General features: G+C 39.8%; 4 protein-coding genes and 1 long non-coding RNA gene across 9 annotated transcripts; all 5 read left to right on the forward strand.

The window, feature by feature from the left end:
• Positions 1-971: 971 nt before the first annotated feature.
• On the forward strand, positions 972-2,139 carry LOC131225424 (mitochondrial Rho GTPase 1-like). Its single transcript, XM_058220955.1, has 3 exons — positions 972-1,351; positions 1,666-1,945; positions 2,068-2,139. Exons 1-3 carry the CDS (start codon positions 987-989, stop codon positions 2,122-2,124), a joined length of 702 nt encoding a protein of 233 aa, XP_058076938.1. The 5' UTR covers positions 972-986; the 3' UTR covers positions 2,125-2,139.
• A 17,691-nt stretch (positions 2,140-19,830) lies between these two features.
• On the forward strand, positions 19,831-25,590 carry LOC131226058 (uncharacterized). Of its 5 annotated transcripts, none has more exons than XM_058221727.1 (4): positions 22,204-22,666; positions 22,762-23,241; positions 23,480-23,910; positions 23,996-25,590. In XM_058221727.1, the coding sequence occupies exons 2-4, from the start codon at positions 23,217-23,219 to the stop codon at positions 24,560-24,562; spliced, it is 1,023 nt and encodes a 340-aa protein (XP_058077710.1). In that variant the 5' UTR covers positions 22,204-22,666; positions 22,762-23,216; the 3' UTR covers positions 24,563-25,590. The 5 variants fall into 5 exon arrangements, 4 of the variants coding, with proteins under 4 accessions (XP_058077712.1, XP_058077710.1, XP_058077711.1 ...); XM_058221728.1 differs by having other exon boundaries at positions 22,205-22,345; positions 22,438-23,241; XM_058221729.1 differs by lacking the exons at positions 22,204-22,666; positions 22,762-23,241 and adding an exon at positions 19,831-20,266.
• On the forward strand, positions 21,854-23,192 carry LOC131224998 (uncharacterized). The gene is made up of 4 exons (XM_058220427.1): positions 21,854-22,120; positions 22,250-22,345; positions 22,438-22,666; positions 22,762-23,192. The coding sequence occupies exons 1-4, from the start codon at positions 21,854-21,856 to the stop codon at positions 23,190-23,192; spliced, it is 1,023 nt and encodes a 340-aa protein (XP_058076410.1).
• A 5,602-nt stretch (positions 25,591-31,192) lies between the features above and the next one.
• On the forward strand, positions 31,193-86,783 carry LOC131226059 (mitochondrial Rho GTPase 1-like). The gene is made up of 13 exons (XM_058221730.1): positions 31,193-31,542; positions 31,857-32,136; positions 35,227-35,403; positions 35,574-35,825; positions 38,458-38,526; positions 45,153-45,208; positions 50,756-50,837; positions 69,454-69,665; positions 69,858-69,927; positions 74,244-74,356; positions 77,894-78,044; positions 83,181-83,364; positions 86,283-86,783. Exons 1-13 carry the CDS (start codon positions 31,328-31,330, stop codon positions 86,354-86,356), a joined length of 1,935 nt encoding a protein of 644 aa, XP_058077713.1. The 5' UTR covers positions 31,193-31,327; the 3' UTR covers positions 86,357-86,783.
• Positions 86,784-103,184: 16,401 nt separating this feature from the next.
• Positions 103,185-105,150, forward strand: LOC131225427 (uncharacterized). The gene is made up of 2 exons (XR_009161351.1): positions 103,185-103,304; positions 103,419-105,150. It is a non-coding gene; the product is annotated as an uncharacterized LOC131225427 (long non-coding RNA).
• The last annotated feature ends 14,134 nt before the right edge of the window (positions 105,151-119,284 follow it).

Genomic DNA, 119,284 nt, shown 5'->3' on the forward strand with positions numbered 1-119,284 from the left:
TATTTATTCCCTGCTGTTTTTTTAAGAAATGAAATAAACCATATCCAAATCTCCCATGATCATGTCACCGAGACGGGTGAAAAACTTAAGTTTTGGACCAAAATGATATTTGTTATTTTTTCTTTTTCTAACCTGTCTAATCTCATCAACCGCTTATACGGCAAATAAACATCACGGGCTATTTTTTCTTTTTCTTGTGGTGCGGTCCTCTCGAGATTTGGATCAGTCTCATTTTTAGATCACGCCCTAAAATGATTTGAAAAAAATAGATGAACGGTGTGGATAAAATATATATTGTGGTGGGCCCACATAGCACTGTCCAGTAGCCACCTCGGGCAGCGTCAGTGGGCAATCCCCATTCGTTAAAATACAATGGAAAAATGAATGGACGGCGTAGATATACAGTACATCGGCTCCCGCTTCCATCGGACCGCTGTCGTCATACGCGATAACGCTCCACTGCTCTCATAGCATTATAATTTATAGTGCTCCTAATTCCCGTAGTTCAATTTGACAATGCAATCGATAAATCTGAACCGTCTGTTGGGTTCAGAAAACATTTTCCTGCTTTTATAAAAAATTATATTAATCTGACGATCCAATACATACTTAATTTGGCCTTATTTTCCACAGCCATCCCTTGTCGAAGCCATGGATGGGATGGATAAAATTCTCTAACAAAAATGATTCTGTAGAATCATAAGTAATCCATGATAGGCTCTACCAAGAAGATGGATCAAATTGTTGATCATACTTATGTTTGTGTAAATTATTTTGACCGTCCATATTAAAAACCATTGATCAAACCGTTAATATTTGTCAGATAGGAACAATTTTATACATAGACCCATAAAAGTTTCTATGAACCAAATCAACGGTCTAGATTAGTGGGTTGGACTGTCAAAATGGCCCGATGCAATTAGGAGGCAGGAGCACTGTAACTTGCAGTGATCCGAGAGTACAGGAGCATCTATGCATTTACATACATGCCCGAACGGCCGCTGTTGTCATTTTCCTTCTTTCCCAAGGTTTGCAGCCACCATCAGCAAACTAGGGTTTTCAAGAATCCATTCTCATTTTCAAGAATCCAAAACCACCCAGTGCTAGTGTTTTTTCAAGAATTCAATCTCATTTTCATGGCAGCATCAGCTGATGCCGCGAATTTCGGTGGCAAGACGAGCGTCCGCATCGTCGTCGTCGGCGACCGCGGCACCGGAAAATCCAGCCTCATCGTCACCGCAGCTGCCGATTCGTTCCCCGACACCACCCCACCCGTGCTCCCTCCCACGCGCCTGCCGCCGGATTTCTACCCCGACCGTGTCCCGATCACCATCATCGATACTTCATCGAGGTGCGTATGCTTGTGGTGGCAGCGAGTATCCGAACGTGATCCGGATCGATCGTTTGGTGGGATACGCCATTAATCAGAACAATCGTAGCCATCCGACCGGTGGACCATCTGCGGCATTTCTTTCAATTGTCCAATCTTGGGTATTGGATAACTGGGATTGCTCAGAAGGAGAGTTTCTTGACGTGTATCTCATCCATGGTAGGTGGGGCCCACCTGAAAGTTGGGGCCCACCTAGTCATATTTATTATCCTTTCTGATGCTTTTCATATCGTTTAGATGGAGTAATTTGTCTCATTTGTCTTCATTTTGGTTAGTCCGGAGCACCGGAGTAGGCTCGGACAGGAATTGAAGTTGGCAGATGCGGTTGTACTGACATATGCATGTGATGAACCGGCCACGCTTGATCGGCTGAGCACGTACTGGCTTCCAGAACTTCGTCGGCTGGATGTGAAGGTGCCGGTGATCGTGGTTGGGTGCAAGTTGGATTTGAGAGAGGAGCAGCAGGTTAGCCTGGAGCTGGTGATGTCACCGATCATGCAACAGTTTCGGGAGATCGAGACTTGTATAGAATGCTCGGCATTGAAACAAATTCAGGTAAGTACATAATGAGTTATTTGCCAATTTCTATGTCCATTTGGAAGCTTGTGTTGCAAATTTACTGTATCGGGTTGGATTGGATTCCGCCACTGATCTAAATAACTATCGTTCTCTGTTAGGTCATGTCAACAAGGTTCTACAATCAGTGTCATGCAAATACGTTAACAAGTGGTTGACCATCAACATTAGGTAATGAAAAGTAGGTCTGCAACTTGGGTTTGGTTAATTGAACCTGATTGACCCAACCGAGTTCGGGTCGGGCTGTCAAGGTCCTTGGGTGTGGGTTTCGGGTTGGAAAATGCCAACCCAATTTGAAATCTGGTTCGCTTTGGGTTGAGCAAATCTGGGTCGGGTCAGGTGCGGATGGGAGTAATCACATGTATTTGGTCTTGAGTCGAATATAGAGGAATTAGGGCTGGGAACCTCGGGTTGGAATTCGGGTTGGGACAGGTTGCTTGTTGTTCCTCTTAATGTCGAGTCAGGCTCTGGCTGACCCTCAACCCGACCCAACCTTCCCATGTTTCGCTCCTAATGAAAGGGTTTTGCTAGGTTCCATGGTTTTAGGACTCGGACGAGTCTTATACTATTTATCCGGGTCGACTCAGATCAGTACTAGCCAATCCAGTTCAAATGCCACAGCTCGCTCGTGACACGGGCATGTTGCGACTCAACTCAGGACGGAAAGAGCCCATCTGGGTCCCAGAGTCTTTGAAATCAAGATTCAAGACTATTCTCACGTTGCGTTGTTCCTCATAAACTGAGAAATGTGAACGGGAGTTGTGCACCTGGACTTGCCCATATATGCTAACATGGTAAACGCGTGTGCCATGTTTGGCCTGTTCCCTGGCTCAGTAATCAGGCTGGTCCACTCTCCCGGTCGCCATGCGTGTGGAAACGTTCAGTGTAGAGATGGGCTACTTTGATGGGACCAGCTGTTGGTGTGGTTTTTTCCGGCCACGCGTGTGCTTCTCTTGCTGTGCGTAAGCATGCCAGGAACGATGTGAATCCAGTCCAGACCATGATTATTGTTGACTCTGGTGTAGGGATAGAGCAGTGATAGGTTGAATGACCACCACCTATTTACCTAACAATTTTACACTCGTGTGTAGATCAACTGATTTCCAGATATTGGGGCTCTCCCCTCAAATGAGCTCTTCTTAACATGTCAATCGAGAACTTTTAAAAAATATAGTAATTGTATGAACAGGCGAAAGTAGATGGAAATGGAAGCGAATTCTAAACATGATTAGTCACAATTTTCTACCACTAAGGTGGGATGGTTGGCACTGGTTGAGAGCAGCAACAGCAGAGTGCTAGTGAGCAAGGCATTGGCAATTCTAGAGATTACAAAAAGCTAATGCCGACCCAGTGTATGAGCGTAGGCGGACATGTCCTAAATCTATCAATCTTCCTTCAGATCCAGCACAGGCACAAATGGAAGGGAATCACAACTACTGGATTAAAAACTGAGTCGATCCGGCGTGGTTGTAGGGAAGGACTGATGCTACTTTTATTTTAATGGTCCACGACTAATAAGCGATGGAGGAACTAAGCTAAGATGTTGCACTAAGATAATCATCAACATTGTGTTGATAAATGGTTTGTGTTTGGATTTAAGGATTGAATTGATTGGGGTGATCTTCGTGTTTGCTTCTACTATTTATAGCTTTTCATGTCGAAGGTTGAAGATAATTGATCTCCTTCGCATGTATCCAACTGGGAAGAGCAATTACTATTCTCTTTATCCTAGCTTTCCTCGATCGAACGTGCTTCAATGTTGATGTGTTCATAACAACTATATTGGAATACATGTTATGGGAAAGAAGATGCTTGATTTCTTAGAGTCGTATACAACTAGTATTTATAAAAGAATGGAGGAAGACAAATATAGAAAATAGTGAAGAAAGAGGATCTACAAAGATTTACAGAGGAGAGATTACAGAGATGATGAGGAGAGATTTCTGCAGATGAGCTGGCTGCTGGACGCAGAGAGATTTCTGCAGATGAGCTGGCTGCTGGACGCGTTTCTTCAACAGGTTTCTACTTGGATACAGCGCAAGTACCACACTGAAAAGTCTTAACATCTTTGTGGGAAGCTAAAGCAAGAAATAAATTATGTAAAATAGAAAATGAGGGATGACCATATCGACAGTGCCATCGAAAAAAATCATCCTAAGTGACTGAAAGAAGATGAGCGGTTATTCGAGGTTGAATAATAGCATCGAATTAGTAAAGACCAGCATGTTCATGCCCACCACCAATCATCTTTTACGTCTGGAGATCTTAAAACATACAGTGAGATGGAAGAAAAATGGCAGCACAGTTAAATTATTTAGTGAGTGCACTAAATGAAAGCGAGTTGGAGTCAAGACTTGGAACAAGAAGGGTCTTGTCGAGGGAGACAGTAGAGGTTAGAGGAACAGTTCCTGACCCCGTAATGGGAGTAAGGTTTCCGTTGGCTAACTTTACTGATCCTAAAGTAGAACTGGGATGAAAAGATGAAAAAAAAAGTAAAACATACCAGTCATATGATTTGTGGCCCCGGTGTCTATAACCCAAGGTTGGGAAGAGGAGGCAGGAGTAGATGTACCGGACAGTGGGGAACTGGAAGTAGCCATGGATTTTGAGACTGAGAGGCCAGCCTTCTGGGTGATCAGGTTATCATATTCTTCTTGGGAAATCTGGACCATAGGAGCGTAGGAAGCAGACGGTGTCTCCTCAGATTCAGTAACAGACAAATTGGCCCAGTGGCCACCTGACAAACGACCACGTCCACGAGCGAAACCTCCCCGTATGGGAGGTCTACCATGTTTGATCGAGCAGTTGTCAACCATATGGTTGGTATGTTTGCAATGAGTGTAAAAAAGAGAACCACGACTACGGCCTCGAGTTCCACGACCTCGACCCTTATTATCAGAAAAATGAGCATCAGCCTGTAAAGCAGACTGTGTGATCGAGACATGTGGAATCATAACTTGCTTTCATTTTTCTTCTCTTGCAAGCTGAGCATAAACCTAATTCAAGGTCATCATCTCAACTTTATGGATAATTTGTTGTCGGAGTATCTCGTACTCATCATTAAGGCCATCGAAAAACTTGAAGATCCGGCGTCGCTTCTGACGTTTCTTGATAAGAATCACATCTTGAGAACAATAGGTATCTTCCTCATCATGATAGGCCAGCTCCTCCCATAAACTTCGAAGTTTAGCATAGTACTCTATGAGGCTTTTGTCGTGCTATTGGAGAGAGGCGATCTCCTTCTCTAATTGAAAGATGCGTGACATGTTGTGCACATCACTATAGAGTTCGTGGACCGTGTCCCATATTTCTTTCGCCGTTTTTAAGAAAATAATGTCACTTTGGACATTGTCGGCCATGGAGTTCCATAACCATGACACGACAATCATGTCATCAGATTCTCACTTTGCTTTCTTGGAGTCTCCATCGGTTGGACAAGAAAGGGTCTCAGTGATGTGGCCAAGTTTCCGTTTGCCGCTAATAAAGATGCGGACAGCCTGTTGCCATTGGAGAAAATTGGGCCCTATGAGAGGGATGATGTGGTCTTTAGTCCTGGATTTTCAGATTGTTTGAAATCCTCATCATGAGAGGATGAAATATCGTCAAAGACCTTAGACGATGCCATGGAGAAATATCAAGGCTAAGGGAAATCAATTTTATTTTTATTATTTATTTTTTTTCAAACTAACATCTGACACCAATGCCCATGAACGAGATCATGGAAAATGTATATGGTACGCTACTGGCCAAGAACACTGTTGGGGTCCACCATGATCACTTCCTCACCTATTACCTGGATCTTAACATCAACGGTGATCACAACTCCTTCATCAAAAACAAGATGAAGATCTCTGACACAAGCAGGTGCAGACGCTCGACGTTTCTACTACATTTGAAGAGCTCTAACAACTTGGGCATCATGGATCGACCAACACGTCAACCCGCGCAAGACCCGAGTTTGCTTTTGAACTTCAAAACCTTCGCATTTCAGGGGCGGTCAATGGAATTTTGGAAGTCACTGTTAGGAGGGCACTCAATCCCTCAATGATACATTGAGCAGAAACTATCCAGAAAAAAATATAATCATTGAGGAGGTCGTGAAGTAAAGGAAAACACCTGTGACCATCTTCGTTGAAAACAAAATAATGGTTGGGTTGCTATCCATATGAAACAGAAATTGGGGCTGTTGTGCATATGAAACAGAGTTTGGGGCTGTTGTGCATATGAAACAGGGATTGGGGCTGCTGTGCATATGAAACAGTGATAATGGTGGCGGTTGTGGGGCTGCTCAAACCAAGCAAACAGATTTGGTGAAATAGATATTGGGGCTTATGCTCTGGGCATATGAAGCTGGATCTGACCGTTGAAAATCAGATCAGTTGGTATGTTGTGGGGCTGCTCACACCAAGCAAACAAATTTGGTAAAACAGAGATTGGGGCTTATGCTCTAGGCATATGAAGCTAGATCTGACCATTGAAAATCAGATCAGTGGCCCAGGTCGAAAATGGCTTTGATACCATGTTGGAATACATGCTATGGGAAAGAAGATGCTTGATTTCTTAGAGCCGTATACAACTAGTATTTATACAAGAATGGAGGAAGACAAATATAGAAAACGGTGAAGAAGGAGGATCTACAGAGATTTACAAAGGAGAGATTACAGAGATGATGGAGGAGAGATTTCTGCAGATGAGCTGGCTACTGGACGCGGAGAGATTTCTACAGATGAGCTGGCTGCTGGATGCATTCCTTCAACAAACTATTCATCCTTATCCATAGATTGCTCTGTTGACGTGGCATCCAAAGATATTATTTGCCTTTTTATATGTGGCGTGCCAGCTAGACATACTATATATGCCACATGCCGCAATCCGTGTTGTTGATATAATCTGCTAGATTTTGGTATAAACATTGTCCCCTCACATTTCTTGTCATTCGGTAAAGGATGGCTAGAAATGTAATATGATATTAATGACTATCCACATGTAGCATGCTTCATTCATCAAATCTTCAAATGGCTTGTCTATCTTTTTGCTCTTTTGTTGTATATTGCCATGCGTCCGACGGAGAAGATATTACCATATCTCTGTGACAACTTTCATATTGGAATTTGCATGTATCATTATGCCATAATTAATGCAACACATGCAGTGTTGCCTATATAGGCCAATTCTTTTTACATTTCTCTTTTTTCCTTCTTTCCACTCGCATCCTCTAAGAACCCTAACTCCTTCCTGCAACACTTATTATGGCTCCAAAGAAATCGAAACCCTCCGACATTCTAATAGTTCCACATTCTCCTCTTCTTCCACTGTTGGAGCCACTTCATGAATTTGTATGCTTAGAGGTCATTTTTTAATCTGAATCTAAATCTTCCAATTTTGCCTTTTATTTAAGGCTTGCTTTTCCTCCTTCACATACCCACAATTTCAAAATTATTCATTCTTATTTCCATGCCGATAAGGGCGAAACCTTCTTGAATAGCCGAGAATCCCTTGATTGGGCCTATTAGGAAACTAATAAAACCCCTAGGTCATGGCCAACATATCATGAGAGATGGGTAGAATGGTATTGACGTGTCCAGGGTGAACACAAGGTTTTCTGGGATAACCTTGGTATAAGCGAATGTATTAATTTCTTTGTTTGTAATATAAATCTCAATCCTTCTCTTCTTGTTGCTACAACGTGTTTTTGTAGTTGCACGACCAACTACTTCCATTTTAAATGTGGTCTCATGAGTCCGACCATCATAGATGTTTGCACGCTAACTAGTCTTCCTCCCACTGGTCTTGAATTCTATCAGGGATACAATCCCAAAAAACCTCTAAAAAACACCTTCAACCACTAAAACCTTCGCAAGTTCTATGGTCCATTCATAACTGCAAAAGCAAAAAACTGAAGGTGAAGTCTCTCATCATGAGTACTGTTGTTTCCTTCTAATGTGGATCTGACCTTTTTTTTTCTTTTTTCGGGGCAGACTCTATAATAAAAGAGTATATTGGTTTGGTAGAAGCTTTAGTCTTTGACCATAGAGTAGTTCTGTCCCCTTTCTTGCTGTCACATATGTATCAAGAGTCTTCATGACCTTTTTCTAAAGGTCCTCATTCAATTGGAGGTCCTTGTGGCTACTTCAATTGTGGTTGTGAGTATTTCCCACATCTCAACGAAGAGATCACCAAACCAATGAGTCAGTTCTCTTCTTACGACATACATTGGGTTTCTGCATCTGTAAAGCCCATTTCCTTTTAGTGAGAGTTTTAAATTCTTCTACATGCTTCCCTTCGATCATCATGATTAGACGTTGTCCTTTTAAGGGAAGACAAATTAGCCCAAATTGGTTCATTGGAAACATTTTGATGCAAGTGATTTATATATGCTACTAGCCGTTGTCAATCTTAGGCTAGCTATATTGTAGTCAAAGACATACTGGTCGATGGTGCTGAAACTAACATGGGAAAAATGTAAAGAACAATGTGGAGTTTTACTCTCCTAATCTTTTCACTCTACAATTTGGTTTCAGTCAATCCATCTTGTTTCTCTTATTGCCACTTTCTCTCAATTAGCCTATACGTCATCACATCACGTCACTCAGTGAAATAGCTCATGCCCTCTGTTCACTCCCCAAGTATAGGGTTGTGATGTAGTAATAAACTCGGTGAGACCGAGGTCGAATCCCAAGGGACTGAAACCTGTACGTAATCTGAAATTAAACAGAACTAGAACTAGACCAAGATAAAATCTAAATCGATTGTAATTTGAGGAATAATGGTGAAATATTAATTTAAAACTTAAGGAATTCAGAGGAAGGAAACTAGGAATTCAAAGGATCCACTTGTAGAGACCAGGGAAATCTTATGCCTACTTCAAGAACTCAACTGGACTTAGAGTCCTATCTTCATCCAGTTGAAGAGTGTAACCATGGAAATCAAGATTGAACTTCCTTTGATATAGTTTTCAAGAGATGAAATGTGTATGAATTAGAATAGATTCCATCACCAAACCATGCCCAGGAAACAAAGTAAACAACAAAATCAAACTAATTACCAACCAATCAACAGATATATGAAGGTTAGGAAGGGTACCGTCATCCGACTATGCCTAGGAGACGATGGTGAACAACGGGGCTTCCTGACGTCATCATCAAGATAAGGAAAAGAACATGCTCAAAGCTATTACAGACCCATTGTAATTTTAGTCACAATAGACCATTAAAAACTAAAAATATTTCCTTGATTAAACCAAAATCAACATCAGTTCAATCTAAACAAAAGGCATAAGCACAAAGTCTCCTATCACGCTACAAGCTTCACCTCTTAGCCCTGGCTAAGAGGTTTAGCATAGAATAGACATGATTAGGCTAAACATCTTAAAAGAAATAATAAAAGGAAACAATAAAAAAATATAAATATTACTTTCTCTCTCTCTCTGCTCCACATCCCCTGCAAATTCCATGTCATCCCTCTCTCTTATCTCTTGTATTTTATACATGCCAAGGGCGGTGGAACTTTCGCACCACAAAGGCGGTGAGAGGATGCGAAAGAGTAGAACGGTTGGAGCTTTTACGCAGCTGTCTCGCAAAACGTGGATAGCGTCCGGTTTTCACGAGTAGAGCACCATCCTCTACGTTGCTAAAGTCATTGGGGCCCACGTCGATGTTTTATGAAAAATCTAGTCCGTCCATTGGATTGATCTTGAAAAACCATCCAGGTGTGGATGTTTTTGGATTGGATTTGGTGTGGCCCACCAGAGTTCTTCTTGCACCGTTCGTCTTCCTTTTAGACGGTTAAAAATCGATCTCCATTTCTTCCTGCAATTCCGTCATCTAAGCTTGGATGATAGGGAGCGTAGGCTTCTGATGGACAGCTCAAATCCGACTGATGAAGCACGGTGGTGGCCCACAAAATTCGTCCGCAGGCTCTATTTGCGAAATAGAGTTTACGGTGCTGTGATGATCGGTGGGCCCCACATTGATGTCTAGTGAGAAATCCACCCCATGCATTGAAATCCTGGCGAAAAACCAGTTGGGAAGGAGTAGTTTTGGTAGGTTCTTGTGTGGCCCACTATACTAACTCAATTCACCGTTCATCTTACATTTTTTAACAATCCACGTGCATACACGTGTATGGGCCAAAAATTCCACCTAGGTGAGGGTCTTGCCTACCCCAAAGACACAATGGACGGCTCTGATCATCATAATGGATGATGGATGGGCCCCACAGCAATCAACCGGTGGACGTGCGTCCGACCGCTGGCGTGGAAGATGATTTTGAGTCGGTCAGCACACGCTAACCGACTTTATAGGATATGGTGTACGTGGAGTGCACCTACGCACTGTGCACTGGCATTGCTAGTGGGGTCCACTCGTGATGTTCATGATAAATCCGCTCTGTTCATCTGAATTTCCAGCTTATTTAACTTGTTGAGATCATAATTGAAGCATATCCGGATGCCAGGTGGGCTCTAAATCAGGATTTAAGGGGATGATCTGTCTGTTGGGCTACTTCCATAGGACGGGAGCTGATATTCGACGTGTACGGTTAATTTATGGTCCTCGGGCCATGTATGAAGTTTCGAGTCAGACGGATGGTGAGAACCCTGTTATCTTGCATTCTGGCTGATTTTCGGGTCACTTGAGCTTCAGTTTCTCAATTTTCTCGAATCTCTGTCATGTAAATCCGTCGATCTTGGTCCCCTGGGGTCCGTCCCTTGCCTTGGTGATTCTAGAGAGTTAATTCCATGCATTTAGCATCTTTTTCAGTCCACACTTATAAATCCACCTTACAACATAAACATGATTAAAACAGGCGTTAAACAGTATCATGTTCGTAAAATCAAGCAATAACTAGGTCTGATATGCAATATTTGACCCTCAACACCCTCACTCATTACAACCAAGCTCTTTTATTATTTAAATTGCTTGCGGTCCCTGACAAGCTCATCTCTACGAATTCTTTTAAAGCATGGTGGGCTACTTACCATGATAATTGGCGACTTCTCCTAGCTAAAGAAGTCACTGAAAGGTTATTATCTATTCATTCATCTCCTAAAGCATTGCATGCTGATCTAACTACCTCTTGCAAAAGAATAACTTCCTCGACAAGAAGCTCTACCTTTTTTACTAGTAGATCTTCATCTCAACCTTAACAAGATGAAGAGCATAAGAAGAAGCAAAAGCGTACTGCCTCTGGATTGACCAAAGTAGGTATTTCTAGCCAAATTTCGGTCATCCAACAATTTGAACGATTTTATCATTTGAAGTATAATCCCATGATACCCTTTGACGCATATAAACCTCCCATGCAACATGCTTTAAGGTGTCGTGAGTAGTTCTTGGTATGGTTATGAGAATAAGATAAAATTGACCTATCTGTGTTATGTGAAGAGTTGGCCCCATTCCCAAGAGTTCCTCTTGCATTAGCCGAGTGTATTAGATCTGGAGTGACTGTTGTTGGTCACTGGTTGTCGAACCATTCAACAATGATAGGTCAAACGCTGGGTACATAACGACATAGCTACTCCGTCTGTATTCATTTGCATTTATTTTTCTATAAATTCTTCACCACCTCCTTTGATATCAAACAGTAAAGAAAATTCAACCTAGTATGAAGTTTAGAAACGATATAAAAGCAACAACTACCACTCCCGCCTTACTTGTGATAGTGGCCAAGATAAGTGAATCGACTAGGATGTCAAAAGAAGCTATTGGCTCACCAACACCTATAGTAGAGATATATAGCCCTCCTGAAGGTAACAAGAAAGAAAAAGGAGGAGGAGGAGGAGAAGGAGGAGAAGAAACTGAATATGATGCACTCGTCAGATGCTAACGTTCAGTTTGCCCTAAAACTGCACAATCCAAACCTCTATCGTATCTTTTTCTAGTTGAAGGATTTATCATGTCTTGAGCTGTAGAGCATACTGATCATGTTATTGATGTTGCTAATCCGGTTGCTACCATCAATGCTTTAGATCCTTTGGTCCATGAGATAACCAGCCAAATCGATTTCACTGAGAGACCGGTACAAGAGTATGATATTATCGAACCTATTGCTTCTTATAATGCACCAGCAATGATTTTCGCTCCAATTGCGGTAGATTCCCATATGTTGGATCCTCATATTCTACTTTTCGAAAACTAGTTGCCAGTTTCGATCGATCCACCGCGTGTTGGAGAGTTTGTGGGACCTTTTATAAGTATGAGCTAATACTTTGCTCATTGGGCTTTAGCAGATATAAAAATACTGCAAAGTCAACTTCTTTAGCTTTTGGAGCCATGCGAACAAGTGATTAATTCTTCTCCAACCCTATTCATCTTTCGACCAGCTGTCTGAAGTTGATTTCTTGAAGGAGGTCAAGACTTTGCTGCCATCTGAGCCGCATAATCTCCTTGTGGATAGTTGATTAAAATCTATGCTTGTTCATGTGAGACGACTGTAAGCTCTTGGAGTTTTTAATGAATCTCAACACCTCAATGCCTCCCTGATTAACTATGAAACTCAGAAAATTCCCTACTTAAACATTAAATGTACATTTTAAAGGGTTCATTTTTATTTTGTGCACTTTCATACACTTGAAGGTTTGTTGCAAATGAACCAGATGATCAATAAAATCGAAGGACTTAATCATGTCATCATCAATATACACTTCTAGTGTTCGACCAATCATGTCATGGACAATGGCGTTCATGGCCCTCTCGTAAGTTGTACAATCATTTTTAAGACCGAACGGCATAACCTTCCAACAATATATTCTAATGGCTCATGAACATCTGAAAGCTATTTTAGCCATGCCATTCTTTACAATATAAATCTGGTTGTAACCAGAATGTTCATCATGAATGATATTATTTTATGACCTATTGCTCAAATATTAGCTGATCTGCAACTAGTACAGGATATTCATCTTTTTGGGGTCGCATAATTCAAATTTCGGAAATCAATGCAGACTCTTAACTTGCCATTTTTTTAACGACCGGGACTATGTTTGAGATTCACTCGGCATACCTAATTGGTTGAATGAAACCAGCCTTTAGTAGTCACTCAACCTCTTCCTCCACTTTAGCCGTAACTTGAATGGTCATCCTTCTCGGAGGCTACTTAACAAGTCGAAAACCTTAGTTTATGAGCAATGTATGTTCTACCAACTTGCGACTTAAACCTGACATTTCATGATAATCTCAGGAAAAATATTATTTATAATCATGGAGTAATTTAGTCATTACCTCTTACTCCTATGGTGACAAGGACCCACTGATATAAGTCGGTTCGGGGTTTTGGTCAGTCCCCAAGTTGATTTCAACTATCGGATCTTGCACATCGGCTTTCAAGTTATCAAGCTTGGCTAGAGCAACCTCCAGCTTTTCATGAAAATACCATCATCAGCAATCTCATCATGTTCCAATAAGCACTCGGCTATGTTAATTAGACAACTGTTATCTGATTCACCTTTCTTATGAGCCCTTGCTCTTAGTGGCCCAAGTAGTGAGTTTGGCTATCTCTTCCTCTTCTAATATTGTACAGATCTTGGCAACTCTTCGATGATGTATGATTACCCTGGCCAAAATACAATAAGTGTTTTCGGTATAACTAATTCTTTGTATGTGGCTCTGCTTATATCATTTACTCTGATCAGTAAGTTCTTAGATACTGACACTCCGATTGGTTGTTTGTGCTTATCTCGACTCATAAAAGTCGTTGGCCCGATGTTGTCTTCATAAAAATAGACTTTCACTGCATTTGACATCACACAAAATGGCTTGTCATTGGCCGAAATAATCTCCACATTCCTTTTATTCCAAAATATCAGGAACTAGTGTAATGATGACGAAATGCAATAGTTTGCATGAATCCAACCTCGACCCAAGAGGGCATTAAAGCTTGACATCGATGAAACTACAAAAAATCCTGCAAGTGCCTTCTTACTTCCCACTATTAACTCAACTAATATAATTCCTTTTCGCATCAGTGACGCCACCGGTATAAGTCTATAACCATAACTTCAGCAGCAATCATGTAGAATGGTCTTTCTCAAACATTTTTAACATATTCCTTGGTAGAATGTTAACTGTTGCTCCATTGTCAACCATAATGCATGGAACGTGGCATCCATTCGTGTGGGCTGATATGAACAAATGTTTTAAATGTTGTAACATTACGTTAGATGGTTGGTCAAAGATCATATTTTTTCGAATGCACACCTTGCTCTATAGTAATCATGGACTTGTATTTGCACCTTACCGATCTTTGTTCAGTTGTTTCTTCCTTGACCAACACTGCTTCGGTTTCTTTGACATCATCCTTCATATTTTCGGCCGATCTATTTTAGCAAAAAATTAAGTGGAAGCATGAATACCATATTGCACTCTACTTGTAATGGTGGCAATGTTCTAAATGTTATTGTTGTTATCTCTTGTTCATTAAGTCTTTTGTCATCCTCTATTTTTTAGTTTGTTAAAAATTAGCATCATTTTTCAGCAAAATTCGCATTTGCCAACATTTCCTCTATCAGAAGACTTTCCTCTAAGGGATCACTTTATTCTTCTCCCACGGCCTCGTTTTCTTTGACTTTGCAGTATATCTTTTGATCACATTGGTTGTTAGGTACACAGTTAGGGCAGATAAATTGTTTTGGCCTTTTGCTTTCTATTGAAGTTAATCCTCTAAACTCTGACTTGACTGGGAGCATATTGACCATATATAGTTGGTCTTTTTGATTTATTTTGGAGAGGATTTTACATTTTAATCATTCTTTTTGTCACTCTCTACCGTTGCCAATCACGTTTCTACATCCTTGTCATTTTCGACGAGAATCGTGGGAATTTAGGATGCACCACTCAAGTCCATCGATTAGCCAGTGTTAGTAGGTTTAACCATCCTCAGCCGTTTCCAGTCATCCTCTATCAATGTTCTTTTCATTTAGGCCATGACATTCTCTCTTTGAGTGATCATCCCTTGGAATCTGCACAATACGACAACCTTATAAACTTGTTCATTTCATTATTGTATAATATTTTCTCGACAAATACTGTCATTGGACGTCTTCATGACAACACTCACACAATTGGCTCCCCTCTTCAACTAATTGACCCACAAAAGAACATTGCCCTTAGTGTTCTTTTCAAGGTTAGGTTACATATCAACATACTTCAGATGATGATTGTTTTGTCCTGTTACTGGTATAAGTTTCACCTTTTTCCTGAGGGTATTCATGTTCCTTAGATCGACGCGTTGATTCCCACCATTATAGGAAATGGATTGGTGTCGACTAACATGGCTCTGCTCTCTCTTTTCGAAAACTTAAGCATTCCTAAATTGATGTTGTCTTAAATCATGTTCGAGAAAGTAACATAATTTTTAATATAATGAGATCGAGATCCATGTCATTTATAATATTATATTTTCTTCAACTTCTCTGTCAAAGGGATCCTCTACTTTAACGGAAGTTTAATGAATTTAGAAGCCAGTAAGAGATCAAATATCTTGTCAGCCTTGTGAAATCAAAGGAAAACCTTCTACTTTACTGAGCAGTTCCCTTTTCGATATTAGGACATTAAAGAGATGATCCATCCTCTGATTTCATTAAAGCCATACAAATGAATGGTTTATTGAGGTTTATTTCGGCTAAGACTATCTCAAAATTTGGATCACGATAGTATGTCCATGATGATGAATATTTTTGTTGGTTTTCTTTACGAATAAGTCATTTGTATATAGTTGCTCTATTCGATTGATCGATCAAATCTTCAAAGTTCTTTCATTCAAACTTTTTTCAGAATTTGATGTCTAGACCTTCTATGACCAACTTGATAAACTGAGTTTCTGGAAGGAAACCCCAACATTTGCTTTTTTACTTTTTTAAACCGTGTAGTGTGTTGTTCAGCCAACTCGCCTGAAAATTGTCTTAAGTGCAACAAGTCAGCCAAAGAGAATTTTGGCTCAGTTCGATAGAATTAAGCATGAAATATTTCTTCTATATCTTGTTAGGATTGTACTACATTTGCTGGTAAATTAATATACCATGTAAATGCGGTGTTCATTAACGAATTTGCGAACAACTTCAACTTTGCATACTCGTTTGCCAAGAATTCGCCGTATTGCACAATAAAATGATCAATATATGCTACTGTATATTTGCCGGTGTTTCCATAGAATAAAGAAAATATTATAATCTTGGTGCCTCTTGGAACCTCAGCATACCTATCAACCTAGTCAATATACGATGTACGATAAGTAGACTGATTGGTATGACGACCACGGTGTTGATTGGTTCACTTCATTAATCAACTTAATCAACTTGTCACAGTTGGTTGTTAATAAAGTGATTCCTCTTGTATCCTGAAGTCCTTGATTACCTACTTGAGGTTGTACGCCTTGGGCAAGCGGAATATGACCCCAGGTATTTCGTTATTCGGCATATATTTCCCTGCAATAGGTACATCATAATCAGTTCATTTAGGCCATTAAGACGATCGTTTTGTTCGTTTCTCCTATACTTACCGGTGATGGCATATTCTGTCCCACCAGACTTGGGTCTGGCTAAACATTTCGTGGAGGAAAAATCAACGACTATAGAGGAGTATTACTAAATTGCGGTATTTCCATGTTATACTAGTGGAAATTTGGCATCATATCTTGAAGGAACATTATCAACTTATTAATAGCCTTAGTTTGAGCCCTAACACACTTAGCCTAAGCTCTGGAATACTCGGTTTGCATTCTTCCATATTTGGTTAGTTCCCTTATGCTATTGTTGACATTTTCAAGAACTTCATTAACATCCGTAGAGTTATTCTGGAGTGACAATCCTATTTCCGGGATGATCGGAAGTGGAGGATTCAAGACATTTGAATCGGCCCACATCTGAGATGCATCGAGTGCCTGATTGAGGTCCCGTTCTTCAATGCTCCCACTACCTCGAGTAGATCACCTACTCATGTTGTCGTAATATTCAATTGACAATTGTACACATGTCCCACTAGGCGTGCCACAAACGATGTTGGTGTAGTTTTCTTTGATCACGTGTGTGCTTATCTTGGTGTGCGGGGGCATGCCAAGATCGATGTGGGTCTAGTCCAAACCATGATCACTGTTGACCCCTGACATAGAGATAGATCGGCGTTGGGTCGATCGACTACCATTTATTCAGACAATTTTGTACTTATGTTAAACCATGCAATTTGCAAAGGCTAGGGTTCCCCCTCCAATGAGGTCTTTTTGCCTTGTCAATCAATGACTTTCGAAGATGCCGTAGTTGTATGATTGAATGGTCGACAATAGATGGAGATGGATGCGGATTCCAAACGTAATCAGTCACAATTTCTTATCACTGAGGTGAGATCGTCGGTGTTGGCTAAGAGTAGCAACAACATTGTGCTGGTGAGCAGGGTGTTGGCAATTTCAGATATTACAAAAAACTAATGTCGACCTAGCATATGAGCGTAAGCGAACAAGTCCTAAGGCCAACAATATTCTTTCAATTCGGCACGCATGTACTGATGTAAGGGCCCGTTTGGACAGGTGGATTCGCCCGTATTAAGAGGGAATGGACGGGATTGGATGGTCAAATCCAGCGGTCATCATATGATAGCCTATTTGGGCGGCGGACTCTGTCAGGTGGATAGGGTATAGCGCTGGATTGAGGTGATGAGACGAGGGATAGAGCAAATCCGTCCCTGTATTTCTCTCTGCAGGTGATATTTTCTCGAGCCCATCCCTGCATCGTCTCAGTCCATCATACGGACCGCGGATGGGATTGCATGTCATCACTTGCTGGCGGGAGTCATGGCGGGAGGAGGGTTTTCTGCTGAAATCCTCCTATAAGTTCAGTTCTTTCAGGTCATGCTATGGCCATATTCATCTACCGGTCGAGACCATCGCGAGCTCACGGATGGGAAGAAATCTGAGGTATGTCTTCTTCATCGCCCCGGGCATGAGAACGCCCTGTTGTGGTTGTCGACTGGTCCTGCATGTTCTTTATTGTTATATTTCCGTGGTTTCTGCGAGGGCAAATGGGGGTTTTTCATGCCTGTGATGTAACCCCTATTATCCCTAGGCTTAGTCCCTCCGAGATGCATCTGTGCTGTCTGGGAAGATGCCATGGCTTCCGAATTTGAATCGAATAGGTGTGCATGTTGGATCTCTGTATCACACTTCATATATACTGTCTCTTTTCTTCTTCATATGCTTTAATCTTTCTGTAGGCCAATTTCGCATTAGTGTTTCGCATATTTGAGGGTTTTTCGATTTTGTTCTTACATTCTATGCCATATCAGAAAATTGGGGGTTTTGCGTAATCTTAATAAATTGGTGGATTTTGGCCATTTGAGTTTTCTGTGTACTGCTGTTCATGATTTCTGTTAACTTTAATCGGGCCTTATTTCAGAAACATGGCATATGTCGATTCATTGGACTGCAAGTTCTGCTCTTTCTTCTTGTTGCATGTTTGTTAGCCTGGAGATGGTTACTATTTGCAGTCTGTTAAGAGGTATCCACCATTTACAAACAATGGTGGATACTAGAGAGGTTGTTTTCGTTTTTTCTTTTCTTTCTTTTCCGTTTTTGCTTTTTTCATGGCCAGCTGCCTGGACGTGTACCCAAACCAATTTACTTACCGGGTCCAAAATGACTTCAACCTATACCAGTTAGTATGTGGGAGGGACCTTTGTTTTTTCGTTATTGAATTATGCTATCGAAATTCTAGTGGAGCATCCTCATTAAAATCCAGGTTTGTAGAGGAATCTGTTGCTTATTTGTTCTCTATGGATCTCTGGTATGGTTACTCTTATCTAATTTGTTGGTTTCATTGACTTGAAGTACATTGATCTCATCTATTGGAGTTGAGACCGATCTCTGGTACGGTTACTCCCACCCATTTTGTTGTATTCTTTCAAATAGATGTGGCTATATGGTTTCTGTTTATTAGATTCTGTGCAATTTCAGCTTCACATTTCAAATTTCGGTTCTCATGCCATATTGGAATATGTTGTCATACTTTTTTTCTTCATAATGCATCAAGGTGGCAGCTCTTATACTCTTGTATTATCCCTAAAATTGATGGTACACACAGTCCTCATGATTTTCTATTTTTTTATTCTCTGCAATCTCATCTTACCCGATGTTTGGGTTCTTTGACTATCTTTGAATTTGGCATAGACTGAACTCCATGATTATCTGGTATTTATATTCTGTACAATTTCATCTTACCCAAAGTTTGGGCTATTGAATATGAATGAACTTTTTGTTTTATGGGTTTTGATTCAATATGCATGGAGGTGGCAGCCGTTATACTCTAGTAATTTCTTTGATCATCTGTTTTGATTCAACATCTGCTCTCACGCCATCTTTCATATATTTTGTCATTCTGTTTTGATTCAACATCTGTTCTTCTGCATGTTCTGTACTGATGTGCAAAGATTGCTCACGATTTTCTGCTTCTTAGATGCCCTGACAATCTCATCTTACCCAATGTTTGGGTTCTCTGACTGTCATTGAATTTGGCTTTTCTTTATTATCTAGTATTTAATCTTACCAAAAGTTTGGTTATTGAATGTGAGTGAACCTTTTGTTATACAGTGGGTCTGCTTCAATATGCATGAAGGTGGCAAAACTATATACTCTAGTATTTTCCCATATTAAGATCTGTTTTGATTCAAAATCTGTTATCATGCCATTTGAATATTTTGACATGGAGGTTTCCTTCATTATGCATAAAGGAATTAGCTCTTGTACTTTAGTGTTTAGTGTTGAAATTGGTGTTCAAAGATTGCTCACGATTTTCTGATTTTTAGATTCCTTGACAATCTCATTTTACCCGATGTTTGGGTTCTCTGATTGTCTTTGAAATTGGTTCGGATTGTTCTTCATGAATATCTGGTTTTCTACATTCTCTAGCATTTCATCTTACCAACAGTTTGGTTATTGAAAATGAGTTTAGTTATTGGCCTGGGTTGTTCTTCATGAATGTCTGGTTTTTATATTATGTGCAATTTCTTCTTAACCAAAGTTTGGGTTCTCTGATCATGTGTTTTAAAGAGCATTTTTTTTTCATATGATCTTTCACCAATATGCATACAGTTGGCAAATGTTATAATGCAGTATGATGTCTGTATTAGATAAATTTTTCATTCGGAAACTGAATTTATATTTCAGCCTTCCAGCAAATTTTTCGAATATCGTATAAGTTAATGACTTCGAAAAAAATATGGGACAATTTTACATCTTGATTATGCAGGGAAAACACTCAACAGAGTCATATAATTTGCTGACCATTCTCTCGTCTGCAGCGAAACCACATAAACGGATACGGTATGTTGCTGTTTGCATTCTGTAAGCTCTCTCTCATCTATCATGTCTTCTTCTTGTTCCTGTATGGGTAACTGATAAAGCATATTTAGGGCCTGTTTGCACAGGAGACATCTTTTCATTGTGTGCAATCAGGGCCCATGGTTCAATTATCTACAGGTTCATCTAAGTTCCCTTTTAACCCCATTGGATGGGCCAGAGGAAACAGATACTGATGGAAACGCCCATTGTTGAAATCACTCTAAGCCCCACCTTGATGTTTATATCCATCCAATCCGTTCATAAGGTTAATTCCAACTGAATGAATGGAAAAATAATATCATCCTGATCCAAAGCTCCTGTGGCCAACTAGAAGGTTTCAACAGGTTACCATTCAATATACTCTGTTTCTTGTGGTGTGGACCACTTGAGTTTTGGACCTCCCTACTTTCTCTGCCAAAAAAAATATGGTGAAACGAATGGACGGAGTGGATATAAGACACAAATAATAATGGGTACCACAGTACTTGGGGTTGCAGCAATCCTTTACAACCCTCAGTTGCAGTTAGTGCTCTTCCGTCCTTTCCATATCTGCCAGATGCCTGGTGGGGCTACCGCAACGTTCATGAGAAATCCACCCTGTGTATACGTTTTTTAAGATCATTTTAAGACATATGACCTAAATTGAGGTGGATCCTAACTCAAGTATGCCTGACGAGAGGAAACAGTGGAGATTCACTGTCTATGTTAAGATTTGGAAATTAATATATACGTAATTACGAATTGATCTTAAAAGGTTTAAAAACATGATTTGTACAACTATACACTCCTATCTTTTGAAAATCCCAAACTTTACCACACTTGAGTCTGCAAAATGTGTTCCTCAAGGTGGTGCAAACCTATTGGAAGGTTGAATGTCAGATGCACATGATGGGTGGAATTTTTTAACTGGATGGATCATTAATTATGTTCACCCACAAACAACTTGAGACCACCTGTTCTTCCATCGATATGAAATCTCGAATATATATATAAAGAGAGAGATAGTACCTTCGGGCCAATTTTTTAATTCTTGCAACTAATCTTATAAGCAGGGGTTATTAGAGACCATTATTAAAATATAATTGTTCGGCAAGAGACTGGATAAATTTTTTTTAGTTATTTTTTGAGTTATGACCTAATGAACTACCAAATGAATGGATGGCATGGATTAAACACATATTGATGGTGGAGCAAAGGAAATTTACATCCTTCCACTGTTTTCTTCAACGGTCCACAAATGAATAGATCTATAAGGTTTATTTCCACTTTACTTTTCTACCACCTTTCATTACGCATCAAACGACTGGATGAATTTTCTTTCTCAGCAGGGCCTACGAATAGTAGGCACTGCTGTTGTTGACACTTTTCTATGCATGCCATTGATGGTTGCTCTAAGCTCAGTTAGAACTCACAAGTAAGCATTATAGCCACTGTTAGAGGCCGACCATGGAGGTTTAAGTAGTCATATACATATATACCTCCATCCAATATTTAGATTTGTACCCACTGTTGCTTGCAATGTATATTTATGAGAAATACACACGTGAGAGTGTAGGTTATCTGTTGACGATGGATTCGTCAGATGAGGAATCAGCAGATAGTACAATTGTCTTTCAAGCGGTGGCAGCTTATGTGCAGGTTGTTGGGGAATATTGTCATACGTACATGTTCAAGCAACCGGCGCGTCATGGGGATGATGAGCGAGCAAGGTTCATCAATTCTATTATTCGGGCTAGCGACAAAGATTGTGTAGATCAGCTTAGGATGAATCGAGAATCCTTTTTTGAACTGTGTGCGCTGCTACGCGAGAAGACACGACTCCGTGATACGCGTAATGTTAGTCTTGAAGAACAATTAGTTATTTTCCTTCACACGTTGGGACACAATGTTCGTAACCGGGTCATGGGTCATAGATTTATCTAATCGAGTGAGACAGTCAGTCGGCACTTTCACCGTGTGCTGCAGGCAATTATATCAATGTACCCTGATTTAGTTAAACCGGCCATCATAGAGCCGTCGTCAGAGATTCAAACAAATCCAAATTGGTCTGCTTACTTTAAGGTATATTTGTTATAGGTGTGTTTTCTAAGTCCGTATTTTTTATTTCCTTCCAATGTACGGTCACTTCATGGTTGTCGATTCTTCACATTTAGGATTGCGTCGGTGCAATTGATGGTACACACATTCCAGCGCATGTGTTGGCGGTTGACCACGCGAGCTTCAGCAATCGCAAGGGGGTGCTCTCCCAAAATGTACTGGCAGCGTGTACTTTCGATATGAAATTTACATATGTGTTGGCCGGTTGGGAGGGTTCTGCTTCGGATGCGAGAGTGCTACATAATGCATTGACCCGATCAGATGATCCCTTACTTGTGTCAAACGGTACTGTATATCTGTTATGAAAGTGCCTATCTAATTGTTAACTATGACTGTATCCAGTTTTTCACTTAATATATAACCTTGATTCGAATGTATAGGAAAATATTATGTTGTCGACGCTGGATACGCTCATTCACCTGGATTTATGGCTCCATACTGGGGCGTTCGGTATCACTTACAAGAATATCAAACCGGGAGAGCTCCTGCGAACATGAAGGAGCTGTTTAATTACCAATATGCACAATTGCGCAATGCAATCGAGCGATGTTTCAGTTTATTGAAAGGCAGATTTTCCATCTTGAAGAGCGCTATGCAGTACGAATTTCAAACACAAGTCGAGATTGTGATAGCCTGCTGTGTCTTACACAATTATATACATGTCCAAAATGAGTCTCCACAGGACAGTGATTTCGCTACTATATCTGGTGTTGATGTGGAGGGTATCCCAACGCCACAAGAGCTATCAAGAAATTACGAGCGGCAATGGTTACTTCGAGTAACGCAGCGTGAAAAAGATGCTTGGAATTGAATCAACAATGACATTGCAGCGAGAATGTGGGCAGATGCTCAACAAAATAGTAGGAGCAGATGATGATAATTTCAGTTTAATTTTCATACATAAGTTGGTGATGCTATATTTTAGGTTTATTTAACGTCGAAAACTAGTGAATTATGGTCATCGAGTTACACACTTGGTGGTTTGTTAGATTGTTATAAGGACCTGTGAATTTATATTATATAAGCCTATCTTAATATTTGCTGTTTTAATGATTATAGTTGCAATTTGCAAAAAAATCATACCTACTTCATATTCAGGTGAAATGACAGACTCCTTTAACGAAACATCCACACCGACCCAGTCACCGGTAAAAACACCGCCGGTAGCCACCCGATGTTCACCACGTGTGAAAACCATGAAATCTCTCGCGGAGCCTTCATCTAGAGCGCCAAAGATCAAATGGACAAGTGCTATGGACCAGATACTGTTCGACACTTTCCTCGAACAGGTCGCACTAGGCCGTAAGGCTGATAACGGATTCAAGCGGGAGGCGTACCAGATTGCGGCCGACGAAGTTACAAAGCACACTGGGGTATTTGTCACATGGCAAAACGTGTTCAATCGGGTGAGATATTACAAGCGAGAGTATACTGCAGTGAAGGACATGCTGGCAGCGAGTGGCTTCGGTTGGGACACGGAGAGGATGGTTGTGACAGCCCCTGATGAAGTCTGGGAGCAATATCTCAGGGTACGTTTTACTGGTTTTGAATTTCCTATCATCCATCTCTATGTAATATTTACTCATTATTACACCTGTCTTATTCCTCTGGCAGTCTCACCCAAATGCTGCTAGACTCCGCGGTAAACGAATCGACAGGATGGATGACCTCGCAATAATATGCGGATCTGACCAAGCCACGGGTCGCTACGTACGAGGCAGCAGGAGTATGGCCGCGTTGGCATCTTCTTCTCGTCTACAGCGAGACCTTAATGAAGCATGGAATTCTGTTGATGACGATATGGATGATACGATAGATCTATCAGAGGATTACGTCACAGTCTCCACAGGGACCATTCCATTACCATCGGACAGTCCTGCGACGGGACATCACGGGTCCCGTGACACTCCCACTAGCATTCCTGATTCCGATGGTACTCGCGGAGGGATAGTAACAAGGAAACGATCGCGCCCGCCTCGTCCATGTGATGTACTCGGGGCCTCATTGAATACCGTTGCCGAGTCAATGATGAAATTTGGGCTTGGCAAACAGGTTAATCGTACTAAGACAGTACTTGATGTGCTCGAGGAGGTGAAAGGCCTGAATACCAAAGAATTTATCGATGTTGGTGAGATCCTGAGTAAGGACAAGATGTTGGCGTCGTTCTTTGTTAGTCTTTGACCTGAGTGCCGAGTGGAGTGGTTAAAGGAAAAACTCCGTGATCATTTTGGTGATGGAGGTGCTAGTTCTATATGACAGGGTGTGGTCAATGGGTTTGTTTTGCTGGTTTTTATTTTGGGCATGTAATAACTTATATTGTTTGTCATGTTTGTTTTTGTATACTGATAGGTTTTTTTTTTCTTTTAATATTTTGGATTTTTGTGTGATGGAATGGTATGCCTAACGTATACCAATATGACTGCTATTTTAATGACTAAGTATGTTATGGAAGCAATTCGGTATATCTACTCACATGCTTGCATTACGCACATTAACTCAGATTGGATTAGTCAGTTCATATAATGCAGGAAGGGTACGTACATACGACTTTGATATTCAGAATATATGATTAGTATTGCTTATTTGAATTACGGATGTTCATTCTTTCATATATCAACTACATGATCTATGCATGCCATTGCAGATGGGTAAAGAAAAGTTTTACGCTGTCCTTGTCGGACGACGCCCTAGGATATATAACACTTGGGATGAGGCGTGTGTAGAAGTTGAGGGATACAGTGGCGGTAGGCACCGCGCGTTTCGAAACTGGAAGGAGGCCGTAGAATGCTGGGACAGTTTTTTCCGCAAGGCATGTGAACCATCCAGACCACTACCAGCGTCTCCGTGTTTACAGGTTGCCGCTGCATCTGCTGAGATCGAGATCCAGCACGCTACAACTGGGTTTACCCATTAGTCGACCCATACGAGACAGGAGGTGCTGGAGAGGGCGACATCGACTGATGATCTTGATCAATCGGATAATGAGAAAGTCCTTGCGATTTTCGTGGGGCTGCTGATTCTCTTTTTTGCATTGCTTATTATAATTAAATTTTAAATATTATTGTTCTAACTTTGATTATTTCTTTGACTTATGTTTATGGTTTTTGTGGACTATAGCCATGTGATGGTTTAGTATATTATAGGCTACGAGTAGGTTTTTGGAAATCCTTTGTGGTATTGATATCTGTCGACACCTATAGTTTTAATTTTGACATGGATGTTTTAATTCTATCGGCTTGAAATGAACGGAATGGATGGAACACATTCATGAATGTGCGGCCCATATTTGACATGGACAGTCCCTGAGGAATATGTTGAAATCGTTTTGCGTAGTGAGATACGCCTTAAACACTCCAACGTTTATACAGTGGGCCCCACCAGCAATGTTACAACTTCAGATCTCGCTTGCGTCTTTTGTAGACAATGATTATTTTGAAATTTTCACATCCATTTTGTAGATAGGCAAAGATCAAGTGGACCACACAGTGTTTACGAGTTTCTGTACTGACCATTGGATTGGACAATATATATGTATATATATATATATATATATATATATGGACAGTGTGGATGAGACATTGGTTTGGACGGTACCCATTAAATGGCTTGGATGAGACACAGACATCTTGTGCCCTGTGGGATACCCAATCCCGTCGAATGCACCCTTTCAAATACTGACAGTGACCGTCAGTTATTTATTCTAGACCGTCCAAACACTCCTGTAGTTGGATTGCATGGGATTGCATGCCCGGCCAAACATCCACCGGATCTAGGACGGTTGGATTTGCCCGCCCGTCCAAACGCGCACACGATTTATGTGCTAGATCGGCTAATCCAGCTGGATAGGAGACGATCCACTGTTCTGCAATAAATCGCATCGTTTTCTGTGCAAGCCAACCTACTACCATCGACTCCACCCTAATATGCCCGTCCAAACGGGCCCTAAAGGAATTACAATGCTGGATCAAAAACTGTGAATTAGTCAAGTAAGGTCGGCTGGTGGCAAGGACGGACTGACGCTACTTCTATACTAATGGTCCACGATTGATGCGTGGGGAAGAACTAAGCTAAGATGCTACATTAAGATAATCACCATTATTGCATCGGTGAAGGATTTGAGTTTGCATTAATTGAGGTGATGGGCGTGTTTGCTCGTGTTGTTTATAACTTCTCCTACTGAAGGTTGAAGAGAACTCTAGTAGCCCACGTAGTGCCTCCATGTGTATCCAGTCAGGCAAGAACGGTTACCATTCTCTCAGTCATGATTTGCCTCAGTCAAACATACTTTTATGATGAAGCGTACATGATAACTATTCATTTTTATTCGGATATTACTTTTGTAATATATATTATCTAATTTTTTAACGTTGCGTGATAACTAAATAAATATATGCCACGTGTAACAATTTGTGTCGTCAACATGATTTGCTAGATTTTGGTATAAATAACAGTTTTTCTAATATAAAAGGTGAGGCCCGCCAGATGCACGGATTGACTTTTGTGCTGGACGTAACAAAAGAAAATGAAAAATCAACGGTATACAATCAACCCACATGCGTCTCAACCGGATGGGTGGGCCAGGGACGTCCCAGATCCCATCTTAAGGGCAGCCTATGGGCCCATGTACTGGTGATCTAAACCGCTGATCTCGTGAACTTTACTCTGGGTGGGTGAGTCTCGAAAGTTCTTCTTAATTGCTGTACAAATAGACGGTTAAGAAAAAATACAGCAACTGGCCCACGAAAATGTCGTATGATTTGATGGATAGGATTGAACATTCATGAAGAGTTTTGGCTCATCCACCATCTTCAGTGGTTCCCATAAGATAAACCGTCTGGATCAACGGAATATGAGCCCCACTTGTATAAAATGGATGAGATGCATCAGGACTCAATCAATTCCTCATCAGCCTGGGATGCCCGTGGGCCCCACCGTACTAACCAAATCATGTTGCGTCTATTAGTCGTCTCATGATTTCTGCATCCGACGTAAAGTACTTCTTCCGTCTCTGCAATAATGTGTCTGAGTAGAACCTTGATACTCTGGCCGAGTGTGATGGATGATATGCATGCACTCAGATATAAATGCCCAGATGTATCAAAAACCAGATATGGTGTTTGTTCGATCACATAACTATCGGATTGGTGGACATTAATTCAACGGCTGAAATGAAAACTATCCATTTGGTTCAATTTCAGGAAACAAGTCTACACATTGTTCAATCTGATTTTGGACTGTGACTTATTTACAGTTCGTTACGCACTTTATGCGGCTTACTTTCAGTTAATTTATGCCACGTGTACAATTTGTCTGGCTGCGTATCAAGCGTAACCAGATTATCAAATGACTCCTCCTCTTTGTTTACTCTTCAGTACCATTTATAAAGTGGTGGTGACTCTTCAAACTTACATATGGAATAAGTTGTACAGCAATCCAGACTGTCCTAATCTCTCAGAAGACTTTGGATGGAGAATTTTAGCATAAGATGATGGCAACCTTCTGGTTTTCCTTACAAATTTGGACCACCCACTATTTTTTAACCATCCATGTCAAAGATATTAGTTGGATGGTTGCGATCACTTGATCAATGTGATTTGTATATACAATCCATTCACAATGGAGTCCATGATTTGAATGGCTGGATCTGTAAGTTAGTGCCACACGTGATGAACATGAGCCATCACCAATTCACCATTTTGTAATTGGTGCAAAACTCACATGGAAGTCTATACGTTGATTAACAGGAGGAGTTATTTGATACTGTGGGAGACTACGAAGCTTGATACACAGGCAGTCTGAACTTGATTTGAGCAGACTGAAATGTGAATCCTACCGTAGATAAGTTACACCACCAAAATCAGATTGTTTTTTCATTCCCGGCCGTTGATTCTTGGACCCTTGTTTGTTGAAATAGAAACCATTGGATGTTTATCATTTTTAATCGTCCAATAAATGTTCACCCATCTGATATTAATCAAATAAGCGAAATGTTTGGTTAATGATACATCTAAGCTAGGAGAAATAATTCGTTCTACTGTTTATCTGTGTATAATTATATTCTACATGTGTAATTTTAAGAAAATTTTTAAGCGCCCGAGTATCATTTATCACCCATTGTCGAGTAAGTCCGTACTCATGCTCAGTTGTGGAATCCCACCGTCGAGTGTGTGGGGGTGCGGGTAAGGGGGTGCGTGTGTTAAAAAAAAACAAAAAAGTGAACATGTCGTAGCACTGTGGGAAAAGTAGATTTTCCCTACGTAGATTTTTACGGTATGAAAATAAGATTTTGGACGACAGAAATCTTAGTTTGCAGGGTAAAACAGCTGAAAAAAGTAAAATGACTTGTGTTTATGGATAGACGTATAGTTTAGTAAGATAAATTTTATTTAAATTGAATAAAAAAGGTGAGTAATAGGGAGAATCTGTAGTAAAAAATGACCCCGGGTACCTGATGCAATCCACGTACCAGGCAACTCATTGTACTATAACATAAAGAGTGAACATTTTGGGGTCGACTGTGATGTATGTGTCTTATCCACGCTGTTCATCCGTTTTATCATCACATTTAAGGGCATGATTCGGAAATTGAATGATATCCAAAGCTCAAATCGACCACAAACAGTATAAGTAGCAACATGCACCTTTGAATCCTTCCTATGGCCAAAGTGATGTTTATTTGTCATCATTCAAACTGTTCATAGAGACACACAGACAGAGATGAAGGGACAACGCATATATAACCTTGATCCAAAATTTCGGTGGCCTCTTAGAAGTTTTCAACGGTAGGCGTCAATTCCTACTGGTTCTTATAGTGTGGTCTACTTGAGCTTTGGATATGCTTCAATTTTGGGCTCTTAGGCTAAAATGAGCTGTCAAAATGTATGGACGGTGTGGATAAGACGGACACATCACGGTGGGCCTTACAGTTTTTTTGGCACATTCACACCCGCAGAGTTTACTCAGTACGCTGAGTTGGAAGATGTCGGTCTATATGATGCACGCAGCACATCCAGTCCGTCCATCAGATGTGAATTCTCATCTTCTTACCGTTTCCAAAAATCACACCGGTCCAAAACTCACGTGGGCTGCACGATTTGGAACAGATAGGAGGAACACCTACCTTTGATGTAGATCCGCGCGCACCTGCGTTTCAAAACCGTCTGAATTTTGATATTAACCTTCATACAAGTTAGACAGTTACAGCTTAGACGAAGGGTCTGAATGGCCTGGATGACGTATACATAATATCATGTACCCCACAAAAATCAACTGTGAGAGTTCCCTCCCATTTTGTTTATCCTGTTCCATGAGATTAGATGTGGTGATGAGCGGAGTGGATTTTATACATAAATGGTTCCCCTCAACTGCCTAGTGCCTAATCCGAGCTGAGTTCGACGAGGTAAAAAGCACCAACTTAGTTCAAATTGGCATCAATTTAGATCAAGAGATGAAGAGAGGGAGTGGAGAGGAGAGAGAGGAGGACGGTGGTTAATCCAATGATGGTGATGGGTGGCTGCCAAGCTTGGAAGAGAGGGGGGAGAGAGAGAGAGAGAGAGAGAGAGAGAGAGGTGATATTGGTTGGTGGTTATGGGGCTTGGAAGAGGGGGGAAGAGAGGGTTTGAGATCGAGTCGGATGCAGTGTGTAGGGTTAGAGATACTTGAATTCAAGTTAAGTCGGCTTCAAATCGAGTGGGGTCTAGTTGGATCGAGCTTCGGGTCAAGCTAGGTCCAAATGAGTTGAGTTAGGTGAGTCGAGTTGATTCATGCCCAGCTCTAATGCACCCCTACTGATGAGCCCACTTGATGTATTTATTCTCTATAGTTTTTTAAGAACTGAAATAAACCATATCCAAATCTCAAATGATCATGTCACCGGAGACGGGGTGAAAAACTAAAGTTTTGGACCAAACTGATATTTGTTATTTTTTCTTTTTCTAACATGTCTAATCTCATCAGCCGCTTATACGGCAAATAAACATCACGGGCTATTTTTTCTTTTTCTTGTGGTGCGGTCCTCTCGAGATTTGGATCAGTCTCTTTTTTAAGATCATGCCCTAAAATGATCTGAAAAAATAGATGGACGGTGTGGATAAAATATATATTGTGGTGGGCCCACATAGCACTATTCAGTAGCCACTTCGGGCAGCGTCAGTGGGCAATCCCCGTTCGTTAAAATACAATGGAAGAATGAATGGACGGCGTAGATATACAATACATCGGCTCCCGCTTCCATCGGAGCGCTGTCGTCATACGCGATAAACGCTCCACTGCTCTCATAGCATTATAATTTATAGTGCTCCTAATTCCCATAGTTCAATTTGACAATGCAATCGATAAATCTGAACCGTCTGTTGGGTTCAGAAAACATTTTCCGGCCTACCACAGAACAATTATATTAATCTGACGATCCAATACATACTTAATTTGGCCTTATTTTCCACAGCCATCCCTTTTCGAAGCCATGGATGGGATGGATAAAATTCTCTAAAAAAAATGATTCTGTAGAATCATAAGTAATCCATGATAGGCTCTACCAAGAAGATGGATCCAATTGTTGATCATACTTATGTTTGTGTAAATTATTTTGACCGTCCATATTAAAAACCATTGATCAAACCGTTAATATTTGTCAGATAAGAACAATTTTATACATAGACCCATAAAAGTTTCTATGAACCAAATCAACGGTCTAGATTAGTGGGTTGGACTGTCAAAATGGCCCGATGCAATTAGGAGGCAGGAGCACTGTAACTTGCAGTGATCCGAGAGTACAGGAGCATCTATGCATTTACATACATGCCCGAACGGCCGCTGTTGTCATTTTCCTTCTTTCCCAAGGTTTGCAGCCACCATCAGCAAACTAGGGTTTTCAAGAATCCGTTCTCATTTTCAAGAATCTAAAACCACCCCGAGCTAGTGTTTTTTCAAGAATTCAATCTCATTTTCATGGCAGCATCAGCTGATGCCGCGAATTTCGGTGGCAAGACGAGCGTCCGCATCGTCGTCGTCGGCGACCGCGGCACCGGAAAATCCAGCCTCATCGTCACCGCAGCTGCCGATTCGTTCCCCGACACCACCCCACCCGTGCTCCCTCCCACGCGCCTGCCGCCGGATTTCTACCCCGACCGTGTCCCGATCACCATCATCGATACTTCATCGAGGTGCGTATGCTTGTGGTGGCAGCGAGTATCCGAACGTGATCCGGATCGATCGTTTGGTGGGATACGCCATTAATCAGAACAATCGTAGCCATCCGACCGGTGGACCATCTGCGGCATTTCTTTCAATTGTCCAATCTTGGGTATTGGATAACTGGGATTGCTCAGAAGGAGAGTTTCTTGACGTATATCTCATCCATGGTAGGTGGGGCCCACCTGAAAGTTGGGGCCCACCTAGTCATATTTATTATCCTTTCTGATGCTTTTCATATCGTTTAGATGGAGTAATTTGTCTCATTTGTCTTCATTTTGGTTAGTCCGGAGCACCGGAGTAGGCTCGGACAGGAATTGAAGTTGGCAGATGCGGTTGTACTGACATATGCATGTGATGAACCGGCCACGCTTGATCGGCTGAGCACGTACTGGCTTCCAGAACTTCGTCGGCTGGATGTGAAGGTGCCGGTGATCGTGGTTGGGTGCAAGTTGGATTTGAGAGAGGAGCAGCAGGTTAGCCTGGAGCTGGTGATGTCACCGATCATGCAACAGTTTCGGGAGATCGAGACTTGTATAGAATGCTCGGCATTGAAACAAATTCAGGTAAGTACATAATGAGTTATTTGCCGATTTCTATGTCCATTTGGAAGCTTGTGTTGCAAATTTACTGCATCGGGTTGGATTGGATTCCGCCACTGATCTAAATAACTATCGTTCTCTGTTAGGTCATGTCAACAAGGTTCTACAATCAGTGTCATGCAAATACGTTAACAAGTGGTTGACCATCAACATTAGGTAATGAAAAGTAGGTCTGCAACTTGGGTTTGGTTAATTGAACCTGATTGACCCAACCGAGTTCGGGTTGGGCTATCAAGGTCCTTGGGTGTGGGTTTCGGGTTGGAAAATGCCAACCCAATTTGAAATCTGGTTAGCTTTGGGTTGAGCAAATCTGGGTCGGGTCAGGTGCGGATGGGAGTAATCACATGTATTTGGTCTTGAGTCGAATATAGAGGAATTAGGGCTGGGAAACTCGGGTTGGAATTCGGGTTGGGACAGGTTGCTTGTTGTTCTTCTTAATGTTGAGTCAGGCTCTGGCTGACCCTCAACCCGACCCAACCTTCCCATGCTTCGCTCCTAATGAAAGGGAAGCTGCTTCTCGTTTGGATGCCTGTAAATTTTGTAAGTGGTAAGTGATTTGCAGGTAAATGATGTGCAGCGTGTTCTGTTTGACTTGAAGCTGTAATGTGTTTACAGATCTGTGTTTGGGTGGCCTGTAAATTGTTTGAAGGTATTTCATTTGCAACTAAAGGATCGTGTTTACATGTCTGTGCTTGGGCAGCCTGTAAATTGTTTAACGGGATTTCACTTGCAGCTAAAAGTTCAAAATTATAGCTGTTAGGCTGTAAATGATTTACAGGCAAATGAAATCACAGCTTTTCAGGGGGATTTCAGCTAAAGGCTGTAAATGATTTACAGGCATTTTTCAGCATCCAAACATTGCCTGTAAATCATTTACGGCTAGCCCAATTTACAGGCGTCCAAACGACTCCTAATAGTTAACTAAAAATGGTGATGTGAACTTGTTTTCATTTTTTCGATTATTTAAAAGGGAATTCTCATGGAAAAGGGAGTTGTTATCTAGCAGCATTGTTCTCTTTCTTGGATTCATGTTTCACGATGGAAGTTAGGGCATAAATTTGACGGCAGCTACCAAATGCCACCATTCTCTTTCTATGTTTGGTCATTCAATGGTAAAACTTTCTACTACTCCGTTGCAGAAGTAGAGATGATGGATGTTGCTTTGAATTTGGGTGGCTGTAAATAGGGTCTCTCTCTCTCTCTCTCTCTCTCTCTCTCTCTCTTTCTTTTTTATTGTATTTTATTTTAAATATGGGCATTTTTGGGAAATGTTGCACACACACACACATATATCGTAATGTTAACAACACAAGACTTTGAGGCAGTTACCATCATAGAGACCATTATATTTATATCGGCCATCACAATGTTATTTCAAGTAGTGGTTAGCAGCACTAATAACAATCGTCCAGGACAGGTTCATGCCTGTATCACAATGTTACAGGCTCTTTGATTCAACAATGGATTCCAGATGGCATTTTTTTTTTTCCAGATTTGTTTGGAGGTGGTTAAAGGGGATGCCTTGAGCTTCATGTCAGAATTTTATGAAAGGGGCCGATTACTGTACAAACTTGGTGCATCTTTCATTGCTTTGATTTCCAAGACCTATGGAGCGGAGTCTTTAAAAGACTTTAGGCTGATAAGTCTTATAGGTGGGCCTTATAAGATCTTGGTGAAGGTTTTAGCGACTTGGTTGAGGAGGATTGTAGGTAGCATTATCTCCATCAATCAAACTTCTTTTATTCCGGGTCGACAGATTTTGGATAACGCCTTAATAGCTTATGAATGCCTTGATTCTAAACATAGAGAAGGAGAGAAAGGTGTAGTGTGCAAATTGGACATAGAAAAAGCCTACAATCATGTCGATTGGAGCTTCCTTGATTATATGATGTGTAGAGTGGGATGTGGGATGAAATGGAGAAGGTGGATTCGGGAATGTATGGGCTCGGCTTGGTTCTCGGTCCTCATTAATAGATCCCTGAAAGGTTTTTTTTTTTTTTTTTTTTAACGTTGTAGGGGTCTTCGTCAGGGAGACCCTTTATCTCCTTTCTTGTTTCTTATGGTGGTCGAGGCTCTGGTAAGAATGCTTGATAACGGTCAAGATGAAGGATTCATTAGAGGCTTCAAGGTAGAAGAAATGCAACAGCCCATCTCTCATTTGCATTTTGCTGACGACACTTTGTTTTGCAATGCGGATCTTGTCATGGTGGAAAATATGTATACTATTGTCAAATGCTTTGAAGTTGTTTCTGGCCTTAAAATCAATTTATCCAAGAGTAAGATGTATGGGGTGTGAATGGTGATGGATGAGGTGGAGCAAATAGCTGGGATTTTTGGATGCGCAGCCAGACCTCTACTGGCTAAGTTTATGGGATTACCTCTCTGCGTGGGCAAACTAGTAATTCACCTTTGGTATGAGGTGGTGGAAGGATTTGAGAGGATGCTAGCTATAGATGGAAATCCTGATATTTGTCGCTTGGGGGTCATATCACACTAATTAAAGTGGCCCTGTTTAATCTCCCCCTTCACTTCTGGCACAAGTTCTTTCAAGTCTTGAAAAGCTTAGACGGGATTTCTTGTGGCAAGCTCAGACAGAATTTCTTGTGCTGACGATATTCCATTTGATAAACAGAAAAATAAGCTCTGAAAATTAATTTAAGTGCTGAATTGTAATTTTGAAATAATTTTTAAGGATGTTTTAGTCAAAAGTGAAAAGGATTACCCGATGCACGTGGTTGGTTGGTGATTGCGTGCATCTGTAGGGAATGGTCTCGCCTTAAAGGGGCAGGGATATCCTGTTGTCATTAAAAAAAGGTGAAAAGAAATTTTAATGCACCACCATTCTCAGCCTTCAGCACCACCATATTTTCAGTGAAAATTAATTTAAGCACTTGATAAGTTGGATTTGCTAAACGACCTGAATCATGGAAAATCACTAAAAATATCAAATTTCAGTGATAAGTGCTGAAATATGTTTTTATCAAACAGCCCCTTAGTTACTGTATTCCTGGCTTGTGCTCTCAGAAATTAACAGGAAAATGTCTTCCTTCGCAGGTTCATGAGGTTTTTTATTATGCTCAAAAGGCAGTGCTCCATCCAACAGCCCCACTATTTGATCAGGAAACACAGACTTTAAAGCCTCGATGTGTGAGGGCTTTGAAGCGGTTATTCATTCTTTGCGATCATGATAGAGATGGAGCTCTCAGTGATTCTGAATTGAATGATTTTCAGGTTACTTTTCTGTTTGTAGGAGTTGTGCTGTCATGTTATTTCTTTTTTCTTTTTTTACTTGGTCTTGCTCAAATAATTGTCCTATATATGTTTGTGTTTCAAAGTAAATTGCAAATTGCATCTACATCATTAACTAAAGTTTTAAATGACTGTATTATTCATGCATACAGGTTAGATGCTTTAGTGCTCCATTGCAGCCCGCTGAAATAATTGGTGTTAAGAAGGTTGTACAAGACAAGTTGCCTGAGGGGGTTAATGACCGCGGTCTTACTTTGACTGGATTTCTGTTTCTTCATGCACTTTTTATTGAAAAAGGTCGTCTTGAAACAACATGGACTGTCTTGAGGAAGTTTGGGTACGACAACGACATTAAACTCAGGGATGATCTCATTCCAGCTACATTCAAGCGAGCTCCTGATCAGGTATGCCTCTAATCTACCAACTTAGGGTCCTTTTAGCTCCATCATTGCAGGGTAGACTGTGAAGCTTCTAGAAAGTGGCCTCAACCGACACATGATGGTTACAAGACCTTTGCTCAAAATATGGGCTTCTTAATGCTGAAGTCTCATTGGAATATAAGTTGTATGATATGTAACTGTAGTTAGACCTTTCTAGTTAATTACAATTCAAAAGGCTCTTGAATATGAAAAATTGGAGCAAATAATGCATGGAGATATAAGCATTTGGGATTATGTTAGCATACTTGGTTTTTACTATTTGATCCAAGGTTGGCAAACTCGGGACTCCGATTAGACTTGGTTGACCTACAAATTTTGACTTGGGCGAGTAATATTTATAGAATTGGGGGACCATTGATCGATGTCTGGTTATTCATCTCATTGAGATGATGTCTGTTCTAGTCCATGAAATGCAGGGGCATTTCTGCATTGGGCTCGAGTGGGGTTGTTCGCGGGATGCAGGGGCATACTCGGGGTGGGCGGCCCGTGTGAGGCGGGTGGCTTGTGTGAAGCGGGACCCATGCGAAGTGGGGCTCACGAGGGGGGTTTGGCTGAGGTCTTAACCCATGCAATGTGGGGCCTGGGCTATGAGATAAATGGATTGATTTGCCATGCTCTATAAGTTCAAGCTTTTAGAGCAAGTGGTTAATTGTCTTGCATCACCATGCCATTGACATGAGAGACATGCTTCATCAACAACGTATCCCACTATCTGGAGATGTCCTTCATCCACAATATACCGCACTATTTGGATGTCTAGATAGGCATATATGATGCCACATGTGAAGAGGAGTCCACAACATTTTTAAATGTTGATGGACTATCACAACAGTTTACCTTGGTAGAGTTACTTGATACATTTTAGAGGGTGATGGATGATAAGTAGGCAGTCATTACTTGTACTGTTGTATAGTTGGCATATGCTACTCAAATTAAACTATCCAAATTGTGTGACCCATCATAGATAGTTCTTTGTGTCGTATCAGATTGAGTAAATGTTCCTAATTTTTTATTAATGAACATTTGTTTGTTGAATTAAAATTGTCAACACATTTTATTTCAGCCATTCATTAAATATCCATTGTTCTATCAGCTAAAATTTTTATTTGAAGGGCACTATGAATTTGAAAGTGTAAATTAATATCTACTTAATCCATCAAAATTGGAGCCCGCAACTTGCACGTGTTAATTTGAGTTGCTTATCTGCCATGTGTAGAATTGGTTAATGCATGAGTGTTAACCATCACGCTCCCCCAATGCATTGTTTTACGTATCGACGATATCGGCTGATATATCCCATGAGATATCTTGTATCCCACCCGTGCGATACGAAATGCACAAGTAATGGTATATATCCCACATGTTTTATCCGGTGAGCATTTTCGATTATCTATCCTCCCCCCCCTGTAAATCATGTTAAATTAGTGTTAAATTGTTATAAATCCATGATTTTTCATTTTTTGGGAGCTTTGATTTCGAGATTTGAAAGAAAGGGGCCGAGTTGCGGAAAATTGAAAAAAATAAAAATAAATTCAATTTCTCGCAAATCGGTTGCAATCTGTCCAAACATAAAATCAAACATGTATGTAACCTGATCTAATGATTCTTCTTTTGCATTTGAATGTATTGATTGTGTTTCACATGCCTTCTTACATTTATAAATTATATGAATAAACTTTGAATATGCTTGCATCTATTCAGATAGACTGCATAAATTAGGACCCCATACAAAGAAAACCTTCTATGTGCACTTGTTTTTTTTTTTTGTAATGTTTTGATTTATAAGTGTGTATTAATACCTTTTTTTAACAATCACTGAAGTTTCATTGAAAAATTCGACCAATTCCCAATGTTTCCCCCATGTTTCCAACAACAACGATATGTTACGTGATATACCGATATATCCCATGCGATAACTGATACATTTTTATATCCCAAGGGTGCGATACCTAATGCGATACCGATATTTCGAACATTGCCTCAAAGTACCAAAGTATTTTTTTTTTTAAAGGGTTGAATGGGAGCTATCCACCGACTGAAAGACAAAACAACATTACCAGAAAAAGAGATGCAACAGCTTCCCACACTGCTATAGCAGGATGAAGAAGAAGAAGGAAAAAAAGGAGAAGATGATGGAGAAGGAAGAAGAAATGAGGGGGAAGAAGAAAGAGAAGAAAGGAGGAAGAAGGAAAATGGGGGAGAAAACATAATCCGCCCAGGTTCTATGACTCGTCCAAGTCACTGATTCAAAGAGAAACTCGGAGAAAGTCACCCAGGTTGCGTTCGATTTTTACCTCAACCGGGTCTGCATCAATATCGATTCAGTGGGGCATGAAAGCCGGGTCGTTGGGCGAGTCCTGAATTAACTCACCGAGTCGGCCGACCTTGATTTGATCTAGTCGGACATATCCTCTACTAGTACAATGTAGAACACTTTGTCCAAGTCAGGGTTCCATCTCATCCTTTTATCATGCTTCATGCTTCATGCATTCAGGATTTCATTTACCTATGAGTTCAATATGCAAGCTTAAGTTTCTAAAATCTGTTTTGAGTTTTTTTTTTTTCTCCTCGTTATTCCTACATTTTTGTGTTATAGAGTGTGGAGCTAACAAATGAAGTTGTGGAGTTCTTGAAGGGGGTCTTCTACATGTTTGACATTGATGGGGTATGTATTACTTTCTGCTTCATTCTCTCATGGATGATGTCAAAGATAAATGTTTAAGCTGTTATAGCTTGTAGAGCTCCCAATTCAAATTATGAAACTTAGATTTATTTATTTTTTGACTGCAACATGTAATTAAAAATGAAGCAAAAGAAAAAAACAAAAATAAAGAAAAGGTAAAGAAGAACAGAGGGAGGATGGGTAATCATCTTTCCTAAATACACAGCCAACCAAACCCCTAAAAAACGGTTCAACACACAATGCTTGGAATGAACTAACAGGCCAACCCTCCATGGATATAACGGTTCAGCCAAGTATCCCCCCATATAAAAGAATCTGCATCTCTGAGGATGTCCAAAGGATGATTCCCCCAAAGTTCTGGAGTAGTGGTTGGTTGCCCAGCTGATGATCATATAAAATGTCTTCCTTTTGATCAGCTCCCCTTAATGATCAGTCTTTGAAGATTTGGTTATTCCTTCTCTTCCATACACCTATAACTACATACTGCACCATTCTCCAAATAGTGCTTCCTGAAGGATGAAATGGCTCACATTTTGGAAACACTATTTGGCATCATCCCTGCCACTTGACAGTGAATGAAGAGATGATTCCATATCTATAGAAATGTTTACATCCTTTCTTTTGCTTATATCCACATCTCATAGCTAAAATTCCATGATCTCTCTCATCTATCTATTGGCATTGTTTCCTTTTCCTTTTAATAGATACAGACTGGTTTTTGTTATTCTAATTGGGTTTTTAAAATCAAGACATGAACTTCCGTTCTCAAATGACTTGAACTATCTACCTTTGTGAAAGTCTTCTAATCAATATAACTAGAACAGTTTGAGGCCGAAGCTAGTTATTGTCCCCCCCCCCCCCCCCCCCAAAACAAAAAAAAGAAGAAGAGAAGAACATATTATTGTTTCATAAATATCTAGAAAGCGTTCTTTTCAAGTTTCATTTTATCTTAGTCATTTATAAAGCTAGCTTTCTCTTACATTATGAAATTCTTTTATTATCTTCCCCTCATTTTGTGGGCAACATAGACATTCGATTGGCAACAAGAAATCTTGTAGCTTATGATGCATTTACTAATGCTTTTTGAAAGGCATGCTAAGGCCATGATGCAGTCTAGATGCGCATGCATGTGAGATGGTTTTGTCCCAGGGCACATTCTGCACGGTACATGTATGGGTCCGTGAGGATCACATCATGTCTTTTACTATTTGTTCTAGAGTTTTGTTTGAGTTGACTAGGTATTTATTGATTTGTACTTGAGTCAAAGACAGGGTATACTGATTGAACCATTAAAGAGCATGAAATACGTTTTATTTGATTTGATTGTTGCTCTAAATCTTCTGTAAGAGCTGGGGCTCCTATTGTTTCTTTACTAGCAAATCTCAATTGAACTTTCTAGTGTTTGTTCAAACAAAATTCCCTTCTTACCAGATGTGGAGGTTTGTTTGAGCAAACACTTAGCCTCTATAATCATCCATTACGGGGTCCCCTTTAACTCACTGAGTTACATGGATGGAAGTCACGTTCTAGTAGTTTAGAGGAAGTTGTCTGAAATCAGCCATGTAGAGCTAGCCTAAGCCTATCTACCTTAAGCTAGAAAAAGGAAAGAGCTTTTACTGAAGACATGTGGCCATATCCTAATGGCCATGTTTAGAAAGAGTTAGTGAATGCATCTTACAAAGAAACCATTTAACAAAGACATATGGCCATCTCCCAAGCAAAGCCCTTGGGAAGATATGTAACTACCCATCACTGACAAGGAGCATCTTGAGCCTTTCCCTTTATAGAAAAGAAGCCCTTGATAGTTGAGATACACAATGTGATCAAGACTTCTGTAGATCATGGAAAGATCATCTCATCATCAACAAATCCATTACGCTTCTAGAGATCGTCATTGAGTTTTTAGAGATCACCAACTAGCCGTTAGGCCCTGTTTACGATCAATGAAATGAGAATGTGAATTTAGTAAATCCATGAATTTGTCAAATTCCTCAATTTGCATTGGATTTGGATTTAATAAATTCCAAAGTCCACAGTTTGGGAATCAAGCTACGAATTCATGGATTTGGGGAGCATTTATTGTAAATGAATTACTACTACTATTATTATTATTATTATTTTGCTTTTGCAAGTGTGAGGATTTATTTGCCAAGCCTTTACTTCTTTTTTAAAAAGGATTTGGACTTGCCCTAAGGGCTTGTTTGTTTCACCATTTACCATGGTGATTGCATGTAAATGAGTAATGATTACTTTTAATAAGTGTTTGGAGAGAATTGAAATTCACGGGGTAAATGTGCCTCGAGAAGCGGAATTGCATCGCACCCTAAAATTTGTAGGTCCCACCATGATGTATATGTTTAATCTATGCCGTCCATCCGTTTGACCAGCTCATTTTAGGGCATGAGTCCAAAAATGAGGTAGATTTTAAGCTCAAGTGGACCACAAGGCTGGAAATAGGGGGATGATTATGTCCACTGTTAAAAGCGGAATTTTGTTTTAGGGCCCACAGTGATGTTTATCTGTCATCCACAGTGTTTATAAGGTCAAAGAACCATAAACACAAATATCAGCTTGATTGAAAACTTTTGTTGCCCACATGAAGTTTTCAATGGTAGGTGTTCAACTCCCCTGTAGTCTGTAGTGTGGTCCACATGCACTTTGGATTTGTCTCATTTTTTGTCTCGTGCCCTATAATGAGCTGATAAAACGGATAGATGGTTTGGATAAGACATACATCATGGTGTGCCTCATTGATATTACATATTTTCTTCCTGGCCACCTCGATTTTTGTTAAACTGTCAGTGTCAAAACCATTTCATACATGTATTTTCTCTGGTAAATAATCATTACCCATTTACATGCAATTACCGTTGTAAACGGTGAAACAAACAGGCCCTAAATCCATGTATTTATGGAGGGGTGGATTTGGGAAATCCATGGATTTTGCAAATCCCCAACACGAGTCAAGTATGGGAGATTTGAATTCCGTGGTTCACAAGTCCCTGCTCCAAATCCTTGACCCCAAACAGCCCCTTAATGACCACTAAAAAAGCATGAAAGAGCCATTGAAGATTTTTTTGGATATCGCAATCAACATTTAGGTAAGGAGGTTACAAGAAACTATCTTAGGGGAAGTCAGAAAGATCGCCAACGAGTGTTGAGGATTGTTTAAAAGTCAAATAATCAATCTAGGGAGGTCTGGAAAGATCACTAACATATACCCTTCAATGAAGGTTTTAGAGTCTGGATCAATTTTTTACTATGTGGGAAATGTTCTGAATCTAAATAGATCTCTGTGAAGAAGGTCGGAATACATCTTTCTTTCCGTGGAGGGCCATGTGGCCAAATATATTCATTCAAGAAAGTTCGTATGGTTCCTTTCAAAACAATATTCTTTGCATAAGTGAATCTTTTCTTTCATATAATTTAGGAAAATTCTTGATCATTTAAAGAAAAAAAGTTGGGAAACTTTTCGAAGGACAATGAGAGGTTTCTCTTTTGAGATTGTGAGCGACAACGTTCTATTCCCGAATTGTAACCTCCTCAATCAGTAAAGCCCTCTTGTAGTCATGGATATTTGGATTTATGTATGTTCTGATAATGCATGATTTTTTTTTTTTTTTTTTTTCCATATTTAAGGATTAGTTTTCCCCATAGGCCAACCCCAAATAGCCTGGGTGAGGCTATGATGATCATGATGAATTTTCCTGGTTTCCACTTCTTGTCTCTATCATATGTATTTTTCTTGGTCTACTTAGAAGAGAACATAACTCATTAGGCCAACTCTACTTCAATCATGGTCGTCTCAGTCGTGGATATGTAGTCTTCTTTGTTTGGAAGCAATTTGCATTGGCAATGGTTGCAACCATTTGTCATGGTAACATGTAGTTAGATTTGAGAACTACATCTTTTATATGTTATTGTGCACATAGCATGAAATGGGCTGAAAGCACAAGTATGGTGACCAAGGTGTGACTAGAAACTTAGTTGGCTGGTTGCATTGAGGAGCAGTAATATATTTTTGGTGACAATATCACAATGTTCAACAAATGTCTATTGTTCGATGGGGTTTGATATTTTCAACTCTACTATGAGGATTTGCTCCCAAATATGCCATGTCAAGAGGCTTTTATTGATCCGGGAACAAACTACATTATAGCTGTGGCCTGGCACAAGCCCTTAATTACATTCTCTGGGGAAAAACCCATGATTAAAAGGAAAAACCAGAGAAAACTAGACTGCTACAGGGTACAAAATAGAGTAATGCAAATGATGCTATGGTCCTTCATCTTTAGAGTGTCTAGATCATCAATTGGGCGGAGTATTTTGGTGCTTCGAGGACTTAAAATAGCCTTAGTGTTTGTGCCCTGTATTGTATAGCTTTAGGAAGTTCAGAAGTTTCGGGTCTACCATTCCCTCAGGTGTTCAAAAGACCTCAAATAGAAACAACGGCCGTTTTGCTAGAGAAATCAGGGGCCACTGTGGATTGCCTTGATAGTTAGCTCGGGAGCCCCTGGGAGGTTTAGTTCATCAATCCAAACACTCAGCGCGTGGTCGCTTTTGGGGCATTGGATAGTCAGCATGGAGCGACCACCAAAGCCCTGAACAGTCAGAACTGGGCCACTGCTCAGGTCTCTCAGACAGTGTGGAGCCAGACCGCTGGTACTTAGCCAGTTGGCACGAAATTGCTGATGGAGGTCTGAAGGCTAGCGTGGAGTCACATTTCAGAAGAATTGAGTCCTTGGACTCTCATTTTTACCTTGTCCCGAGTGTTGGCGTGGGAGAAGTCATTTTTACCTTGTCCCGAGTGTTGGCGTGGGAGAAGTAAGAGAAGAGCTTTGAAAAGGATCTGGAGAGCTCTTAAGCAATCTCATAAACAAAAAAATGGCACGAGTTGTTCGAGTGAAGGCCTAAAGGTGTATTTATAGTGATGTGAGATAGTTATTTCTCACCCATGAGGTGGTTATACGGTTATTTCCTGCCTAAAAGTTTGTTAGCACTAATGGAGACATGTTGTGCTGCCATCAGATGTTTCGAAATGCCTTCCATTGACATGCACTAGATGCGATATTGGGTCCCTCGTCCTTGGAGGTGAGCGCAGATCAAACTTTTATCTCCTTGGAGATTGCTTGCTGCTCATCTTGCCATCCTTGGCTGGTGAGCAGAGTGAGAACATGGAACCACGTTGGCCTCAATCATTGGTGCGAAGTGGTATAAAGATGGTCTCATGCTGGCCTTGGTCAGCATAATATCTTCATATCTACACTAGTGCTAACTTGGGTAGTAATAGTCAACGTGAATCAAACTTAGAATCTAGATGCCAACACATAGTTACCCCCTGTTTGTATGTGTTATAGTGATGATCTACAGTAAGTATTCCAAAACGGTTACATAATGGCCATAACGGCTTTAACGGGGCCAAAACATGTTTTTTTTTTTTTCAAAAAAGAAAAAAGAAAGGGTTGTAAGACCGTTATGGCCCATATCGTTAAGTCGTAACAGTAACGGCGGTGGCTATTACGGTCACTGTTTCCGTTATGGAATACCTTGATTTACACAATTACGGAAACAGGTTACTAATATAACATCCTGCATTCCCTTATTGGTTGTTTGTGAATGCTTCTTAGATCATTGCCACATTCATCTGGGTACAGTGTCTATGGTCTCCAACAGTAGATAAATATCTGTTTCATGTGAGTTTTACTTGACAGTATGCAGGTTGATTCAAGGTAACTTGGTAAATAAGACAATGTTGGGTTCATTAATGGCTAGTTGGGAGGCAAAGTTAGATCAGGGCAGATGTGTGAACTATTAATGTTACAGGTTTTAAGCTTGAAAATTCTCTGTGCTTACCATTGTCCATTTTCCCATTGTTCCCTTATAAAGTTACTCTGTTTCACCTGACATGTGTGTGATGTAGTCTGCTGGTAAGGAATACCCTTGAATTCGGTAAAGAAAAATAAAATTCGGCCAATGGCCTGTTCTTCACATTATCAAAATCTGATGTCTCTACTTAAAAAAATGCTTGCTATGGTATTTTCTTGATTTAAAAGGTCTGTGGGAAGAGGTGATTTGGAAGTCCAAACGAGATGTGTGAGAATGGGTATCCAGGGTTAAGAATGTGAAAGATTGTAAATTTTTATCTTTGCTCAAGTTGTAATGTTTTGGGGATTTATTCTTTCTCGCTTCAACTTTTGTCGTAGCAATACATTAATAAAGTTCTATTATCCTTCAAAGAAAAGAAAGAAAAAAGAGTGACTATATTCTTTCTCCAAAAATGGAAAAAGATTTCCAGCTAATCTGGTTGTGTGATGTCATGAAAATCTGCTTGCCTTGGGCTCAAGAGGATCATGCTTATTGAATATGTATTTCTTTTCTAAAATCTACTTGTATAGGTAATGAGAGGGCAATGTCAATCCTTAGGCAGTTCAGCACATAAGTGGAAGGGCCACTTCCATTAGATTCTGTTTTATGAATTACATGCTTGCGAGATACTTGATTTATGGTTAAGGTTGAGTTCCATATGCCTTCAGATTAGGACATTACAATGATGTTAACTACTCTACACTTCCCCCACATTCTGACACAATGCATCTTATAATTACCAGGATGGGGCCCTACGACCTGTTGAGCTTGAAGATCTTTTTTCAACGGCACCAGAAAGGTAAATTTGTTTCTTGAATTAGTGGTTTCTAGAATCTTTGATTCCTTTTGGCACTAGATATGTTTTCTCATGTTTTTTAATTGTTTAAGGAGATTCACTTGTTGACCATTTGGTGAAGCAACAAAATTATTTCTACACTCTGTTGCTTAGCTGTTGTTGGAAACTTTCCATTTTGAAGATGAATTTTAAAAATGCTTATTGTAAAGTTGGTTTTGGCTTGAATTCTGTGCTAAGCATATTAACTTTGTTCACACGTCATGGAGATATTGTTTCTAAATAAAAGCAGTGGTTTATCCCAAAGAAAAATGCAGACGCAAAGGTAAATCAATCGAGTCATAAACAACTTGGGTTTTGTTGCTATATTATACATGATTGCTGAGGATTTCATATGTTTTCTTGAATGTGGTCTTTGCTGGATCCTAGTTGCATCTGCTATTGTGATCATTGGCAAACCCTGGTATTGCATGTGGACAGACACACATTGGAAACAATCATCTGGGAATCCATTTAACCACTAACATGGTCAAAGAAATGGCCAAACAATTTGTTTATGTAGCTAAATGTGGCCGTGTAAGCAATGATGGGTCAATGCTTATTGGACCTGAATTCCTCATCTGTGTGAAATGATGGTGTACCTTGGACTTGATTCTCAAATCTCAACCTTTAAAGTTAGGAACGTAGACGTCACTGTGACGACTCGTGATTCCTGATACCTTGAGTTGTTGTGGTACTTGTCCAATATGATGTTTTTCTGAAGATATCTTGAAGATAAACAACAGAGGTAGAAATACTTACCATGCGAAGATTGTAGTTTCATTATTCTCACAGTTTGAGAAAGGATTGAGATGGGAATCTACAACATCAAAAGTAAAAAGATACAAAGAACTTCAGCTGAATCAAGTGATCCAAGCAGAGCTTGATTAGCATTCATAGAATTATGTCAATATTAACTAAATGTGCTCCAACAAGAAGTCCCCTATAATTTATCCTTTTTCCATTGAAATGCCATGGCTTGAGAGATGAAGATGCTCAAAAACTAATGTTTTATAGTTAATATTTCGAAGCTAGAGAACACATGTAGGCTCTATGAGAAAGGAGCCCCTAGCTTTGGCATTCATAATGCATGTGGAGTCCCTAAAATCCAAATGCAACAGCATCCCACTCAAATAACAAAATCATGTTGAGATGATCACTTGGTTTGGCTTTTTTCCATTGACCATGGCATAAGAAATAAAGATGCTCATGCCAGAAAGTAATGTCGGGTTGTCAGTATTCCAAAGCTAGAAAAAGCATGGGCAAAGAGGAGGAAAGAGCCATGTAAGACATATCTGCATCATTAAGGGTGTTTTATATGCATGAGAATGACTACCGGTGAGACAAAAGAGTTCCTTGTGGCAGTGGGTCGTCCACACAAAGCTCTTTCCTTTTCAGACTTCTTGTAGATGAACTAACTGCTGCTGCTGGAATCAAGAATGAGGAATCTTGATGAATGTTCTTTGCTGATGGCGTGGTATTAGTTGACGAGACTAGAGAGGGGCTAGCACCAGAGGTTTGGAGGAAGGCTTTAGAGCTTGGGGTTTAAAAATTAGCATAACCATTATAGAGTACTTGGAATGTAACATCCCTAGGGATGGGATCGTCATAAGATGTGAGGCCCAAGTTAAATTGATGGCCAGGGGAGATGTGCCTTTGGAGTGTTGTGTGATCACTGTGTTACTGAAGGAAACATGTAATCAAATGGCTATGTTATTTGAGGCAAAGTATTTTGCAACTAAGGGGCAAGGTGTTGTGCAATTAAGAGGCAGCACCAAAAGAGGATGATTTTAGAGATAAGGATGTTGAGATGGGTGTGAGGGAAGACTACGAAGGATGGAGTTAAGAATGAGGTACTTCGAAGAAGTATAGGAGTAGCCCCAATAGGAGATAAGAGAGCCTATTGAGATGGTTTTGCTGTGTGCTAAGAGAGCTGGTATGATCCCATTAAGGAAGAGAACTTTGATTATGGTTGAAGGTCTTGAAAGTAGGATAGGGTGAAAAACTTGGATCGAGGTTGTAGAAGGGATATGAAGGCCTTTTCACTCTTGGAGAGAAGATTGTGAGAGTGAGCATGGAAGCCATCAACAAGTCATGGGAATGGTTTTTGGGTTTTGTAGTGGTTTTCACAAGAGCAGGGGCCACCATCACTCAATTGGAGAGGTGACTTGATGAATTTTGCGGACTTGCCCTAGACCATTACTCGATCAAGCCCATAGGTCCGAACGAGTCCGAACGAGGTTTGGATTTGCTCAGTCCCAGAGGTGGATGTCAGCATCATTTTCATGGTGGAAGCCATTCACGAGGATGGCCCAGTAGTTTGGGCGTGGAGGTGGAATGAATTTTTGATTTTCGGGGTGTTGTCATGGTTCCTGTTTTGGGGTGTCCTGCTTAAATGTTGGTTTAAGGACTTCTTTCCGGCCATTGCCTCATGTCTTGGAGAGGTTGTTAAGATTAACGCCTCGACGACGAATGGGGAAGAGTTTAAGGGTGGTCAGAGCAAGAGTCTGGTACAAGAAGGGGTCAGAAATCCCGGTGATGGTGTCAGTCATGGTTGAGGACATAAAAATTCCGATTTAGGTTCAGCGGTTCAACAAAAATCCAAGGATGCCTCTTTGCTGAGATGGAAGGGGTTGTGGCGAGCCCGTGAGATTGATCCCAACCTTATTCCTCCATCAAAGGATGTTGCTGGAGCTCGAAATGCTTACTCTAGCGGAGTTGCAGAAGAAAAGGAGGACGCATGCGGAGCTCTGATTGGCCGTGAGACACTAGTTGTCCAGGGAATCGTTAGAGTGGTGACACGTGGCAAGATGCACTCCGCGGGAGCTCAGGAGCAATTAACTTTTGCCTTGAACCTCACGGTAGTGGTGGGTCGGAAGCCAAACCTGGTTTGATTTTTCCAAACTCGGTCGAGGTGGAGCCTCGGGTGGTGAATGCAGCGAAGGCTTGGGACACATGTAGCAAGGAGCGAGTGATTTCTCCCACACCGATGCATGTCCCACTGTTAGATTGGGGGAGTGACAGTGGGGGGTGATACGTGTTGGGAAGAAGGGTTTGCTCTGGGAGGGATTGAGTCACGTGCCATTTTGGTTGAGGCGGGAAACTTATTAACAACTCGCGCGAAGGACTTCCCATGGCACTCATGAATGCTTTAGACACCACACGTGACGGCTCTAGTCGTGAGACTTTCAAGATCACATGCGACGATTCGGGCGTTATGTCGAAGGTTGGTTTGAAGGACTCGACCATGTCGGCAAAGATCTGAAGAGTAAGGGATTTCCGACATCGACTTGTTGGCAGATTCTGAATTCGTTTCCCTGGATGAGGACGATCGAGATATTAGCAACAACACTCAAGCAGGATTTTAACCTATTGCAGATGCGTACAACCCTACCCCGATGGATAGCGATGGGTTGCTAGAAGACAGGGTTTTAGCGATCGTTGAAGAGCCTTCTTGTCCTAACGAAAGTGGACCGGTTTTGAGAACACCCATGGGTTGTTCGGCTAAAGACTTGCTGGAAGCGCTGTTGATCGTCACTCCCCTCTGCGCGAAGAAAGACTAGGACACTCCGATGGTTACAGAGACTGCGGATCCAGCCCAATTCGAGCTCAAGTCGAAATCCATCCTCGAGAAGCATTTCCTTTGGGCCAAGGATGTGTTGGAAAGAGTGGGAGTTCAAGTAGGACTATCTTTCAGTGCCGGAGATGAAGACGTGCACAAATTTTTTCACTTCGTTAAGGGTAGGGTGGAGCAACAATACAAAGAATAGCATCTTATGAGGACGAAGTGATCTCCTAAAGACATGAGGGAACTTTTAAGCTTGGAATGCTCCATCAATTATGACGTTGCAACTAAGAGCAGTGGTAGCAAGAGGGCAAGACCGGGCAAGATTGGTGACCAATGATCATTCTATCCTGGAATGAGAGGGGCCTGGGGTGTGAAGTCAGGTAAAGAAGGTGTTCAAGAGGTCGAAGGCTGACATCGTGGCGATTCAAGAATCTAAGCTTTAGTCGATTCCTCCAGGTACGAGCCAATCCTTTTGGAATGTGAAGCATTTTGATTGGGTTTCTGTCGAGGCTGTGGGTGCTGCAGAAGGGATTATCCTCCCATGGAATTCTAACAGATGGAGGAAGTTGGGGTCTTTTGCTGGTTGTTTTTCTGTTTCAGTGCTGTTGTGCGACATTTCATCGGGTTTTCGATGGGTTATGTCCGCGGTCTATGGTCCCTGTGCGAAGAATCTTCGGGGTCAGTTTTGGGAGGAATTAGACGTAGTCAGGATTACATGGGGATTCCCATAGTGTGTTGGAAGCGATTTCAATGCCATTCAATTCTCCTATGAGAAGTTCGAAGGGGGTAGGATCACTAACAATGCTTTCTCGGACTGGGTAAATCATCGGCAGATGGTAGATTTACCAATGGATGGGGGCTAGATTCACATGGTCTAATGGTCGGGAATGCGCTTCATTATCGCACCTCGAGAAATTTCTGGTCTCCGCTTCTTGGATTGAGAAAGTCCCCCATGTGGTCTACAGTGGGTTCCCGAGAGTGGTTTCTGACCATCGACCGATTTTTCTCCAATTTGCAGATGTCAATTGGGCCCTAAGCCTTTCAGGTTCGAAGCAGCTTGGTTAGAGATCGACGAGTTTGGGCAATTGGTGGCAAAGTGGGGTGCTTTCGTAGTGGAAGGTTCTGCTAGGTTCAGATTTGGCGTGGTTTTAGAGACTTTGCATAGTCTCCCTGGGCATCCGTTCCATCATTGGTTTTATGGGGCTCCTCTTTGTGTGGCAGTGTTTGTATGGCTGGTGTGGTAGAAGCGAATTCTCATTATAGATAACCTTCAGCGAAGGTCGATGATTCTCCTGAACATCTGCTTCATGTGCATATGTAATGAGGAGTCAATCGATCACTTCTTTATTCATGGCCTCATAGCCTTTAAGGTGTGGGGCTATTTTTTCTCGTCGATACACTTGTATTGGGTGATGTCGATCCTTTGGGCTTGGCATGGGGAGGAGTGGGGAGGACCGGCAAATCCAGGTCAAGGATCCTCATTATGGTGGTTTTCTGGGCTATTTGGAGAGCAAGGAATGGGTGTTGTTTTAACAATATCTGGGTGAGGGTTGAGGACGTTATTAGTATAACTTCCTTGTATGAGTCTTGGATGTGAGTGCGTTTTTCTGCTTTGTATTCGTTGCTTGCCTTTGGCGAGTTTTCTTAATAAAAGTTCAGTTCTCTCTCTAAAAATAAGGGTTTTAGAGTTTCTAAAAGAAGTGATGGTGATTCTGATGAAGTGATTTTGGTTGATTTTTGAATAGAGGCTGATTACTACATTGCACTTTCTTTTTTGCTTTTATTGCGAAGGTTTTAAAATCTGCTATTTATGTCCTCTTGGATCTTGCTGTATAAGATGTTTGCTGTTTGTATTTGAAGGTTTTGTTGGGACTGACTAAATATTGTCTCCATTATATTATTTTTGTAATGTTTACACCCTTCACTATTTATTTTGTCAACTACAGCCCTTGGGCCGAAGGTCCTTACAAAGATGCTGCAGAAAAGAATGCGTTAGAAGGATTAACCCTTGAGGGATTTATATCAGAGGTTTGTCTACATAGTTTGTGATTTGTCTGCTTACTTGGTGTCAATCTTTTTTACTATTTGCTTGTAAACCTGATTTGTTTCTTCCTTATGTATGTCAACATCTTTTACTTCGGGTTTCCTTTGCAATTGAGTGTGAAACTTCCTACTAGTCAAATGCATTTCTGAGTTATGGCTTGTTGGATTAGATATTGATGAACTTGTTAATTATCATTGATACTCATTATAGAAAGGTACACAGCTGATGGCTTCAGAATTGTAAATCCAGGTAACTTTTAAAACGGACAATTAAGTTGACAACTATGCAAGCTATGAAATGCTTCGAAGTTGTTGACAATGATATTGCTTTTGACTTGTGATTGCTAGGGAGCCCTTGTGGCTGTTGGTGGAAGACCTCGGGTTCTTTTTGGGAGGGATGCAATTCATAATTTGCAGTATCTTTACCTATTCAGATCTGCCAATAAATTGTTGGTTAAAGCAGCAAATTATGCATGCAACTCTATGTCAAATGCCCCATGAGGGGCAGTTTAGATCCCAAATTATCTTCAATAAACCAGATGCAGTAATAAATATTGGGATTGCAGGCTCAGCTGTTCATGTTTCTTTTAGGTGCAAAGGTTTTCATAGAGGTTTCGCTGGTAAGGATATTGGAGTCTTATGATCTGTTCTAGATATATGATATCCTGATCTGACATGGTATGGAGCGAGTACAGCATACACAATGGTGAAGTTTCTCTGATGAATTAGACACAGACCTTGCTAGTTTGAAGCATGTTGAACTTTCCTAGTTTGAAGGATCTTGGCACAACTGTTCTGCTGTATTTGTTTTGTTTGTTTGGGAAGTGACTTGGTTCCTTTTAGATATATAACATCTTGGCATATGTAGCAAAGACAATACTCTCTTTTTTTTATTGTGCCATGACACATATCCATGTCCATGCCTTTGATGCTCCTAGACAAGTCTAATATAAAAAAGTACTTTTGTTGAGTTATTATATCTTTTATTTATTTTTTGTTTGTTATTATTATTTTGATGGAATTTTTACATATTAATATATTATTATGTAACATTTTATTAATTTAAATAATTTTAAGGACATGTTGGTGACCTTTTGAGTTTAGAACCATGCTGTTGCACACCCCTTCCACATTTGTTACTGACACATCTTTATGTCATGCTGCTTTCTCCATTTGCTTGGGTCATTGTTAGGTTTTTGGAGAACATTGATTTTGTGGTGCATGCTTGGGGATTTGGTGCTGTTTTTGGGTCAGGGGTAAATCAGGGATGAAGATCAGTTTTAGCAGGGGGATAGAGGAAATAGAGGGAAGAAAATTGGTGAAAGGAAACTTTAAAGTATTTAAAACTTTCAAGGATTTAAAACTCACTCTTATACCAAACTAATGCAACCAATTGAAATGATCAGATTGCATTCCTGGCCTGTTTAGATCCCAAATTATCTTCAAACCACATGCAATTATAGCAACCGAAGAGCCTACTTGTGTGTTTAATGCAGCGTAACCGCTTGAAGACACGCTGTTGCCTCTCAATGCGACATGTGGAGGAGTTAGTAATGATAAATGCAGAACGGCATTGACGGAGGGTGTGGTGCTCACTGGGGCGAGAGATGGAGAGAGGGCTGATCTCCTCTCGACATGTGGCATTTTAGCAGGCAAGTTTCGCCTCATAGCATATGTTAATGGAGACACATGCCAGGGTGACACCATCTAGTTTGAAACAACTTCGATATATGAATTGGCACCTCTATGCGATATCTATCGTGTAACATGTGAGGAAGAGGGAATGTGAGAACATGACCTATTCTTCCTCACATGCTGAGGGACTTAAGGTCATGTCCAGAATTTGCGTACAGCAATCCTGAAGGCTCATTTTCATTTGTGTTGTTTGAACCGACAAGGCTCGGAGACAACTTTGGCCGTTTGAAAGTTTTCATATCTGAAATTGAAGATGATCAAATGGTCAATTCATGAAAGAAGAATGATGTCATCTCTCTTCTTCAAACTGCAAGGGATGGAGAAATGGAGCATCCGAGTGTCAAAACAGGGGTAGAACTTGACCTCAGTGGTTGACAGAATCCTAGAAGAGGTTTGGGCAGAGAAATGCGTCATGTTTAGCAAGGTAGAGTTAGAACCCATGCAAGATCTTGAGTACAATGAAAGTGTGTCGGTAACCAGTTATGGATTTGTGGAAGGGAATGCAGAAGGTTCATTGTTTGTCAAAAGCCAATCGGATACAAGGGCCTATGCTTTGGTCCCCCGGAAAGCTTTTCGATCAGTGTGCAACATCATCAGTACTCTTTCAGCAATCTCATGAAAGTGTGTTGGAACCCTACTCTGGTCTGGTGGTAGTTCACAAGGAAGTTCTGTTAGCAGTGGAAACAGAGAACCATGGTTTGGTATCTTGCCAATTAACGAGGTTAGATTTCATTGGAACTCCTAGTCTGTCTCAGCAGAAGGTATGCAAAGTGTCTATGGCGCTGGGGATGAAACATATTGAAAAAGTAGTGTTTCAGATGGCGCGATTAGTGGTAGTGTCTTTAGAGGATAGGCCGGGTCATTATATTGCATTGTTTGAATTGTAGAGGAGAGGTAGGACCCTCAATCAACCAATTTTGTGTATTTAAAAATTTGGAGAGAGAAGAGAGAACATGGGATCAATGAGTTCGGCTACAGTTGATAAACTAATGACTCGGTTGTCCCCAAGAATATTGGCAAGGGATAAACAGGGTAGTTCAGTGCCCAAATGAGGATACTCAGTTGGAATGGCAGAGGTTTGGGTTGTCTGCAAAAGAGGGGACATAAGGGATATATGTAAAAGATAAAAACCCAATCAATAGCTTTTCAGGAGACAAAAGTTTGGGTAGTTGATTATCGATTAGTGAATTCCTTTTGGGGAGGAAGATCAAAAGAATGTGTGGCATTTGAGGTGATAGGCTCAGCAGGGGGAATCTTAGTAATTTGGGATACAAATATATGGGCAAAAGAGGACAACTGGATTGGTCAATTTTCAGTTTTGGTGCTATTGCGAGAACTGTCTTCAGGCTTTAATTGGGTCTTTGCAGCGGTATGTGGTCCGACCAATCCGGGGTGTAGGTCTTTATTTTGGGATGAGTTTGGATGAATTTTGCAATGGTGTGTGGGAGGGGATTTTAATGTAGTGAGATTTTTGTATGAAAAATTCAATGGGGGTTGGATTACTCATAGTATGAAAAACTTTTCAAAATGGATAGATAGAATGAAATGGTGGACTTAATGATGGGAGAGGTGAAGTTTACATGGTCCAATTGTTAGATTAAGGCGATAAAATCAAAGTTGGATAGGTTTTTGATTTATTCAGATTGGTTAGAGAAATTCCTGGTAGTTTACCGAAGGGGTTTATCGAGCCTAGTATCTGATCATTGTCCTATTATCTTAGAGGTGGAAGATGAGGATTAGGGCTCCTCTCCACCCCAATCTCCTCCAATCTCTCTTTCCTCTTCTTTCTTTCTCTTAACGTCTAGATCTCTTCCTAATCTCTTTTATCTCTTTCTTTTCTCTCAAACCATCTCCCTAATCTTCATTTCTTTTCTCACTCTCTCTCTTAATCTCTCCCTAATTCTCTATAATCTCTTTCTTTCTCTCAATCTCTCTACTCTTGCTAGCAAAATGTGGTAGAAATGAGAGAGGGTTAGGGAATCTGTGGTAGAATTTTTAGGATAGGGAGGGAATTAGAAGAAAATGGAGGGGTAGAATGGGGAGAGAAGGAAGGAGAGAGGGATGGCTAGGCATGGGCAAGGCATGGGTTGCTTTGACTAATGGGGAGAGAGGCATAAGTGATTGATGGGTTGATTGGACAACCTTGGGATTTGTGCAAGTAGGATCCGCGTGCATTGCGTGGCCCACCTGGATTGTGCCAAAACTATAACTTCCAATCTAGGGGTCGCAATGGGGAGTGCCGTGTGGCATTGGAATCGTAGTGCCCGCGCGATCGCTAGGGTACAAGTCTCGGGGTGTTGTGGTACTGAAATAGGGTCGCGATCAAAACTCGTTGATCTGATTCACTAGGAATGTGCCGACACTGAAAACAAAGCGTATGGTTGGCCTCACAGGGTTACGGGTCTTTCAATATCTGTGATGCGACCAATATTTATACTAGGTAGTTGGCCCGGGCCTGTTCATGTGTCGAACAATTGGTTTGGGCTTGTTTGGACCAGTGGATGTCCCAGCCTTGGCTTAGACTTATGATTGCACTGGCTTTGCTTACTTTGAGTAGTTGGCTCAAATTTGTGGTTTATATTGGATAGTTGGTCTATTCTTATTTGTTCTAAATAGTTGTCCCAACTTATGATTGTGTCGGGTAGTTGGCCCATCCTTGGTTGAGCTGGATAATTAATTCGGACTTGTTTATTTATATTGGATAATTGGTCCATTCTTATTTCTTCCGGATGGTTGTCTGGGTTTATGTTTGTGTTGGATAGTTGGCCCATCCTTGGTTGAACTGGATAGTTGATCTAAACTCGTTGTGTTGGATGGTTGTTTCAGTGGCTCATATCACTGAAGTTGCAGAAGTGTCTTGCAGAAGTGTCTGTTTGCATGAAGTTATTGGTTGTCTCATTGCCTCTACTTCTCATTCACTTGCTCGCCTCTCGTCACAACTAGCATTACTCATCTCCGCGGCCGTGATGCTTTTTTTTTTTCCTTCTGCTTTTAAGAAATCTTTGAGCATGTTAAACGGCTACATGGTACTAATCTTGAGGGCCTATAAGACTCTACAATGAGAAGAAGAAAGGTGGAAGAGAGAAACAATGAGAGAGAGAGAGAGAGAGAGAGAGAGAGAGAGAGAGAGAGAGAGAGAGAGAGATGGCAAGAACATGAGATGGTTAGGGTGTATTGAAGCGGTTAAAAAAAAAGGATGCATTGAAGCCCTTGCCCTCTCCTCTTATTTATAATAGTGTAAACATGAACGGGCCCTATGGACCTTATTATATGGACTTGTGAATGGGCCCCATGGTCCTTATTACATAGACTTGGGCCCAATGGGCCTTATTCAACTATCAACCTTTCAACAGTTGCCAATACCATACACTCTTAACCCATTATAACAAGGGCATGTTTGGTGTTGCTTCTAGCAATTGCATAATTGATTCTCAAGAAACATTTCTTTGGAATTGTTTCTTGAGAATTGCTTATGTGAAAAGGTGCATGTTTAGTAACCATGCATAAGAAAAAACAATTTCCCCATGAAAGTTTCAATGGTGAACGTTGAATCTCCACCGTTTCTGGTGGCGTGTTCCACTTAAGTCTTGGATCTACCTCATTTTTGGACTCATACCATAACATGATATGGCGAAATGTATGGACAATGGATGTCACACGGTCATCACGGTGGGCCATGTTCGTCCCGCTTCTGTGGAGATGAGATATGCTGAGCCCATGCAGGGGTGCAGTACAACTCATGTACACACTGCACGTTTGCCATCATGGCACATGGTTCCAAAATCCAATCCATCCATCCATTTGAATGGCACCCGTAATTTTTTTTTTTTTGGAAAGGTAACACTACCAGGGATTGAACCCTGGATCACCAACACTTACTGCACTGTCTCTACCTGCTCATCTAACGAGTGGGAGACAAAGGCACCCCCACATTGATGTCCTAGGCTCCTAGCGTAAGAATTAGGTTGACCCACTAGTCAGGTGGGCCACAGTTTGCAAAACAAATGTACGGCTCTAAAACACTTGGCTGAAGTTTTCTAACCCATCCACCAGTTTCCAATGAGTGGACCAGATTAATATTAGGGAAAACATGGTTGGATCAACCAGTGATGGCACGTGTGGAGGTGTACGGCTCTACACTCGTGTGCAATTAACAAACCTTCTAATGAGAGAGAGATCTTCGATTTTTTGAGTGCCTTTTGCAAGTTTGTAGAAGCGGAAACAATTGAAGGAAATGGGGAGCTAGGCGTTGCAGAAAAAAACAGAAATTTGGAAAATTGTTTTTTTCTAAAATTGATTAACTAAGTGGCTAACCAAACACTCCTAAAGCCTAAAAATGTTTTTCAAAATCAAAATCACAAAAAAAAGAACACTTTAAAAAAAATAAAAATTCAAAGCCAATTATGCCCTTATAACAACGGAATAATAAAGAAAATGATAGCCAAATTAAATAACAATGCAAGAAAGTAAAACAACCTCAAAATTCAGATCTTGAGAGGTTGATACAAACGTTATTCTAAGGACAACCTTACACCAAAACAGAGTTTATGGTAGGACAACCTTATTTCTAGAAAGGTCTTTGTATCAAGTCTCAAATCGAAGAGGAATACGAAAATAAATATAAACTGAATTGAAAAAACTTGTAATTAAAGATGTATTGTTCTAGGGACAACCATACACCATAAAAATGGAAGGGAAACCTTGCTTGAAAAACTTTCAAATGAAAAAGAAAATCAAGCTTATAAAGGAATAGCAGAAAGTAAATTCTAAGATATTACAAAATTCTCACAAAGAATTAAATAATTACAAAATTCACCACCATACATACATCCCACAAAAAGAATAAAAAATTAGAAGAATAAAACAATCAACCACAACTCAAGGGATTATAGTGGTTCGCCTGTGTGTTCACCAACTGTCAAACAACAGCCACACAAAATGCTACTCCACTCCTAATATCCTCACACAGGGGATATTAGCGTTCACTAAAAATAGGTTTTCCCAGGTCCACCCAAAACCCTTACAATTGTGTCTTTGTATGTGGGCTTACACAATTAAAAAAACCCCACTTCTGAGTTTTCCTGGCTTTCCTCAGATAACCAAAATAACAAGATTTTTCTGGCAAATCTTGAAAGAAACCAAAATAATAGAAAGGAATTTACAATATGTAAAATACGTGAAAATCTCCTTCGTTGTAGCAGCCAGGTAGAACCATATCAAAGTAGATGATTGAATGTCCAAGTTCAATGTCCAGTACTCGATTACAATGGTTCTAGTTCTAATAGATTTTAAATTAAACCAAATAGGGCTTGCCTTAATTGATTTTGATTCCAAAGAAAGGGAATAATAATTCCTCTTTATCAAATCAGATTGGAATATAAGAAACAAAATCAATTAAAATAAAGCTAAGGAAAGAGAATATTGGAGCACGGAATTATCTCTCGAAGTTCGACGAAGATTGGCTTGAATACTTTAATTAAATCGATGATTTCTTGAGATTCGTGCACTATTAATAGGTGAGAAGATCGGGTCTTCGATCGTCTAGAGTGCTCTTCGACTAGTCGAAGCTCTAATAAATATTTGAAAAATCTGGCGGGATTTGCTTTGACCGTTCTACGACTCGTCGTAGGTCACCTACGACCGGTCGTAGGTCCTGTAAAGGTTCAGTTGGACTTCGAGTCGTAGATTGTACGGGTCGAAGATCGGTCGACACTGTTCCTACGACGGTCGAATAGATTCCTGGACTAGTCGAAGGCTATCAGATTTTATCCGGAATATGTAACAAACTTACGACTGGTCGAGGAATATCTTAGACTGGTCGAAGCAAGTTTAGGACTAGTTGAAGAAGGCCTAGGACTAGTCGAAGAACAGACCAATCACATGTAAAATAACATTCAACTTATGTATCCGAAATAACCTACTTCTAAGGTCAACCTATGGTCAAACAAACCTCAATTATGAAGTATGGACATTGAAGCATTAGGAACAAGTGACCTTGAAGTATCAGTCTTGAAGTCTTGATGTAGTTGAACTCTTCATGTAACTCAATCTTGAAAGTGGCTTGAGTTTCGGCTTGAGTCTTGAGTTCAGCTTGAATTTCAACTTGAATCTTGAGATCAGCTTGAGTTTCAGCTTGAGTCTTGATTTCAGCTTGAGTCTTGCATTCAAGAGTCTTGTCTTGTGAGCAGTTCTTTCATTCAAGATCTTGAGTCTTGTACTTGAGAGCTTTGCTTGTTGTGAGCTTAGCTTGTTTATGAATGTTGATCCTTGAGAAAGCTTCACTTATGCAAGTTATATATAACAGAGTATAATAGTGATTTTGGCACTACAAATTTGACAACAAACAGGGATAGAAACTATAGCACTTACAATCTCCCCTTTGTCAAATTAGTGACAAAACACATAACCATAATAAACAAAAGTAAAACAACTGGTTAACACCTGCAAATATTCAATATTCAACATTCAACCAGTTTCAACATTCAACCATTATCATTCAACAAGATCAAACATATATTCAAGATCAAACATATATTCCCCTTGACCCCCCTGGGTAACATAACCACTACTACTCCCCTCACAATCACATTAAGAACAAACCATTCTCCCCCTTTTGTCACAATATGACAAAGGAGAACTAAATAAAAGGAAGTCATGAGAGGAAACATGAGGAAGTAAGAGAATAAGAGGAACTCAAGATAGCATCACATATACTCAGCAGAAATATTACATTAAGAACAAATATCCAGCATAAAATATAGATAGAATCCAAATCAAAATCAGCCAAGTGCTAAGTAAGAAAGTTATTACATACAAAAAGTCTCATAGAAACTAGTCAGAACTAGAACTTGAAGATTGAGCAAGAATAGAAGGATCAAGTTGGTGCATGCCTTTGTTCAAGCGCCTAATATATTTGCGCATATACTTGAATTGCATATCATGAGCAACAGACATGTTTTCCAACTTAACATTTATATCCTCAACTCTACCTTCTAATGCACTCAGACGTGCATTAACATCAGATGGTACAAAATGGGATCATTAGCAGAGTCAGAATCCAGTTCCTCAAAAATATCATCCATATTAATATCAACACCAGCTTCTTCAGGACCACCATCAACACCACCACCTTGTTCGGGAAGCAGATCCAACTTCATCTTATTAATATTTGTATTGTTGAAGATCGGATGATGGATAGGTGCTTCATCAACAGCATATCGACTAACATATGAGTAGCCAATACGGTCATAAAGTATGCAAATGGAATGTCACTATGACCAGGATGGAGACGAAATTGAAGAATAAAATGACAGATTAAGGAAGGCAAACAAATCGAGTACCATTTGAGATAGCATGGATAACACGAACCATAAATGAAGTCAGTCGATTTATTACCCGAACGTGGATACTGATTAGACACAAAGATTCTGTGAAGAATTCGTATTTGGGTAACAAATACCTTGCGGGAGCGCATTCCCTTTTGAGTCCATTGAACATCCATATTGCACAAGTCTTTAGTTAGCATACATTTTTCAGCCATTGAGGGTTTATCAGTCAAGTTATGAAATGGAATACCCTCATCATTCACCGGAATTTCCATAAGGGCTGAAATTAAATGACGATCAACGTCAAATGGCCCTTCTCTAGTAGAAATTTGGAAAGTTAAATTATCCTGTGAAAATGCACTAATACATGAAAACATGGATTGGGCAATGGACCGGTATGCAGGCCCACCCCAATGCAATAAGTTAGTCCAACCTACAGCTTCAAGCATAGGAAGGATGTCAAATGGAGCAATGTGATTGACATCAACAGGATGTTCAACGATAACCTTACGAGATCTAATGTCCCTAACAAATGATGGATCATCATTGGGAACAAGAAGATGACGTTTAGAGATAGGGGTTGATCTGGAGGAAGAAGAAGGACCACGTGAAGTAGTTTTCTTCCTCTAGAAGCCATTTGCAACAAGGAATTAAAGGAATAAAGAAGTTGCAAAGGATTGAGAAGTGGGTTTGATCAAAACAGATTTTTCACAACCCAAACCCCAAATCTCAATGATTTTCAAGATAGAGAGCTTCAAGAGAGAAAAGGAAGCAATCTTGACACAAATATGCAAGAAAAACGGATTTGGAACACTAACCTTGAAGAACTTGAAGGATGGGTTCGACGAGTCGAAGTTCGGCTCCAAGGAGAAGAAAGAAAAAATGAGGAAGAAAGTGAAAAATCCCCAATTTGAAGTGAAACCCGTGCTCCACGATTGGTCGTGGGTATCTACGACCGGTCGTACGACTAGTCGTGTATACTCACGACTGGTTGTATAAACCCCAAAAATTCAATTTACTTGCAAATTTTACAAAAATTGAAATATATACAATATTATACAATAAGGCATAAATTATCAATTTAAAATGCACATGCCAAGATCAAATTTCATCTTTTTGAACTTGCTTTTATCAAGAGGTTTTGTGAAAATATCAGCACGTTGATCTTCGGTAGGAATATATTCTAGAGATATAACATTTTCTTCTACTAATTCCCTTATATAATGAAATCTAATGTCAATATGCTTAGTATGAGAATGTTGAATAGGATTTTTTGAAATATTTATCGCACTGGAATTATCACAATGTAATAACATAGAATCTGTTTAATTCCATAATCACTTAGCATTCGTTGCATCCAAACAAGTGTGTACATGCATTACCAGCTGCAATAACTCCAGTTGTTGAAAGTGATATAGAATTTTGTTTCTTACTAAACCAGAAACTAGACAATTTCCAATGAAAAAACAACCACCACGGTTGATTTTCTATCATCTAGATTACTAGCCCAATCAGCGAGTACCCAACTAATTGAACATTGGTTTCATGAGGATACCAGAGACCGAGATTTACGATTTGCGACATATCTAATAATTAACACGGCAATCAAGTGAGATTCTTTTGGATCGATTGATATCTTGCGCAAATACCAACACTTAGAGAAATATCAGGTCTACTAGCGATTAAATATAACAAACTACCAATCATACTCAGATAAAGTTTTGAGTCAACATTTTTACCATTAGAGTCTTTTGATAGTTTCGGGGTAGTACTCATAGGAGTATCAAAATTTTTGCCATTTTCAAATCCAAATCTCTTGATTAGGTTCAAGGCATACTTAGATTGAGAAATGAATATTCCTTAAGTTGTTGCTTTACTTGCAATCCAAGGAAATAAGTCAATTCCCCAACCATGCTCATTTCGAATTGTGATTTCATCAAATCTGCAAACTCAATAGTCAAGTCAGTACAAGTTGATCCATAAATGATATCATCAACATAAATCTGTACCATTAAGATATGATCATTTTGTTTTTTAACAAAAAGAGTTTTATCAACAGATCCCATTTGAAAATTATGAGTTAAAAGAAATTTTGTTAGTTTCTCATACCATGCCCTAGGTACTTGTTTTAATCCATAAAGTGCCTTTTTAAGCCGATATACATGATCAATATTTTTAGAATCTTCAAAACCCATTGTCTATTCAACATAGACTTCTTCATGTAAATCGCCATTTAGAAAAGCACTTTTCACATCCATCGATAGATCTTTATCTTTCTAAAACATGCAATGGATATAAATAGTCTGATAGATTCAAGACGTGCTACCGGTGCAAAGGTTTCATCGAAATCAATCCCTTCAATTTGAGTATAACCTTGTACCACTAGTCTAGCCTTGTTTCTAATTATATTTCCACATTCATCGACTTATTTTTGAAAATCCATTTTGTTCCAATGATGTGTTTATCTTTAGGTCTTGGTACGAGATACCAAACATCATTTCTTACAAATTGGTTGAGTTCATCTTGCATCGCAACAATCCAATTCTCATCAGCCGGAGCTTCTTTTACGTTAGATGGTTCAATTTGGGATGTAAAACATACATAATTACATATATCCTCAAGTTGTCTACAGGTACGAACACCAGTGAGAGGGTTTCCAAGAATTTGTGTGGTTGGATGATCTTTAACAGTCCTCAACTCAGAATCAATCTGATTCGATGAAGTATCGGGTTTATCAATGATTAGTACTTCATCATTATTTGAATTAGAAATTGGTGTGTTTAAGTGATCATCAATGACAACATTATTGGATTCTTGAATCACAACAGTCATTTTGTTCGGAACCCTATAAGCTCGATTGTTTAAAGAGTATCCTAGAAAAATACCTTCATCACTCTTCGTATCGAACTTTCCCAAATTTTCACGATCACGTAAAATATAGCACTTCCTCTGCCAAAAACTCGAAAGTATTTAACAGTAGGCTTTTTATTGAACCACAATTCGTAAGCCGTTTTATTATTATCTTTTCTAGTGTAGACTCGGTTAATAATATAGCAAGCTGTGTTGACTGCTTCAGCCCAAAGATTTTTAGAGAGCTTCATGCTATTCAACATGACGTTAGCCATTTCTTGAAGCACCCTATTCTTTCTTTCTACAATTCCATTTTGTTGTGGAGTTTTGGGAGCAGAGAATTCATGTAATATTCCTTGGTCGATACAGAACTTCTCAAAATTGCTATTCTCAAATTCAGATCCATGATCACTACGAATTTTACTGATTTGAGAAGATTTTTCAGTTTGAATCCTTTTGAGAACTTTTCTTACTTCTTCAAGGGTTTCAGATTTATCCCTTAAGAAGACTACCCAAGTGAATCTGGTAAAGTCATCGACTATTACCAAGATATACTTTCTCCCACCACGACTTTCCGTTCTGGTAGGTCCTATCAGGTCCATGTGGAGAAGTTCGAGTGGTCTTGATGTGGTATTTGAATTCACCTTTTTGTGTGAGTTCTTTGTTTGTTTGCCTATCTGGCACTCACCACATATTTTATCTAATTTTTGAAGTTTGGGTAAACCTCTTACAAGTTCTCGTTTGCTCAATCGATATAAATTTCGATAATGTACATGTCCAAGACGTTTGTGCCATAAGTCGGTCTCGTCTGTATGGACCATGTAACATGTTTGATTAGATGAGCTGGATTCACTAATAATATAGCAATTTTCAGAGGTTCTACCGAGTTAATATTACAGAACCCTTATTGTTTAGTATTTCACAACTTTGATTAGAAAACCGAACATTATGATTATTATCACATATTTGTGATATACTAAGCAAGTTGTGCTTTAGGCCTTCAACGTATAAAACATTTTTAAACACCTGGAAGATTAAAAGTTGAACCGTACCTTGGCCTATAATCTTGCGATTGCTACCATCACCAAATGTGGTGAACCATCAGTCATATCTTTCAGAATCGGTGAATAAGGCTTTATCACTGTCATATGCCTGGAGCATCCACCGTCTAGGTACCACTTTGAATGACTTGTAGCTTTGAAAGCGGTGTGAGCAACCAAGCGGGTGACTTTAGGAACCCATTTCATAAGCTGTTTTGGGTTTAGGAACATAGTTGGTCTTCTTTTGTGTATCCTTGTAGGAATGACCTATAGAGTTAGATTTTAATAGCTCCTTGAGTAAATCAACTATCTTTTCAGCTAGTGGATTTCGATTCGGATTAAAGTTGACATGGCTGTTTCTAGGTTTTGAAAAGTTTTTGAATTTTTAGAAAAATCTTGATAAGTACTTTTCCCTTTTGAGTTTGAGGACTCTCCTTTAACAAACATAGGAGGAGTATACTTTTGTTTAGGAGGTAGATTTTTATCATAGCCCAACCGGGATCGATCGCCACATTTTCTTGATCCGGATAAAAGTTTTCTAACTTTGGATCACCTTGGGCATATTTCCATGTGTCCTTTAAACTCAGAAGAGAAGATACTTCAGTTTTAAGTTTAATTTTAGATTTTAAATCAACAATTAGTGAGTTTTTAAATTCCAAATCACATTTTGATTTTTCAAAACTATCTGAAATTTGTGATTTTTCTAAGACAAGTGAATCAAAACAATTTTTGAGTGTAGAAAACTTTTCTTTTTGACGTTTAAGTTTGTAACAATTTTACAACTTTCCTTATATAGGGCATTGTAAGCGTCTTGAAGATCATCTTCATTTTCACATTCACTATTGATTTTCTTCACATGTATAGTCATTATCATAAAATGTGAATTTGGCTAGAGTAATAAGAGCTTTAATATCATTGAACGACTCAGTTTCAGAATCTAATTATTCAGAAGAACCTTCAGAATCAAATGATTCATCCCATGTAGCCAACATACCCTTCTTCTTGGGTTTGTCCCTTTTAGGACATTTATTTGCTAAGTGCCCATATTCTTGACAGTTGTAACATTGACTATCTTTCAAAGATTTTTGAAATTTGGGTCTAAACTTCTTTTTGTCATTTGATTTTTGAAAATCAACCCTTTTCTTGCTTTTGAAAATTTTGTAAAATTTTTTAGCTAAAAGAGCCATATCATCTTCTGAATCAGAATTTTCTTCTGAATTACATTTAGATGATTTTAGAGCGATAGATTTACCTTTAGGAGCTTTAAAGTTTAACTCGTAGGTTTGTAGAGAACCAACTAGTTCTTCAACCCTCATATTATCCGTATCACGAAGTTCCTGGATTGCGGTTACTTTAGAATTGAACCGTTCAGGAAGTGAGCGTAGTATTTTTGCACACACTTTACTTTCTGGGATTTTATCGCCAAGACCCCACATTGAGTTTACAATGTCATTCAATCTAGTGTAGAAGTCCATAAACATTTCATTTTCCTCCATATGAATTTCTTCAAATCTGGTTATGAGGAGTTGGACTTTAGATTTTTAACAATTGTAGTACCCTCGTGTGTCATTTCTAATATATCCTAAGCTTGCTTTGCAGTATCACAAGAAATGATTCTTTTGAACTCATCCGGTGATAGTGTGCAAGTAATTGCATTTAGTGCTTTAGCATTTGCACTACTCTCACTTTTCTGAAGGGTGGTCCATTGGTAATATGGTGTGGTTTTCATAGATTTTGAACCATCAACCCCAGTAACTTCCATGATAGGAGGATTCCATTCAGTCACTGTGGCTTGCCACACATTTTCATCCATTGATTTGAGGAAGATCCTCATTCTGGCTTTCCAATAAGCATAGTTGGAGCCATCAAAGGGTGGAGGCCTAGTGACTGAAAGGCTATCAAAATTTGACATCTTAAATAGCTTAAATCGTTAGCTCAGGAATTAAATCCAAGAATTAAAAAAGGAGCTATTAGGCTTTGATACCACTTGAAAAGGCCAAGCTATATGTCCTAGAGGGGGGGTGAATAGGACAATGCCAAATAAAAACTTATAACAGCGGAATAATAAAGAAAATGATAGCCAAATTAAATAACAATGCAGGAAAGTAAAACAACCTCAAAATTCAGATCTTGAGAGGTTGATACAAACGTTATTCTAAGGACAACCTTACACCAAAAACAGAGTTTATGGTAGGACAACCTTATTTCTAGAAAGGTCTTTGTATCAAGTCTCAAATCGAAGAGGAATACAGAATTAAATATAAACTGAAATGAAATAACTTGTAATTAAAAATGTATTGTTCTAGGGATAGCCATACACCATAAAAATGGCAGGGCAACCTTGCTGGAACAACTTTCAAATGAAATTGAAAATCAAGCTTATAAAGGAATAGCAGAAAGTAAATTCTAAGCTATTACAACATTCTCACAAAGCTTGAAATAATTACAACATTCACCACCATACATACATCCCACAAAAAGAATAAAAAATTAGAAGAATAAAACAATCAACCACAACTCAAGGGATTATAGTGGTTCGCCTGTGTGTTCACCAACTGTTAAACAACAGCCACACAAAATGCTACTCCACTCCTAATATCCTCACACAGGGGATATTAGCGTTCACTAAAAATAGGTTTTCCCAGGTTCACCCAAAACCCTTACAATTGTGTCTTTGTATGTGGGCTTACACAATTAAAAAAACCCCACTTCTGAGTTTTCCTGGCTTTCCTCAGATAACCAAAATAACAAGATTTTTCTAGCAAATCTTGAAAGAAACCAAAATAATAGAAAGGAATTTACAATATGTAAAATACCTGAAAATCTCCTTCGTTGTAGCAGCCCGGTAGAACCAAATCAAAGTAGATGATTGAATGTCCAAGTTCAATGTCCAGGACTCGATGACAATGGTTCTAATTCTAATCGATTTTCAATTAAACCAAATAGGGCTTGCCTTAATTGATTGTGGTTCCAAAGACAGGGACTAATAATTCCTCTTTATCAAATCGATTGGAATATAAGAAACAAAATCAATTAAGATAAAGCTAAGGAAAGAGAATATTGGAGCACGGAATTATCTCTCGGAAGTTCGACGAAGATTGGCTTGAATACTTTAATTAAATCGATGATTTCTTCCGAGATTCGTGCACTATTTATAGGTGAGAAGATCGGGTCTTCGACTGGTCTAGAGTGCTCTTTGACTAGTCGAAGCAGTAACAGATATTTGAAAAAATTGGCGGGATTTGCTTTGACCGTTCTACGACTGGTCGTAGGTTTCCTTCGACTGGTCGTAGGTCCTGCAAAGGTTCGCTGGACTTCGAGTCGTAGATTGTACGACTGGTCGAAGATCAGTCGACACTGTTCCTACGACTGGTCGAACAGATTCTAGGACTAGTCGAAGGCTAACAGATTTTATCCGGAATTTGTAACAAACTTACGACTGGTCGAGGAATTTCTTAGACTGGTCGAAGCAAGTCTAGGACTAGTCGAAGAAGGCCTAGGACTAGTCGAAGAACAGACCAATCACATGTAAAATAACATTCGACTTATGTATCCGAAATGACCTACTTCTAAGGTCAACCTATGGTCAAACAAACCTCAATCATGAAGTATGGACATTGAAGCATTAGGAACAAGTGACCTTGAAGTATCAGTCTTGAAGTCTTGATGTAGTTGAACTCTTCATGTAACTCAATCTTGAAAGTGGCTTGAGTTTCAGCTTGAGTCTTGAGTTCAGCTTGAGTTTCAACTTGAGTCTTGAGATCAGCTTGAGTTTCAGCTTGAGTCTTGATTTCAGCTTGAGTCTTGCTTTGTGAGCAGTTCTTGCATTCAAGAGTCTTGTCTTATGAGCAGTTCTTTCATTCAAGATCTTGAGTCTTGTACTTGAGAGCTTTGCTTGTTATGAGCTTAGCTTGTTTATGAATGTTGATCCTTGAGAAAGCTTCACTTATGCAAGTTATATATAATAGAGTATAATAGTGATTTTGGCACTACAAATTTGACAACAAAGAGGGATAGAAACTAAAATCAAAATCACAAAAAAAAGAACACTTTAAAAAAAATAAAAATTCAAAGCCAATTATGCCCTAAATTATTCCCTTCTTTGTTTCAGTGGAAGGGAGTTATTTGATACTCGAATAGAGTACCACAGTAGATCTGCATGCACTCATAAATTGTACGCGTGGCCTATATTGACTCAAATTAACCTATTAAATTGTAGAACCTGCTTAGAACCCACTGTCATGAAGCCACAGTCCCAAAATCAGATTGGTTGGACAATCCTAACCTCGGATTTGTGGACACCTGTTTGTTGAAATAGGACCATTGGATATTTTTCATTTCAACACTCCACTAAATGCTCACCAATCCGATGGTCAGATAAAGCGCAATCTTTTGTTCATGATACATCTAAATTGGGACCCATAATTTGGATGAGTAGTTTTATGCCACATTTACAATTTCTAAGTGCTTGTACGTATCAGTTTTGGTGGCGAACAGGATGGTACACCAAAACCAATTTCTAGTCCGTGCTTGGTATAAGTTTGGGTGATTGAAGAGCAAAGATGGTGAGCATGAGATTGTCCGATTCAAAAAATGCCGAGTCAGAGATGGTTCCTTTGCAAAGGTTCCTTTAAGGGGTTAATAAGGACTTTGCAATTGCTGATGGTCTTTCATTCAACTAACTTGATGTTCGAGATTACCTTCTTTCTTAATAAAGCTTTCTATATCTATCAAAGCGTTTCTTTTGTTTTTCTCTTTCTGGTATACGTGTTCTATGTATTTTCTATGCATTTGTTGATTGAAGATCCTGCAGCATAATAATGTTGTCTCAGTGGCCTAAGTTTGCCAGTTAGCGTTGGAAGGACATTCCAGCTTTCACCAAGGTTTAATAAATTAAAACTTGAGACATGAATTGGATTGTGACTTGCCTCCAGTTGAGTTGGAAATTTTTAAGTGTTTGGCTTGTCTCAAGATGTCAGCAGACTTGTTTGAGCTTCGACTGAAATATACAGAGTTTCAAATCAAGCCAAGTTTTAGGGAATCTTGACTTGGTCTCTATTGAGTCAATCACTCTCTGCCAAGTTCTGAATCGACTTGTGAAGTTATTTAAACTGGTTGATACGGATGTGTGAAAGTGTGAGGGAAGTAACCAAGTATAAAACACTTGACGCTTCATAGCTGCTGTCCTGAATGATGCGGAGAGCTAGTAGCCAAGAAGTTCTAGTGCTCTTTCTTTTCTAAGGGTTCTATGGTTCATGGTATTGAATGCGGCTGTGCAAAATTGGCAAATCATTAAGCTGTATTTTACTTGGCGACTGTGACTTATGTTTAACATGTACCGTTGGATCATATAAGCGTGGAACTCTAGTTGGTAGTTGCAGATTTCCTAGGACCACATATCTTGAGGAAGCCTGGAATCTTCTAATGTTTGCATGGTTGACATGTATTAGTTCAAAGGTTCAGATTTTTATTCCACTCTGAGACCTATGTTATATAGTGTTACTACTTGGGATTTTGCTAACGTCTGGTTTTTCTTTTGCATTATGTTGTTTCTGTAATATTTCATAGAATCTGATTATTTATTTACTTATCAACAACTTGCTTTTAATTGTATCTTACCTTAACAAGTTTCTTTTCTGTTTAAGCTGTATGAGCATTATAGGCTTTCTAAGGAATTGCTTGTGATTGCAGTGGGCCCTTATGACAATGTTAGATCCACGAAGTAGTCTGACTAATTTGATATACATTGGGTATACTGGTGATCTGGCTTTGGCACTCCATGTAACTAGACGGAGGAAGTTAGATCGCAAGCGACAACAGTCTCAAAGAAGTGTTTTTCAGTGCTATGTTTTTGGACCTAAAAATGCTGGAAAGTCTGCATTGTTGAATTCATTAATTGGAAGGTATGGTACCTTGTAAATGTGTTATCCTGGTCAATTCAGATCTGATTTATAAGGATGTTTTGAGAATACTTTATTAAATGTCTTTGTTTATGGCTGTGTGCAAGCAGCATTTCAAAGTGAGTGTAGCTCTGCCGACAACAGTTACTACTTAGTCGTTGCTGACTGTATTTTCATTGCTGATTTCAAATGCAGGCCCTTCTCTGAAAGATATACTTCAACAAAGAATGAGCGTTTTGCAGTGAATGTTGTTGATCAACCAGGGGTAAGTCAGGTGTCAATAAAAATGTATTATCTACAACCTGATAGAAAATGTAATGTCCTTCACCCTCTGCACAAGAGGGCGAAGGATTTGTAGTATCGATATCCAAATTTTTGTGTGTTGAAATACTTCAATAATGCTAACCATTATGAGTTATCGATTATTTTGCCATGTCAAGAAAATTTCTCTTTTATAATTTTATTGGTAGCCTTAGCGACACGAATGTTTTCATTTAACTGTTCTAAGAAATACAAGCTTTCGTGATCCCCGGTTTCTTTTGAAGTTCTATTTTATTTCTCAACTTATCTACCTCCACTTGTAGTGTTCAGTATGCAAAATTAACCTTGTTTTGTGCTCGTGTTGCGAGAATTCTTCTAAGAGGTCAATTTACCTGTATTCAAATGCATTTATTTCCAAAACTCTACAAATTTGGCTGTGTCACTTTACCTTTCCTTCCTTTTCTTTCTGAAATACATATGACATAAATTTAGGTTTTGCTCAATAAGAGAAATGTTTCGGATGGAAAATGCCTCATTACATTTACATGAACCATTACGTTGCACTATATGATTGACCCAGTAGAATACTCCTATTAGATATTAAATTTTTAACATTTGATTAATGTATACTACTGCCTGAATGAGTACTATCTTCTAGGGTTGGCCAAGGGAGGGACCGTCAATCCATCACCCCCTTGTGTTGTTGTGCGTGTCGGAACTACTCGGATCATCCTTTTGAGTTTCCACACTTTGTGGCATTCCACTTTGAAGAAATTCTCTAGAGGGCTTAATTTTGGACAAAAACATGTCTGTAGATTCCAATGCAACAGCCTCTCTGATGCAGAACAATTACCCACTTGCTCTAAAAGCTTGAACTATTGGAGCATGGCGAATCAATCCCTCTATCTCATAGCCCAGGCCTCACATCTCATGGGTTAGGACCTCGGACGAATCCCCCTCGCGAGCCCCAAATCACATGGGTATCGCCTCACACGAGCCACCTACCTCACACAGATGGGGCCCGCCTTACATGGGCTGCTCACCCCGAGTGTGTCCTCGCATGCCACAGGCTACCCCACTCGAGCTCGGTATGAAAATGCCCCTGCATTACTCTCCTTCCAAGGGTTCCACATGTTGGCAGACTGAACCAAACGACCATTGGCAGGGGTTGCCTCTTTGCCAACCAAGCTAGGCAACACCCATGAAATGTCAAATAGCTTAAAAGAGTGACCAAACTGCTGTTGCTAGGTTGCAATAGGTTATGTGATCTAGTGATTCTATTTTCCAACAGGTAGACTGTTGAAGGTGATCCACGGTCAATATTTTGTTGAATCCTACAAAAAGTTGTAATCTGAGGTGAGATCGAGCAAGTTCCCAACCTCCAACGCAAGGCACAACACCTTTTGATGCAGGACATGAAAATTTAAATATGCTATGCAAGATTCCAGGCTTTAGATCATACTAGTTCAGAAACAATCACATAAAATTCCATGTCGCACAAAAAAGTCAAGCATTCAACAAGGGGAATCTATGCGGGTCTAGGCCTACACATGCTAGGGCTGGATCAATTAAAGTTATAAACCAAACAATGCTTAAAGGAGAGTAAATTCATCTACATATGCACAGAAATATTTCCCCAATCCAAGGGCTTCACAAGTTTCAATTCGGGGAACCCTAGGGTTAGAAAAAGGGGCAAAGAAATTGGAATTTAAGACAATCTGGGGTTAGGGTTAGAGAAATCAAGTAAGAGAGGAGTGAAAGAGAGGAGAGAGTGAACCTAAAGCCAGCCTGTGCGTGTGAACAACAGGCCAGGCCTAATGCACGTGTGCTGATGGCTGTTCGCACGTGCATGGGGCCCACGAACCCAAAAACCCCCAGCTAGGGTCTGGTCGGCCAGGGCTAGGCTACACAATCACCAAGTTTCAGCCCGATAGGAGGTCTGGTCCGCGCGTGGTGCTCCGCCGAAGTTTCAGCCCTCCTACGGGGTTGGATTCTGAAAATTTGTTGTCGGAAAGAATTGGATGCAAAATAATAATGGATTTGTAGGTTGAATAGCTGTAGGAAACTGTGAATATGGATGGTAGGAGATGGGGGCGAATCAGGATAGGTGTGACTTCGCACCACGGTAGTAGCCCTTCGTAGAAGGGAGGGTTTCACACCCAATTAGGCTTTCACAACTCAAAGAGGAGCAGGAAAACGCAGAAATTTTATTCAATCTTCAATGAGAAAAAAGACTACAAGGGGTGCCTATATATAATAAAATCTTATACCCCAAAACTCGCGCCATGTGTACAACCTATTACTTAGAGACGAAGTAACTACAAATAACAACTAATCAAAGTAATCTAAACCGTCCATGATGTTTCTAATAACAATAATAATCAAAACTCAAAGTACTAGATCGTTTACAATAGTGGGCCAAGATCATGAGAACCTATGGTGGGATTCAAATGACGATTGGGTCCACTCCAAGGAACCAAAATGCAGTCCTCTAACTAGGAGCTCCTCCCTGGACATCGTCATCGATCTAGATCGATGGTGGGGCTCTCCTCCTTGCGTACGCGCATAGGGCGTAGGAGGTGCGCGTGATGTCCCCATCACCTTTATTTTATAATCCTTGAAAGAGCTTCTATAGAGAATGCTCCATGTACATTACTACCATTAGCCTTGAAACAGCTTCTATGGAGAACGCACTCTGTGTACATTACTAGAACTCGACATTCCGTTAGAAGTGATTGTTTTGTTTTATGAAAAATCAAAATTTTATTAATTCATATCTTGCACTTCCCTTATGATAAGAAAGTAAGGTTAAAGCCCATGTAGTTTAAAATTTAATGGATTTCATTTTGCAAGCAGTAATGGCTTTTCTACAGTTTTCTTTGTTCTTCTCATTGAGATGCCTGTATGGATTTGTGCAACTAAGGTAGGCCCAGTGGTGATTAGTGTATGTTTGAAGGTTCGCCATCCCTTCGGTGGACAATAGAGTATTCGAACACTGTTGGGATAAGAATGTCCTCCCTGAAACCACATTTTGGGGTGAAAATACCTGTTTTAATCTTAACCAAAACACAAAGTTTTTGATTGTCTTGGAAAGCCTCTCACCAGGATTTAGCATTGCAACCAACTGTACCTAGATGCACCAAAATGCAGGGAAAATGTGTGGCTGAGAAGGCAATCAATGCATTGAATTTAGATGTTTTCTTTTCTTCCTTTCTTTCTTTGCCTGATATGTGGAGGTTTTATTAAGATAACAAAGCAAGTAGGAAATGATATGAAAACAACAGCTTGACTTTGGAGCTGGAATACAAAATAAAGCACAAAGCCTGAAAGAAAAGGGAAACTCAGAGCTTGCAAGCTCTAAACCACAGCCACATTTCTCCTATCAATAGTCGGAAGATTGGTCATGAGAACACTTTTGCTTAGAAACTGGGCAGCCATCTTTGCATCCCGCAGCATGTGGGATAAATAAATTGGGAAATCAGCACAAATCTCTTTGATTTCCTCTAGCATGTTGGTGAATCAACGCAGAAACTTGCCAGATTTGGTACACTCAATAACACTGGATGAATCGCCTTATACAAATTGCTGGAAGAAAGGTTGGCAGTGGTGATGGTCTTAATAGCCATAAATAATGCCTTCACTTCAGCAAAACCCTTGAATGCTGACAGGCCCTGAGAACTCAATCACTCTTAGTGAATTGAGATCTTTTGCACCCTGAAAAAGGTGTGAAGGGTTGGGTGAAACAGTTCTCCAAAAAATCAAATTAAACTAGTGTGGGTTTCAGTTTCTATGGGGCAAGAAACAGATGAACCACCAAACCATGCTGCGGATAGCTATGTATGATGATCTATTTCCCTGAGACGGTGGAAGAACATAGCTTTTGTTGCTCCTTTGTTAGCAAGGTATTCCGTAACGGTAATGGTGGCCGTAATGGCCACCGCTGTTGCCGTTACGATACAGGCCATAATGGCCGTTACAGCCTTCTTCTTCTTCTTCTTCTTCTTCTTTTTTGTTTTCAAAGAAAATCTGTATCCCTTATGTAACGGCCATTACGACACACCATATTTGTTAATTCATTGATATTTTCTATGAAAATCAGTTAGAGCATGTGAAGACAATGTCCATGAAGGAAATACATGATAGACCATTTGTTGCATTGCGAAATATCCATCTTGTCACTGTCATATATTTTACAGTTTTGTCTGATGCAACTTTGATTCTCTCTCTCTCTCTTTTTCAAACCCAAAAGTCTATTTCTCTTTTGTTGTTCAAGATGTGCTTTTTGTGGCTAAAAGTATGCGCTTTATCTTGTCCTTCAAGGGAACTAAAAAGACCCTTATAATGCGTGAAGTACCTGAAGATGGAGTTAAGGATCTCTTGTCTGATAAAGAGTCCTTGGCAGCATGTGACATAGCAGTGTTTGTGTATGACAGGTATTGGTTGAGCAGTTCCTGCTTGTCAGTATTGCTTCCTCAGCTATTACAAATACAATGTTTTACATAGTACTGTCTTGTTATACATTCTCCTTAGTAATGTCAGCAAACGCAATATTTCTATGTCACTTCCTTGTCAACATTATTGTCATGCATGAAAATATCATCTGTGGCATTTAATGTATTAATGCAATATCTGCTAGTTGCTGTCAGCTTGATGCCAATGATTATGATTTATGTGTAGATAGCTTCAAGTAAGAATCATCAGCTGTTTCTTAGAAGTTATCAACACCTGCTCTTCTTTTCATCCAGTGATCTTTTCCTTGCATGGGGTTTCTTAACTTTATTCACGAATTTAAAATGCATCTTTTACCAGTATGATTTACTAAGGGTATGGCATGTGCGATGCACTTGGAGGAAGAGTTGGGGAGACAAAAAGATAAAGACATGAAGGAAAAGGATGTGGCTATTCGCTACACACTCAGAGCGAAAGGGAATGCTTTTCAATGGTGGGCGACCCATCCATACTTCTCCGGTGCCATGGCCTACTTGAGTTTTAGATCTAGCTTGTTTTCAGGCTGACATTCTAGCATAAGAAACCACAAGATATGTACAAGTGGGTTTTATACAGATTGTTGCCACGTACTGTCCCTTGCCAAGCAACTACATTTTTGTGACCGTTTTACCCTTTAATGTCCAAAAGCTGCTTGTTATATATGGTCATTGTTTCAAATAGCGCCCGTAGCATAACATGGCCGTAGCGCTACGTAGCGTCCCAAATATCGTAAATCCCCTGTAGAGCATGCTACAGGGCTCGTAGTGTTAAGCTACAATTACGTAGCGCGTAGCGTCCGTAACGTAAGCCACAATGTATTTTTTTACTATTTTAATTTATTATTATTATTTTTTCATGTTTTCTTTCTTTCTAATGTTGAGGAATGTGACACTTGTATTGTACTTGATACTTTTAACCTATGCGATTTTTATTTCTTTTCATAATTGTGACTTGTGGTTTCAATTAGACATTATTAATTAAAGTGGTTTGCTTAGAAGGTTGTTGATGTGATAATTATTTGATTTGGCTTATATATGTGGATTGGCTTTTGATAAATGATAACTAATAACTTTTTTGAACATGATTATAATTGATAGAATGAATCATCTTTTAGGCATTTTTATACTTTTTTCCTTTTTTTTTTTTCCACTATTTATTATATTTGTCCTATTTTTAAATTAAAAAATAGAAGTATCGTGTAGCTTATGCTACATGCTACGTATTTACGCTACACGCTATAGAGGGCTGAGCGCTACGCATCACGCTACCGCTATTTAAAACACTGTATATGGTATAGATGATTCCCCGTGTTTGTTGTGTAAAATTGTCTGACTAACTTGTGAGGTTTAGTAACACTTTGCGTAGGGATGGCAATTCGTCACACTTAGGTTGAGCAAGTGGTAAATTTTGAATAGATCCTAATTCTGATCGGTTCGTTTGCAATGGTGCTTTCTTTTGACATTTGTTAATTTTGTTCATGACTATATATGTTTTCCCATTATAATGCCTCTGCATATGATTGTGTAAGGTTTTTTACTAGCTCATTAAATAACATTCTGATTGGTTCATTTCCGCTGGTGCTTACTTTTGAGCATGTGAGCTTATCTGATCAACTAACCAACCACTGATTGAACTTTTAACTTCTTTGGAATAGCTAGGTTTGGAAATTGGGGAATTGCACTTGCACTGGTAATACTCATTATGTGCTACAGATTTTTTCTGTAGCTACTTATAGTCTGTCATCTTCTAGTACCTTTTTGTTAAAAATAAAAAATAAAAAATCTGCATAAATAAAATGTGTATATTATCTTCTAAAAGGTTGTCTATTAGGCAGTATCGTTAGCTCTCTCTCTCTCTCTCTGTGAGAAACTGTCCAGAGCGCCTAGTTGCATAGGGACATGTGAACAATCAAACCAATTGATTGGATTGTCCATTATGTCCTGTCTGCATTTCATTGGCCACTGGAAAGTCATACTGATTGGGGAATTGGAACCATCCGATCAGTAGTGTATAAAATGGATGATTAAGATTGTTTATGGAAAGTATCTCCAGCTAATAATTTGGATGAATAGGAGGATTATCTCATGCATGTGATGTTTGCATAGTGCCAGTGAAGAGTTGGCTGGACCTAATTCACGGTGGAGATTGACTGTTTTGGTTGTCAATGTTAACCTATTCAACTAAGAGGATTATAGCCCATTACGCTTTAGTAGCACCGTATCATATATATATATATATATATATGTGTGTGTGTGTGCGTGTGTGTGTGTGTGTGTGTGTGTGTGTGTGTGTGTGTGTGTGTGTGTGTGTGTGTGTGTCATATCAGCACTGCATTGCCATTAACCAAATTTCTTTTTTTTTTTTTGGGTATGATACGATTAATCTTTATATATCTTTCAGCATTGTCATATATCTATGGGGATTTCTTCAAACTGCTAAGTTTTGTACCTCATGTCTTTGCTTGGCACTGATCTACTTTTCCGAGTCTGAAGTTCAAAAGCAACAGAACAATGATAAGATTATTGTTAGCACAAGAAACCATGCAAGTTAGAACACTTAATGCTCAGGTATATTTTGCAAGAAAGAACTAGTGTTAAGAAGTGAATTTCCAGGATGAATAGATGAAATGTCTAGATTTTAGATCGTTTAATAGAGCCTATCATGAAAACCAAAATCTCTCATGCATTCATTTCCAAAATCTTCCTAGTTCATATGCAAAGATGCACCAACTGTTTATAATACTTTACCAAATGCTCAGTGCATGCTGTCGATGCTACTTCTTACAAGTAGAAAAGCCTACAGAGTGGAAAGTAGGCGATGGACTGCAGTGGACTATCCACTAGTAACACAGTCAAAAGACTCAAAACTTCTTCAATCTTGTCTGAATGACGTGATCTTGAGCTTGTTGGAAAGGTGTACTTGATTAGCTCTCCTATACTACCAATTCTGATTCATTTCGACCTCATTCACCCTCAAAAATAAGTTTGTCTTCTTGGATCACTACAATTACCGTGGTCCCTTTGAGACGTGAAGTTTGAATATCATTTTCCCTTGCATCTGTTCATTGTGGCTTCAGTTTGGAGACCTTTGGAGTTCATTAATTGTCACTTTGGTTCTTTTCTGTTGTTGAAAATCTTGCATGCGGCCTTCTATTCAATCTTATTGGCTTTATTTTCTCAGTTTCTCTGTGCTGATATTCATTTTCATTAAATCATAAGAGATCTAGTTCATAAGTGTGCCTTACAGTCTTACTATGTGGTGGACAATTAAAACTAGAGCGGTCTAGTTCTCGAGTTTGCTTGCCTCTACCATGTCTGTTGGCAATTAAAGACAAGTGATGGCAGGGTTTACAGTGTTTCTCGATTACATTATTCATGAAACTAGCTTTTGCAGTATCCTTAATTGCATTCTCAATTAACAATCTTTAACATGGTTGATTCCCATAGGAAATGATGAATGATACTAACTTTATGAATTTGCAGTTCTGATGAAAACTCATGGCAAAAAGCAATGGATTTGCTTGTAGAAGTTGCCAGTCATGGAGATGACACTGGATTCGAGGTGCCTTGCCTCATTATTTCAGCAAAGGATGATCTTGATCCGTCTCCAATAGCCTTACAAAATTCAACAAGGGTATTTAGTATACAGTTTGTGCTTTAGATTCATTTTAATCTTTATGTCCGGCATCCATAGTTATGAACTTCCTCTTTTTATCCATGCTATTATTAATTTTTTATTTTATCTGGCTTGACATGTTCCTTTGAGAAATTGTAGCTTCTTCTCTATTATGTGAAAATAGCCTTTATTGAGTAATCAAGAACTAGAGCTGCACCTTGACTGGACTAACTCATTTCAAAGTTCAGCAGATGGTGCCATATCTTAGGGTCCACTTGGTGCACGTCATAGCTATGTATTATTGTCTGGACATGGTTATTTTATGGTGATTGTTGTTGTGATAGGCAATGGATATTTGATGTTTGGCAGTAATACTGCTCATCAGTATCAGACTCTGTGGATTGGGCTATATGCTGTTTGGACGATGTATCATATATTAATGAGAAAATATGTAATTATTTGCTATTTATTTTTTTAGAAAACTCATTTATCTTAACCAACCTATGCCTGTCTCAAGCCTGAATAAAGGAGGAGGTTGTGTCAGGTTGGCAGCTGGCTTGAAACTTTTTCCATTTACTTTCACCATGAATCCTGACAGTATGACATTCCAAATTCACTATTATGGCCCATGATAGAGTGGAATGCTGGAACAAGATTCATGTAGCCAACCCCAATTAATTTGGATAAGGCTTAGATGATGATGTTCGTGTTCTAGTTGTATAAATTGTGCAGCCCATGCTTAGTTTTACAAATTATGTACAGAAACTGGTTAGCTAGTATGGCAGCTTAAGTACATGCACAGTTATAGTACTACCATTTAACTTCCAACATGTTCCTGTTACGGCCATTATGGCCCCGTAAGGCGTAACAGTTCCCATCATTACTGTTACATAATTGCCATTAGAGCTGTCACGTAACTGTTTTTGAATACCTTAATCTTACCACAAAATACACCAATTTCAAATGGGTGTATGTTGTGTAACATAAAAGACGATTAACGATTTCCTCTCCACGACGAGTTCTACAATGTTGGAATCGATGGACAGCCAATAGTCTGACTCAACATACCGGTGTGGCCTACCTTGTGAATGGATAAGCCTGATTTTCTAGAAGGGTGGTCATCATAGTGGGCCCTATTGCTTTCATGGTGCTGATTACGTAAACAAAACGCATGTTATTGGGTAAAATGGCACGTTACCTGTAAGTTGTGGTACCATTGCTCCTTTGGGTGATCAGTTCTCACATGCTCAGTAGTCAGTACACCATAATCTGTATTTGTCACAACTGTAGCAATTCTTCCACTTCAAATGTGCATTAATGCATGAATCTAGAAAGTCCGAATTGTAGATCCCATTAGCCTGAACACATACTGATAAGAAGATGTGAACTATCTGATTTTGTGCATTGAATTTTGATCACAGATATTGAACTGTACATTTTGTGGTCATCACCTTGGAAGTTCAGGTTTGTATGATCAGTGTGATTTTTATTTAGATCCACAAATCTAGGTAATAAGAGAGATGTTCCTACAGGGAGGAAAACTGAGGATTTTGATAGAATGTAGAATTCACTTGATAACTAACATACATGACTGGTTCCCACTGCTGGATGGTACACGTGTTGGAGATCATCAGGTAGAGTATACATTGAATATGTCCTGGATAAAAAATAATGCTGGTCCTCTGTTTAGACAGATCACACTTGTACCATAAAAGTTGGCTGTTGAAGAAAACATCCAATGGTCCATTCAACACGTGCAGCTCACTCGATGAGGGTACTGCCCCAATTTTCGGTTTATGGCATATTCTCATGCTCACTACCTGATGAATGGCCCGAATCAATGATGCGTGCGCTGTCCATAGTAAAGGTGGTTCCCCTTCAATGGCCTAATTTTTTTTTCATACCCATTGTTGAAAGTTGGAGCATTGTGTTGTTCCCAAGGTATCAAAAAATGGTATGTAATGGCTGTACATAAAAATAGCTCGGAAGGAGCTCGTTATGGGGCTGATACAGTTTTTTTTTTCAAAAAAAAAAGGGCTGTTATTTTCCGTATCTTAATGGTAAATGGTGGCCATTACGGCCATTGTTACCATTATTGAATGCCTTGGTGTTTTTTTTTTTTGTAATTTCGGTCGAATTTGCTGGATTTTCCAGAAATGTTTTTTTTTTTTTTTTTTTCTTCTTTCTGAAATGTGGGGATTTGGTTTTTATTATTATTTTGGTAATTTCGGTCAAATTTTCTGGATTTTCCGTATTTATATTTTTTCAAATTCAACCAAAACTCATGCATGGGTGGGGCTTTTTTCCAATCAGATCTACAGCAGATCTGATTGTTGATTTGGGTTTTTCTTTTTTGTTGAAATCGAAGCTAGGAACCCGATTTGGGGGGAATTGAATAAGTGTTGGATTTTTCAGATTTTTTTCCTTCTTTCAAATGCAACTTGTAATGAACTATTGGTGCATGGATAATTTTTAAAGATATATATCTATCGATTTTGGGCATGGGTTGATTAATTTGTTATTTTTATCCTTTTTTTTTTTTTTTTTTTCTATTTTTAGGTTATTTTTGGGCATTTTCTGATTTTTTTTCTTTCTAAAATAATTTAGGGAAATAATGTGAATGATAGATTTGATCTATCAACTCGTTTTCTTATTTTTGAAAAATTTTTCCTTAAAAAAAAAAAAACTTTATTATAGTGAAAAATTATTGTTTTAAAAATTATTTATTTAGTATTTTTGCACTCAGCCATTAGCTAAGCACACAACTTGACACTGTCGAACTTGTTTTGACAGTTAATACTAAATGGTCCAATAGTTGATATATAATCATATTAAGCTATTAGCAATATATGATATCAATTTCTTATATATATCAACAATTTATACCCAAAAAATCATCTCCACACCTTACTGTAGATCAAACATATTTGATACGTCATTGAATACATGGTCACAACACACACACACACACACACACACACACACACACAAAAGATGGATTCTTGGATATCTCATTTTTTTCCTATTTTTCTAATATTTTTTCGTATATTTTGTTTTGAATAAAAAAAAAAAAATCTGATCGTTACAGGCTGATATGGCCTTGATTCCGATACGTGATGCCGTATCATATCATTTTTTCGTTGGGGCGATATGCTTGCTGAAACCGACTTAGAACCATGGTTTCAGTTTACAGAAAACAAGAAAAAAATTGTATTCATCAATCATTATTCCTCCATACAACATCTACGTGGTGTATAAAGGCTCAAAACACTTTCCCACAAGATACCAACCATTTGATTTTATTGGCTTATACTTGGAATCTTTGAAGATTACTGTTGTGTCCAATAAAAATGCCTCATGTGGACTAGAAAATTACTGCCCAAGCCACCCTATTTGATATTTTAGATTTAATATGGGGCCCATGTAATCAATGGGAGACTTCAGAAGGCTTCCAAGTAGCAGCTGGTTGGCTATTTTTATCAAACCACAAACCTCTCTCTCTCTCTCTCTAGCTTCCAAAGCAAACTCCCTTCACCATCCCTGCCCTTACTCCACCCTTCAATGAACTCCCTATCAATTTAGGCATCACCTAGTCACTTTTGCCAAGCTTGAGGGAACTCTACCACACTTGTCATTTATTTGAGCAAAATGAATTATAAAATGATTTTACTGAAGAACAACCCAAAGCATCAAGATTCTGTCTTTGGCTGTCTTCTAAACCTCTGTCCATCAGGAAAAAGGGAAAACAAAAAATCTCAAAACCTGCAGAACAGCACCCCTTAAAATGTCTCAAAAGGAGAAAAGATCTTATGATCCAAACTGTCTAGCTTTACTCATAAATTCCTAATTAAAAATGCATGTACCTGTCCATATCCTCTGCTTATGGGACCCTTAAACCAAAACCCTTTTTACCTCCTGATGTCAACAGGGCCGAATGTCAACCCTCCACTTTTGGCCTCCAAAACTGCCACAAAGCCTATAAGCCAATTCTATTCGCAAGTGTGATCCCCATGGACCACCCAAGACTCCAAGTCAATAAAATGGAAGGACTAGGGGAAAAAAAAATGTAGAAACTGATCTAAGATTGACAGAACAGTAGCAATCTGATCTTGTGCACTTTGGGATGCATCGTTCTTGATTGGAAAATATAACTGAAAGTCTTCCATGTCATCTTGTAAAAGGACTTGCACAGAAAAAAAATAAATTGTTATGAAGTATCAGGGTCTATAAAGAGACTTCTGTTTTTCTTTTTCAATGGACAATACAAATACATATGGGAAAGCTCATGTACTCCCAGGGTACAATGACGCTCTCACTGCACCCTGGTGCTTTCAGAGACGTGGACAATCTACATATGATCTGGATCGTCCATTAGGTTCAATATGTTTTTCATGGGCCATCATGAAAAGCTTACATTGATTGGGGATGGGATGGTTTGCCAAGCGATGAATGGGAGGTTTGATAATCTAATCAAGTGGTTTCTTGCAAACTTGTTATCCAAAGTGGACTCCGTAGAATGGACCATTCGTATTGATTGTTGGACCCTTGATCCCACTGCCCATTTTCTGGGTGCATTGGTCCAGTTGAAAAGTCCTCTAATAGGTCTGAGCTTTTCAAGGTTGACCTGATGGATGTTCAATATCTATGATTTGATGATCCACATGTGTAGAAGCATTACACGTGTGAAAGCACTGGTGAAATTGCCCTCTAATTTGTCTTGAGTTTTTACATTAAGAATGCCATTGCTCGTTGGGACTACTGAAGTCATCCTCAATAGTCAATACATATTTAAATATTTACTATTTTATATAGACATTTCCTTAGGACCACCACTAGATCTTTATTTGAACTGCATCTATTCCGCACATGCTCCTGCTTTTCTTCCAGTGACTATTAAGGATCAACATCGTCCTGTTTGGCGTCCATTCATAAGGTGTCATGTGTGATGATTGTCATAGTTTGGTTGTCACTATTTTCAGCTTCACTAGTTAACTTTTTCAATAACAAGGATATTTAACTTTTAAATATTGGAAACCCATGCTCTATCCTGATGCCTATTGTGTCTCCTTTGGCACCATTGTTGTTATTGGTGACAGATGTGTTTGGGATATGTTTTTATTGCCACTGTTGTTTATTTGGTTAATGCAATTGTAGGTGAGCCAAGATATGGGAATAGAAGCGCCCATACCTGTTAGCATGAAGCTGGGAGATTTCAACGTGTTTCGTAGGATTATCAGTGCAGCACAGCAACCACATTTGAGTATTCCTGAGACAGAAGCAGGGAGAAGCCGCAAGCAGTATCGCCAGCTTGTAAATCGCTCTCTCATGTTTGTTTCCGGTATGCCTTCACTTTCTCTTTCTTGTTCTATCGTTAGCCATATATATATTCTGTCCTGTTCTTTTCTTTCTTTCTTTCTTTTTAATTGAGCTTGACATTGGATGTGTGATGTGTGTTTTTTTTTTATTTAATTGGCGGGAGGCGCTTGTCCAACAATTCCATTCCACAATATTAGGCCCAAAAGGCCAAAGTTAACTCGATCCAAAAACTTAGGTCGACCACAAGAGAAAACAATGGGGACCAATTGAGAGGGGAATGTGCACCATAGAAAGTTTCCAATGTTGTGGGGGCCCACCATGTTCTATATATTCCACGTATTGATTTAAATAGTTTATGCTACGTAGTGTGTAGCTTATGCTATGTAGCACATGAAAATAGCTTATGTAACATATGCTCCACCCTACCTGTGGTCTATGCTACACCCTATGTAGCCTACGCTACCTGCGACACAGCGTACAGTACATTATTTTTCACTAAAACAGTTCAATCAATTAATGTTTTTTTAATATATATTTGTTACATTTTGATAATGCCTGTGTGAGTTTTTTGCTCTCATTGCCAATCCCAAGCCCGGATAGAGGAGGGTGGCATCAGGTTGGCAGCTAGCATGACACTTTTGCCACAACTTGTATCATGAATCATGACAATACGACAGTGACAGTATAGGATCCATTTTGCTGACCCCAATTAGTTGGAGTAAGGCTTAGATGATGATGATGATGAATGATACGAATGAATTGTTAGATTTTGCGATTTTTCATTAAAAATTAGTTAATGTTTTCAATGATTTTTAGTGACATAATATGTGCAACTGATGGTTTTAGGCATGATTTTATGCTGTTCCCAATGGTGCTCTTGCTTGAAATTCGGATCAGCCTTTTGGGTTGGATGGTGAACATGAGGGGAAGGAACTGGTGGACAAAGTGGATGTCAAACACATGCCATGATGGGCCCCATAGGTGGTTAAATGTACCATAAGTTATGTATGTTCAACCAACTTAGAATGCTGCCCTATATATATATATATATATATATATATATATAGGGCTTTGATCTAATATGGTGGGGTCAACCATGATTCGTGTCACTGTTAGCATCCAAACCATGCATTAGAGGTGCCCTCTCCAGAAAATGGGACACTGTTAAAATTAGCTAGATATAGAACTCTGGTGGGCTTGGGAAACAATGGCTATCACTATGACAGCGAGCCGTAAATATTTTTTGATAGCAACTACAGCCTCTATTGGTGGTTGGTGGTGGACCTTGGAAACAATGGGTATCACTATGATGCTGTGCCTTAAATATTTTTTGGAGGGCCTTGGCAATGTTATCACAATCGTACACGATTCGAATCGTTCACCCAAATTGCAAATCTTAAATAATCGTATGAATCATACGATAATTGTAGACTTCATAAATGGGCCCAAAAGTTACTTTGGAAAACTAGTTTTTTATTTTTTACTCAATTTTTTCTTCTTTCTTTTTACCCTTTTTGTTTATTAAACATGCAAAAAGGCTTTCCCCCATGCTTATTTTTTCTTTTGACGGAGGGAGGGAAAGCATAGAAAATCATGATATCTTTTTATTCACTTGATGGAATCAAATGGCATTTTTTCTAACATGATTGTACTCCAAGAAAGGTCAATTTTTGAAAGAAAACAAAGGAAAAAGACAAGAATCCTCATGTGAAATGGATGATTGATGAGTTTGTAATCTTTTCTGATTTACTTTTATATATATATATATATATATATATGCAGAAAAAGTTCTTATTGCTTTTGATATGATTTGCGATTTGATACACGTTATTATGATTTGCAATATGATAACGACTGTGACAACATTGGGCCTGGGGAACAATGGCTAATCACTATGATGGTGAGCCTTAAATAATTCCTTTGGTGGCAACTTCAGCCTCTATTGGTTCTTGATGGTGATTCTCTTGATGTCATTCAGTGGTCAATTAAGTATCCTCTCTTAGGCATTAATTCCTGGTGTTTCCTATGCAAATTTTACATTTTGGGCAACCTCATTTTTCATGATCATCCCTTGTCTTGGGGAGGATCTAAAATTTGGGTGGATGGTTGCTCTTACCTTGTTTTATTTTTCAATCTTTGTTATTCATTTTGCATTTCTCCTCCTGTTTATGCCTTGATTTTATTTCTAAGGGAGGAAGATTGAGGGAGACCATGAAATTCTCATGAACTGATGGGGATCATGCCTGAAAATTGTCCCCTATGTGACGATACGTCCCAACAGTCTATTTGTGACCTAGAAATTGATGTTGAAGAAAGAATACTGTAAAGGTCCTCATTTCATGTGTAAAGGCCTAAGATTTGAATGTGTTGGAACTTGGATTCTGTCAGATAAAAAATTAGCTACTACCGATAATTTCTTCCAGTTGGAGGGTCATATAATTCCTCGCCCTTTGAATGGTAAAGAGCCTGGCTCTTTTTTCCTGGTTGAATTCTCATTTTAATCTGTACTTTTGTCCTGGCTGGCTAGCTAAATTAGGCCTTCATCTCAGTTCAAACCCTTAAATCTCACAATGCTTGGTTTTTGGAAGTTCACTTATTATTTAATATGCTGGGAACAAACACAGTCTAGGACCATTAAAAAAAAAAAAAACATTAAAATATCTGATATGGTATGACCATATTGTGTCTGTAATGGCCCACCCTGATATGGGAGCAGATATGGGGTTGATACCGGCACATATGGAGCTGTTATTAGTAATTGGAGGAGGCCAACAGCATTATTTAAAACCATGACTGCATTTCGTTGTAGTCTATTAGCATAAGTATGTAAGACTTCCATCTTATTTTGCACATCTTGATCTTCTTTCTTCCTTTACACTTTTTTGTTTTTTCTTTTCTTTTTAAATCACCGACTGATTATATTGCCGTTTCACAAAACAGTTGGGGCTGCAGTTGCAATTGTTGGATTTGCAGCTTACAGAGTATATGCCGCAAGGAAGAGTGCATCTAGTTAAGATCTCTCTGCTGCTTTTGAAGATGATTGGAAACCAGCAATTTTCTTTCCTTTTCAGGATGCCTGCCTCTTCTTTTCCAGCATTTTAAAGGTAGTGTGTACAGAGAAGTTGAATTTTCCTTTTAGGGTGGAGAAGTTTTTGGCATTTTGATGATATTTGTAACTCTGTTCCCTTTCCACCTGCAACTCCTCTCCTTTCTGGAGTCATCCCTAAATGGTCTTGAGAACATCCATCAAATGAGTCATTCATAGGTGAAAGAAGCTATTATCAATGAGTGATTAGATAAGAAAGTTGGGAGCTGTTATGAGCATTGATGCATTGAAGTGGACATAGCTTCAACTGTTACAAATTTTGTTACTTTGGATTTTGTTCCTTCTTGGATTGATAAATCAAAAGGTTGTAAATGCATCTGAAACTTTGAGCTTTATAGCATTGCCGTGGACACCACAGATCAGCACCATTCAAATCTAGGGCCCGACCATAGCCCAAAATTTGCATGAACAAGGAAAAAGTAAGCATTCAGGATGATGTGTCCTTGATGTATGCTGCAGCCTATTTCTGGGCCAGAGAAGTAAAATCTTGGAAATGGTTTGTTGTCATATGGCCTGTCCACTTGTTGAGATTTCTGGAAGTCAGGTACCTGAGAAATATGGGGACATTGCAGAATATTCATTGCCATAGCTATGCGCAATGCAGGCCCTTTGGTGTGAACATAGCTGTTTCGGGAACAAATCTACATTGTTCACTTTGGTGCTCGCATATGAATTTTGAATTGGGCTTATGTATGTATGACGTGTATAATGTTTATAGCTGATGAATGGAATGGATTTTACATACATAAAATGGTGGACCCTACAGAGCTTGGCTGTTTTTAGGTGATGGGTTGTGGACTATTTAGTCCTCACATTTTTACATCAGTTCACTTCTCACGGGATTCACGTGGGTATGGGAGGCGTTTTCAGTTCTAACAAGTGAGACCCATGGTCTGGTCATCTCGACTTTTGATCTGTTGTCCCCTATCATCATGAGTGGAGGATGCTCACAAAAATCTCCAGGATAGGAAAATCCTAGCCACCAGCATTAGGATCCATTTCAGCTGAATGCAGGCAGTTGGCATTTCTCTTCTCAACTGGTTCCTCTGTTGGCCACGAATCAAAAGGTTGGGATTGTCTTGTTGAGAATATTTGATATGGGCTACTTTCTAGATCTGAAAACAATGTATGGTGTGCAAAAATGCTGGTCCGTTTAAATTTGGATGAACTTTATTGAGAAAGTATATTGATTTGATTTTTAAGTGATTGATTGGTGGCCAATTAATAGATGACCAAATTAAAACAGGGAATGGTTCAAATTTGATAAATAAATTCTTACTAAGTGGAGATTAGAAATATTGAGGGTTTGTAAAATTTGAAGTTGTAAACAGTTTAAAACTAAGAGTTTCACAGGTAAACCATTAGTTGTGTTTGCCTTTTAAGTGGTGAAGTATTTAATGGTTGGAGTGGGATTCATATAAATATAATCATCACAGTGATGGATGTGTCTCTCTCAACTATTTCCCTTGGTGTGGCTCACTTGAACGGTAGGTTGGTCTAATTTTTTTGTTACAAGCCTAATGTGGGATTACACATCTAATGGTCAGAGTGGAGAGTGGATCTAATATACATGTGGAGAGTGGATCTAATATACATGTCACAGTGAGCCTGTCAAAAAGGGATGCCCGCCCTTTATTTGATGGGCAAAGTGGATCTCACATACATATCACAGTGAGCCCGTAAAAAATAAGGGTGGACATCTCATGGGCATATCATAAGGGATGCCCACGCTTTATTTTTTAGGAGGTCCACCATTGTGTGTGTGCAAAATTCACTTTGACCGTTCGACGTGTAATTGCTTGTTAGGCCCATGGTAATTTAAAATTTAAAAAGAAAAAAAGAAAAAGAAAAAACCAGGGCAACCTATGATTCAGGTGGGTCACGTTAAAAAACCAGTTGGGAGAGAGACATCCATCCTTGATTTTTACCGGGCTATAAAGTTCACGTCAACCATTAAATGCTGCACCATGGATTTTTACATGGCTATAAAATTCACTTCAACCATTAAATGCCACACCAAAACTTAGGCCTTATGCTCAAAAGTCAGGCCCCTAAATGATTCAGGTGGGCCATACTAAGGCAAATAGTTTGAAGAAGAACTTTACTTGTACACTGTTTTCAATCACGTAGTCCATCTAGCCGGACAAACATAGTCGGAGACACCTTGTGGTTGGTGGTTGGGATGAATTTCACATGAATACTAACTCTTTCAATCACGTAGTCCATCTAGCCGGATAAACATAGTCTGAGACACCTCGTGGTTCCACTTGAGCTGCCGAACCTTTTCCAAAAGTCTTGTAAAATAACTCTCCACCCTTGTATTTATTGCCATTAAGTATGAACATCCAAACGATTGGACGAGTTTCTTGCGCATTAACTATTATACACTGCTATAAAAATAATGAGGTATAAATTCCCCCTCAAACACTAATTGTAAACACTTTTTTTTACTACTTGAAAATACTTATTACCCGTGATCCTTTACGAAAATTTTATATAGATACAAATGAACGAACCTTAAGGCCTGTTTGTTTCAACAATTATCCCGTAATATAAAGAAAATAAGGCATATCCAAACCAGTACCTCCCGGATGCGCCAGGTACTACTTGCAATAGGAAGCTAGATGGGGCTCACCATGATTTTTGCAAGAAATCAAGTCAGTCCATCCATTTTTCTAGATCATGTCAGGGCATTGGCCTGAAAATGAGTCAGATCCAAAATTCAAGTGGGTGGCATGACAGGAAAAAAGTAGATAAGGAAATGCCTACAGTTGAAACCTCCTTAAGGTCCACCTCGATGTTTATATGTTATCTATACCATTCATAAGGTCATTCCTACTGGGAAGAACTGAAAACACAAAAATATTAGCCTGAAAACTTGTATGACCCCACTAATGTTTCAATGGTGGACGTTTAATTCTCACTGTTTTTGATCGTGTGGCCTACTTGGGTTTTGGATATTGGGCTCATGCCCTAGCATGATCTTGACAACCGGATGGACAAGGTGGATTTCTCACAAACATCATTTTTGCCCCCACCTAGCTTCCTGTAGCAGGTAATCTGCGTTTGTACCTCTCTTCACTTCGCGTTCCACGTGCATGTGCTGTACCCGAACGCAGATTGGCTACCGACGCTACCAGCATTGGGGTGGCTATTGGACCGTCCTCCATGGGCCCACCATAATGTATGTATTCTATCCACCAAGTCCATCTATTTTTCCAAATCGTTTTATGGCATGAACCCAAAAATAATACCGATATAAATCTCAAGAAAGTAATGGTGATTGAGCACCCATGTAAACGCCCTGCCACACATGAAGATGGATGCCATCATGGAATGATGTCCTCACTTTCTTGTCTTTTTTTGCAAGTCGGTTCTAGCTTGATTTGATTGAAATGTAAAGTTGACTCAAATATAAAAGTGTGTTTGACTTGGAGTCGCCACTAGTTAAAAGAAGCTTGGAATATATGACCGGCTAGAAATTGTAGTATTAGAAAATCGTAAGATTTTCTAACTCAAGTGACTCCTGTGATTGGTGTGTGACCGTAGATTCTGGATAAAGGCCTCGGTTCTAAAAAGAAAAGGGTTACGCATCATTTTCCGTCTGTGCAATACACAGTCTCTACTTTACGACATTATATAGTTTTTTAGGGAGAGATTTAGAGTAACTTTTAATATCATGGAGTTAAGTTATACTACGCTAGGCCCTAGGGATAGGGTAGGCAAGATAAAGAAAAAAAAAGAGCAATAACAACGTATATAATATTAAGCCATACTATGCAGGTTTTTTAGGACCGAAGTAAGCAAAATATTAAAGAAAATAAAAGCAAACAAAATGTGAGTAGGCGTAGATGTTATTGGTGTGAAAGATATGTGTGGAGTAGAATATGACTTGATTCGAGATGTGAGATAATAAAGGAAAAATCATGTACCATTTTCAGTCAAAAGGGATGGTCGGATGTCTCGAATCTCTACCCTACTCGTTGTCTTCAATATCATATTTGGTTTTGACTTTGATGAGATAGAGCAATAGGTAAGGAGAATATTTTAAAGAGGATAGAGGGTTAGGTGTCTGTTGCTTCAAAAGTGAGGGGAGTTTGTTACCATCAGGATTGATTTGGACATAATCGACTCTCCTCAGCCAAACCCTCTGGATATGCCTGTCTTCTCTCATGTTTGTTCTCTTCGTACTTTTGTTGATCCTTCTCCCCCAAGGATTATCCTCTCTCTACCAATCATCTCCTTCTCCATCTCTAGAGTGCTGCTTAAATTGGTAAGGGTGTTTCGTACATCGATGTCAGATGATATGGTTGATGCATCGCACGATGACAGTTGCAGCATCGATTTGCCAGTACCACAATTGAGATAGAGACGTGGTGAGTGCAGAGTGGGTAGTGCACAAATATGGTAGTCGGCCCACAATATCCATAAATATGGTTTACACATCACCATATCTAGGCCTGATGACTTCAATTCGGGGTGATCCGTTGGTCATCATAGGTTTGTGCTTCCTTGCCTGGTCTATTGCTTGTGTGCCCTAGTTTTGGTTAATTCGACCCAATAGCTGCTTCTAGGGCTTACTTTTAATCATATAGTTGCTTCAGTTGATGTCTAATGGAAGTTGATAAGTGGGTTTGATTTCACCTAAGGTGGGGATGTCTATAGATGCTTCTCTTTGAAAAAAATTAGAGTACAATCGAATGCCAAAGCGAGTGGACACCCCATTTTTGGATTAGATAGAGACACGATTTGGTCTATTATTTACCAGAGTATCGTTGTTAAGAGGCACGCTTGGTTAAAGCTTAACCTGGACGTCTCATGAGGGTTGGGGAAAACGTTCCAATTTGTCCCTGCACATTTTACGACTTTACGAGCTATCAAATTGTGACCCTTTCACGCTGTGATCGGCATATGTGCATCGAAATAGTCTGCAAGTCTAGATTGTGGGTGGTTAGAGCCCACGCGCTTTCTACGACCTTACAAGAATAAACACTTCAATCTGGAAAAGTAGCTTTCGATGCTACACGATCCCCTAAGATCATTTGTAAGACAAGTCGTTTGTAATGAGCAGTTTCCTATGTATTCTGCGACTTTATGGATCTCTCACATTACAATGTGTTAGGCTTACAAGTGTCCCAGACTAGAGCCATCTGGATCGTTCTTTTGTCATTCGAGTTCTTAATTTTACCACTAATCCAAGAGTAACCATTCTATATTCTTAGACGAGTTCAGGTCAGCTGCCCCATGTTTTGAGTATGATCTCGGAGAAAACTAAAATCAATTATTGGTGTTGCATCAGAACCCATTGGGGAGTATGAAGACCGCTCAGTGCCTTAGATGACGTGTGCATTGTTATTTTTTAAAGGCTTCTTTTTTTCTTTTCTTTTTTTAGATTTTTGAAAAAGATCTCCAGTTGTAGAACATGGTTCTATGGGGATTTTATTGCAAAATATTTTTTGAAAGATTTTCTTAGGCCATATATTTTGAAAATATCCACCCGATCTTGCAGGTGAGCGTCGCCAAATAATTTTTATTTGCCCTCTTATTTTTTCAAATAGGTCTAATTGGCTCTCATTCCCATTAGAGATTGCAATAGTTGCAATCGAAGTTTGTTTTTATTGCAGATATTTCATATCATTTCACAATCTAATGGATGCGATCAATATTAGCCTTTATTGAGGCGAGTTTGTTGCTTGGTGTCCAACTTCGAGTGTGCTTTTGGTTGATGCAACGATCTTCTATCAATTATCAAGGGTGCTTTTGTACCTATAGAAAGAAAGAGATCGCTTCAGCCAAAGGATTGAAGAGTTAGAGTAGAGGGAGCGAGACTCACCTATGAGTTGGCTGAGGTTGTTGTCTAATTAAACATTCTGAAAAGACCCCCAAGACTTAAGTGGTGTAACTTACAATGACTTATATATATATATATATATATATATATATAGGGTTTTTTGTGTTATATGCCATTATGTGCGCCCATTTTTTCTTCAAGTTAAACATAACTTTTTATGAAAGAAATGGAATGAATTTTCTTTTTTTAATTCCGGTCTTATCTATATGATCCGTGGTTTGGATTTTTGGTGCTTTGGAGTGTAGGGATCAAACACTTGAATATTTCAACATTCGCCCTCTACAAGCTTTGAGTTGATTCCTCAAGGTTTTGGAAGACCTTTAAAAGTACGTATTAGAAATTTCTTCCTAAATCTGAGTTGAGTTGAAAGTTTTTGAAACGTCACGGTTTTCATGCTTTGCCTTCGAGATACGAATTCAGCCTGAAGTCGAGAAACACCCTCTTATTTTTTTCATGTTTTTCCTTCTTCTTTTTTTGTTGCCATTTTTACTCGTGGCGACCTTCCAGGTTTTCACTACTTCCGGTTTCGCCCATCATTTCTACCTGCGGCACCCTTTCGGGTTATCACCACATCTCAGGTATTTGTTCTTACCTACCCCTTGACAGCTTTGTCTTCTTTCTCCTAGAGCCCTCCGGATTTTCACCAGGTTCGTTGTACATCCATTATTTTTACTCGAACGCCTTTATAGGTTTTCACCTCTCTCATTTTGCTTTAGACACACATTTCTCTTTTTAATTTTCTTTGTCTGTGGTCGGGGATTTCGTCATCGCACTTCCTGATGTCATGATTTTTTTAGGGGTGGATGATGTTTATGGGGTTTTACCCCAAGAATGTTTTTTATCCTTTCTTCTTTTTTTACTTTTTTTTTATGCTCTTATTGTTTTTTCTCTCTTTTTTTTTTCTTTTCTTTTTCTAAGGGCATGTTGGTAAAGTGGGATGTGGCTCGACTTCGGGTGACTTCTCATAACCATTCTACTACTCGTGGTAAATTTTGACATAGTTGACATTGATTGGCTTCAAGAAGATCTTCACCCTCCATGTTGGTGAGGTGGAGTGTGCCCTTAAGGAGTACTTTTTGAACGATGAGCGAACCTCCCTATATAGGGCTTAAATTTACCCATTGGATTAGACAAGTGAGGAGGTATGATTTTTTTTTCATTACCATGTCTCTTACTCTAAACATTCTTATGCGGACCCTCTTGTTGTACGCTCGTGTGATCCTCTTATGGTAAGTCTGGGAATGGCATAGAGCTCGCATGCACTTTTCATTTGCTAGATGGAATTGATCATGACGAGCTTGTAGCCATTCTTCCTCTTCGACTTCACTTTCCAATAGTATGCGTAGTGAGGGAATCTCCACTTCGACTGGTAGAACAACCTCTATTCCATATGTAAGATTGTATGGAGTGTCGCCTGTTGCAGTGCATACGGATGTTTGATAAGCTCAAAGTGCATAAGGAAGCATCTTTAACCAGTCATGTTATGTTTTTACCATTTTTTCAATAATGTAAATGAGTGTCTTGTTGGCAGCTTCAACCCCTCCATTCATTTGTAGTTCATATGGGCTTGATTAGTACCTCTTGATTTTGCATTATTTTAAGAATTATCAATCTATTGATTTACAAAGGGTGTCCCATTATCTCTGATGATGACCTGTGGGATTCCATAGCGGTTGATGATGTTGTTCTTTAGGAATCGTACCACATGTGATGCTGTTATGGTGGTATAGAATTATACCTCCACCCATTTGGTGAAGTAATTGACTGCCACCAGGATGTACTGGTGGCCATTACATGCTTTGGGGCTGATTTTACTGATAATGTCGATACCCTGCATTGAGAAGAGCTAGGGTATCGTCAGGTTGTTTAATTCAGAAGTAGGTGTGTGAATCCGATTCATGTGCTCCTAACATTTGTAGCACGTGCTGATGTGCTAGCAACAGTCTGTCTCTATAGTTAGCCAGTAGTATCCTAGTTGTAGGATCTTCTTGGTCATCATATGTTCATTCATGTGTGGACCATAGATTCTATCCTGGACTTCAGACATGATTTTTACAACTTCTATCTCATCCATGCAACGTACCAGGACATGGTTGAAGGACCGTTTGTATAGGATGCTGCCGTTAATATCGAACTGAGTGGCTAATCGCTGAATTATGCGGTGGTCTGTTGTCGTGGCGCTTTCTGGGTATACTCGATCTTCTAAATATTTCTTAATATTAGTATACCAAGGATGTTCGTCAAGTGGCATTTCGGCTTCTTCAATTTTTAGGCAGAACGTCAAGCCTTCTTGAAGTTCGACTGTGAGTTCCCATTGAGTTGTTCCTTTAGGAATTTCTAGCGTGGATATCAGTGTAGCCAAAGCATCTACGAATTGATTCTTGGTGCACAACATGTCCGTAAAGGTGACCTTTTGAAATTCATCGATGAGATTTTCGAAGTAGACGTGATACAGAATCAGCTTCTTGTCATTCATTTTCCAGTCACTATTCGTTTCATTGATGAGCTGAGAATCACCGAAAACTCTCAACTTTCTTCACTCCTAGGATGATTGCTTATTTCAAGCCCACTATACATGCTTCATACTCAGTTATGTTATTTGTGCATCCAAAAGCTAATCATCGTGAGATAGGGATGGGGATATCATCTCAAGAGTAGAGGATTGCCCCTACTCTGCTTCCTTTAGCGTTAACTGCACCGTCGAAGTACAAGGTCCATTTGTTTCCCTTTGGTCCTTCTCTGCCTTTAAAGAATAGGATATCCTCATTGGGGAAGAAAGTCTTTAATTGTTGGAAGTCAGGCAGATGGTGTACTATGAGATGTTCAGCCATTGCTTGCCCCTTGATTGCTTTATGTGTGACATAGGTGACATTGAACTCAGAAAGTTGCAACTATCATTTTTCTATTCTATCGGTCAGCGTCGTTTTCTCAAACAGATACTTCAATGGATCCATACGTGCAAGAAAGAGGACCGGATAAGCGATCATGTATTGACAGAAGCGTTGAGTCGCCCATATAAGGGCAAGACATGTCTTTTTGACTGGGGAGTATTTAGATTCGTAATATGTGAATCGGCTACTGAGATAGTAGATTGCTTGCTCTTTTCTTCTTGTGCCATCATGCTGGCCGAGGACATACCTGATGACATTTGCGGCTTGTGAGATGTAGAGTAGAAGTGGTCTTCCTGATATTAGTGGGACTAGCACTGATGGATTTAACAAGTACTTCTTGATTCTGTCGAAGGCTTCTTGACATTCTTCGTTCCATTCTTTCATCGTGTTTTTACATAGCAACTTGAATATGGGCTCACATATGGGCGTGAGCTGGGCTATGAAGCGATTGATGTACTAGATTCTGCCTAAGAAACCTCATATTTCCCTCTCGATCTTCAAGGGTGGCATTTCGATGATTGATTTGTCTTTCAATTCGTCGACCTGAATGTCATCTCTCGCTAACAATGCATCTGAGCAGCTTGCCCCTATTTGCCTCGAAGACACACTTTTGTGGGTTGAGGCGGAACTTGCTACATGTGCAGGGGTTCAGATAATGCTTTGGTATATGTGTGATGATTTTGCCAGACGATGGACCCGTAGCTGAATTTTTGGCACGATGGTTGCAGAATGGCCTATTACCCTTTGATGATTGGCTTGCTGTGCTCTTTTTTTTTTTTCTGATTTTTTTTTTTTAATCTTTTGTTTTTTTTTTTAAGAGCAAACATGTGGAATGTAAATTTCTAGAAAAATATAGGACCAGTGTACACTGGGATATTATGATATATAGACGGAAAGGTAAATGGACCATTATGGACTGGATTGCAGGAAAGTAAACAGACCGGTGGCAACTGGAATGCAAGATGTTGGCATGAAAGTAAATGAACCAGTATAGATTGGAATGTAAGATGCTCACAAGAAAGTCAATGGACTAGTTTGCACTGAAATGTAGGATGCAAGCAGGAAAGTAAAATGGACCAATATAAACTAGAAAGTTAGTTGGTTAGTAGATTAGTAGGTTAGCATGAGACCAGTAAGGATTGGAATTGTGGAAGTTAAAGAATCTTCAGTAAAACCGTAAGGGGGTGTTTGGTGCGTGGGAATAGATGGCATTAGGTGGTATGAGATTCTTGATCCCGTGGACTACATGCAGTATATATTTGCATGTAACATTTAATGTGGTATTTGAAATCTATATATTTGCGTAGAACATTTAATGTCATATTTGAAACGCCATTGGATACAACGCTTGGCCTATGGTTTTATGAAATCCTGCCTTAGAAACCCAACCATCTAAATACACTTCCGTCGAACAGAAAATGCGCCGTACCAAGAGAAGAGAGAAACCCATGGGTTTTCATGGGTTCTCCATCGTCTCACCTACACGCTTCTGCATTCTTTCACAAGACTCAACGGAAATCTTGTGGATTTGCTGGAGCAGATCTATCGCCCTGATATTGTAGGTCGCTGGTAAGCCATGTGATCTTCCAATATATCATCCGACCTCTATATAATGTCGATGGAGAGGATAGGTGGAGACTATCTCCGGTTTCTTCCTTATTCAGGTAACTTTGTTGTCTCATCTTCTTCTTCTTCTTCTTCTTCTTCTTCTTTTTCCCTATGGTTTGGAATGTTAACACTAACATACCGTCAGATTTCGCCGTTCTAGACGAAGATCTTTCTCGATGAGAAGACGTCGCCAGCGATCAGAAACTGAAGGAATCCCTTACCGACAAAGGTTAGAAGTCCATCGGATTCTCATTCTCTTGCTTTCTCTTCTTGCATAACGCTGGTACTGTTCACAATCTTGCTATTAGATAAGGACCACAACAGGCCGAGTGGTTTCATTCCTCTTAATCGTATTTTTCATATCAGGTTTTCTCACTTTTCGGGCTCGCTCTTCTCGCCTGTCCCGGTCCAAATCCCGTCCATCTGTTTCAAGAGAGAGCCACTTGATCCTTGATCAGGATACGAAAATCATACTCAAAGAAGAAAAAGAGGAGGAAGAAGAAAAAAGAAAAGAAAAAGTGAATGGTCCATGGCTCCATCCACGCACATATCATAGAGATGTATTCGTGCAGAAAATTAGGCATATTCAGATATAATTATGGTCAGTCCATGGGTGGGCCATCCGACAATCTGTGGGTGGGCCACTGACTAATGAATGGTTCAGATCGTGGTATATGCCGGTCACCACCTGTACAATCTGTGGTATATGACAGTCACTACTCATGCAAGTAGATTAGCAAACAAGCACATGTAATTAATACAAGTAAAGAGAAATATTTACAAGTTGTAAGAAATGATATCAGTAAAAAGTAGAACTCTTTTGATGGAAAGAATATCATGATACCACTTTATTTAAATGCACCTTCGACTACTTAAAAATACTTGTCATATGTATTCGTATTACATGGTTAGATTGTTTTAAATGATTTCATCCACTTTTGTTTAAGCCCAAAAAGAACAAAACCAATAACATGTTGTTGGTTTTTATTTTGGTAAAGAATGAAAGTTTTATTCGGTCTAGATTGTTTTAAATGATTTCATCCACCTTTGTTTAAGCCCAAAGAGATAAAAAACCAACAACATGTTGTTGGCCTTTTTTTGTAAAGAATGAAAATTTTATTCCATCCAAGCAACATTTAATGACCTGGCGGATCCCACTAAAATTCCAGGGAGCCACTAGATCTTGTGTCTGCTTACACAAGCCTTTTCTTTTTGTCCTTGAATGATAAAACTTAAATACATATAAAAAAAAAGAAGTTGCCAATAGGTGATTACTTTTCAATCCTAAGCATTTTTATTCTTTTTTATATCTGATCTCAAAAAGAAAAAAAAGAAAAAAAGAGAAATGCTCACACATAACTAGTTGTAATTGGTTGGCTTGGAACGTCCTGTCATGATATATGTAAAACATCTTACCCCCACAACAAGGTTTATCCTCCCACCATGAAACTAAGATATTCGAAAATTAGGTCAATCCAACCTTGAAAATAAAATGCCCACATAAATGTGGAGTTTTTTAGGTTGTTATTTATGGTTATTTAGCTAAGATGTTTGAAAATTAGGCCAATCCAGCCATGAAAATAGAATGCCCCACCTCATTGTTGAATCAACCTAATTTTTAGGCATTCCATTTTTTAAGCAGGATGGCCTTATTAGATGGGTGAGATGTCATATCACCATGATAGTGGACCCCAAACACCAACTAGTTAGAATTATAATTATTTGTGTGTAAGCAAATCTCAAAAAATATTTATATTAATACCAAAGGATTGCAATTTCACAATAGCAACACCTAGGATTGCAATTTTGCAATGTGGGCCATGGATATGAAAAGCATGCAAGCAGACAATGGAAATATTCTCTTATCCTAATACCAAATGGAAGCAATATTCTGTTTTGGGGGAGTTTCATTTTTATACGGACTGCTCTAAATGCGCGACACATCCCATCTCCACCTATTTTATGACACAAGTGGTTGATAGGTAGTCCACATTCGTAGGTGTGAATCAGTTCATTGTCACATTTTAATTAAACAAATGTGTATTATCTTGATGTATTAGCTTGCATCATACTTTGAATTTGATTTTTTTAAATTAGAAATTTAGGTAACAAATGGGTTTTTTCCTCATCTTAATATAGTTTATGTGGACCTCTAAGCATGCTAATGGAGACTATAATAAAATGGATGGAGCTCATCAGCTGTTAAAGTGACTGAAACTAGTATAGTCAAAAGACCATCAACTGTATCAATTCATCCATACCGATCAATTGATAGACCACTCATGGATGTGCCATTGTTTAAAATTTTAGAATTTGGGTCATTGCTCTGAAATTAGTGTAGTCAAAAGACCATCAACGTCTATCAACCATCCATAAACGGGTGGTGGATGAAATAGTTGTATCTTCTGAGTGGTGGGGTTTCTGGGATTGGCTTTTTAAAGAGATGATCGGGTGATTCAACGGTCTGGATCAGACGACTGTGTTCATCATTCAAGTTGGTACCATTCAAAGAATCGTACGGAATGGTTAGCGGATTTCAGTGGACACACATCATATCTAAGGACGTGAGGAAAGGAAAGTGCCAATACAGCTCGATCCAAGAAGTTTTCCACGATAGCCTTTTAATTCAAAAGTTCTTCTGCTACCAAGATCGAGGAAAGGAAAGTGCCAATACAGCTCGATCTTGCAGGTGTTGCATCTGCCTCATTTTTGGTGCATGTACAAAATTTTATAAAAGCATAGTAGGCAACAGCCAAACACGTGTAATACCATGCCTAGGTCAGGGCAGGCACTTTGATTAGTGGGTCAATTAATGCATGTATGAAAGTTATTAAGTCAAACTCGCTCCTTAACTACATCCAACTTCGTAACAACATGTGATCCGATTAAATCCCACGATTTCATGAAACAGTTAATATGAGGAAGATTGATTTCAAGTTTGGTGTGAATTTTTAGGAGATGGATAACCTGAGTGAGGAAGAACTGGGCCATTATATCGTGGTTCTTGTCATGGTTGCTTGTATATATAGTTGCCGTTGGGGAATACTGCTGACTATACATGTTTAGACAGCTAGCTTGTCTAGGAGATGATGAGTGGGCGAGGTTCATCAATTCTATTGTTCATAGCTCTGATAGAGATTGTATTACCTAGCTGAGGATGACGCAAGGAAATTTTTTTCGGCTATGTAATGATTTACGTGAGAAGACGTTTTTATGTGATACACGACACGTTAGCCTGGAAGAGCAATTGGTACTATTCCTACACACAGTAGGACAGAGCGTGTGTAATCAGGTAATTGGACACCGGTTTATATGTTCAGGTGAAACCGTTAATCGTCACTTCAACCGAGTTCTTGATGCAATTGTATCTCTCTATCCTACGTATATTCAACAGGCAGGTGCTGAAATCCCTATCGAGATTCAATCAAACCCATTTTGGTCAACATACTTTCAGGTATAAGTTTAATTGAAAGTATCTTTGAAAATTGACTAATGGTTGTTTAGTTATCTAACAGTAACTAATAAAATCAGTTTTGACTATGTAATTCTAGGATTGCGTCGGTGCAATCGATGGGACCCACATTTCTGTCCATGTACAAACGACCCACCAAGCTAGCTTCCGCAATAAAAAAAGTTTCTTATCTCAAAACGTGCTTGGTGCATGTGGATTTTATATGAAATTTATATATATCTTAGCCGGTTGGGAGGGTTCCGCTTCAGACGCACGGGTGTTGCATAACGCTCTCGCACGATCTGATGATCCCTTAAATGTCCCAAATGGTAACCTTTACATTTACAATAAAGCTCTTTTGTATATTTTTCTATGAAAATTACTTTCTTAAACTACGATAACAATTTGTAAGAAAATACTATGTTGTCGATGCCGAATACGTGCATTCAGCGGGCTTTATGGATCCATACCATGGTGTCAGATACCACCTCCAAGAATATTGTACTGGGAGATCACCCGCAAATTATAAAAAGTTATTCAATTATAAACATGCACAACTTCGAAATGTGATTGAGCGTATATTTGAACTATTGAAAGGTCGATTCCCAATCTTGAAAATGGTGGTGCAATATCCTCTGGAAACCCAAGTGAAAATTGTAGTTGCATGTGCGGTGCTCCATAATTTCATTTTGACAGAACGTGATTCAGATCAAGATTTAGGTGGTGCTTGTATACCTATGGGAGATGTGGAGAGCAATCCAGTGCTATATGAGGTTTCAACAAATGAGGAGAGGCATTGGGTGGTACAGGTTGCTCAGCGGGAAAAAGATGGTTGATCTACACTACACGATTCAGTCGCCCAACGAATGTGGACAGACTCCCTTAGCAATAATAGGAACTGATAGTCTTCTTCTATCTTATATTTCACTGCAATGTGGTTGAAGTCTTTCATTCATGCTATATTAAAAATACAATCTTCAATGTTGGAATGTGAAATCTTTTTTGAGAATATGAACAAAATGATGAAATTTCACAATTTTAAGTATTTAAGTGACTCGTAAGTAACATGTTCTCGTATTTTTGTATACACTCATAGGTCAGATGTCGGATATGTGGTCTAGTCCCGGTGCGACACCTACATAATCACCCATTAAAACTCCGACTCCTCCGATGTGATGTTAGAATCGTGCAAAACCCGCCAAATTACTTGTTGAGCCATCTTACCAAGCTCAGAAAATAAAGTGGACCGATGCGATGGATCAAGTTATGCTGAACACGTTGCTAGAGCAAATTGCCCTAGAGCGCAAAGCAGACAATGGGTTTAAAAGGGAAGCTTACCAAGCTGCAGCTGAGCAGGTTTCAAAAGAAACTCACGTGTGTGTGAATTGGTCAAACATCCAGAGCTGTATGAAGTATTGAAAAGGCCAAGTTATATGTCCTAGAGGTTGTGAATAGGACTATGCCAAATTTTAAGCTTTAACAGCGGAATAAAAGAATATGATAGCCAAATAAAAGAAATCAATTCACAATGCTGAAATGAAAAGTAGCCTCAATAATCAAGTATTGAGAGGTTGATACAAATGTTGTTCTGAGGACAACCTTTCACCATAAAAACCAAGGGTTTATGGCAGGACAACCTTATTTCTAGAAAGTTCTTTGTATCAAAAACTCAAAATGAAGAGGAATAAATAAATAAAAAGGAATTAAAATTCTAAACTATTACAACATTACCCATAATGCTTAAAACATAAATATTATAGCATTCACATCCACATAGACATCCTACACACTTGAATGATAAAAGATAGGAAAAATAAATCACACATCCACAAAACACAAAGAGTTATAATGATTCGCCTGTGTGTTCACCGCTTGTTAAACAACAGCCACACAGCTTGCTACTCCATTCCTAATATCCTCACACAGTGGATATTAGCATTCACTATGAAAATAGGTTTCTCAGGTTCACCTAAACCTTCACAATTGTGTCGTTCAAATGGGCTTACACAATTCAAAAACCCCACTTCTGAGTTTTCTGGCTCTCCTCAGATAACCAACACAATGAGATTTTTCTGGCTTAATCTCAAAAGAAACCAAAATAAAGAAAATTTACACAAATGTAAAATACCTGGATTTCTCCTTTTGTAGCAGCCCGGAAGAACCAATCGGAGTAGAAATTCGAATGTAGAAGTTCAATGTCCAATACTCACTTTAAAATGGTTCTAGGTTCTAATTGATTTTAAATTAAACCAGTTGGGCTAGATTTAGTTGCTATAGTTTGAGTCGTAGATGCAGGACTGATCGTAAGACAGGTCGGCACTGTTCACACGACCGGTCGAACAGAGTCCAGCACTAGTCGTGGACGAATAGAAAATTCTAAAAAATTGCAACAACCTTAGGACTAGTCATGGAATTTCTTGAACTGGTCGAGGCAATGCTAGGACTAGTCGAACAGGGTTCAGGACTAGTCTTAGAACAACCCAAATACATGTAAAGTAATTCAATTTGAATTATGTATACAAAATGACCTACCCTAAGGTCAATCTAAGGTTAATCATACCTTGAAAGTGAGATATGAATATCGAGACTTCATTTTCTTCATATGATAGTTGATCTTTCAGGATTGTGAAGCTTGAGATCTCTTTACATGATGTAGCATAGAACTTGAGATCTTCTAGAGCTTGAATTACACTTCATCTTGAGTTATACACAAACTAGAGTCTTGAACAAGATCACTTTTGTCGTTGTAGCTTGAACATGCATTTCTTGAAATGAATTGAAGTAGATCTTCGTTCTTGACTTGAGGCAAAGTTTTTTTTAAAAGAGACGATGCAATGTCTTGAATATATATAACAATGAGCTACACAAGACATAGATTAAGGTTTTGGTACCACAAAATTTGACAACCAAAGGATCATAAAACCATAGCACTTACAAGTATCACAAGAAATGCTATAATGATGTGAAAGATATGCTCGCTGCTAGCGGTTTCGAATGGGATAATGACCGAATGGTTGTAACAGCACCGGACGAAGTATGGGAAGCCTATCTCAGGGTAAAATATTCGTTTGGATTGTTTAAAATGTCCTTAATAATATGTCATCAATACTTGTATTACCCGTATTAAAGCGGGCAATCAGTTAATCATCTACCTATAATCTTTTTATAGTCTTATCCATGAACTGAAAGACTCCGAGGAAAGCAAATCGAGAGGATGGACGATTTAGTTGTTATCATCGGTGATGATCAGGCAACTGGTCGTTACGTACAAGGCAGTAGGAATTTGGTTGCATCCTCGTCACGTGTCCAACGAGATTTAAATGAAATATGGTCAGATGGGGGATGAGGATATGGAAGATAGTGTGGATCGATCTGCCGACAATTTAGGGGACTCAGCGACGAAATCACGATCTTCTTCCGACAGTCAGTCATGGGAAAATCGGTCGTGTCGAAGTACACCCAAATGTGCATCTGATTCTGAGAATAAAAATGGCGGTGGTACTACAACGAAGCGGTTGCATCCTGGTCATCCTTGTGACGTACTCGGGAAGTCTCTAACTCACATTATCGAGGCCATGACCCATTTTGGTCTTGGAAAGGAAGTGGACCGTATAACTAAAGTGTTGGACATCCTTGAAGAGGTGCAAGGGTTGACCAACTCCAAGTTCATTGAAGTTGGTCAGCTCTTGTCCAAGGACAAACAACTCACTTCCTTCTTTGTTAGTCTCCGATAGGAACGCCGCGTGGAGTGGTTGAAACAAACTCTCCACAATTCTCAGAAAAACATTGGTGGTGCAGATCTATGACGGGCGATGTTTTATATATGATGCAAGCTTGGTAGACGTTTGTGCTAGTGTCTTATGCTCTTGACAGGTACCCTGTATGGAGACAGTTTGGAAGATGAAACATTTAAACTATCGACTTTTATATTTGGTTTGGATATTGGGGACATGTAATAACTATAAACCTTGAACTATTTGTGGATTGGCTTTATGGTTTGGTGGCTAGGTAGATGGACGTGCCTGTTTAAAACAGGGCATGTGAGAGGTCTTTACTTAATTGCAGTCAAAGACTTTTGGATGATAACTGTTAATATTTTGGATAATGTTGTGTATGGATGTTTGATATTTTTCTTAATCTGAAATCTCTTTTGAAGATGCATTCCTAGATGTATATTATTTGTTCACGTACATTTCATTGTTTATTTTTGCAACATCTATGCATTACCCATTTTGCAGGTGTTGCAATTATCATCAGGGAAATGTATGCGTTTAAAAATCTTAAAGAAAAGCCGGGTGCTCTAATGAATGTAACATAAACAGTTACATAATTTATTCCAATCAATATATGGATACAAATATATATTTACGTCATCTAGTTGTTATAACTATCCTGATATTTGCTCGTTTGGGTCTGATAATGTGCAGATGGCTAAGAAGGTATATGTCGTATTCATTGGCCGCAGACTCAGGATATATTATGATTGGGAGGAGTGTCGTGCACAGGTGGAGGGCTATTCCAGGGCATGTTTCCACGATTATAGTTCAATTGCAGAAACATCTATAGGTTGGACAACTTTTTAATAAAGAAGTGGCTCCCGAAATGTACCAGGAGATGAAATCCCAGACGGCCGTGAGAGTCCAGTGTCGGAAGAAAGTGAGCATTGCAATGACAGTTGCACCAATCATCCTCTACGTCCATCCTCAAGACCGACCTCTAGTTGTCCATCCATTGGTGACACTGACTCACACAGAGAATGTGCTGAAGAAAATGGAAACGATGATGCGGCGATCATTATAAAGTTAATCTTCGAAATCTTTATCTTAGTTCTCTCTATTCAACTCATGTCATTGCACTAAATTAGTTATGGACTTTTACATAACTACTTATGGACTTTTATATGCCTGGTATTAATTTTGTGCCACACCATGATAGTGCGAAATCATTGTGTAGTTAACGTGTTTACACCTTATTCAATAAAGTGGTCAACATGTGGAATGGGTAGATTTGGTATTCTCTACCTTTGGATGAAGGTATGGTGTAGCGTAGCAAATGGATAACTTAGATTTGGATTGGGAGTTGTTTGATAAAAATATTTTGTTGCAGGGACCATTAGATTGTGGTCTATCACTTTGGACGACAGATGTACCCCCATGTATTTATGTGTTTAAGAGAATCCCAATGATCATAATGGTGGGAGATGAACCACTCCTTTGGGGTGTTCGGTCTCATTTCAACAGAAAAACGGTCAGCTACTACACCCACCATTATATACAAGTCATTTCCAAACAACATTTCCATTCACGTGGTAGATGAGGTGTTGGACACCATATGTCTGATATGACAAGTACTTCCACTACCCAAACACCCATGGAATGAATTGATGCCTATTTTACTCTACACAGTGTGAAAATCAAACAATGGGCAATTGTCATCATATTCCTCTGAATACCACTGTCTTTACAAGCACAAAGTAAATATTCTTACTTTATTGCCGACTACACTGGTAATTGGAAAACCAAACAGGCCCTAAAAGAACGGGTTGCATGTGACACCGGGCACAGAGATATACCTGTGCCCCGGGGCTTTGTTGGACCCATAGAGATGTACGTGGCAAATCCATTACGTCCATCTGTTTTGAAACATAAAAATAGGTCAGAATTAAAAAATTACGGGAGGTACAAAACTCAGGTGGGCCACACCAAGGAAAGAATGGTAATAGAAATGTCTACTATTGAAATTTATTTGGATTGCATGGTTTGGATTCCGCATGCACATCATGATGGGCCCCACATAACTCCAACAATGGAATTATCACCAGGGGTTCACCTTGTGTGTAGTTGCATCGGGTTGACCGTTAACCGTAGCCCAACCCAGACCTGTCAAACATCACGCAGGGTGAGTCGTGAGATGGATTTGTTAAAACCCTTCCATCCAAACATCCTGTGGGTGAGCCGTGGGATGGATTTGTTGAAACCCTTCCATCCATACATCCTGTGGGATGGATTTGTTGAAACCCTTCCATCCAAACATCCTGTGGGATGGATTTGTTGAAACCCTTCCATCCAAACATCCCGTCGGATTTGGACGACCCACATTCCTTGATCCTATGACATCCAAACACAATGGCACAGGAACCTATGCAACCACAAAACCTATAGTGTTCCACGACAATGCCCTGACAATTGTCATCATTCCTTTTTAAAAAACTCATCCCACCTAATTCCATCTATTCCCACGTGCTAAACACCCCCTAAAGTCATGTGTTTCGAGTCAGGCATTGGCTAGTGGTTAGTAATTCCCAATGGAGTCATCATTCTGTGAACACCCTCCCACACGTGAAGACACTGGCACGAAATGATGCCCTCACTCTCTTAGCTTCTTTTTTTTTGTATGTTGGTTTCGGCTTGATTTGATTGAAATGCATGGTTAACTCATATATAAAAGTGCGTTTAACTTGGAGTTCCCTTTAACCAAAAGAAGTTTGGAATCTACGGCTAGCTAGAAACCATAGAATCGTAGATTCCCAAACTTAAGTGACTCTCGTGGTTGGTCTGTGACCGTAAATTTTGGGTAAGAGCTTCAGCTATGAAAATGAAGGAGTTAGGTACCCTTTTTTGCCCGTGCAATGCATGGTCTCCACTTTGTGGAACTATACAATTTTTTGGGGCATTTAGAGTAACTTCCAATGTCATAGAGTTAAGCCATACTACGCTAGGACTTAGGGCTGAGGTAGGGAAGGTAAGAAAAAAAAGTAGTAGCAATGTATATGCAGTATTACGCCATACTAAGTGGGTTTTTAAGACCCGGGAAGGTGAAATATTAAAGGAAATAAAAGTAGACAAGATGTGAGTGAGGTGTAGATGTTATTGGTGTGTAGGGTATATGCGGAGTGAAGTACAACTTAATTATGATGTGAGAAGGAAAATGGGAAATCAGGTACCATTTTAGTCAAAAGGGATGATCGGATCTTCCGAATCCCGACCATACTCGTTGACTTAAGTAATTTTGTCGGCTTTGCCTTTGACAGGATAGAGCAATAGGTATGGGAAATATTTCAAAGAGGACAACGGGTTAGGTGCCTGCTGCTTCAAAAGTGGGGGGAGTTTGTTGCCATCAGGATTGGGTTGGACATAATTGTCTCTCATTGACCAAACCCTTTGAATATGCTTGTGTTTTCTTCTCCGTCTGCTCTCTCTGCTCTTCTGTCGAATCTTCTCTCGCTTGGACTATCCTCTCTTTACCAATCCTCTCCTTCTCCATCTCTAAAGAGCTACTTAAATAGGTAAGGGTGTTTCGTACATCGATGTTAGATGATCTGGTTGATGCATCACACGACGACGGGTGGTAGCGTTGATTGGCCAGTACCATGGTCAAGACAAAGACATGACAAGTGCAGAGTGGGTAGTGTGCAAGTACGATGGTCAGCCCATCATATTCACAAATACGGTTTACACACCACCATATCTGGCCCGATAGATTTTTCAATTTGTAGTGCTCCACTGGTCATCATGGGTTCGTGCTCCCTCGCCTGGTATGTCGCTTGTGTGCCCTAGTTTTGGCTGATCCGACCCGATGCCTACTTCCAGGGTATACTTTTAGCCATATAATTGCTTTCGTTGGTGGTTAACTGAAGTTGATGAATGAGTTTGATTTTACCTAAGTGAGGTGTCTACAACCCACCATTAAAAACTTTCTAAGGCCCACAATAATGTGTATTTGCCATCCAGCCTATTGAGTAGATCACATTGACCTAAATGAAGGGAAAATACAAATATCAACTTCATTCAAAACTTTTGTGGCCCAATAAGTTTTTAATTGTAGGGGTTCAATCCCCACTATTTCCTATGGTGTCGTCCACATGAGATTTGGATCTGCCTCATTTTTGGGCTCATGCCCTAAAATGATGTTGATAAAAGGATAAGGGGCATGGATAACAGGATAATTATTATGATGTAGAAAAAGCTTGAAGGTAATCCTCACCTTAAGATTTTAATTCATTCCTTGCTTGATTAGAGATCACTAAGGATCACTAAATGCCCATTCTAGCCTAAAATACCATACACGAATTGTTAGGATTTAATGGATTCAAATGTACTCCAACGGTTATGGATCAAAATATGAAAAATTGGGAAACCCACTTTCCACACATACTCATACACCTGGGGATGTACATCCAGTTGGCAAAAAGTCACCCAAGGAAAACTAGCCACCCGGAAAGTACTCAAAGGTATGCCCAAGGAGAACTGGCCACCCAGAAAAGACTATGCAACGAAGTCGCCCAAGGAGGACTAGCCGCTCGGAAAAGTACTCAAAGGTACACCCAAGGAGAACTAGTCACCCGAAAAAGATTATGCAAAAAGGACGCCCAAGGTGGACTAGTCTCTCGGAAAAGTACTCAAAGGTACGCTCGAGGAGGACTAGGCACCCGAAAAAGTCCGTATGCCATGAAAATTTATGATTAGCCCAACCATTATTATTCCAATTTCAAAAAATCATTTTAAGAAAGCTCAAAGGTCATTATAGTGGCTAATCGTAGTTCGACGAGTGGGACTTACCATCAAAGGGTTATTTAATAACAATTCATCAAAGGCCCAAAGGCAAGTAGCCAATCAAAGCCACAAAGGGCAAATAGCCTATCAAAGCCACAAAAGGAAAATAACCAATCAAACCCACAAGGGCAAATACAAGCCGCAAAGGGCAAATAATCCATCATAAGGATATAATAAAAGAAGATTATCTCAAAAGCCTCTTGGGCAATAAATGGTCCATAACATGGTAAATCCACAACAAAAACTCCATTTAACTTATAAGATGAAATATCCACTAGTACGAGGATCTCCAAGCATCCATACAGTAATCACAAGTGGTAAGACAAGCCACAACTTCAAATTAGGGGATATATGGTTAACTCACCTTCACAGGACGACCACTTGTTAATTGAAAGAGGGGGATTCCAATATGAGGATAAATGATTTTTCCTATAATTAAAATATTAAAAATTGATAACTCTAATCTGACCCTAAATTTATCTCTGAAAAGTATGAAAGCAAAGAGTTACCTCATCGAGTTGACAACTCAACCCCGGACTCGGTGAACTCAACCGAGTCAACTCAGCAAAACCGAACGGATCACAGTCTCCTTCTTCCTCTTCTTCTCTAGCTTTCTTTTTCTTTCTTTTCCTCACAGCCAACATGGCATGAACTCAGTCCAGTTTCGGGTCCCAACACACGACTCGCACCAAGTCACAACCCAAACTGGACTGAACTCGTCCAGTCTCCCCAGTCCCAGCTCTCTCTCTCTCTCTCTCTCTCTCTCTCTCTCTCTTCTTCTTCTTCTTCTTCTTCTTCTTCTTCTTCTCTTTTCCCTCTTCTCTGCGTGCCCAAACGAGTCTGAACTTAGCCTGCGTTCACTTCGACTCGAGTCAGCGAGTCACGGATTCGCGCACCATCTCCTCTTGCACTCTCCCTGATCTTCTTTCTTTCTCTACTTTTCTTCTTCTTCCTTTATTTCCTTTCTTCCTTCTTTGCTTCTTTCACGTGCAACAACCGAACTCTGCAAACTTGATCCAACACGGATCCTGACTCAAAGGAATCTGACCAAATTTGATTCTCCTGGTGTGGTAGCTTGGTGCAACCCGAATGCAAGCATCCCTCCCTCTTTTTCTCTTTCCTCTTCTCTTGCTTTGCTAAGAAGGCTGGAAGTAGTGCTGAACTCGGCCTGGGCTCGCAGCATCTCGAACTGAGTCAACTGGTTCAGTGTAGTAGGGATAACGGCGCCCTCTCATTCTCTCTCTAGCTTTCCTTCTTTGGAAAGTGTTGCCCTAAAAGGGCACCTTTTATAAGGCCATACTAATTAGCCTCTAGAGGCTTCGACAGTAACTAATCCTGAGATTAGTCACAGTTTTGTTGTCCGAGCAGGTAAGTTCTCAAGGAGATGTATTCAAATTCGAGTTGTATGGCTGCAATCCAGCCATCTGGATGACCCTCCATGGCTATAAGCCACCAGATGAACGATTTAGATCGGAAGATGGGGTCCACTTACGAGAGATGGGTTTTTTTCCCATCACTTGAGGAAGATGATCCACCGATCATGGCAAGTTTCGATCGATTGGATCATCCTTTGTGTTGAGGCACTTGTATGGTCTGGATTTGCCCTAAGATCGTTGTGGGACCCACCAATCATCTAAGCATTCCTCCAAACTTTGTAGGTTCAGAATCACTTGCGGTGGCTCTTTCATTACAAAGGAAGCCCTAAAGTCTACATGGATTGTAAGGCAGGGATTTGCTGAGGTGGAGGGCTAGAATTGAGGGAGATTCCGCATGCGCGTAGCCAGCCTGGCAATAATGTGGAGTTTCCTTTTTCAGAAACCATCACACGTGACCTATTTACACCAGAAATTGTGCACATGCACCCGTGTCTTAAGGTGCGAGAAAAGCTTGGTTTTAGTCAAATCCCAGGTCTGAACATGATAGACAGTTCAGATCATTTGAATGAATGGTCACGGTGGGCCAGCTTTATCACGAACGAATTCAATCCGTTTAACTTCCGTCGGTGGGATTTTTGAAAGCAGAGAGGAGAATTTCCTCATTGGGTTGGGTCAAACGTGGTTTAACCCAGATCCGAATTCAGTGCGCCTCGACTACACATGTGTTATGTACATGCATTGACAGTGTGGGGTCCACTATGATATCTTTCTTGGATCCAGTTCATCAGTTCATTTTGTAATACCACTTTAAGGTGGGAGATTGAATATGAGGCAGATCAAGGCTTAGGTGGACCATATTGACTGAAATATGGCCATTAACTGCCAATTATTGTCGATCCGACGGTTGGATCGGTTCAAATCTAAAAATTGATGATAAAAAAGCCCTAAGGGGATCATGAGTAATCATACATGGTGTAAGTTATAGGTTACATGTGTTTTATCATGCATTCATGCTAGATTTGATTTAAATGGTAACACTCGAGTACTGAAAAGTATGGGGTGTTACAAAATAGGACTCCCTAGGATGTTCCTAGGCATCTTTTAGAGTTTAAAGAGTGGAGTAAAAGGGTGGAGAAGCCATCATCAAGAGTTTTTCTTCTCCTTCCTTAGTTGTTTTCATGTTTTTCTTAAGAGACTTTGGTCCAATCATGTCTATGGTTGGCTAAACCCCTTAGCTATGGCTAAGAGCTGAAGCTTGTAGCGTGATAAAATGTTTCTCTTGCTTTAATTCATGTTAATGTTGAACCTTCTTTGATTATAATTTGATTTTAAAGGAATACTTTCAGTTCTTAATGGTTTATTGTGACTCAAATTATAGTAGATCTGCAATAGCTTTGAGTATCTTCCTTTCCTGATTTTGAGATTGTGGGATTGGTAAATCCTGTTGTTAGCCATTGTCCCATGGGCATGGTTTGGTGATGGAATCTCTTCCAATTATCACAATTCTCCTCCATTTAGAATTAGGTCAAGGAAAGTTCAGATTGATCTTAATTGTATATCTTCCAATTTGATAAGATAGGACTCCAATTCCAATCATGTGACTTGAATCAAGTAAGAGGGTTCCCTGATCTCTACAAGTGGATCCTTGGAAACCCTAGTTACCACCTTTGAATTTGTTAGTTTTAATCACTTTAATCATAATTACTCTTTCAATTATTTAGATTTAGTTTTAGTTCTTCATCTGATCCTAATTCTAGTTAAATTCAGAAGACACATAAGTTCGGTCCTTGTGGATTCAACTTTGGTCTTACCGAGATTATTACTACATCGCGACCCTACACTTGGGGTTGTGGACAAGTTTTTGATGCCACAATCCCCAACCAGCATTTTGCTAGTCCCGAGCAAAGTATGCGAAAAATATTTCGAGAACCACAGGATAATTTTCATAAGCTCAAGTTGTTTTAAAAAACAGTCTAGATAATAAAATTCTAAAATACATCAATGTTGTGCATTACCTTCTCCTAAACTCTAGCACTCAATAAGTTTTATAATCAAGTTCAAAGCACTAATCCTCTAATTAGAACAATTTCAAACATTGAGTTCCATGAGTGTATAATGAAGTCTAGACTAATCACAATCAAAGGTTCAATTCATCACTTTCATGATAACATTGATAATTAAAAGAGTATTCAGGACAACCCTAAACCAAAACTTGCCTTACAGTTCATCTTTTAGTTTCCTCTTTTATTCCTCCAACTTTTGATTTTTCCATTAATGGCTTTCACTCCATGTCAAGCTTTTTAAAGATCTTTAATAAGTAGCCATTTTCGACGACAACTATTTTTTTTTAGCTGGGTATTTTCTTTTTTTTTTCTTTTCAATTCTTCCCATTGAATATGATGGACAAATTCCCCAGGTTGGTTCCTTCCATGCTTAATAATCATCAACTTAACAATTCAATATCAAACTGACACTTTAATGTGTAAGCTAGATGTGACATGTGAAATCATGACTCAATCAATATTTAAAACTTCTAATCGAGGATCAATGACTTAACTTAATTTTGAGATCTCCTAGGTGACTAAAATCCAAGAGACAAAAGGCATCAACGTTAAGTATCTTGTAATTCTAATTCATGGATTAACTTTGAGATCACCATCCGTTCAGCTCGAAACTTCATACATTGCCTGAGGACCATAAATTAACCTTACATGTCGAATTTCATCTGTTCGATCCCTGTGGAAATGGCCCAACGGACAGATTAGCCCCTAAAACTCTGATTTTGGGCCCACCTGCTATCTGGATATGCTTCAAAATTGATATCAACGCGTTAAATGAGATGAGAATACAGATGGACGGAGCGGATTTCTCACAAACATCGTCAAAGGACTTCATGTACATCACATGTGCACAGTAGACAAGTGCACTAGCCGTGCACTAAAATTCTCAAAGTTGGTCAGCACATGCTGACCGACTCCATCTTCTCCAACTCAAAAAAGGACACAGCGTCCTCCATTGTCCGTCCGTTTTTCACTAGTGGGCGCCACTCGTCACCCTTTTGCAGAATCTGGACCGTCTATTACGTCCATAGGGGAGTACAACTCTTCCTCCATTGTGACTGCAGTCGTCCCGAGATCCGCTGCGTATTCGTCTGTCCCTGCACCTGCATCCTCTGTACAGTTGAACATTGATGAATGAGTGGCCAGCCTAGTGTGATTTTTCCTCAAGATTACACACCGCCGCCCTAAACAAGAAGTAGCATAAAAACAACAAGACAAACAGAACATAATAATGCAGTCTTATTATATGCATGGATGAGTGAGCATCATCGACCTGGGGATGCTCATCTATCGGCAGTTGGGTTCGTCACCCATGCAAAGGCTGGCCATTAGCGAAACACATCACGCGTATACATCACGTACCGTATAATGGCTGTCTATCATACATCACGTACGTAAATCGATAGTTGGTGGTCTGGCAGCTAGCGAAACGATACCCCAATAACTCAGGGCATGTGCTACAGCACCCAGAAACGTCCACCCGTCATCGTAAATATGCCATGTATGCATGATTAGCCAAACCATTATCAGTCCAATTGCAAACAGCCAGTTTAATAGAAATTAAGGTCACTATGGGGGGCTCGTCACCCAACGTAGGCCGACGCTCGAGCATAGTGTCCCATGACCACCATTCCCAACCCACGAGTCTACCACCTCAGGGTGTGGGCAGAACCCATCAACACGTGGACAATCAAGTATCAGTGTATAGGGGACTACCATCGTATGCTGAGTGGGAATGAAGTGTTAAAGATATTAAATACAACGATTAAAGTAAGTCGGCATGTATGAATCAAACGCGAATAAACGTCGGTAACAAAAACTAGAAAGGTTCATTCCATAGTCAGATAGGTGGAATCACTCCATAGATGGTAAACCCCACGAATCAAACTACCACTAACATAACCTCCATGTTGAGGGTCTAGTCTTATCACAATCAATTCTGTTACACCATAAGTACGGACTCTCTTTAAATAGAGGTTTCCATAGAGAGATTCCAAATAATATGTGACTTGCAACCAATACCAAAATATGAGAAGATGACATGGAGATTAAGTAGTGAACTTCCTAAATAAGGCATGATTCAATGATTCAGATATTCATATAATTCAGGAGTCATATGGCTATAACTTATAAATTCTAAAGCATGCATTCAGGGAAGCTAATGAAGTATTCTAATTAGTTTCAAGGCATTTGTTTAAGTGACTAACCAAACATTCTACTTAATTCTAAGACATTCGTTAAGTAAAATAATCAATTATTCTTACTAACTCTAGACATTTGTTTAACCAAGCATTATAATCAGTTCTAAGACATGTGTTTAAGAGAGCTAGTCAAGTGACCAAATTACTTCTAATACATGAATCCAAGTAGATAATCCAATGATGAAATCACTTATATGGTATGTATTCAAGTAATTATCAAATGATTAACCACTTATGGGTCATCGTTCGTAGTTATAATAAAAACTATCCTTAGTCTAGTTTGGGGATGGAAAGCTCAAGGGAAAAAGTCATCACCTGGGGGGTGGTTGTATTACCGTCCTTGATCCACATTTCCTTGTATACCTTGCGGGCCAAATCACGTAAGTAACCTCCTAAGGTTATAGTCTGCATTAGTCAAATATTCACAAGGTCAATACGTTAAAGTTATGTGGGTTTGAAAGGTCCTATTAATAGGGCTATTTGGGCCTACATTAGAGTGACCAGGCCCACCAGATTTTGGTCAAGCAAGTGGCCCAATTTGGGCCTAGAATCCCTCCATGATCAAGACTTGAACTGGGCCTAACTAGGCCCAGTCTGCTAGGTTCAAGAACAAACCCAAGTTGGGCTGGGCTAGCCGTCCCAGGCCCAAAGACAGTCGGCCCAACTGGGACCTTCATGAGCTTGGGCTTTGCACAGGCCCATGTGCTTGGTTTTTGGCCCGGACTTGGGCCGATTTCAACCCGTTTTTGGGACTGATTTCGGCCCAGTTTAAGGGCCGATTTCAACCCAGCATGTGGCCCATTTCCATGGCCCACCCGAGGTGTTTTACCCATTGTTTTCAGCCCAGAATTTTGGCCCATTTGAAGGCCATTTTTCAACTCATTGCACGGCCCAGCTGAGGCCTATTTTCCTGCTCGATTCAAGGCCTAAATGAGGCCTATTTTTAGCTCAAATCAAGGCCTAGTTGAGGCTTGTTTCTCAACTCATTCATGGCCTTGTTGGGGGTCGTTTTCAGCTCAAACCAAGGCCCTGCTGAGGGGCATTTTCAGCCCCATTCATGGCCTAATGAAGGCCTGATTTCGGACCTTTTACATGGTCTGATGAAGGCCCAATTTCAGCCTCTCACACGACCTGATGAAGGCCTGATTTTAGCCCATTCCTAGCCCACTAAAGGACTTGTTTCAGTCTAGATTCCACAACCTAAATGAGGCCTCCTTCAGCCCAGTCTGGAAGCCATTTTTGGCCTGATTGAGGGATGGTTTCAACCACCCTTTTAGGCTGATTTTAGCCCAGAACGTGGGCTAGTTTCGGCCTATAATTCGTCTCATTTCATGGCCTGCTGTGTATGGTGTGGCCCACTGAGTCGTTTGACTCAGTCGTGGACCAACTCAGGTGCCAGAGCTTGGCCTAGCACCTACAATAAGTCAAGGCCTACCCGACTTGATGAGTTTTAGCTATTACCTATTGGAGATGGGTCCCGATTCTGGCTCCCAATTTTAGAAGGATGAACGGTTACGAGAGGGCCCGCGGCTTCCTCCTTGGCTGTCCTTGGTCCTCACTGACCCGACTCAACCCAAGACAGATAGGTTGACTCAGTGCAGTGTGGCACCGAGTCGCACAACCTCCAGCTCCTCTCTCTCTTTCACTCATTCTCTCTCCTTTCTCTCTCTCTCTCTCTCTCTCTCTCTCTCTCTCTCTCTTTCTCACTCTCTTCTCCTTTCCCTGGTGCGAATCCCAAGAGCAACAGTAGCTCCTTTTATAGGCATGAGAGAGATTCATCCAACGATTGGGAAGAAAACGTCATTTGCAACGGCCACCCTTGAAAATCCGTGATGCATGGGGTCCATCTGACCTTGAGGATGGATTTCTGCTGCCATGGCCCACCAGAAAAGCACATTTTTGGCCCTGGTGAGGTCCATCTCGTGATCATGGTCGGATGGGTTAACGGAGAATGTGAAGTGGCCATCAATGGAAAATCGCTATCCAGGGTATTTCAACATGATCTAGTCCATTTGAACGGACCAGATGAAGCCTCTGATCAGTGTGCGGTGCACTTTTCGGGCCTTTCAGGTGAGTTTCAGAATATCTCACTAGATATTCCAATTCTCGCCACTTTCTCATGAGATGAGGTGTTTCTCTCCATTATTTCGTACCGCCATACAGGGAGGGGCTAGGATTGCTCCACGTGGCCCAGGGAATGGCCAGAACTGTGCTAGCACCCATTTCCCAAAGGAAAAAACCACTTTTTTTCTTTTCTTGCTGCAGACGGCTGCCCGACCATTTTTGCCAGTGAGAGAACGTGCTCTCTAACAGGTGAGTGGATGGCTGGGATTGCCTGGCCAAACCGACCTTGGATCACTCGTGTGGCCACATGTTGGCCCACCGTCAGATGATCTTGGCCATTCACATTGTTTTGGCTGGTCCCGATCTTGAATCGGTGTCCCGATGCATGGGTCCGGTCAGTCCATAGGGTTTTGGCCGACCGAGCCTCACGAATCCGATGGACGGTTTGGATCATCCAGGTAGTGGCCGCGGTCGCCTTCCGAAGAAAACGGCCTCCATCAGTTTAAAATTTTTAAATGGGCGGAAATGCCCGTTTTCATTTTTTTAAATTTTTTTTATAGTAGTCAGGTCAGCGCTGGTCAACTAGCCGTTGCCGTCCCATGCACGTCGTGCATGGGCGTGTGTTGTGCACTCGCACATCGTGTGGGGTCCACCATGATGTTCGTGATAAATTCACTTCATCCATTCACCTTGGGAGCCCCCTCTAGGGGTCCTGGCCCAGTGTGGGGCAGATGTGAAGCCCAGGTGGGCCATATCACACATCCCAGGGCTTGTTTGGTTAGTGTACAGTGACCCAGTGGTTGGATTGGCTTGAAAATGGGTTTCGACGGTTAAATGAGGGTTTAGGGCACGGTGGTTGATTGGTTGGCTACTAACTAACCCTCAAGAGCTGATCGTAGGTGCTTTGTCCCAATATGATTCGATCAGGTGATTTATATGCTACTTTAATTTGAGGTGTTTAGTTAAGTTTACCTTCTTGACTGATGTAGGGTTCAACTTAGCTGCTAGGGCCCATGATGGATGACTTTAATGATGACTGGAAGCCCCATCCTGCATTCGTTGGATTCAAGTTGTTTATTAGTCATGCCTTGAAATCCATAGTTACGGGTTTTAGATGGTAACACTGCGTGTCAGAAGTGCGGGGTGTTACATTCCTAAAGAGCAAAAGGCAAACTATCCTAAACGGCGAAAAGCAAACTATCCTAATCCTAAATTCTTTGAAAGCAATAAACCTAACTAGAAAAATAGAGAAAAGCTACTTAGTCATGCCACAAGGTTCCTCCTCCGGCCAGTATCTTGATAAATTTTTCAGTAGATTTCGTAATAAGATCATCCATAAGCCCTTTTTGCAGTAGGCATGATTTTCTAGAGAAATTTATGGACCTCAGCATAAAGTTTTCTTTTAATCTCCTAAAGTGTGAAAAGTACATATGATTCACCTGAGATAGAGAAAGTTTCAGAGTTAGCACAACATGGTGAATTAGAGACTATAAGTAGATAAAATTCAAAGAAATTCTCAGTAGATGATGTACTCTCAACATATTCCGAAGTTTCAGGCTTCGATTCAACTTTCAGCTCCTCCTCCCTTAATGATAAACCTTCAAGATCTGCAAAAGGAGGAGCTTCAGAATAAGGGTTCTCTCGGTCAGTAACAACCATCGATGTATTGTTTTGCAAGACATCCATTATTTCTTTTATCATGGGATCATTTGAATCTGTAAAATATGTCAAGCGATCTTTTAGAGAGTTGAAATAGTCAGTTGAGAGATACTCATTTTTCACATTGAGGTCTATAAGGCCCATATCCTAGTCTGTACTGTTCCTTGGACTCCCGCGATCTTCCCCTTCGAATTCCAGCAACCCACTACCTTTAACGGACATTTACGCATGACCCTAAGTCGTATCCCGTATATCTGAATTGACTCAACCCGAGACTTGTACCGTAGCGACCGCGCCGTCGCCACGGTTCTAACGCCGTGTCTTGCGCACCTATGCGATACCCAGGCCAGGAGTTGTGGGCTCGCATTTATTTTGAGAAAAACACTGCGCGTTGTAAATTCCAAGAGAATCTCTACCATCCATCACATCAATCAATCAAATGCAAGTCAAGTACACAACCCATCCCCCTCTTACACAAGCCATTCCCTAAAGTTGACTTTCTCTCTCTCCACCTATCCCTTTCTTACACTCACCCATCCCTTCCTTACACTCATCACCAATCACTCCCCCCATCACCCATCACCTCTCTCTTACAACACCCTCTCTCTCTCTCTCATTATCTACCCATTTTTCCCAAGCACCCAAGGAGAGCAACCGTCCAAGCTAGGGAAGCTCCAAAATTTGCCAAGTGTGGCCCACTCCCTACCCCTAAATCCTCATCTCCACCCTTTAATCTTCATCATCTTCCATTAAAGAAGGAGTGCAATCAGTGGGTGATGTTAGGATTTTTCACCCTTGATTTCTATTTAAGAGTCCACTTGTGGTGGGACCCATTTTAATGTATGTCTTGTAATGCATGGAAGGGGGCCCATAGTGGTGGGGTCCCTTCATCGCACGTCTCTCTCTCTCTCTCCATGTGTTGTGGACCCCACTGTGATGTATGTACCCACCCTGTCCAGCAAGCGGGCCCATGGTTTGGACGACTAGTACCATCCAGCCGGCCAGAAGGCCTAGACAGGCCAGCTGCTGGCACCGTCCAACATCCCTGGACGGAAACAACAAATATCAGCTTGATGCAAATGTGGGGCCCACCCTGATGACGTGCTACCTCCAGCACATGGGA

The sequence above is a fragment of the Magnolia sinica genome, chromosome 14 (genome assembly GCF_029962835.1).
Source record: "Magnolia sinica isolate HGM2019 chromosome 14, MsV1, whole genome shotgun sequence".
Taxonomy (NCBI): domain Eukaryota; kingdom Viridiplantae; phylum Streptophyta; class Magnoliopsida; order Magnoliales; family Magnoliaceae; genus Magnolia; species Magnolia sinica.

Bases quoted from the DNA above. Each gene is read 5' to 3' on its own strand.
- LOC131226058 (XM_058221726.1), top strand. From the start codon at position 23,431: ATGATTATAGTTGCAATTTGCAAAAAAATCATACCTACTTCATATTCA. The intron at 23,911-23,995 runs GTACGTTTTACT...TTCCTCTGGCAG, and splicing joins TCTGGGAGCAATATCTCAGG to TCTCACCCAAATGCTGCTAG.
- LOC131224998 (XM_058220427.1), top strand. From the start codon at position 21,854: ATGGATTCGTCAGATGAGGAATCAGCAGATAGTACAATTGTCTTTCAA. The intron at 22,121-22,249 runs GTTAGTCTTGAA...CGTGTGCTGCAG, and splicing joins GACTCCGTGATACGCGTAAT to GCAATTATATCAATGTACCC. The intron at 22,667-22,761 runs GTACTGTATATC...TCGAATGTATAG, and splicing joins TCCCTTACTTGTGTCAAACG to GAAAATATTATGTTGTCGAC.
- LOC131225424 (XM_058220955.1), top strand. From the start codon at position 987: ATGCCCGAACGGCCGCTGTTGTCATTTTCCTTCTTTCCCAAGGTTTGC. The intron at 1,352-1,665 runs GTGCGTATGCTT...CATTTTGGTTAG, and splicing joins ATCATCGATACTTCATCGAG to TCCGGAGCACCGGAGTAGGC. The intron at 1,946-2,067 runs GTAAGTACATAA...GTTCTCTGTTAG, and splicing joins CGGCATTGAAACAAATTCAG to GTCATGTCAACAAGGTTCTA.
- LOC131226059 (XM_058221730.1), top strand. From the start codon at position 31,328: ATGGCAGCATCAGCTGATGCCGCGAATTTCGGTGGCAAGACGAGCGTC. The intron at 74,357-77,893 runs GTATTGGTTGAG...ATGAATTTGCAG, and splicing joins GCAGTGTTTGTGTATGACAG to TTCTGATGAAAACTCATGGC. The intron at 78,045-83,180 runs GTATTTAGTATA...ATGCAATTGTAG, and splicing joins CCTTACAAAATTCAACAAGG to GTGAGCCAAGATATGGGAAT.